Source organism: Rattus norvegicus, chromosome 1 (assembly GCF_036323735.1).
Source record: "Rattus norvegicus strain BN/NHsdMcwi chromosome 1, GRCr8, whole genome shotgun sequence".
Taxonomy (NCBI): Eukaryota; Metazoa; Chordata; class Mammalia; order Rodentia; family Muridae; genus Rattus; species Rattus norvegicus.
This window is the reverse complement of record NC_086019.1, coordinates 151,589,474-151,733,652: the sequence shown is the minus strand read 5'-3', so window position 1 is coordinate 151,733,652 and position 144,179 is coordinate 151,589,474. Positions and strand designations below refer to the sequence as shown.

At 39.0% G+C, this 144,179-nt stretch overlaps 1 protein-coding gene across 1 annotated transcript; it reads right to left on the bottom strand.

Moving 5' to 3' along the window:
• Positions 1 to 58,160: 58,160 nt before the first annotated feature.
• Positions 58,161 to 138,500, bottom strand: Rab38 (RAB38, member RAS oncogene family). Its single transcript, NM_145774.3, has 3 exons — positions 138,253 to 138,500; positions 103,141 to 103,421; positions 58,161 to 59,026 (listed from the first exon to the last, which is right to left on the bottom strand). The coding sequence occupies exons 1-3, from the start codon at positions 138,452 to 138,454 to the stop codon at positions 58,874 to 58,876; spliced, it is 636 nt and encodes a 211-aa protein (NP_665717.1). The 5' UTR covers positions 138,455 to 138,500; the 3' UTR covers positions 58,161 to 58,873.
• Between the last annotated feature and the right edge of the window lie 5,679 nt (positions 138,501 to 144,179).

Here is a 144,179-nt window from a genome sequence, read left to right as displayed (position 1 = left end):
TCCTTCCTTCCTTCCTTCCTTCCTTCCTTTTTGTTTTTAACTCTAATCCTATTTTAAAAAATCTTCTAAACCTCATCCTTCTGTAATCAGTCCATGAATTTTATTCTTTCAATTCACAAGAACCTAGAATCACTGACTCAGTAAAATCTTTGTGAGTTTCAGGTACCTTACCTCTGCAGTCGAAGCTTATCTGAAGCTAGGAAGTATTCGCGACATCTAAGGATCTCCATACCCCCATTTACACAGCCAAGATCAAGTAAGCACACCACCCCACTTGAAATAGCTATGAAACCTATACCTGTTGCACATGACAGATATTCAGCCCCTTGAAATATTAGCAGTAAGATACATGTTGAAGAAAAAGCTCAAGATTCAGATCATCAAGTCAACTATATTTATAATTCATCCTGTAGATCTCATTCTGTCTCCTCTTGCTTGATCTAACATGTGTATAAAGTTGTAGAGTTGATTTTAGAACTAAACTTGGACTAAAGGGAGGGGAGGGAAGCAGTCTAGTAAACCACACAGCTGGATCTTTTTTTTTAATTGTAATGGTTTGGTTATTATTTTTAATTCTTTAATATGTTTGAGTTGATTTTCACATGTCACATTAAAGTGTTACTCATCTTGATCATTGAATATATTGATATATTCCTAAATTTCATACCTGAGAAATCTCTATCACTTGCCTTACCATTACACAAATCTTGCAGGGCGATAAGAAATTTTCTGGCTGAAGTTTCCAAGAAGGAAAAGGCCAGAGAAATAGAAATTACCCAAAAGATCAGTGACAGTAGCTTATGAAAGTGGACTCATGAAATTCATGAAACCTCTTTGATTTTGTATGGGTGGATCTAGCAGTAATCAACATGGACACCTGAAGCATCAGACACAGCACCTTTGATGTTGCTGACTGGAGAGCAGAAAAAAGAAGCAAAGGTTTGAGGTTGCAATTAATACTGGCAAAATAAAAAAAAAATAAAAAAAAAATACTGGCAAAATAAGCATTACCACAGGGCATTATACCTGCAACCTGAATTTTACCAACACAGAAATCATCTACTCTCATGATGCTTGACTAGGATACAATCTTAAAGGAGTCACTATATGAAAAATAGTGGGAGTCTCAGTGATATGGTCACATGGCAAAAGATGATCAAGAGATAACAAGAAACAGAAGTGAGGATTATTGAAGAAAGCCTTTAGAATAGCTATTACAAAAAGTGTCCCTATACACAGCTAAAAAGTTTTTTAAACAAACAAAAACACGTAGTCTTAGCAAAGAATTGGAAGACATGAGAGAAATCTCAATAGACATCTTTCTACTTTTTAAAATCGTTGTTTCTCTCCTTTGTAGTACTAAGGATGGAACCTTGGGCTTTCTATGTGTCAGGCAGTGTTCTCCCACCTATATATAGCTCCAGTCTTTCTTTCATATTTTTATTTTGAGCAAATTCTCTCTAGGTTGTTTAAGCTGCCATTGAACTCACTCTATAGTCCAAACTTGCCTTGAACTTGCAATTCTCCTGCCTCTGTTTCTCTACCTACTGAGATTACAGTGTTTCACCACCAGACACAACTCCCAATGAACAACTTCTTGAAAGAAAGCATAGTGGCTAAAATGAAAATCCTGATTTACCTAACAATGGGATGCTGGAAAGCAACAGATGACAAGGAAACAGAGGATGAGAGAAATTAGGAGATCAGCAGAAGTTATCTAGTCTGAATAGAGAAGAAAGAAACTGAGAAATGAAGAGATAAGAACAAGAATTTTTTAGAGACCTTTGTACCATTACCATCCTCATTCACAAACAGTAGAGAGAGAGAGAGAGAGAGAGAGAGAAATGAATAATGACCTGAAGCCTTTCCAAACAGTTGCTGTGTGGTTCCATACATTTCAGTGTGTATGTGAATCACAGACCCAGAACAGTGGACAGGAAATCTAATATGATGAGAATCCAACCCCTAGTACCTTCTGATCAAAAAATGTTTATGTATCTCTCGTGTATTTCAAAGATTATTTATGTTTTACTCTCATCTATCCCCTGATCTGGGGCTGAATTTTACCAATTACATATTCTCTTTTTTAAAATATCAAAAATGGAATGCTATTTGGCTCTATTTGGTTCCTCTATTTCCAGCACCTCCTGACAGCACGCTATCAGTGCTACATTAGTGATTGTTGGTGGTAGCAGTTTCCCTCAAAGCTGGCTTTTTAATAGTTGAAAATCTCCAGTGACCTAGAAGAAATTGAGGCCACCTTTGAAAATCAGCAAGAAATCTTTCAAGTTGTAAGCTCTTTCTACTTGCTGGGCCACGACTGTCCCTCTAAAAGTGGGTGAATAGAGGTTAACATGAATTTTATATACTACCTATTGCTGCCTATTTTTATGTAGTATATGTGTAGAAGCTATGCTTTGTCTCTCCATTTTATACATATATACATAAATGCATTTGAGCTTACACTTTCAAAAGTATCAGACCAACATGAAAGTCATCAAAGGCTGCTTTTCCAGGAGAAAAACACATTTATGAAAACCATGAGGGGTCTCACTAATACCAGGCAAGAAAAGTACAGTTAAAACCAACTAATATCAGGAGGCCAGGCATGTGACCAAGGCAAAAATTTGAAATGAATTCTACTAAAAGCCTAAAATACACAAAGGGCTTTTATGGGTAAATAGTCACTTTAGTTCTCAACCAGGGGCACTGTTGGAAGAAAGGAAATATTTTTACCCACAGCAGGACTGCTGACAAAGGGAAGAAATTATTTGAGCCAATAAATGAACATAGAAAGGCACTGGAATTTATGTAATGGTTGTTCATATAGCAAGAAAAGGCCATATGACAGGGAACAAAAGATACCCACTTTAAAGCTGATGAATTATTTGCAAATTTTATATGTTCTATTTTACTCTCTGTATGAACTTGGCAAGTATGACACTTATTTTTATCATGCTTTCATTAATGATAATGAATGGGATAATCATGCCCAGATCATATGATCATTCTGATGATTAATGCATGTAAGAACATACAGTGAGAGCTCCAAGAACTTGGACGTTATTAAGGGAGTAATTCTGTCTGTAAAGAAAGAGCTCCTCTCAAATAAAAAGTTTTCCATCTTCATCTGGATTTGGAGGCTCAAAAAACCAACTCTGAGTTAAACACATTTCAACAAAGATTTCTTCTTTCTATGAGCCTCAAGCTACATCTGTAACATGGGAAAATAAATAACTTCCTGACCTCAAAAGACTTCAGTGAAGCGAGGATTTTAAATCATGGATTTTAGAAAAACAAATGGCTATAACTATTGCATAGGAGTGTCTCAAGCACGGTTTTAATGTTCAAAGTCTTTTTTTTTTTTTCGGAGCTGGAGACCGAACCCAGGGCCTTGCGCTTGCTAGGCAAGCGCTCTACCACTGAGCTAAATCCCCAACCCCTAATGTTCAAAGTCTTATATATGGTTCAGTTCAGTTGGTTTTACAGAGCATCTACCAAAAAGAACATGCTTTTTGTCTTCTGATGGTGTCCTAGTTAGGGCTATTATTGCTGTGATCTAACACTTGGAGGGGAAGGAGTTTACTGAGTTTATATTTACACACGAGTGTTCATCGTTGAGAGATCAAGACAGAAACCTGGAGGCAGGAGCTAATGCAGAGGCCATGGAAAGTGCTCTCTACTTGCTTGCTCACCATAGTTTGATTATTTTGCTTTCTTATAAAACTCTAGAATACCAACCCAGGGTGTTGGTTCCACCCAAAACTGGCTGGCTCTCCCTCATCAATCACTAATTTAAAAGATGCCTTTCAGCCAGATCTTATGAAGGCATTTTCTCCATTGAGGTTTTTTCTCCTTTCAGATAGTTCTAGATTGTGTCAGACTGACAGAAAATTGACTATCACACATGGCCTATGTTATTTTAAGGAAGGCAGTTCGTCCTAGTCATTCCAATATGGAAAATTCACTAAAGGAAAGATGTGCAAGCGAAGAGCTGTAAGAAGAGGAAGAGACTAATGTCACTCACTTGTGACTTCACAGGGACATTGCAATCTAAACGCAAGGATATATAGTGTTTTTTCGGTCTGAACTAAAATCAGGTTTTCCAGAAAAGACAGTTTGTACAAAATTGCAGAAACAAGTGATTGCTCTGAGTTACCTACTGACCTTCTTAAGACAGCCACGATCTCAGAACAACAAAAAAGTAGGAATGAGAAATTTTTTAATGAAAAAATTGTACCATACTGCACTATTCCTATGTCGCAGGTAGAAAATAAAAAGTAGATGAAAAGATCAAGGTTAGCAACAAGACCTTGAGCAAATATTTGTTGAGGATTTGTTTCCTTATCTATAAGATAGAATAAATGTCATCACTGCTTTAATAGCTATTGAAGAGAATTACTGCTATAAAAATACTCTTTGAACTACAAGGTTAGGACTGAAGAGATCGATTACTAAGTGAAGACACTTTTTTCAAAAGCCTGACAGCCTGAGTTGCTTTCCTCTGATCCACATGGTAGAATGAAAAAGTCAACTCTCACAGGTTTTCTTCTGACAGAAAAATTTTAAATCCTATGAATCCACACAGTTGTTAATTTTTAATGAATACTAACACAGACCTGATTATTTGTAAATTATCAACATCAGATAGTTGTAAATAGCTATATTCATGAAGGAACAAAATAAAGACTCTTAAATAAATTGAGTACAGAATACATGATTCCCACTGAAATCCTCTGGAAGATAAAATTGGTCTGATAAGATTCAAAAATTGTTGAGTGACTTTCAAAATGATTAGTAACCAAGAAGAGAAAACCCATCACTTATATAATGACTTCCCGAGGGCAAAGTTTGCAGAGCAATCCTTAATAAAAACAGGTATTAAGACAGAGTAAGTGATGTAGTGGGGGAACCAGTGCTTTGATTATTTTGAAAGAAACTTGAAAATGAGGATGCAGTATACAAAGATGAAGTAGAGGCCAAGGGAGCACAAAACATGAAAAATAAAAATGGTACGCCTTGCTAGGGAGGCTAAAGAGAAGCAAAATATACACAAGACAGGATGGCTTCAACCTGAGCAGTTCAAATGCAATGATTCCACAGAGATAGTGCAAGAAGATCAGGAAGAAAGAATTGCTGTGACAAGCTAATACAAAGAAGGCCCCAATAATCAAGTGATGACAAAGGCCTGTGCTGTGGGGGTTTTCTACAAGGTTCACAAGCCTTCTTGGATACTTAACGACATTTTCTTCTTCCTTCTTAGCATGTGTACATTGTATGTGTGGAAGAGCTTAGGTTTTATGTAATAATTTGCCTTGAAACTTTACCAAGTGGAGCTTTTAGTTCTTTATAGATGAAAACAGCTTGGAAAAGCTTGTGAATCACTTGGTTATGTTATGAGTAAACTAAAATTCTTAATGAATCAATTAATTCAATCTTTTAATCAATCAGTCGCCTTTGAGATGCCAGGCTGGGAGTTATGAGTATAAGGGTAACAAGGTTGTGGGTGATGTAGGAAATGCTCAGAGGGCTGTATAAGAATGCTAATTGCTGCTTTTGTATGAGATGCACTGCTGTGGTATTGGGTCACCATGACTGTCATGATGGACTTCCAAGAAAGCTTTCTGGAGTAGATACTATTTTACCTCTCTCCCTCCCTATCCCCTCTCTTTTTCCTTCTTTCTTTTTAATCTTGTTCTTCCCGAGCATATCATAAGCATATAGAACATTTCCTCAGTATATGCAGAACATAGAAACCACTAAGTCACTATCAGAAAAGAAAGTTCACTGTTCACTGTGTTGCACAGTCATACATAAATAAAGTGAATGTAAATCTACCAGGCAAGTTTTATATTTGCAGATGGGTGCCCAGCAATAGAAATTGAACAAGCATGCCAGGTCATAGAGTTCTTATCCTAGCACAGAGTAGTGACTGTTTTTACCATTGATGAAAGTGGAAAGGCTCAGGACTGTTAGGCATGGGAGTTAGGAAACGAATAAGTTCATAAGAATTTCCAAAGAGAGGGGAGCTGTATAGAATACCTGGCCTCTGGCAGGGTGGCTGTCTTTGATGGAAAAGAATGTTTCTCACAGTCACCCAATCTAATAGGCTAACATTTATCTTGAATGAACTAAGTGAATTGTCAAGGGATATTAATGTCTCACATGGGCTAGGCTTTAAGTGTGAGCACTGAACAAGACTGACCCAATGCTTTCTCTCACCAAACATTAATGGGGCCCATCTGCTATCTTCACTGCAGCCTTGAAGGTACTTAGCTCATGAGAAACACTTTTCCCAAGTTAGGAGTAGAGTCTTTTCCCTGGGAATAGTATGCCCAGAAAGCCTGTTGAGCATCAAGAATCACTACTACTCCTTTGCTAGGACAAAGGATGCAAATCCTCAACCAGATATTCTGGGAGGAATTTATTTCCCTCTTCCTCAAACCATACACAAGATAACTATCTTCACTGTCAAGACTTTGCTAGGCCTGGAATCATAATGTTTGAGGGAAAGTGTACCTTTGAAGTCAAATATACCTTGGTCGAATTATGAGCCTCCAAATGTTCATCCTAGGACAGCCACTTGTGATTCTAGATCCTCAATCCTAATTTCCATTACCTCTCCAAAAGAATTAAAGGAAATCTGCTATAAATCAGATGGTGTCCCAGACGGCCTTCAGTGGCTCAGTGCCAGGAGCTAAGCTCTAGCATCAGAAGTCATCAACTTTTAAAAAGGTCCCTGCCATCACAAATTGCCACCCTCCGTGTCTCTGTGTGTGTGTGTGTGTGTGTGTGTGTGTGTGTGTGTGTGTGTGTCCGTCTGTCTGTCTCTCCCTCTGCCCCTTGCCACCTGCCAGTCTCCTTGAGTGAGATCTATCATGTGGTACAATCTCAGCTGAGGTATTTCTTAGCTCCAAAGTGCCAAGGTACTCTGCTGAAGAATTTTAACAAAAGCTTAGTTAACTTAGAGACACAATGAGGATGCAAAATGCTAACCTAAGGACAGCATGTGTTGAATTATTTGCCTCCAACGGTTCTCTGTGTACTGTTACCCTAGGCTTCAAGATCCTATCCAATTGTCAGTATATTGGTAACACCTTAGCTTTCCTCAGCACACTGTGGTACTCAAAATTCTCCTCTGTTATAATCCTTCTTAAATTCAACTTTTTCTATTTTTGTTAAATAGAGTGTTTTCCCACCAAGGTACAAACTTCTTGAGCTGGGGAGCATGTCTTCTGGGTTCATGTAACCCTTTCCCAACAACACTGATTGGAACACTGTAGCTACTTTCAGATTCTAACAACCCTTGGAATCACTCACTATTTTCCTGACTCTCCCCACAAACGAGAGGTGAAGTCAGAGCTTAGGGGGAGAACTTCTTGTGAAGAAGATGTTAAATCAACAGAGATTTGTGGGTCTCAAGCATCCTCTTTAATAATACAGACTGTTTGAGACGCCTCTGTCTCAGTAGGCAGAAGGATTTCCTGCACAGCCAGAGCCTATGAATTTGCAAAATGAGTGGCCATACACATTTGGCAGCCAAAACAAAGAAGAAAATGTGAATATTTACATGATTTGATGTGGGAAAGAAAAAGGCAAACAGAACATTAGGGAAGCATCATTATCCTTGGTATTAAAATCAGAGAGTTATTTCTCTAGGGCCTCACAAAGAGGATAGCATTTAATTTAATTAACAACGCCAGCAAATCAGCAAACAACAAAAAGGCCATAGCCAGAAAATCTTGGCTTTTTCTTGTTGGCCATTTGCAATCCAGAGAGAGACTTTTACTGTATCTGGGGAGCAAATGGAGAACATAATCTTCAGACAATCATCCCTAAATAGTGTTTTCCTGGAGCCCATTTGATAAACGAGTAACTTTGACAATCTACTCCCTGAAGAAAATAACAGCAGTGTTGTTTAGTTATGAAGAATCCAGGAGCGGGAGGTGGGGAGGCTCATACATTGCTCCTAGGAATGTCAACACATGCAGCCACTATGGGAATCAGTACGGAGATTCCTAAAAAAATAAAAAATAAAAAAAAATAAAAAGCTAAGAAGAGAAGAACCCTGGCAATGAAAATAGCTCAGGGGCCTGGGGAGATGACTTATTCAACAAAATTCTACCCGTTCAAGCATAAAGACCTATGGAGGAGCCCAGAAATGCCAGTCACGGTAGGACATCTTCGTAATCCCAGTTCTGGTAAATGCAAACAGGTCATCTGCAGGGTTTGCTAGTTTAGCAAAGCTAACAGAATCAGTGAGCTCTAGGACACTGAGAAACCTGTGTCAGAGAAAAACAGACGGTGTCCTGAAGTATGACTCCCAAAGTCATAAATAAATTGAAAAACTCATACAAGTCATGCAAAACTAGCCTGACTACTATTAATTCTGTAGTTACGAGAAAAAAAAGCAGTACAATTTTTATGACTCCATTTTCTTACATATATAGAATGGGGTAGCTACAGAATCAATGTAATTAGTAATTGTGAGCAGGAAATGTGAAATGTATAAAAAGCGTTCACTTCAGTGGGTAGAAAAGAGCATGCATTTAATAAGAATGAATGACTCACATTTAAAGTGAAAGCATTTCTAAATAGTCACTCTCTTCCTTTGAATCTAGTTCTTCATCAACTGATTTGAAATTTCTGTCCATTCCTGTTGGGTTCTCCCTAGTATCTCTGCTAATGTAAGAGATGGGGCCCCCTTCACTGGGCAGTTATTCCTTTATAAAAGAGCTGGAATCTAATATTTTAGAGAAAGATTATTTCAATATTAGCCGTAAGTCATCACAGACTATGTAGAAAACATGTCCCTTGGAGGAGGCTGTCTTGATCTCTGCCTAGAGTTCTCATTTCAGAACCCAGTGTCAAATATTACTAGGATTTAATCTTTATTTATTAAATACTATGACCCATTTACTGTTCCTGGTACCTACCACCTTTGCTGCAATAAACAAAACAGCTTACTCAAAAGGCTTCTGGCTGGGTTATCCTGGGTCTCCTTGGCTCTTGCCTATCACTATTTAATATAGAATGTAAACACCAAAGGAGCCATTGCACTAAGGGTCAGGTCTGTTAGGCAGGCTGTTGATTCCAGTGAGAACAGATGTCCTTATCTGCCCTCTGTACTTTCATCTGGCTTCCTACATGTTTCAGTGTCCTTTGGAGGCTCTTAGTCACTATAGCAGTCTTGGTAAAGGTAAGCCTTTGTGATTCTATTAAATCAATTAAGCAAACATTCAATTTTCTAAGTACTTACTGAGCTTAGGAAGTTATGGAACTCGATGTCTAATGCTTTGGCATTCTTCTCCTCATGCAATCTATCTTTAGAAAACAAAGACAAAAGCTCAGAATGACTCAAGACTGCTTTTGTTCTCTTTCTGTAAGCACCCTTTGGCCAGGATTGTCCCTCTTTGTGTCTCCTGGGAACAGCCAATGTCTTATTAAGACTCTTAGATCTTACAAAGGCAAGAATCCATTTTCATCTACTTATTTGTGTGCGGATTCTTGAAAAATTTTATGTATTAAAAAATTTCAAGCCTATTAGAACATTTACATATATTTTAATACCTTTTATAGTCCACACATTAAAATAGATTATTTACATAATAATTTCATTCCCAAATAAAAGTAAAAAGTATCTATATTGTATAGAAGAAAATTAAATGTAGCAAAGTTAGGCCACTTACCTAAATGAACAGATAAATTGAGTTTAAAACTCAGTCTGACTCCAAAGCCATATTCATTTTTCATAATACTACGGATCTCTAAGGCTAGCACTGTTAGGTTTAGAGCAAGATCACTCTTATTGTTTTCATATATTGCATAATTTACAATGTTTTACATCATGTCTATGTCCATACTAATGATGTCCACAGCAGTTCATTCGTTTGTAATAACCAATATTTCCCCTCATATTGCCAAATATCTCAAAACTTAAAACTATTACCATATGTTAGACTAAAAGAAAACATTCAAATTACCAAACTTTTCTAAATTACAAAGAAATGACCTATTTATCAAATGATATAAGGTACCATATTAGGAACTATGGAGAGCCAGAGGAGTATTTACCATTCCAAATTTGAGGACCCTCCTAAGATGAATTGAAGTGGCCGGGCTACAACTCAGTGGTAGAGCACTGGTCTAGGATGCAGAAGGTGTGAAGGCTGAGCCTCCGCATCACGTGAACACAGACACTGAAATCAGGAAAAGGCTTAAGATTGGGCCAGGTCAACAGTGTGGCTCACAGAGTAAAGATGCTTCTTGCCATGACCAGTGACCTGAGTCCATCCCTCGAAAATGCATATTGGAGAGAATAAATTCCTGCAAATTGTCCTCTGTCTCTCTCTCTATTCCATGATCTGTACATATAGGCACATATAATAAATAAATTAAGTAAATACTTTAAAGGTAATAAGATTTTTTGTAGATATAGCAATCTATTTCATCTACTGAGAAGAAGAAACTCTTTTTAATTGGGTACTTTATATATTTACGTTTCAAATGTTATCCCCTTACCCGGTTTCCCCTCTGGAAACCCCTTATCCCATCCCCCTCCTTCCTACTTCTATTAAGGTGCTTCCCCACCCACACACCCCACCTGGCATTCCCCTCTACTTGGGCATCCAGCCTTCACAGGATCAAGGGCCTCTCCTTTCAATGATACCCAACAAGACCATCCTCTGTTACATATGCAGCTGGAGCCATCGGTCACTCCATGTGTACTCTTTGGTTGGTAGTTTAGTCTCTGGGAGTTCTGAGGGAATCTGGTTTGTTGATATTGTTATTTTTGTGGGGAGTTGCAAACCATTCAGCTCTTTCAGTCCTTTCTCTAACTCCTTCATAGGGGACCCCGTGCTCAGTCCAGTGGTTAGCTGTGAGCATCTCCATCTGAATTTGTCAGACTCTGGCACAGCCTCTCAGGAGACAGCTATATCAGACTCCTGTCAACATGCACTTCTTGGCATCAGCAATAGTGTCTGGGTTTGGTGACTGTATTTGGAATGGATGCCCAGGTAGCGCGGTCTCTGGATGGTCTTTCCTTCAGTCTCTGCTCCATACTTTGTCTCTGTATTTCCCCCCTTGAGTATTTTGCTCCTTCTTCTAAGGACTGAAGAATCCACACTTTGGTCTTCCTTCTTCTTGAGCTTCATGTGGTCTGTGAATTGTATCTTCTGTATTCTAAGCTTTTGGGCTAATGTCCACTTATCAGTGAGTGCATACCATGTGTGTTCTTTGTGACTGTGTTACCTCAACTGAGGAATAACGAATGGCTGAGGAAGAAACTTTTGAAGAGAACTATCATCGATTCAATAATCCTATCAACCTTATCAACACTTTAGCAAATTGCTTCTTGGCCATCGGGCTATGATCAAGTGTAATAAACTAAAATGATGAGACAACATGTGAGTAGTAATTATCACAATCATAACTATTATGTTAAAAGATTGACAGGTTTTGCTGATATTAAAAATAAATGCGTAAATGCTGAAAAGAAAAATGTCAGTTGTGTCAAACCACACATCTGTGTAAAAGAAAGGTGAGAAGAAGCATCCATTTCCTTCTTCTTCTAACCTGAGTCAGAGGATCTATAACACTGGACAGTCACAGATGCTACTAGAGACCCAAGTGCAAGCAGTTGGTGAAAGCCTTGGAAGTAAAGTGAAAACAGCAATTTAGGCACCAGTTTCAGTGCTGTGCAAAATGAGAATATTAATCATGCATATTTGGAGAAGGCATCCCAGATGTCTAGAGACATTAGCCTGCTTATGCAGCATAAATGAAGACATCACTTTGTTTAATGATCATTTAGGAATCAAATTAGAGTATGTGTGCCTCAGAGATGGAGGGCTGATTCTAGCTAGTGAAATATTAAACTTGGGCAACTGAGGAACACTGAGGCAATATACAGAAACAGCTACCACATAATCTGGATACCTTATAGGAAAAGAAATACTACTGGCAAAATAGTATTTTTACACTCCCTAGTGAAATGTCTGAACTCTGAATGTGGGGGCCCTGATTTTCTTTCATGTGATCAAGTGGCTGCATATCAATCAAGAATTTGCCAGTCTGTTCCTTTGGAAGCCCATCTGGCACGATGAAGATGCATTGCTATGAGAGGAAATGGTCAAGCTTAAACGGTTACTGCTATATCTACAAATGTGAATTGGTTGCATCTTTTTTTACGTTTTTCTGCCTATCCTGAAATAGAGTGTTTTGTCTTCTTTGTGACCCCCCTCAATTTCACTATTCCCTCTTTTTTTATTTTTTTATTCTTTTACATTGAAAATTGCAACTTCTCTGGAGTTTTCAGATAAATATATTGCTTTGCTTTGAGGAGAGGTGTTTAATGCAAAATAAAAGACATATTAGTTAGACTTAGCAATTAGATGATAATTTCATGGTTCTCTGAATGTATTTTCCAATAACTGTCTTGGAGTTGCTTGTGGAAGACAGAATTTGTTCTTTCTAATAAGTGGTAAATGTATAGTTGTTGGCTTCAATTAACCCAAGTTATAAAGACTAGTTAGATTAGCTCTGAGTTTCCACCGGCTTGTCTTCTCTTCTGTCAGGGACTGAATTTCTTTAGACTGATTATATCTTAACTCCACAACACAATGTATGATATGTATTTCCTAAATCTCCAGTAATAGAAAGACTGAGGACTTATAAGTTTGTTCAATGTCCACATGTTCAACTTTATCTAAGTTTATGTGATTTCAGTAATCACATCCAATATATGACAAACCTAATTTTTCATAGCTCAGAATCACCATTGAAACTCAAAGCCATCAGAAACAACATACATAACAAAATGTTTGCTCATCCAGCAGTGGTAATAACAGCACTATTGAAAAGTTTCTAAGTGTAAATTGTAACTAGTTTTTGAAATCCATATATTTTAGATGCCTAGAGAATCTGAATATGATCTTAGTCTAACCTGATAATTTTTTTTAAATTTTTTTTTTATTAACTTGAGTATTTCTTATATACATTTCGAGTGTTATTCCCTTTCCCGGTTACCGGGCAAACATCCCCCTCCCCCCTCCCCTTCCTTATGGGTGTTCCCCTCCCAACCCTCCCCCCATTGCCGCCCTCCCCCCCATAGTCTAGTTCACTGGGGGTTCAGTCTTAGCAGGACCCAGGGCTTCCCCTTCCACTGGTGCTCTTACTAGGATATTCATTGCTACCTATGGGGTCAGAGTCCAGGGTCAGTCCATGTATAGTCTTTAGGTAGTGGCTTAGTCCCTGGAAGCTCTGGTTGCTTGACATTGTTGTACATATGGGGTCTCGAGCCCCTTCAAGCTCTTCCAGTTCTTTCTCTGATTCCTTAAACGGGGGACCTATTCTCAGTTCAGTGGTTTGCTGCTGGCATTCGCCTCTGTATTTGCTGTATTCTGGCTGTGTCTCTCAGGAGCGATCTACATCCGGCTCCTGTCGGTCTGCACTTCTTTGCTTCATCCATCTTGTCTAATTGGGTGGCTGTATATGTATGGGCCACATGTGGGGCAGGCTCTGAACGGGTGTTCCTTCAGTCTCTGTTTTAATCTTTGCCTCTCCCTTCCCTGCCAAGGGTATGCTATTTCCTCATTTAAAGAAGGAGTGAAGCATTCACCTTTTGATCATCCGTCTTGAGTTTCGTTTGTTCTAGGGATCTAGGGTAATTCAAGCATTTGGGCTAATAGCCACTTATCAATGAGTGCATACTATGTATGTCTTTCTGTGATTCGGTTAGCTCACTCAGGATGATATTTTCCAGTTCCAACCATTTGCCTACGAATTTCATAAAGTCATTGTTTTTGATAGCTGAGTAAAATTCCATTGTGTAGATGTACCACATTTTCTGTATCCATTCCTCTGTTGAAGGGCATCTGGGTTCTTTCCAGTTTCTGGCTATTATAAATAAGGCTGCAATGAACATAGTGGAGCACGTGTCTCTTTTATATGTTGAGGCATCTTTTGGGTATATGCCCAAGAGAGGTATAGCTGGATCCTCAGGCAGTTCAATGTCCAATTTTCTGAGGAACCTCCAGACTGATTTCCAGAATGGTTGTACCAGTCTGCAATCCCACCAACAATGGAGGAGTGTTCCTCTTTCTCCACATCCTCCCCAGCATCTGCTGTCACCTGAGTTTTTGATCTTAGCCATTCTCACTGGTGTGAGGTGAAATCTCAGGGTTGTTTTGATTTGCATTTCCCTTATGACTAAAGATGTTGAACATTTCTTTAGGTGTTTCTCAGCCATTCGGCATTCCTCAGCTGTGAATTCTTTGTTTAGCTCTGAACCCCATTTTTTAATAGGGTTATTTGTTTCCCTGCGGTCTAACTTCTTGAGTTCTTTGTATATTTTGGATATAAGGCCTCTATCTGTTGTAGGATTGGTAAAGATCTTTTCCCAATCTGTTGGTTGCCGTTTTGTCTTAACCACAGTGTCCTTTGCCTTACAGAAGCTTTGCAGTTTTATGAGATCCCATTTGTCGAATCTTGATCTTAGAGCGAAAGCCATTGGTGTTTTGTTCAGGAAATTTTTTCCAGTGCCCATGTGTTCCAGATGCTTCCCTAGTTTTTCTTCTATTAGTTTGAGTGTGTCTGGTTTGATGTGGAGGTCCTTGATCCACTTGGACTTAAGCTTTATACAGGGTGATAAGCATGGATCGATCTGCATTCTTCTAGATGGTGACCTCCAGTTGAACCAGCACCATTTGCTGAAAATGCTATCTTTTTTCCATTGGATGGTTTTGGCTCCTTTGTCAAAAATCAAGTGACCGTAGGTGTGTGGGTTCATTTCTGGGTCTTCAATTCTATTCCATTGGTCTATCTGTCTGTCTCTGTACCAATACCATGCAGTTTTTAATCACTATTGCTCTGTAATACTGCTTGAGTTCAGGGATAGTGATTCCCCCTGAAGTCCTTTTATTGTTGAGGATAGCTTTAGCTATCCTGGGTTTTTTGTTATTCCAGATGAATTTGCAAATTGTTCTGTCTAACTCTTTGAAGAATTGGATTGGTATTTTGATGGGGATTGCATTGAATCTGTAGATTGCTTTTGGTAAAATGGCCATTTTCACTATATTAATCCTGCCAATCCATGAGCATGGGAGATCTTTCCATCTTCTGAGGTCTTCTTCAATTTCTTTCCTCAGTGTCTTGAAGTTCTTATTGTACAGATCTTTTACTTGCTTGGTTAAAGTCACACCGAGTTACTTTATATTATTTGGGTCTATTATGAAGGGTGTCGTTTCCCTAATTTCTTTCTCGGCTTGTTTCTCTTTTGTATAGAGGAAGGCTACTGATTGATTTGAGTTAATTTTATACCCAGCCACTTTGCTGAAGTTGTTTATCAGCTTTAGTGGTTCTCTGGTGGAACTTTTGGGATCACTTAAATATACTATCATATCATCTGCAAATAGTGATATTTTGACCTCTTCTTTTCCGATCTGTATCCACCTGACCTCCTTTTGTTGTCTGATTTCTCAGGCTAGAACTTCAAGAACTATATTGAATAAGTAGGGAGAGAGTGGGCAGCCTTGTCTAGTCCCTGATTTTAGTGGGATTGCTTCAAGTTTCTCTCCATTTATTTTAATGTTAGCGACTGGTTTGCTGTATATGGCTTTTACTATGTTTAGGTATGGGCCTTGAATTCCTATTCTTTCCAGGACTTTTATGATGAAGGGGTGCTGAATTTTGTCCAATGCTTTCTCAGCATCTAATGAAATGATCATGTGGTTTTGTTCTTTCAGTTTGTTTATATAATGGATCACATTGATGGTTTTCCATATATTAAACCATCCCTGCATGCCGGGGATGAAGCCTACTTGATCATGGTGGATGATTGTTTTGATGTGCTCTTGAATTCTGTTTGCCAGAATTTTGTTGAGTATTTTTGCATCGATATTCATAAGGGAAATTGGTCTGAAGTTCTCTTTCTTTGTTGTGTCTTTGTGTGGTTTAGGTATAAGAGTAATTGTGGCTTCGTAGAAGGTATTCGGTAGTGATCCATCTGTTTCAATTTTGTGGAATAGTTTGGATAATATTGGTATGAGGTCTTCTATGAAGGTTTGATAGAATTCTGCACTAAACCCGTCTGGACCTGGGCTCTTTTTGGTTGGAAGACCTTTAATGACTGCTTCTATTTCCTTAGGAGTTATGGGGTTGTTTAACTGGTTTATCTGTTCCTGATTTAACTTCGATACCTGGTATTTGTCTAGGAAATTGTCCATTTCCTGAAGATTTTCAAGTTTTGTTGAATATACGTTTTTATAGTAAGATCTGATGATTTTTTGAATTTCCTCTGAATCTGTAGTTATGTCTCCCTTTTCATTTCTGATTTTGTTAATTTGGACGCACTCTCTGTGTCCTCTTGTTAGTCTGGCAAAGGGTTTATCTATCTTGTTGATTTTCTCAAAGACCAACTTTTGGTTCTGTTGATTCTTTCTATGGTACTTTTTGTTTCTACTTGGTTGATTTCAGCTCTGAGTTTGATTATTTCCTGCCTTCTACTCCTCCTGGGTGTATTTGCTTCTTTTTGTTCTAGAGCTTTTAGGTGTGCTGTCAAGCTGCTGACATATGCTCTTTCCTGTTTCTTTCTGCAGGCACTCAGCGCTATGAGTTTTCCTCTTAGCACAGCTTTCATTGTGTCCCACAAGTTTGGGTATGTTGTACCTTCATTTTCATTAAATTCTAAAAAGTTTTTAATTTCTTTCTTTATTTCTTCCTTGACCAGGTTATCATTGAGTAGAGCATTGTTCAATTTCCACGTATATGTGGGCATTCTTCCCTTATTGTTATTGAAGACCAGTTTTAGGCCGTGGTGGTCCGATAGCACGCATGGGATTATTTCTATCTTTCTGTAACTGTTGAGGCCCGTTTTTTGACCAATTATATGGTCAATTTTGGAGAAAGTACCATGAGGAGCTGAGAAGAAGGTATATCCTTTTGCTTTAGGATAGAATGTTCTTTAAATATCCGTTAAGTCCATTTGGCTCATGACTTCTCTTAGTCTGTCGACATCACTGTTTAATTTCTGTTTCCATGATCTGTCCATTGATGAGAGTGGGGTGTTGAAATCTCCCACTATTATTGTGTGAGGTGTAATGTGTGTTTTGAGCTTTAGTAAGGTTTCTTTTACGTATGTAGGTGCCCTTGTATTTGGGGCATAGATATTTAGGATTGAGAGTTCATCTTGGTGGATTTTTCCTTTGATGAATATGAAGTGTACTTCCTTATCTTTTTTGATGACTTTTAGTTGAAAATTGATTTTATTTGATATTAGAATGGCTACTCCAGCTTGCTTCTTCTGACCATTTGCTTGGAAAGTTGTTTTCCAGCCTTTCACTCTGAGGTAGTGTCTGTCTTTATCTCTGAGGTGTGTTTCCTGTAGGCAGCAGAATGCAGGGTCCTCGTTGCGTATCCAGTTCATTAATCTATTTCTTTTTATTGGGGAGTTGAGGCCATTGATGTTGAGAGATATTAAGGAATAGTGATTATTGCTTCCTGTTATATTCATATTTGGATGTGAGGTTATGTTTGTGTGCTTTCATTCTCTTTGTTTTGTTGCCAAGATGATTAGTTTCTTGCTTCTTCTAGGGTATAGCTTGCCTCCTTATGTTGGGCTTTACCATTTATTATCCTTTGTAGTGCTGGATTTGTAGAAAGATATTGTGTAAATTTGGTTTTGTCATGGAATATCTTGGTTTCTCCATCTATGTTAATTGAGAGTTTTGCAGGATACAGTAACCTGGGCTGGCATTTGTGTTCTCTTAGGGTGTGTATGACATCTATCCAGGATCTTCTGGCTTTCATAGTTTCTGGCGAAAATTCTGGTGTAATTCTGATAGGTCTGCCTTTATATGTTACTTGACCTTTTTCCCTTACTGCTTTTAATATTCTTTCTTTATTTTGTGCGTTTGGTGTTTTGACAATTATGTGACGGGAGGTGTTTCTTTTCTGGTCCAATCTATTTGGAGTTCTGTAGGCTTCTTGCATGTCTATGGGTATCTCTTTTTTTAGGTTAGGGAAGTTTTCTTCTATGATTTTGTTGAAGATATTTACTGGTTCTTTGAGCTGGGAGTCTTTACTCTCTTCTATACCTATTATCCTTAGGTTTGATCTTCTCATTGAGTCCTGGATTTCCTGTATGTTTTGGACCAGTAGCTTTTTCTGCTTTACATTATCTTTGACAGTTGAGTCAATGATTTCTATGGAATCTTCTGCTCCTTAGATTCTCTCTTCCATTTCTTGTATTCTGTTGGTGAAGCTCCTTGTCTCTTCTTTTGGTTTCTATATCCAGGGTTGTTTCCATGTGTTCTTTCTTGATTGCTTCTATTTCCATTTTTAATTCCTTCAACTGTTTGATTGTGTTTTCCGGAATTCTTTCAGGGATTTTTGCGATTCTTTCAGGGATTTTTGCAATTCCTCTTTGTAGGCTTCTACTTGTTTATTAATGTTTTCCTGTGTTTCCCTAAGGGAGTTCTTCACGTCTTTCTTGAAGTCCTCCAGCATCATGATCAAATATGATTTTGAAACTAGATCTTGCTTTTCTGGTGTGTTTGGATATTCCATGTTTGTTTTGGTGGGAGAATTGGGCTCCGATGATGCCATGTAGTCTTGGTTTCTGTTGCTTGTGTACCTGCGCTTGCCTCTCGCCATCAGATTATCTCTAGTGTTACTTTGTTCTGCTATTTCTGACAGTGGTTAGACTGTCCTATAAGCCTGTGTGTCAGGAGTGCTATAGACCTGTTTTCCTCTCTTTCAGTCAGTTATGGGGATAGAGTGTTCTGCTTTCGGGCGTGTAGTTTTTCCTCTCTACAGGTCTTCAGCTGTTCCTGTGGGCCTGTGTCTTGAGTTCACCAGGCAGCTTTCTTGCAGCAGAAAAGTTGGTCTTACCTGTGGTCCCGAGGCTCAAGTTCGCTCGTGGGGTGCTGCCCACGGGCTCTCTGCGGCGGCAGCAACCAGGAAGACCTGTGCCGCCCCTTCCGGGAGCTTCAGTGCACCACGGTTCCAGATGGCCTTTGGTGTTTTCCTCTGGCGTCCGAGATATATGTACAGAGAGCAGTCTTTTCTGGTTTCCCAGGCTTGTCTGCCTCTCTGAAGGTTTAGCTCTCCCTCCCACGGGATTTGGGTGCAGAGAACTGTTTATCAGGTCTGTTTCCTTCAGGTTCCGGCGGTGTCTCAGGCAGGGGTCCTGCCGCTCCTGGGCCCTCCCCCACGGGAGCCCAGAGGCCTTATACAGTTTCCTCTTGGGCCAGGGATGTGGGCAGGGGTGAGCAGTGTTGGTGGTCTCTTCTGCTCTGCAGCCTCAGGAGTGCCTACCTGACCAGGCGGTGAGGTCTCTTTTCCACGGGGTCTGGGAGCAGAGAGCTGCTGCGGGCCGGGATCCGCGGGTGTGACCTGATAATTTTTTATGCATGAAACTGAACGTTTTGGTAAGAAACAAAATAGAGTCTGCTTGGTAGAAATTTTCAGATGAATTATTTATTAGTGGCTTATAAATGTCTCCATTTGTACCTCTGATAGAGTGTTCTGCTTAGCTTTAGCTGTCAGCTTGGCACAGTGTAGAGCTATATGAGATGGGAATCTCAAATGTAGAACTGCCCAGATCAGTCTGATCTATTGAGTAGTCTGTGAGGCATTATCTTAATTGCAAAGTATTGAAGGAATGCCCAGCCCCCTTTGGGTGGTATCATTCTGAGCAAGTGTTCCTGAGGTATGTACAATGCAGGCAAGGCAGCAAACAGCATTCTTATATAGTTCATGCTTCAAGTTTCTTCTTGCATTCCTGCCCTGATTTCCCTCAGTGATTGACATAACGGGGAATAAAAGAAAAGGAGGAGGACCATTGGGTTACATCACTATTTTCTCTCATTTATTTGAATTTTACTTAATGAAAAAAATGCTTAAAAGTGATATAGATCTGCTAATTTTCACATGATATCAATAATTTACTTACTGACAAGTTACTTAATAACAAGTACTCTTAGAATAGTTTATACTCTTTTTAATATTTTTTAATTGGATATTTCATTTATTTACATTTAAAATGTTATCCCCTCTCCCAGTTTCCCTTCTGGAAACACCCTATCCCACCCTCCCTTCCCCTGCTTCTATGAGGGTGCTTACTCACCCACCCACTCCTGCCTCCCAGCCCTTGCATTCCCCTACACTGGGGCATCACGCCTTCCCAGGACCAAGGGCTTTTCCTCCCATTGATGCCCAACAAGGCCATCCTCTGCTACATATTCAGCTGGAGTCATGGGTCCCTTCATGTGTACTCTTTGGTTGGTTCAGTCCCTGGGAGCTTGGTTGGTTGATATTGTTCTTCCTATGGGGTGCAAAACCCTTCAGATCCTTCGATTCTTTCTCTAACTCCTCCATAGGGGTCCTCAAGCTCAATCCAATGTTCGGCTGTGAACATCTCCCTCTGTATTTGTCAGGCTCTGACAGAGCCTTTCAGGATACAGTTATATCAGGCTCCTGTAAGCAAGCAATTCTTGGCATCTACAATAGTGTCTGGATTTGGTGTCTGTATATGGGCTGGATCCCCAGGTGGGCCAGTCTCTGGATGGCCTTTCCTCCAGTCTCTGCTCCACACTTTGTCTCCATATCTCCTCCCTTGAGTATTTTGTTCCTCTTTCTAAGAAAGACCCAAGTGTCCACACTTTGGTCTTCCTTCTTCTTGAGTTTCATGTGGTCTGTGAATTGTATCTTGTGTATTCTGAGCTTTGGGGCTAATATTCACTTACCAGTGAATGCTTACCATATGTGTTCTTTTGTGACTTGGTTACCTTACTCAGGATTATATTTTCTAATTCCATCCATTTGCCTAAGAATTTCATGAAGTCATTGTTTTTAATAGCTATGTTGTAGTCCATTGCGTAAATGTACCAACGTTTCCTGCATCAGTTCCTTTGTTGAAGAACATCTGGGTTCTTTCCAGCTTCTGGCTATTATAAATAAGGCTGCTATGAAAATAGTAGAGCATGTGTTCTTGTTATATCTTGTAGTATCTTTTGGATATATGCCCGGGAATTGTATAGTTGGATCCTCAGGTAATACTCTGTCTAATTTTCTGAGGAGCCTCCAGACTGATTTCCAGAGTGGTTGTACCAGCCTGCAATCCCACCCACAATGGAGGAGTGTTCCTCTTTCTTGACATCCTTGTCAGCATCTGCTGTCACCTGAGTTTTTTATTTTGTATTAGTTTCACTTTATTTCAAAACACTATTGGGAGTTTTGGAGAGAGAAAAAGAGAAAGAGTACTTGTAATTTAAACTTTTTCAACCTATTTGCTTATTTTCTTAAAATGCAAGGAAACTTTACCATTCCATGTTGCTATGGGTAGGCAATTCATAATGTTACCTAATGATAGGAGTGGAACCTAGTCATTTTCCATGTCCTCTTTGGAATATAACACAGGAATGTTACATGGCATACTCGAGAAGAGGGAAATACACATAGGCATGAACACTGTGTGTGTGTGTGTGTGTGTGTGTGTGTGTGTGTGTGTGTGTGTGTGTGATCAATCCGTGTATGCTAGAGTATAGCTAGGAGTTCCTGTGGGACCCCTAAAAGTGGAAGTTAGGGTGGCATTTCTGACTCTTTTTTTTCTTGTTTCTTTTTTCGGAGCTGGGGACTGAACCCAGGGCCTTGGGATTGCTAGACAAGTGCCCTACCACTGAGCTAAATCCCCAACCCCCATTTCTGACTCTTTTAACTGCCCTTGAGAGCTTTTCCCTTGTACTGGGTTGCCTCTTCCAGCCTTGACACAAAAGTATGTGACTAGTCTTTTATAACTTGTGATGCCATGTGCAGTGATACCTTTTGGAGGCCTGACCTTTTCTGAAGGGAAACAGAGGAGGAATGGATCTGGGGAAAGAGGGAAGTTTTAGAGAAAACTGGGAGAATTGGAAGAAGGAGAATTGTGGTTAGGATACAATATATGATAGAATAATAGAACAGACAAACGAAAAAGCCTCTATCCAATTAAAGCCTCCATATTAATTACGAAGTTGGAGGTGTATACAAGTGAAGGGGAAACACAAGAACTATCACCATAGGCTTGCTTGCAAGCAGCAAAAGCTGAGGTATTAAAAAAATCCCACACAACTGATTAATTTTGTTTACTAAGTTGTGAGGAAAAACAGAAAATAATGAATGGTGGAAGAAGATTAGAAAGGTATAACGATGAAGAGATGTCCTGAAAATTGATTTGACAACTAAAAGCAGCGAGGCACACCACTAATCAGCTAAGTCTTTTCTTGGTACGGTAGCCATATTTGGTTATAATTATGTCATTATCTTTGCCTGATGCATAAGTGTAAGTGATGCTCCACAGTGCAAGCTTTCCATCAATATAACAATGTGTGAGTTGTGGGACCAAAAGTCATACAGTGAAAATTAATGCATGTGGATACTTGAATTAGGCTGTGCTTCAGTGTTCATTATCTTTATATATGCTGAATTATTTCCACAGCAATATGTAAGACTCAAAGTATCCCAGTAGAATGCTTTAGCCAAATATACAGTCTCACAGTATAAAAGTAATCTATCTTGATGTACTTCATGTACATCCAAAAATAAAAATAAACAAAAGAAAAAGAAAGAAAAGGAAAAGGAAAAACGAAAGAAAAAAATGAAAAGAAAAAAGAAAGAAAGAAAAAGAAAATTCATAGTACTTAAAGCAAACATAAGAATTAATCAGGCGAAGCTTAATACCATACCAGAGACAAAATTCTGTGGTTAGAAGCAAATTGAATGACTCAGAATTGCCTCATCACTTAGAAAAACACAGTATTTGAAGTTAAAATTAGCCTTAGGTTACTAGTTTTGTTGAAGCTGGTTTTGAAATGTTGATATCTCTGGGGAGGTCTATATCCTTATACCCATTTCAAAATACTCTTTGAGGAAAATGAGCTGTGGAATTTTCCTTTCACTGGTAATACAAAGAAAGCTGGGAAAAGAAATAAGCCATCTCCTGTCAGAAAGTAGACTTCACTAAGATCTTCCTTTCACCTAGGATACAGAATCTTTCAAACACAGTCCGAGGGATTTTACATTTTTTTTGTACATGCACCCCCCATGTCCCATGAGAAATGGATATAAACTATTAGGGTAAAAGACCATACTGGGACAAATCATTGTAACATATGGTATCAGTGATGCAGCTATAAAACGTCATTAATGGGAATTTTAAGTATTATGAGGGATTCTTGTGTGATGAATTTCTCAGAACTCTGTGAAAGAATGTATAATACAGGGTTGGTTCTCAGAAAAATGGACTATGTCAGTGAGTAGGCAAAAGCTTATATTCTAGTGGGAAGTAATTACATTCACAGCTTTGCTGAAATCTTTAGGAAAAGACCTAGCTTCGAGCTATAATTTTTTCATGCATCCATGTTTCTTGCTTTTTCTTCTTACCATCTTGTTCTGACCTTTGTTCAGTCAGAACTCTGTCAAATCCAACATTTAAAAAGCTCCACTATGTTCATCGCAGCCTTATTTATAATAGCCAGAAGCTGGAAAGAACCCAGATGCCCTTCAACAGAGGAATGGATACAGAAAATGTGGTACATCTACACAATGGAATATTACTCAGCTATCAAAAACAATGACTTTATGAAATTCGTAGGCAAATGGTTGGAACTGGAAAATATCATCCTGAGTGAGGTAACCCAATCACAGAAAGACACACATGGTATGCACTCATTGATAAGTGGCTATTAGCCCAAATGCTTGAATTACCCTAGAGGCCTAGAACAAATGAAACTCAAGACCGATGATCAAAATATGAATGCTTCACTCCTTCTTTAAAAGGGGAACAAGAATACCCTTGGCAGGGAATAGAGAGGCAAAGATTAAAACAGACACAGAAGGAACACCCATTCAGAGCCTGCCCCACATGTGGCCCATACATATACAGCCATCCAATTAGACAAGATGGATGAAGCAAAGAAGTGCAGGCCGACAGGAGCCGCATGTAGATCTCTCCTGAGAGACACAGCCAGAATACAGCAAACACAGGGGCGAATGCCAGCAGCAAACCACTGAACTGAGAATAGGACCCCCGTTGAAGGAATCAGAGAAAGAACTGGAAGAACTTGAAGGGGCTCGAGACCCCATATGTATAACAATGCCAAGCAACCAGAGCTTCCAGGGACTAAGCCAGTACCTAAAGACTATACATGGACTGACCCTGGACTCTGACCTCATAGGTAGCAATGAATATCCTAGTAAGAGCACCAGTGGAAGGGGAAGCCCTGGGTCCTGCTAAGACTGAACCCCCAGTGAACTAGATTGTTGGGAGGAGGGCAGCAATGGGGAAAGGATGGGGAGGGGAACACCCATAAGGAAGGGGAGGGGGGAGGGAGATGTTTGCCCGGAAACCGGGAAAGGGAATAACACTCGAAATGTATATAAGAAATACTCAAATTAATAAAAAAAAAGCAAAAAAAAAAAAAGCTTTGTGGATATTCCTCTCAGTATCAGATACGAAAGGTGAATTTGGGGCTTATCTTCCAGGTCCATTTACTATGCTCTGTGCAGTCTCGCTTTGTAATTATTGACTCTTGTGACAAAATTGTGTCTTGTAAGTTAAAGAAAACTAAGGTTTTACTTAAAATTCTTGAATCAGTTCAGTACAAGATAAACCACATTTCCTGGTATCTAATATTTGAAATATTCTTCTTGTTCTCAGAAATAAGTTTTAATATATTTTCTTTAGTATACACTGCACTGGGATTCTGGACTCAAAAGGGTGTTGGGGAGGACAAACTACTGAATGGGGTGGAGAGAGAAATAGAGTAATTCTAAAACTACTTTCTAGGGTTCTTGCACCTCCAAAAGCAGGTATAGATAACAGAATATCTCAGTAGTTCTTGCTGTTCTCTTGGGAAGGGATAATATATCTAGTAATAGAGAAGAAAGGAGTAGATAGTCCTTAATTTTGACTTTTCCACTCAAAAACTGTTGCATAGGTATCCTTGAGTAAGTCAGTTAAACCAATTAATATATCTTATTAATCTACAAACGAACATATTCCTAATAAGCCCTTAGAAGGTTGCTGTGCAAACTGAATGTATGATGCACCTAACATGGACATTGGAGTGGAATGTGAGCTTAGATTGTGGAGCAGAGAGGCACTTTTCAGTTTATGCTCATCATGACAGTAAAACGGTCTTGTGATTTGATCAAATGTCCTGTTTGAAATTTATATTTGAGATTCACTTTTCTGTATTGTTACAGGTTTCCTGGTGGAAAGCTGGAAAGTGACATATGGGGCAGGGTTATTATAAATTTAGAAGCTGCTGCCCTGTTGAAGGAAGAAACAATCACGAAGTGACCCAAGCTCTGCAAAGACATGGATTTGTTTCATAGTCATCAAAATAGCAAGGGTTCTTCCCTGACATGTTTGATTATGAATTTAAATGTATGCTTTGTTACAGAGGGCTAGGCATGTAGCAGGTTACTTGATTGCTGACATTCTAAGAGGCACAGAAGAGGCACTGAGAGCAGTCTGCTAATTTAGTTCCTACTGGGTGAGCTGCCATTTCAGAATGCTGCCAGAGGGAGGGGGGGGGTTTGCGGACTGATGGACAGGAAACCAGGACAGGGAATAACATTTGAAATGTAAATAAGAAATGCCCAATTTAATAAAAATGGAAAAAATAAGTTCCCATATCAATATACAATCACCTATGTCAAAGGCTCAGATCAAAATATGCTGTATGAAAACATTTTTCAAGTAGTAAAAGTTCAACATTGTTTTATTATGCAAAAAAGACCCCATTTGACCCTTGCCAAAAATTCTAATAAATACAAACTGATTTCAGAAGATGTATCCTGGGTATCACATCATCATCTCACTTTTTGAGATGATGTTTCTTTTTATAGAGTTTTGTGAAAAATTTGGAATTCTCATTTCTCTAATCATGAAAGTCAGGATATTTAGGAACCTATTTATCTGTCTCAATCCATATCTTAAACAGCACAGTAAGAATTAGACACCAGAGGGCAACACACTGTGTTTTGTCGAGAGGAGTGGTATTAAATAGTGAAGTGCAAAGGCCTTGCCCCAAAATACATTTGGATTTCTGTTCTGCAGAAAAAAGCAATAAAAGTGAAATCGACTAAATAATTTGATCAATTTAAGTCCTTGTTTCCTTATCCAAAAGTAAATATAAACCAACCAAGCAGCAAAACAAACAAATGAACAAACATACCAAAACCATAATTCTAGGCAAATCCAGGTGGCAAAAGCCTGTAACGACAATACTTAAGCGACTGAGGCAAGGAATCACAAAGATGAGAATAATCTGGGCTTCATAAAACTTTTCTAGACCAATATGGGCTATCTAGTGAACATATATCCCAAAAACGAACAAGCAACCAAAATAAATAAGCTAAGTGCATGAAAAAGAATCGCTTAATTCCACGTGATATTTCTCTTGCCACTGTCTTCTTCAGGTACAAATAACTAATTGGGAAATATCCATACCAAATGCAAAAAATCACACATCAAAGAGTACATTTTTAAAAGTTCACCTACTTCCCTGGGGGTTATTTCCCACTGATCCTCTGTTATTCCACTTAAGAGAAAGCTACTGTTCTGATTTATTTCTATTTCAGTTAGGTTTCACTTTAGCGAATCAAATTGTAGATGAAAGAATGGATTTGAATGCTTAGACTATTTCTAGGTGTCTGATAAATATTCACTTGACTATTTCCATTAACACTAATACTAATACTAATACTAATACTATTAATACATTCACACAAAGAGAAAGCTATGGCAGTTCATGAATCATTAGCACTAGAGAAAACAATGTGAGAAAGTCCAGACTAACAAGGAAGGGTAATATAAGGGTAGCTGGAAAATAGCTAGAAGCAGAAGGTTGGATTACACCCATTCCATGACTACTGGATGCTAACATTGTGATAATAGTTACTTTTATTTAATACTAATAGTCTAAAGTAGATGTTGCTTCTCTTCTACTGACACACATGTATGTGCACTTACATAGACATTAAGTAGCCTCTTATTATAACATATTGCTAAATAACAGGGCTTAATATAAGCCTCTTCCAGCTTGAAGGGGCTCGAGACCCCAAAAGTACAACAATGTCAAGCAACCAGAGCTTCCAGGGACTAAGCCACTACCTAAAGACTATACATGGACTGACCCTGGACTCTGACCCCATAGGTAGCAATGAATATCCTAGTAAGAGCACCAGTGGAAGGGGAAGCCCTGGGTCCTGCTAAGACTGAACCCCCAGTGAACTAGACTATGGGGGGAGGGCGGCAATGGGGGGAGGGTTGGGAGGGGAACACCCATAAGGAAGGGGAGGGGGGAGGGGGATGTTTGCCCGGAAACCGGGAAAGGGAATAACACTTGAAATATATATAAGAAATACTCAAGTTAATAAAAAAAATTAAAAAATAAAAAAAATAAAAAAATAAAACATAAAGAGCAAAAAAAAAATATAAGCCTCTTCCCAGCTCTAAAATTCTATCAATTCCAGCAAAAACTAGGACTCAGAAAACTGGGACTCCTGTGTTGAAAGCAACACTGGAAAGGACAATGACAATAGTTGAGGCTGAAAATAGTAAAACATTCAGGTTGGTGCTTTCTTTCCAAACTGTATTTCATCAAATCATCAAAGATAGGATTTTTTTCATTTTAGTCTTGTGGAATTAACAGTTCAAAAGAGGTGAGCATTGGTATAATTTTTGTTGAGCTTCATCTATCAATGTTTTGCTTTTCAAGAACAGAAACTAAACATATATATGCATAAATAGCTAATTTTAAAATATTTATAAGGCTACTTAGGGATAAAATTTCCTCAAAATGCCAATATAAATTTAATATATAAACTTCAGGTTAAAACACATGTTCAAACACAAACATTAGACAATGTGGTATGATATTAGATCAAGCTAAATGGACCTGTTCTCATTAAAAGCACACTTAAAGTTATGTGTAGCTTCTGACGTTACTAAAATCATAATTGCACAACAAGTTCCCTGACCATGAGACTTTTACATTCTCTCTGCTCTTTCTTCTACAGAATTCCCTAAACCTTAGGCATGGGAGTTTTTATAAATGTACTAGTTATACACCACCACGTTATCAGCCCTAAAAACACACATACAAGCAACATTATACGGACTGAGGAAGTTGTAGATATATATTTAGGAATGTATGTATGTACATATATACATATATGTATGAAATAACAATTAATAAAACAGAGGCTATGAGTTTGGAAAAACAATGAGGGTTATATGAGAGAGTTTGGAGGGAAGAGAGGAAAGGGAAATGATGTAATTATAATATCAAAAAGTAAAAGATTAAAAGAAAATTATGTGTGGGTTTTATTAAATATCTCATTAATTTAGTTGCATTTATTTTAAATAATGCAGCAACTACATTGGTCTTTTAAATCATTTTTATAAACTTCATTATATTTTTTCCTATGTGGAAGTACTGACTGATCGAGAAATAGAACAATAAATAGCTCTAAAACTTATGCAACCTTGAAGAAATCCAATGAATCACAGGGCATATGTATGTAAAATCAATTAATGAAAATACAGGCTATTAATTTTAAAAAGGATCATGAGGGTTTGGAGGGTGAATTGGCTGGGGAACATAATGCTTATATTAATATTAAAATATTAAATTATATTTTAATCTAAAAAAAACTTTAAAAACATAGTACATGTCTAGACTAGGATGAAAGGCAGAAGTTGAAAATGAAATTTAACTTTTCTAGGCCCTGAGAAAATCGATTATATTTATACCATAAGGTTTTTCTTCACTCTGTTAATATGAGATTGAAAACTAAGTCAGTGATATTTTTTATATTGAAAGTATTTCATTAAAGCCTTGTCAAATAAAAATACCCCAAATGATGTGTGTGTGTGTGTGTGTGTGTGTGTGTGTGTGTGTGTGTGTGTGTGTGAAACAAATGAACCTGATTAACCAGGAAAATAAATGACTTTATAAAATGTAGAATTAGTTATGGCTTGAGTAATTTGTTTGTTTAAAGGTATTCATAGAGGGCAGAGAACAGAGCACAGCCCAGGGGTCTATGGCTACCAGAACTTGAGAAGAAATAGTCACAAGGAAAATACTGTTTGTGGGAGCAGTAACCTTGTGGCAAGAAAATTATCCAATTCTTGGTAACCATACAGGGAGAAGGCCAACCTATTTCTCTTTTCGTGCTACTATTATTTCTTTGTTCTTCTACTAGCCAAACCAAAGTCAGAGGGAAAGAAACTCATATAACCTTTCCTAATGTTGATCTCTGAGATCACAGCCGTAGGCATTAAATAGACATCTTTCTGATGTCTGCATAATACAGCATTTTGTGGACCAGACATAAACGTCTTACTACAGTTCCAATTCCTAGCACCTGGTAAATGTCCAAAAATATATTTACTATTTATGCTTGAAAAACTCTGAATGCACTAAAAAATGGACTGTATAATGTTATAAGAACAACGGGAAAGATGGAAAAATGTCTAACAAGTTTGCAGCACAATTTGCAATAAGACAAAAAAAATGGAGAAGTGCAGAACATGATGTGGGAAAAATCTGGACATTGTTTGATTCTCTTTCCTCTAACAGGCATGACGTTCCTTTCTGAGCACAACACTACTTTACCCAAATACTAGATTCTGAGTCCTGTTATATGAGGTCAATTACAAGGATGAGAAACCTGGATGAAGACCTACCCTACACCCAGAGCAAAATCCTTCTAAGAAATCAAGCAAGGATCACTATTTATGATTATTTAATTTGTTACAAATAAATTAGTCATAAAAAATGAGCTCTGTGTTTGTGGGTGGTAGCTAATTCCAATCTTTACCACAGGTATGACAAATTCATATAAGAAGTCACCTGATTGGGAACACCCAATTTAAACTGACTAGTCAACATATAAAAGGCACTGCCCAAATGTTTCTTTGCCTCAGAGAAAGTATAAAAATTAATAAAATTTTGTGGGTGGTTGATGTATGTTCTTCTAGCTGGACTGCCTTGTGGGGCCTCAGTGGAAGACGATGTGCCTAGACACATCCCTAGACTTGACAAGAAGGGTGGGAGGGCTCCTCCGGGATAGAGAAGAGGGAATAGAGGAAAGAGTGTGGGAGGGGATGATTATGAAGGGCCAGTGAGAATAATGTAAAGTGACTAAGTAAAAAAGTAATAATAATAAGAAGAAAAGATTAATAAAAATTTCAAAATGTCCTGGAACTCATGATAATTAATTTTAAATGACACATGGGATCATTGAAAAGGGGGGAGGGGTGGAGTTCTTAATGTAGCCAGACCTCAAAAAGATGAGAACTTTGGAACTTTAATGTGGGTCAGTGAAAAAAATACCAGTTTTGGCTGAGGTTTAAAACCTGGTGACCCTGAAAGGGACGATAGGCGTTTCCCTAAGCACCCAGGAAACCTGGCCTGTCCCTGACCCACAGCCTTGCATAGATTTGTGACCATCAGTCACATAAGGGCAGTGCCCAAAGCCCCTTTGCAGGTAGAGGACTTGGCCACAGGTCACATAGGCTCAAGACAGATCCATTATGAGGTACTTAAAGGCCTGGAGACTTAGCCAATGAATTTCCATTTCCAGACACTCCTGCGTGCAAACGGTATTTAATCTCAGGCCCACTCTGAGAAGTAGGGTATGGTTTTACTTATCCACTTTCCATCATGACAATAAATTCCTTGAAACCATGGACTGCCTCTTTTCATGGTATCCGTTGTGGGGAGCCCTTCACCTACAGAGCTGCTGCCTGATCTCCAGCAGAAGGCCTCCCTGTCCTACCAGCGGTGCCAGCCACAGAGCCCAAGCTGGCCATGACAACTAGCTAAAGACTCTCCTCAGCCAGAGTGGCTGCCACTTCCTTCTCAGCTCTTGTGCGGCATCATAGCGGCGCCTGGTTGCCCAAGAGCCTGAGAACCTATGATCCCTGCCTCCTTACAGGCCTTCCAGAGTGGCCCAAGCCCTGTGGTAGAGCAGACACAGACACGGGACCCCAATTAATCCTACACTTAAAAAATTTTAAAAGACACAGAGCATTTCTTTTTGCTTCTCTGGGTCCCATTGTCATCATGGCTTATCAGACCAATTCGCCTTCTCTGTTCCAAACAAGAGCAGTCAATTGTTTTTCTCTATGTAGTCTCAACTTTAGACACCTGTGGGGAAAATAAATTGATTAACTTGCTGATACAGCATACACTTTGATGAGTCTCCATGTGTACCTATAGATAGAGATTTCTCAGTGAGCTACTTCACAGACATTGATGACTTTCTCAGTAATAAATCCCGAGATGTACTCTCAGGCCTCATCCTGGGCCCGTCAGTAGCTGTGACATTATTTTCTCTCAACTCTTGAAACTCTCATTTGTATTCTAGGAGGTTGCCGTTTGCCCTACGGACCAGCCATTACTTTCTGTCTTTTACTCTGTCTTCTCACCTCTCACGTTAAAAGGTGAGTATCTGAGGAACTCAGATAAAATTGTTTGTTTTCATAGGCATTTGCATGTTTTTCCTATTATCATCATAACTATAACTACTGTGAATAAGCTCCCAAGGTTTGAACTAACTCTGGCACTTCTTCTTTATTCTAATGTCATGTCTCACATATCCAACTATTTATATCAAACTTAAGAAGTCTAAATTTAATTTCTAATCTCTCCACCATCAGGACAAGTTCTCCCATTTGTCCCAGAATTTTTATAGTCAAGATAAAATTTTTGAATATTTTCAATGTCTCTCATTTCTCACACATAATCTATCAGAAAATCTCATTGACTTTTAAAACTTTGAAAGCCATACTTTTCCCAGATTGCCATTCAACTCTTGACAGACCACCCCCCCACACACCCCAACTCTTCTAGGCCTACACTAGGTCATTGTTCTTCACAGTTATCTGAGAGTTCTTTTTGGCCAATTTGGACAGAAATCATGAAAACCCTAATTCTTGCCTCCCTGTTAGCTGCTCCTAGCTCTTTGTTTTTACAGCTCTAGATTAGTGTTTGTCATCTCAGCCCATGGTTCTTCTGTTCATTTCAAGAAAGAATTTATGAAAAAGAATAGTCCAAACTATGTAAGTGAGACATTATTGGTTCAAATGACGAAATACAAGGAGTGCAGTGCATGGGGTAGATATTCTGGACTGCCTCCCGGAGGAGAGGAGAAATATATCTTATATAGGTAAACGGTCTGAGTTAGTATGCTCACAATGTGCTGTCAGACACAGAATTTCTGCACAATCATTCAGGCTCCTCGTTCTAGGTACTACAGGTAGTTTTTACTTGAAAGGGAATCTGTTTTATTGCTGGAGTCCTCTACATTCAGATGTCATGTGGTCAGATGTTCATTTCGACTCCTGAAGACTACAGAATATTCCCTGGCACATTTGTAGAAAATCACGCAGCTGAAGTAATGGTTGTTGCTGTTTCTACAGAGGCTAAGCAGCCAAAGCAATGTTCACACTGCAGCCATAGAAGCAATGCTCTTGATAGGGCACCCTTGGAAGGGAGAGCAGTTGCAGTAGCAGTGAAGAAGTCATAGCAGCCTCTACTCTCCATTCACCACCCCAATTCTGTTCAGATACATTAACCCCCAAACAGCATCTCAGCGTACCCTACACTAATCCAAGTCTTTGATGAAGGAATTTAGCATCACAGGAAGTGTGACCGCTGCCTTGCCTTCATCCCATCTTGCAGGATAGCATGGTCTTAGTCATTTACAAAAATAATCTGTACACAGAAAAATGGCCACCTCAGGAGGGAGGGGTTAGGCCTTATTATTCTATCACATAATAGTTTTCGTATTTCAGTTTAGTCAAAGTTGAGGCAAGAAGTCCTAGATTATTTCTCACTCCTCACAAAGTACATCTTCACTCAAGGATTTCTACTTTGAACATGAAAGTCTTAATACTAATACACTATATATTTATTGACATAAATTGTATCAGCATACCATACTAGCTTTTTGGGAGTGAGGACTTCTATTTTATTTATAACTTTGACTCAGCAATATCAACAAAACTAAGTTGTTAAAGAAATGAACTTCTTGAAGAAAAAAATTTATTGCAGCAAAACATTGAAGTAAATGAGAAATAAAAGAAAAATGAAGCAAAAAAGAATAAAAGCAAGTATTAAACAAAGAAAGGCAGAAGGACAGAGGGAGAAAGGAAGGACTCCTGTCAAACTTGTCAAACTAAACTTCCATATGCACAACATTTCCCTTAATTTGGGGTGGCAGTGAATAAATAATTTCATGTTGTTCTTGTTTTAAAATGAAAGATAGTTCATATAGTATAGAGAAAACAGTTTAGAAACATAAAAATAAGATATTAACAGTGTAAAATTCAGATTATGATTACAGAGAAAAATTTGGAGGGAAACAGAATTTTATTTTTTATTCTATAATTTTGTATCTGAAAAACAATCAAAAAAGATCTCAGATTTTCTTCTGTGAACTCTATGTGTGTGTGTGTATGTGTGTGTGTACATGTGCACATGGATGCTGGAAGACAACCTTGGGTGTTACTCCTCAAAAGTTTTTTTTTCTTTTATTCTCAGATAGAGTCTCCCATGGCCCTGTAACTCACTAGGTAATTCAAGACAGAGACGGTGAGCCTCAGGATCTTCCTGTCTCACATTGAGATTACAGGTGCTCTTTGCCAAACCTATTTGATATTGTTGATGTTTGCTTACCGGATTCATTTCTTTTTTTTTTTTTCTTTCTTTTTTTTTTTTATTAACTTGAGTATTTCTTATATACATTTCGAGTGTTATTCCCTTTCCCGATTTCCGGGCAAACATCCCCCTCCCCCCTCCCCCTTCCTTATGGGTGTTCCACTCCCAACCCTCCCCCCATTGCCGCCCTCCCCCCCCCCAGTCTAGTTCACTGGGGGTTCAGTCTTAGCAGGACCCAGGGCTTCCCCTTCCACCGGTGCTCTTACTAGGATATTCATTGCTACCTATGAGGTCAGAGTCCAGGGTCAGTCCATGTATAGTCTTTAGGTAGTGGCTTAGTCCCTGGAAGCTCTGGTTGCTTGGCATTGTTGTACATATGGGGTCTCGAGCCCCTTCAAGCTCTTCCAGTTCTTTCTCTGATTCCTTCAACGGGGGACCTATTCTCAGTTCAGTGGTTTGCTGCTGGCATTCGCCTCTGTATTTGCTGTATTCTGGCTGTGTCTCTCAGGAGCGATCTACATCCGGCTCCTGTCGGCCTGCACTTCTTTGCTTCATCCATCTTGTCTAATTGGGTGGCTGTATATGTATGGGCCAAATGTGGGCCAGGCTCTGAATGGGTGTTCCTTCAGTCTCTGTTTTAATCTTTGCCTCTCCCTTCCCTGCCAAGGGTATTCTTTTTCCTCATTTAAAGAAGGAGTGAAGCATTCACATTTTGATCATCCGTCTTGAGTTTCGTTTGTTCTAGGCATCTAGGGTAACTCAAGCATTTGGGCTAATAGCCACTTATCAATGAGTGCATACCATGTATGTCTTTCTGTGATTGGGTTACCTCACTCAGGATGATATTTTCCAGTTCCAACCTTTTGCCTACGAATTTCATAAAGTCATTGTTTTTGATAGCTGAGTAATATTCCATTGTGTAGATGTACCACATTTTCTGTATCCATTCCTCTGTTGAAGGGCATCTGGGTACTTTCCAGTTTCTGGCTATTATAAATAAGGCTGTGATGAACATAGTGGAGCACGTGTCTCTTTTATATGTTGAGGCATCTTTTGGGTATATGCCCAAGAGAGGTATAGCTGGATCCTCAGGCAGTTCAATGTCCAATGTTCTGAGGAACCTCCAGACTGATTTCCAGAATGGTTTTACCAGTCTGCAATCCCACCAACAATGGAGGAGTGTTCCTCTTTCTCCACATCCTCGCCAGCATCTGCTGTCACCTGAGTTTTTGATCTTAGCCATTCTCACTGGTGTGAGGTGAAAACTCAGGGTTGTTTTGATTTGCATTTCCCTTATGACTAAAGATGTTGAACATTTCTTTAGGTGTTTCTCAGCCATTCGGCATTCCTCAGCTGTGAATTCTTTGTTTAGCTCTGAACCCCATTTTTTAATAGGGTTATTTGTTTCCCTGCGGTCTAACTTCTTGAGTTCTTTGTATATTTTGGATATAAGGCCTCTATCTGTTGTAGGATTGGTAAAGATCTTTTCGCAATCTGTTGGTTGCCTTTTTGTCCTAACCACAGTGTCCTTTGCCTTACAGAAGCTTTGCAGTTTTATGAGATCCCATTTGTCGATTCATGATCTTAGAGCATAGCCATTGGTGTTTTGTTTAGGAAATTTTTTCCAGTGCCCATGTGTTCCAGATGCTTCCCTAGTTTTTCTTCTATTAGTTTGAGTGTGTCTGGTTTGATGTGGAGGTCCTTGATCCACTTGGACTTAAGCTTTATACGGGGTGATAAGCACGGATCGATCTGCATTCTTCTACATGTTGACCTCCAATTGAACGAGCACCATTTGCTGAAAATGCTATCTTTTTTCCATTGTATGGTTTTGGCTCCTTTGTCAAAAATCAAGTGACCATAGGTGTGTGGGTTCATTTCTGGGTCTTTAATTCTATTCCATTGGTCTATCTGTCTGTCTCTGTACCAATACCATGCAGTTTTTTTATCACTATTGCTCTTAATACTGCTTGAGTTCAGGGATAGTGATTCCGCCTGAAGTCCTTTTATTGTTGAGGATAGCTTTAGCTATCCTGGGTTTTTTGTTATTCCAGATGAATTTGCAAATTGTTCTGTCTAACTCTTTGAAGAATTGGATTGGTATTTTGATGGGGATTGCATTGAATCTGTAGATTGCTTTTGGTAAAATGGCCATTTTCACTATATTAATCCTGCCAATCCAAGAGCATGGGAGATCTTTCCATCTTCTGAGGTCTTCTTCAATTTCTTTCCTCAGTGTCTTGAAGTTCTTATTGTACAGATCTTTTACTTGCTTGGTTAAAGTCACACCGAGGTACTTTATATTATTTGGGTCTATTATGAAGGGTGTCGTTTCCCTAATTTCTTTCTCGGCTTGTTTCTCTTTTGTATAGAGGAAGGCAACTGATTTATTTGAGTTAATTTTATACCCAGCCACTTTGCTGAAGTTGTTTATCAGCTTTAGTAGTTCTCTGGTGGAACTTTTGGGATCACTTAAATATACTATCATATCATCTACAAATAGTGATATTTTGACCTCTTCTTTTCCGATCTGTATCCCCCTGACCTCCTTTTGTTGTCTGATTGCTCTGGCTAGAACTTCAAGAACTATATTGAATAAGTAGGGAGCGAGTGGGCAGCCTTGTCTAGTCCCTGATTTTAGTGGGATTGCTTCAAGTTTCTCTCCATTTAGTTTAATGTTAGCAACTGGTTTGCTGTATATGGCTTTTACTATGTTTAGGTATGGGCCTTGAATTCCTATTCTTTCTAGGACTTTTATCATAAGGGGTGTTGAATTTTGTCAAATGCTTTCTCAGCATCTAATGAAATGATCATGTGGTTCTGTTCTTTCAGTTTGTTTATATAATGAATCACGTTGATGGTTTTCCGTATATTAAACCATCCCTGCATGCCTGGGATGAAGCCTACTTGATCATGGTGGATGATTGTTTTGATGTGCTCTTGAATTCCTGTTGCTCTTGAGTTCCTGATTTAACTTCGATACCTGGTATCTGTCTAGGAAATTGTCCATTTCCTGAAGATTTTCAAGTTTTGTTGAATATAGGTTCTTATAGTAAGATCTGATGATTTTTTGAATTTCCTCTGAATCTGTAGTTATGTCTCCCTTTTCATTTCTGATTTTGTTAATTTGGACACACTCTCTGTGTCCTCTCGTTAGTCTGGCTAAGGGTTTATCTATCTTGTTGATTTCTCAAAGAACCAACTTTTGGTTCTGTTGATTCTTTCTATGGTCTTTTTTGTTTCTACTTGGTTGATTTCAGCTCTGAGTTTGATTATTTCCTGCCTTCTACTCCTCCTGGGTGTATTTGCTTCTTTTTGTTCTAGAGCTTTTAGGTGTGCTGTCAAGCTGCTGACATATGCTCTTTCCCGTTTCTTTCTGCAGGCACTCAGCGCTATGAGTTTTCCTCTTAGTACAGCTTTCATTGTGTCCCATAAGTTTGGGTATGTTGTGCCTTCATTTTCATTAAATTCTAAAAAGTTTTTAATTTCTTTATTTCTTCCTTGACCAGGTTATCATTGAGTAGAGCATTGTTCAATTTCCACGTATATGTGGGCATTCTTCGCTTATTGTTATTGAAGACCAGTTTTAGGCCGTGGTGGTCCGATAGCACGCATGGGATTATTTCTATCTTTCTGTAACTGTTGAGGCCTGTTTTTTGACCAATTATATGGTCAATTTTGGAGAAAGTACCATGAGGACCTGAGAAGAAGGTATATCCTTTTGCTTTAGGATAGAATGTTCTATAAATATCCGTTAAGTCCATTTGGCTCATGACTTCTCTTAGTTTGTCTACATCTCTGTTTAATTTCTGTTTCCATGATCTGTCCATTGATGAGAGTGGGGTGTTGAAATCTCCCACTATTATTGTGTGAGGTGCAATGTGTGTTTTGAGCTTTAGTAAGGTTTCTTTTACGTATGTAGGTGCCCTTGTATTTGGGGCATAGATATTTAGGATTGAGAGTTCATCTTGGTGGATTTTTCCTTTGATGAATATGAAGTGTCCTTCCTTATCTTTTTTGATGACTTTTAGTTGCAAATTGATTTTATTTGATATTGAATGGATACTCCAGCTTGCTTCTTCTGACCATTTGCTTGGAAAGTTGTTTTCCAGCCTTTCACTCTGAGGTAGTGTCTGTCTTTGTCTCTGAGGTGTGTTTCCTTTAGACAGCAGAATGCAGGGTCCTCGTTGCGTATCCAGTTTGTTAATCTATGTCTTTTTATTGGGGAGTTGAGGCCATTGATGTTGAGAGATATTAAGGAATAGTGATTATTGCTTCCCGTTATATTCATATTTGGATGTGAGGTTATGTTTGTGTGCTTTCATTCTCTTTGTTTTGTTGCCAAGACGATTAGTTTCTTGCTTCTTCTAGGGTATAGCTTGCCTCCTTATGTTGGGCTTTACCATTTATTATCCTTTGTAGTGCTGGATTTGTAGAAAGATATTGTGTAAATTTGGTTTTGTCATGGAATATCTTGGTTTCTCCATCTATGTTAATTGAGAGTTTTGCAGGATACAGTAACCTGGGCTGGCATTTGTGTTCTCTTAGGGTCTGTATGACATCAGTCCAGGATCTTCTGGCCTTCATAGTTTCTGGTGAGAAGTCTGGTGTGATTCTGATAGGTCTGCCTTTATATGTTACTTGACCTTTTTCCCTTACTGCTTTTAATATTCTTTCTTTATTTTGTGCGTTTGGTGTTTTGACAATTATGTGACGGGATGAATTCAGGTCCCAATGCTTGCCTTGTGAGTTCATTACTGACTGGGACACTATTGAATATTTTTAAACGTAAAGAAAACTATTAAGAGTATTAAGATGTAACAAGGTGCGTATGTGCTCCTATTTTCCCATCTACTTCCTAAGCAGAAAGTTAAACCACTGTACTAAATTGGTACAGACACAGTTTTAGCATTAGGAAGAGACTTTCTGTTCCTCTCCCATATCCTCTGACTTTTCAGGCTATCATTCCAAGTCCATGAAATGCTTGAATTCATTGTGTGCAAATAGAATGTTACAAGTCCAATTTCAGATGCACCCTGGGTAAAAGTAATTAAACTCCAGGCCCTATCTGGCTTAGCTAAGTACAGAGAGCTGTGCCCCACAAAGAGTGTAAACTATTAGGAAGCAAACATAACGTTTGCATTTGGGGAACAGAGCAATGTCTGTATGTGACTCTTGTTCTGTAGTCTTTAGAAACTCAGTGAGGAAAAAAATAAGACCATAATGGAACCTTTCTGAGGCAATCCTGGGATGCTGCCACAACCTGGACTTGCTCACAGTCTAATGTGATTCAGCTATACCAAGGAGTTTATGGCTACACAAGGGTCATATCCATTTCCTACTGCCCAGAGAATGCAAACCCTTTTAATTCCCTTTATATCTATAGGTATGGATGCCCAACTATGCCATTTAAAAACCTAAAGAAATTCCAACATATGTAGACTTTAAAAATTTTTTTTCTTGGATATTTTATGTATTTACATTTCAAATGTTATCCCCTTTCCCACCTCCCAAACTCCCTCTCCCCTCCACCTGCTTCTATGTGGATGTTCCCACTCCTACCCACCTACTCCAACCTCAACACCCTGGCATTACTCAACACTGGGGAAACGAGCCTTCACAGAACCAAGGGCTTTTCCTCCTATTGATGCTGGACAATGCCATCCTCTGCTACATATGTCACTACATGGGTCCCTCCATGTGTACTCATTTGTTGGTGTTTTAGTCCCTGGGAGTTCTGGTGGTGTCTGGTTGGTTGATGTTGTTCTTCTTATGCGGTTACAAACCCCTTCAGCTCCTTCAGTCTTTCTCTAACTCCTCCATTGTCGTCCCCTTGTTCACTCCAATGGTTAGCTACAACCATCCTCATCTGTATCAATAGAGCTCTGGCACAGTCTTTCAGGAGACACCAATATCTGGCTCCTGTCAGCAAGTACTTCTTGGCATCAGCAATAGTTACTGGGTTTGGTGGCTGTATATGGATTGGATCCTCAGGTTTTTTATAATAAGAAAAGGACAGACTGGGGCCTCAGATTGTCTCTGTACAACTTATCTTAATCTAAGGTCCCAGAGGTTCTGTGGTCATATCAGCATAAGGCATGGTTGTCAGCACGTAGTAGAGTCAGACATACAAAACCAACTCAACGCAGTATCAGTTCATAGCTCCCCTGGTACTCACGACTTTCTTATGCGAGATTAATCCTTTCAGAAAATCATTAACTTTCTGTTTTATTTGACTTGTTAATAGAAATTTTCAAGCACCTTAGTAGTTTCCATATGACCTAATTATAAATCAGGAATAACCACTTATAAATCACTTATAAACATGTATGGTTGTTGTAGAACAACATATACACAAATGTGTGTGTGTGTGTGTGTGTGTGTGTGTATCTGCTATTCTGAAAATGTAGTCACACAAATGCACATAAGGATATAACTTTTAGCTAGTGATTATCTAGCATCTTACCAGGACTTTGATACACAACAGGGAAAATAGCCCAATCAAAATCATTTCAACACCAAAGTTGGAATAGAATGCTATGAGGGAGAACCACAAGGTAGTGTATCAAAAAGACTTACCCCAAGGGTGAAAAGCTGGATTAGTATTACTCTTATATATTTGACTGTGCATACATTACTTAACCTCTTTGCCTCTATCCCTTTTAAATTTATATGTATAGGGCAAACTGGCTATTCTACTTCCAAAACCAATGTAAACACAATCCCTGACTTCCAACCTGGTACCACAGACAGGAGGTATGATGAGTGGAGCGCTAGGAATGCAGCTTTTAAGAACTCCTCTGTTTCACAGCTGGTTACCTGGCCTCCTGTGTGCCACCCTACCTTCTGATAATGGAGTTATAGCTTTTAACAAGGTGACAAAATGGCTCCACACTGTGGTTTTAAAACAACCTAGATTTTAAGATGCTGTGTTTTAAACTATGGCATCTACTTGCACTAATGCCCAGCAGATACATCTCTGAAGCTCACCAAGACAGTCAAACCCAAAGCCAGGCTATCTGTATACCTTGAAGGTAACTTGCTCACTGCTTTAGAATCCTGATTTGTCAGGTAAGGCTAAAGGAAACCCGTGTACTCTGTTTACCTCTGATATGTCTACCATGTTCTGGAGAACAGACCAAACCCCTGAAAATCCAAAAGGGCCTCTCCATTTTTCCATCTTCTCACTAGTGATGCTAATGAAAAGATTTTGTTATTGTTTCACTTTTTATGGGCTTGAGAAATGAATAAAAATTTAATTCCTTTTATTCAGAAAGTTAGCAGTAGCAACATTTATTGTTATTTATTTCTACTTGAAAACATAGCAGAGTCAATAAAATGAATGAGTTTCCTTAGTATCCACTCTGGTTTTAATAATTATTTAAAAGCTATAGAGAGAGCTGTATTTTGTTTTTCTCAAAACATAATCTAAATATAAGGAGGAACTTCTCAGTGAAATTTTCTCAAATGTAATCTGATTATTGTACAAAATTCAATAATATAATGAAAAAGAGATTAAAATCAAGCTTGAGTTGTTATTAAATAGTCAATGGCATTCATGTCCTGGAGCACAAGTAAATCCCTTTCATTGTAATATTTCTTTATATTTCAATTTTCACAGAATTTATTTCCACTTTTTGAGTCACAGATTTTCTTTAACAAACAAACAAAAAAAAAAGAGGGAGTAAAATGAAAGCAAACTTCATACAGACCAAAGTGGGAATTCTTCATACTGAATTTCACTGTTATAAGTTATAGTCTCCTAAAGGGAGTGAATCAAAGTAAGCATAGATGTGTCAGCAGTGGGTTGGATAGGGAGACAGGGAGGATCTGGGAGCAGTTGAGGCAGGGAAATAACGTGATTAAAATATAGTATCTGAAAAAAAAAAGAAAGTACAACAAAAAGGGAGTGTGAACTCTTCTTAGAGAAGAATGAAGTTCATTTCCCCAGAGACACAAAAGTGCCTATGATTCCAGATCTAGGCCATCTGATACCTTTGGTACCTGCACATACATGCCTAGATTTACACTCAAAAATACATCATTAAAAATAAGAAAAATAAACCTTAAAGCATTGCAAACATGTGTGAGTACACATGTACACACACACACACACACGCACACGCACACGCACACGCACACACACACACACACACACACACACACAGACACGTGCACACAAACCACACAAACCCACAGAACTTCATCCAAGAAAGTCTAAGGAAAGAGAGTATACTCAGAGGCGTCAGACAAGCCTTTTTCTATCTATCATCATTAGTGTTTGTTGCACTCTTAGAAGAGAGATTGGGGTCAATGTATAGTTGTTGTAGAACATGTTCTTGGCACAGAAGTTCACAGAAATTCCCTTTATCTTGTGGGACATTTAAATTTAAATTCATATCAGAATACTACTAGCTAACATCTTTGGAAAGCAAGAAACCAGGGACTCATCTAAATATTTCACATTGATTATTTCATCTAATTCACTTAGAAAATCAATTATCAAGATCTTAAAGTTTTATCAGCAAGTGTTTAATCATGAGTCACTGCTGAAGTCTCCCCCTAGGAGAAATTAAACCTCAAACAGGCAGCAAATCCAAAGGAAAGAGGGAGGGAAAGAAAAGAAGGAAACTGTAGGGTTATGGGGGCCTTTGTCTGCTTGCTCCACCACAGGGCTCGGCCGCTCAGTTTGTGCTTACCCCACACTATAACCGGACAGGTGTCAGGCTGTGGAGAAACCTGCTGGACACTACTCCAGGGGTGGAGCAACACAGTCTGAAGTGAAGAACAGCTGGACCCGGTTCTAAGCTGGCTGAGGGTTCCCCAAGCCTGCGATACAGTGCCATCTGGTTCTCAGGCTCTTGGACACCCAGACATAGCAGGATGCCATGGAAGATTTGAAAACAGAATGTAGGCCCTTGGGCTGGATCTAGCTGGAGGCCAAGGGAGAAATGGGAGTCTGTCTTCCAGCTCATCCTTCAGAGAGAGGGAGAGAGAGAGAAAGAGAGAGAGAGAGAGAGAGAGAGAGAGAGAGAGAGAGAGAGAGAGAGAGAGAGAGAGAGAGTCATTGGCTTGTTGGCTTGAGCTTGGCTTGGGCTTGGTGGTGGCCATGACTGGGAGAGCACAGAGGGACCTTCTACAGGCTCCCCAAGAATCCCAATGAAAAGAGGCAGTTGGTTTAAAGGCATTTATTGTCAGGAAAGTACATGAGTAAAACCACACCCCACTTCCTAGGGTAGGCCTGAAGTTAAATAGCTTTTGCAGGGAGCAGTGCCTGGGAAGGAAAGCTTATTGGCTAAGCCCTTCAGGCCTTTAGGTTCCTCATTAAAATGGAGATCTATCTTGAGCCTACTTGACCACAGGTCACCTCCTCTACATGTGGAGGGTCTTGGGACATTACCCATATGTGACTGATGGCCACAAATTTATGGGGAATCTGTGGTTAGTGACAGGGGCCTGGAACAGGCAAAGCACCTACTGTCCCCTCAGGGTTTCAAGGATGTCAAGCCATAGCTCAACTGGAAACTGAGCTACCTTTCACAGTGTGACAGGAAATTACCTAAAAATCTTGTTTTCTTTTATCTTTTATTTTGGGGATTACAATTACAACATTTCTCCTTTTCATTTCCTCCTTCAAAACCTCCCCTATACCACCTATACTTTCCTTCAAATTCATGATCTCATTTTTTGTTGTTACTACATGCATATATGTATTTGTCTACACTTAAAAATTCCTTATTATATAACCTGTTGAGTCTGTATAGTTTTCTTTATATGTATGTTTCAAGCACTGAGCACCTGGGACTGGATAACTGATTGGATAGGTATGACTTCCACACTTATGTGTTTGAATGCCTGGTTCATAGGGAGTAGCACTATTAAAAGGTGTGTCCTTGTTGGAGGAAGTGTGTCACACTGGGTGCAGGCTTTGAGGTCTTCTATGCTCAAGCTATATTCAGTGGTACAGTCCCCTTCTGCTGTCTGGGATTAAGATCTAGAACTCTAGGCTCCTCCAGCACCATGTCTTCTTGCACATTGCCTTATTAAATCCAAACTAAGTCAGAAGTTGGTGTGAGGAATGGAATGTTGCTGTGATAGGGCTGACCATGCTTTTGTTTGGAGGAATGTGGATTTGGGGACTTTGAATTAGGGAGGCAATGGAATGGGCCATTCTAGCAGGAACATTGAAGCCAGAGGTGCTGAGAGTGATTTGAACTGCGAGGACCTGGCTCAATATGTTTCATGGAGAAAGAATTTTAGTATGTTGCCTAGAGATCATTCTTGATATTTTGGTGAAGAATGTGTCTATGTTTTGCCCCTGTCAAAAATGTGTCTGAGACACAGCCAGAATATGGCAAATACATAAGCAAAGGCCAGCAGCAAACCACTGAACTGAGAACGGGACCCCTGTTTAAGGAATCAGAGAAAGGACTGAAAGAGCTTGAAGGGGCTTGAGACCCCATATGAACAACAATGCCAACCAACTAGAGCTTCCAGGGACTAAGCCACTACCCAAAGACTATACATGAACTGACCCTGGGCTCCAACTGCATAGGTAGCAATGAATAGCCTAGTAAGAGCACCAGTGGAAGGGAAGCCCTTGGTCCTGCCAAGAGTGAACTCCCAGTGAACAGGATTGTTGGGGGGAGGGCGGTAAGGGGAGGAGGATCGGGAGGGGGAACACCCATATAGAAGGGGAGGGAGAGGGGTTACGGGGATGTTTGCTTGGAAACTGGGAAAGGGAATGACAATTGAAATGTAAGAAATAACCAATTTAATAAAGATGGAGAAAAGGAAAAAAATGTGTCTGAGGCAAAACTGAAGAGTTTTAGATTTACTGAATTTACAAAGGAGATTTCAAAACAGCCTAGTATTAACTGTGTCCTGGGGTTATTAGTGGCCATGCTTACAAAGATCTATAATGAAGAGGAGGAAGTCAAGAAAGGAAAATCACAAAATGTAAAATTTGAGGAGAAAGGGGAAACAGGAAGAGTAGAGTTAAATCCCATGTACAATGAAATAAACAGATTATCTGGATGTTAAATGGAATAACTGGAGTAGTGAACTCCAGGGAAGACCCCATCCAACTAAGCTTCTAACTTGTGAAAATGAAGTAAAGAAAAACTTAGGACCATGTTTGGTGGTGCACATGTTTAATCCCAGCACTAGGGAAACAGAGGCATGCAGATCTCTGAGTTTAAGGCCAGCCTGATCTACAGAGCAGGTTCTAAAATAGCCCAGCTTAGGCAGTGAAAGAGACCTTCTGAAACAGAAAGCTGGTGAAGATGTAACTGAACAAAGGGCCATGTTTCAGCCCCAGCAAGCAATAGAAATTGGTGCCTCCGACCATGTGTTTCTGGGTTTAGAGTCAAGAATAGAAGAAATGAGATTTGGAATCTTCCTCCGTGACTAAGGAAAACCAGAGAGGCAAGGTGTGTGGGAGGGATGTCCCTGCATCACACTTAAAAAGGATTGTGTGAAGCTTGGGCTGCCTTGGAGCCCCCAAGGTGTTAGAGATACCAGAGCCACAAGATACCTGCTAAGGAACACTGCTAATATGAACTGAAATCAGCCCAAAAGAAAGACGTGTTTCATTCAACAAAGCAGAAAGGAGTTGGAGATCTGAAGAATGCTTTGACATCAAATGTGCAGATGCCGAGTTTAGAGTTTGACTCTCTGGGTTTTTAGTCTCGCTTTGATCCAACATTTCCTTGCTATGTTCCCTTCCCTCCATTTTGGAAGTGTAATGTATACTCTAGGACATTATATGTTGGAATTATGTGATCTGTATTTTGATGATTTATAGAGTATTACAGTTAAGAGATCACATAAATCTTAGAAGAGACACTGAACTTTGGACTTTTAAACATTGTTAAGGCTGTGATAGACTATGGGTACTTTAGAAAGTGGAAGGAATGAATTTAGAATCTGATTATGGCCACAAGTCTATGGGAACCAGAGACTGGACTGTGATGGTTTGAATAGGTAGGGCCCATAGAGTCATGTAGTTGAATGCTTTGCCCATAGGAAACAGCATGATGAAGAAGTGTGACCTTGTTGGAGCAGGTGTCATCTTGTTGGCAGAAGTGTGTCACTGTACAGGTGGACTTTGGGGTCTCTGATGCTCAAGTCATGCCTACTGACATAGTTGTCTACTACTGCTTTGGGATCGTGATGGCGGCTCCTGTAGACTTCTAGTCTTCTTCCATGAATGCCTGCACACTGCCATGACTCTCACTATGATGATAATACACTAAGCCTCTGAAACTGTAATCCGTCGCAATAATTTTCTTTAGAAAAGTTGTCATGCTCATGCTGTCTCTTCAGAGGGAAAAAACCCAAACGGAGACACAAGGAACCTGATTTTCATTTATATCTTTGATACTGCCTCACTGTATTATCAGAGTAGAGTAATGCCCAACTCAGTGTCCGCTTGCCTCAGCCTTTCTGAGTGCCTGGATAACATTACAGGTATATGATATCAGGGCTGTAAAACCTCTATAAATTAAGATTAAAGACAAAACAAAACAAAGTACGGCTGGGGAAATGTTTTATGCTTAGATTTATCCTGTCACTACAATTCACTTTTCTACACGGCTAAGGTGAAAGCAGTCTCAATAGTATTTTGTAAAAATGCACCTTATTGTCATAGATTTAAAGCAAACTAAGAAGATTCTATTATGACTTTGGAAGTGTTATAATTTACAGTGGCTTGGTAGAATAAATATAGTGCTATAAACTGCAATACTTGACTCATCGATTTCATTAATATTATTGGCAAGCAGATTTACTGAAGCCTACAGGTCACATCTTCCTACCAGATAAAATACTTCCTAGGAAAGCCAATTTGTATTCATCATTTTTTTTATTTAGTGCCATGACACTTCTCCCCAAGGACTAGAGAACACAGTGACCTTTTTCAAGGCATTGAGGAGAAGAGAGGAGTCTAAATTTGTATTTAATAGGGTCTCCTATAAATAAAATGACATCATGTCTTCAGAGATCTCTTGTACTTTCATATATTTGCCTATCCTCCCTAGCTCACACACATAGGGAGGTTTTCTACAAAGAGCATGCAACGGTTCTGAGTCCAGGCAGAATAGAGAATCCTAGCTTGCTTTGCTCTCTGGTTATTTTCTAATACCTTAGACAGAAGAAGAGATCAGTATACATTTTCTGCAAAATAATTTTCAGGTGGCTTTAAAGTTTTGCATAAATTGTGCCATAGCAGTTCCTTTTCTAGAAATTTATTCTGAAGAATTAATCATGACTATATAAAAAGTGTATCTTTGAGATATTTTAAATTCAAATTATTGGTGAAAACAAGTCCTTCATTAGTGGTGTGATTGCATAAACTACATTGAATTATAAGTTTTGTAATTTCTATCCACCCTCAAAATTTGTGATTGAAAAAATGTTCATGGACTAGAAAGATGTTCATCATAAAGACAGAGAGGAGGGAAAACCATACTGTCAGACTAAATACCAATTCTTTTTAGATAGAGAACAAAATGCTGGTTAATTTGGAAAGTGAAGTTACTCATAATTTGTTTCCTTCATTTTACTTTTCATAACATACACAGAGGCTTATTATGAAAACCTAGTCCCTCTTTCATAGTACTAAAAGTGTTTTTCATTTCTGTGACCACATGCCTCTTATTAGTATCTTCAGCAGCTGATTATCAGGTAACCAACAAAGAAACATTAATATACATAATTATCCTATTAAAATGAAATGCTATACATTCATGGTTGTGGTCGTATATATCATTTGCATATTTAATCTGAATTGAAATAATCATTATTATGGTCGTGGAGAAAGTGGGAAACTAATAAAAATAAACATCAAAACTTCTTACATGCCTGAAATACTTCTTCATATGCAAGCACTCATAACCATGGCTTCAATAGAGCATATGCTGCAAGACTTCACATTTTTCCTGCTGATGCTGCTAAAGACTCTTCACAATAGTTGAGGACTCTGGAATGATCATCGACACTTCAATATTGAAAACCGAAGAGCTAAAGTGTTAGAGTTTATATAGAAAATTCATGCTAGGCTTTACCAACATTAACGCTTCAATGTGTAGGATTTTGGATTTCTTCAAATATATGACTCATGTTAAAGCAACCATTATCTGGTATCCAGACAATTATTAAAAACCTGTAAATCCCATCACTAAAATGCCAGGTTTTTCTGGTTCCCTTTGTGAATTACAAATTGAATACGTTTTTTAACCATGATGACTTCTTTAGGATATTTATACCCACATAAATTTTCTATCCAGCCTTACTAATTACTAATTAGGAGAATTTAATATTTACTGAATATCAATATATGCAGTAAGTATCATTCTTTTTTATTATACATACAATAACTGAAATTGGGACTTTTTTGGCATGCTGAAAATTTAACATTAACAAATCACTTAAAATCTAGTTTGGCAAAGACAAGACTACATGTCATTTTTCTATGGGACATTCCCAGCTTCTCATAAAACTAGTAATCTTCTTTATTCTGTTCAGCTCAGTGTGAGCAAGAGTTCAATATGACCCTTCTAAGATCAGCTTTAATCTTCTGCATTTCTCTTTTACATTTCTGCCTGCATATCAAGAAGCAAAGGGCCCCAAAATGACAGAGAAACTGCAGGGAAAAATAACCCCATCTTACTAGCTCCAAGTAATGATTTCAGTGACGAGGAAAGGGTTATGTTGAGCCAGCAACACAGGAAACCCCTAGTGGTTGAGCTGTTGTGGCTTTACCATAACTAACAAATGGTGTTGCTTACCAGTTTATTGGAGTTCTCTTCCAAAGTCAATCTGTCATCCTTCCTTTATTGTTTTAGCCTTATTTTTAAGTGTTTGTGTAATTTCCCTGCAAATCAATGGGGCTCTTTATGGCATTTTCATGTGCACTTAGTTCAGCTTTAGCCCCTCTTCTGTGCCTTCACTTTCATACCGCATGCACTCTATTACCCTCCCCTTCCTCTTCTGGAGGCTGTATTCTCATTTCAGATAACGTTCTTGTTTACTAGACAGTACTGGCATGTATTGCTATGTAAATGCCCATAGCTAACACTAGAAGCTAAAGTCCACATTATCTGGAAACTTTCTGATAGTTCCCTAAGACCTTTTTCGCCAATGGGTCATTCTTTTGATTATGTTCTGATGGGTCATTTTTTATCACTTTATTCTTTAATTTTGTAAAGCCAACTTTGATTCATTAGCATAAAGCAGTTATCCTTTCATCAATTACATTTTTGGATGTTTCTATACTACTAGAATGTTTGATGATAAAACTCCAATAAAAACAGTGAAAAGTTTCCATGTAACCGGGAATTGTAGCATTATGAATGAACATTGTGGTCAGGAATGTGTGCTGTGTGGACCTTGAATACAATTAACAGGAGTCAATTCAATGTGCTCTCAGTGGCCAGGCGCATTTGGTTGACAGACAGTAGAAAATCAACTTAATTTTACTGAGCAAAACCCAAAGAAATAAAAGGGAGAATTTGTTGCTTCTTGTAACAATATATTAAAGGTTGAATCACGATTCCTGCATAGTTGAACCAGGGGACCTAGATCGACTCTTCCACCCTCTTCACTGTCCTGCCTCTCTGCTTGACTCTCACTCCATTATGTACAGGTCAGGAGTTCCCCGAACTGCGGCTGAAGTGAGGAAATGAGTAACACCCTGTAGCTTGTTTTATTAAAGTTCTAGGGATGGGGAAGCTCAGAGGACTGCATAGTATAGCCTCTGTCACAAATACATCTCTCTATCTCCCATTAGCTAAGGAAAGTATTAAAAAATAACCAGAACAGCAGACATACTGGTAAATTTCTGCAGAATAATGTTAATCAGGACATCTGCTTTCTCTATAAGGTAATTTATATTTAAACATTGAAATACTCCAGTAAGTAGAATAGCACAGATAATTAAAAGACACTGTATTTGGTAGTGATATATTGTAGGGCCTAGAAATAATCGATACTATTACCATTTAGTGTAATGATAAAAGATACTGTAAAATTGAAGACTTTCATGTAGTCAAATGAGAAACAGTCATCTCCATCCTTAATCCCATCTTTTGCCTCTCCCATTACCACTCTCTTTTCCTTTAAGAAAATTCCATACTTAAAGTGCAGGAAACCATGACATTTTATTCTTCCTGTTTCCATGACAACAGCTATCATGAGGAAAAAAAGAAGCTAACATATATTAAGCACTATGTACTTTGTTACAAACCTTGACAGGTGGCCTATTTAATACAAATACAGAGACATGCTCAGAGCAGGGACTTCATAGCTATTTGATTATAATCTTCTCTGAATACAAATTGATTGATGTTACACATCCAACATAAGGTAAGTTCTTAAAACTCCACTTCAAGGCAACTGGAAACACAAGAATGTGTTACAAGTAACAGCACATACTTTGATATTTCATATATATATATACATATATATATATATATATATGTCATACTTCCACAATATTTGTGTTCTAATAAAAAGCGTAACCCTGGCCTTTTGGAATATTAAATTCCTGCATTCTTATGTTGAAAGCCAGCTAGATAGTGCCTTAGGCATACACTGTGTTTGTAGATTAAGGCTGAAATAATTAATTCAATTGCAGAAAATAAGTGGGTTGTGGAAATGGAGCGTTTCCGTCTTAGCGGTGCTCTGAAAGTGGGTGCAGTCATGCTTTCCAGACATACTGTCCTCCTATGTTTGAGACTCTTGTTTCAGCTCACCTGGACTTTCCAGTCTTTTGGTTGGAGTTTCTCATGTTCCTTTTCTTCCAGCACTGGAAGATGTACTATTACTTGGGGGAATTCAGTGAGGTAAAGATACCAGGGCCAGGGGCATCTCAGAAACAGCAGAATGTAAAGCTATGCACAATAGAAGTTCCCAGCATATGGAAGCAAGTGGTGTTCAGCAGGGCAGGCTGAAGACACAGATAACAGTGGTATAACACTCTTCAGGAGATACCTTTCTGTGGAATCACATCAAGACAAATGCCCTGAGTTGAACTACATAAACTCCTCAGGGAAAACAATTCCATATTTATTTTTCTCTGAGTTCAATTTGTTTCTTAAGGACTTGGTGATTTATTTGCACACCTTTCACTGGATTTTAATATATTTACAAAGTTGTGTGACCATCTTCTATTTTTCTAATTTTTCCCCCAAAGAAAACCAGTCCTTTCAGCCATCATTGGAACTGATCACCAAATAGTATCAGTGAGTTACTTCTAAGAATATATATATACATACATATATATATATATATATATATGTATATATATATGGAGAGAGAGAGAGAGAGAGAGAGAGAGAGAGAGAGAGAGAGAGAGAGAGATCATGTATATCATCTCATCCAATGGCTATGTTTGGACTCCAATAGTTTAGTAATAACTGACTCAACAGGATAATAACACACTGATAATTTTTGTTGATTACTTGCCATATGTCAAGCACTGTGCTAACGGTTTTTACAGTTAGTGTATAGCAGCATCTCTCGTGGTTCTGAAGAAAAGTGATGGCAATTAAAATCCCCACATCCTGCAGGTATCCAAGAAGAAAGTTTACCAAAACATTTAACAACATGGTTCTGGGCATCAGGACTTTTGGGTGTGAGTCCTAGTTCTGCCCGCTGGTAGCTGTATGGGCTTTGGCAGGTCGATCACTGTCTTCAGAGATGGGTGAACCCATATTACTACACCATGGTTTGGATCATTGAGGGCCAGTATGATTCTCAGACAAATCTATACCCCCAGATGAGAATAATCTGAAGAATAGAAAAGGTAGACAAATTTTTGTAGGATGTCTAAATTTTAGTGTTCAAGTAAGAGAATATTAGAAACATACCTCTTTCCCCCCCTGACCTCGATTATAGTTATAGCTAATGTCACAACAACTAAAACCAAATTATGTTTTCATAAGAAATATCTTAACTTTATTAGATATTTACCTTCTTCTGTAGCACAAAGTTCACTGCTCATGTGTTTGCCTCTTTGAGCATAACATTTTCAGGTCTGGGATCACAAGTCATTTATCTCTCCACAAACAGTTCCCAGGGCCAGTGGTGGCAATACAGTGATTGTATAAAATAGATGTGTGGAGAGGGCCAATGAATTACCATGCTTGGCAGGTAAAAGTGCCTCATGCCAAGCCCAATGACCTGAGTTTGGTCCCTAGGACCCATAACATGATGGAAGGAAAGAATCGACTTCTGGTTTTTTTCTTGTTCTTGTTGTCTCCACATGTGCTTTCAAGAATGAGCACATGTAATATATACACACATACAAAAATAAAGAAGTAATTGTAACTTCTTTCTTTAAAAGCGTATACCGACCTACATATCAATGAATATATATGTGCGAGAATGGTGGCTGAGTAGTTAAGAGCTCTAGCTGGCCTTCCAGAAAAATCGTGTTCAAGTCTCTGGATGCATATTTCAGCTCACAACCATCTATAAGTCGAGTTGCAGTGGATTGAATACCTGGTTCTGGCTTCTAGTAGTATCACTTAAAAATGATACACAGATATACAAGCAGAAAAATACACATAAATTAATAAAATGAAAAAAAAAACTATGTAGTAAGAGCTGGATGGGCTGGCCCACACTTGTAACTCCAGCTATTCCGGAGGCTAAGGCAGGGATAACATAAGTTGAGGCCACCCTGGGCAGTAGAATAAGCAAGCAGTGCATTATAAATTTCATAGTTACTAACTGGTGCTCTGATGTTTTAAGAGCCACAAACCCGTAGAGCTCAAGCAAATACAATTATTTAAGAATCCTGGGACTCACTGGTGCTGAGACAAAGGAGGTAGGGAGGAAATGAAACCTAAAAGGTTTCCTCGATTTCCCATTGCGTGTAGTTTCACCTTTGGAGGAGGAAGCCTGAGGCTTATTCAAGTCAAAGTGAGAAAGCCTGATTCCTTACCTAATTGACACTGGTCTTGCATGAGACTTGTCCAGCAGGCCTTTACTCTGTGCTGCTGTGACCCCAGGCATCTACAGATTGTTTATAGGAAATGGTGCAGGGAAACACTAGTTGGGGGTCTCATGCAGAAAGCATTTGGAATGTTTTGCTCTTGTCTCCAGACTCTATATTTACTCATTCTGTACTCTACTGAATGCACATATTCAGTACACTCTGCTCTTTCATGGATTTTTCAAGCAAGTCACTGGTCTGAACAGTTTTTCCACTCCTGACCCCTTCTCCCAAGGAAATTTTGTCAAGAGCCTGAGCATATAGAATAGAATATGTATAGACTCCAAACATTTACAGATAATGACAAATAAATGTATTTTAAAAAAGTTCTTTGTTGTATATATAATTTTATAACTTGTTAAAGATGAAAGTCTATTTGAATTCTGAGGAGGAAGTGATTATTTTTCCATAAAGAATTAAATTTTGCAGATTACAGATGATCTTTAATAATATTTCAAATTGTTTAATGTTTTGATTTTGTAAACATTAATTTTGAGAACCCCAATTCCTTTAACTAGATAGTAGGAAATGATAGAATTATATTTAGGGTCATTTCAGCAATTGTTTAAAGTTCTATCTAACCCTTGAGTCAAAATTCCTTTAATGTTTTTTAAAACTCAATCCAGTGGTTTAAATAGAAACTTTCAAAAACCAACCATTCTGACTCGATTCAATTCAAATTGTTCAAATATTTATTTTACATGAATAGGCTGAGGCATGGCAGAAGAATATTAAAAGTGTTCATTTTGCAGGATTATGCCACTGTGCTTCTGTGAGAGGAAAAACTCTTTATGTACAGTAAAAGCTCTGCGGTTGACAGCGCACATTAATCTCCAATGTAAGCCAAAGTGCCTCAGGTACCATGTGGAGACGTAACGTACCCAGTGGAAGGTGCCTGCGTTTTATGTGCACAATTAAGGCCACAAGGAGAGCTGAGTGAGAAACAGCACAGATTAGTGCGATCAGAGACACACTGGATTCGTGAGGTATTTGTTTTTAAATTAATATTTGGTTAATTGTGCGTTCAGAAACCTTTTAGTGTTGCCAAATTTTCAAAGTTCTTACATTTGATTATTTGGGCTTCTTGAGGAGTCACAAGCCACAATTTCTGAAGCTAGAGTTTTAATAATAAGGTTCCAGGGGAGGGAAAAGGAACGACTACTCAAAATGGAGCTGCTGGAACAATCTTTTAACTTTCGTGTGGTTAGTTGTCGAGATCATAACTGATGTCCCTGACAGTAGTCCACTGCTCGCATTCCCTTGACTCAGTTGCTTCTAGATCAACAGTCTAAGACTATCCTCATGAATGTGAATCCTCGCTTACCCTGACAAAGATGACACTACAATTATTCCAGCAAGCTGTCACTATGCACGGAAGTAGCAAAAGAATCCTGCTGTGATCCATTCCTTTTTAGCAATCCTATCTCCCCTTGACCATTATGAGTTACCCTGTATTGAGTACCTACAGGCTGGTCTATGAGCATAAAGATTCAGAACCAGCTAAACAGCATGGGAACCTTCCTGTGTCCACTGAGTAAGTATCAAGACTCCCTCTTATCTCGAAATGTCTGGAAGCAAGAAGAAGCGCATGTTTAGAATTTCTTATTGAGGAAAGAAGATCCACTCCAGATCTTATCTTTCATTCTGAGGGGTCCACAATATGCTAGAATCATTGATGTATTTCTTGTACATACGTTAGATTCCTGCTAAAATACCGCCACATATTCATTTACTTAAATGTGATATACTGAAAAAGTGAGTACCCAGATTTTCTTTGTTTCTGTCTCTTCTTCCCTGCCCCTTGTCTCTCTTCTGGAAGATTCCTTATTACTTTAGTGAAGGATGTTTGTTCTACACTCAGGAAATGAAACAACTGATCAATTATTCAGCTGTTCAAAATAAGTACTTTATTCACTGTCCCTATTTTTCTTTGCCAATGTGAAACAATTCTGGTCATTTTCATATTGTTTTGTTTGAGGCTGATGTAATTGTCCATTTGAAGTAGATATCTAGAAGCATATTAATGTCTACTACAGATGGATTTTTCCAGAATGTCAAAAATTGAGGCTTGAAGGAGTGCCTTCGTGAGCATATGCTTAACTATCTAGTCTTAAACATGCACTCTCAATCTATTTACTCTATCCTCTCAACACAGCAAGGTTGAGATGATTCCTAGAATCCTTCGGTCATTCATTAGATACAGCTTGTACTCCACATTCCCTACAAGTGCAGATTGATCTTACTCTATAATTTTTCTTCTTCAGAATTTCTTTATCTGTTCTAAAAACTTTCTTTAAAGTAATGGATGTTAATTATATATATGTCATGCATTAAAATATTTCAATACATACATGTACATAATATGACTTAATTAGTTAAATTAACATTTTATATTATTTTTTTGCTTGAGTTTCATTTATTTTGTATATTTTATTAACTTGAGTATTTCTTATTTACATTTCGAGTGTTATTCCCTTTCCCGGTTTCCGGGCAAACATCCCCCTAACCCCTCCCCCTCCCCTTCTTTATGGGTGTTCCCCTCCCCATCCTCCCCCCATTGCCGCCCTCCCCCCAACAATCTAGTTCACTGGGGGTTCAGTCTTAGCAGGACCCAGGGCTTCCCCTTACACTGGTGATCTTACTAGGATATTCAATGCTACCTATGAGGTCAGAGTCCAGGGTCAGTCCATGTATAGTCTTTAGGTAGTGGCTTAGTCCCTGGAAGCTCTGGTTGCTTAGCATTGTTGTTCATATGGGGTCTTGAGCCCCTTCAAGCTCTTCCAGTTCTTTCTCTGATTCCTTTAACGGGGGTCCTGTTCTCAGTTCAGTGGTTTGCTGCTGGCATTCGCCTCTGTATTTGCTGTATTCTGGCTGTGTCTCTCAGGAGAGATCTATATTCGGCTCCTGTCTGCCTGCACTTCTTTGCTTCATCCATCTTGTCTAATTGGGTGGCTGTGTATGTATGGGCCACATGTGGGCTCTGAATGGGTGTTCCTTCTGTGTCTGTTTTAATCTTTGCCTCTCTATTCCCTGCCAAGGGTATTCTTGTTCCCCTTTTAAAGAAGGAGTGAAGCATTCACATTTTGATCATCCGTCTTGAGTTTCATGTGTTCTAGGCATCTAGGGTAATTCAAGCATTTGGGCTAATAGCCACTTACCAATGAGTGCATACCATGTGTGTTTTTCTGTGATTGGGTTACCTCACTCAGGATGATATTTTCCAGTTCCAACCATTTGCCAACGAATTTCATAAAGACATTGTTTTTGATAGCTGAGTAATATTCCATTGTGTAGATGTACCACATTTTGTGTATCCATTCCTCTGTTGAAGGGCATCTGGGTTCTTTCCAGCTTCTGGCTATTATAAATAAGGCTGCTATGAACATAGTGGAGCATGTGTCTTTTTTATATGTTGGGGCATCTTTTGGGTATAGCTGGATCCTCAGGCAGTTCAATGTCCAATTTTCTGAGGAACTTCCAGACTGATTTCCAGAATGGTTGTACCAGTCTGCAATATTATGTTTTATATTTTTGTTATATTTGGGCAATTTGAGCATATCTCAGTTTTTCATGAACACGTGGACTACAAATAACCTTACTATACTGTAGAACACCAAGAGTTATTCTCTGTACCTATTTTATACCCATTAATCACCTCCCTCCATCTTGCTCCTCATATCCTCTAGTATTTACACTTCTATCTTTGCTATTTAAAATAAGCTTTTTAATAGGTCCACATACGTAAGTAAGAATCACATAATATTTGTCTACGTTTGGCTTTTATTTCTCTAATTTGTCTAAATAATTATCTAGTTTGCTGCAAATGACAGGTTCTCTTTGTTTACTATAGATAAGTGGCACTCCATAGTGTGTGTGTGTGTGTGTGTGTGTGTGTGTGTGTGTGTGTATACTCTTCACCCATTCATTTGCCAATGGCACTATATATTGGCTATTGTGAATAGTGAGGTAATAAATATGAAAGTGCGGATGCTTGTTTGGTAAGTTATTTCATTCATTTCCTCTTGAGTATAGACCGATAAATGTATGACTGAACCATATGGTAGACACATTTTTAGATTTTCATGAGATCTTTATTTGGTTTATCATTGCTGTTACATGAACTTTCATTCCTAACAATGGTGTGTGAGTTTCATTTTCTTTGTTTTCACAGGCATTTTTTTTAATTTTCCTTTTGTGTGGTTAGCTACTCTGATTAGAGTAGAATTACACCACATTGTGGTTTAGCTTTGCCTTTTTCTGGTGGCTAGTAATGGTCTACATTTATTTTTCATAGACCTGTAGCCATTGATATTTTCATTGGAAGAGTAGCTTTTCGGATCATTTTTATTAGATTATTAATGTTGGCACTGAGACTTTAGAGTCCCTATGTACTTATATATTAATTTGTAAGAATGAGTAGTTTGAACATACCTATTCCATTCTGTAGTTCATCTCCTTATGCTGCTGACTGTAGCCTTCGGTGTGCAAAAGCTTTTGTTTGATAGAATCAGATTTACTGATCATCTGTCCTCTATCCACCTCATGAGACTCTTAGCAACTCGATACTACTGCTAATAGCTTTGCTCGAGAACGCTGAACCCATCCTGACTGTGCCTTATTGTAAATGATTCAACTTAAGCATCTATCCCCTAGGTAAACCTCTGTCTTAATAAACTTTGGTCTTCATAAGACATGTATTTGCAGGACTATGGTTTATTTGGAAGGTTTACTAGAGAACATCATCAGAGGGATAAGGAAATAATTTGGGATGAATCAAATAGAAAATTACCTCTATAGAAACCACATACTTAGTGCCACTAGAAACATTACACAGAACATGTGTTTGATATTATCCCTTGTGAGTGAAAAGAAATTTGGCGAGCATTTATAGTTCATTCTTGTCATGGGTGAGAGCTTGTTCAAAAGGATCAATTCCTCTATGCTTTAGGACTACCTGCTTCATGGGTCAACTGCATCAGGGGTGAGGGTACATGCTAAGGAGGGAAGAAACACACCACCAACACATGGGTGTGGAGCTTACAGAAACAATGGATGTCAAGGGACTATGATAAAACATATATTGTAAAAGTTGAAGTTGTTGTGAGAATACTATGAATATCAAAGGAAAATAGTTCTATTAAAAATGTTACTCACCTGCAACATTTTTCAACAGTGTGGTCAACTGTTTGTTTTTCCATTCGATGCTCTGCCCCCTTCTTGGTCAGATTGGATGAAGGTATGTTCCCATGATTAATTGAAAATGCGTAATCACTGATTATTTCCCTGACCTGAATACTGAATGAAACAGTGGATGCAGATGCACTGCACTCATCCCAATGCCTTACCTCCTTTCTCAAATCAAATGTAGAAATGGATTGAGAAACACAGTTGTATAGTCAAAAAGATCCACAGTATTAAGAACGGAGGCAATATCAAAAATAGGGAAAGAACACTTTTAATGTTTTATTTTTCACTTGTGAAAAATATATATAATATATCTTACATGTACAGAGCAGTCCCGCAGTTTGAGTCAGAGAAAGCTGAAAGAAAGGCACATACAGGGAGCAGATCTTTCCATACAGTTTCCAGTTAAACCAGCATTCAGGGCACAGCAAGTAACAACAAAAGCCCAGGCTGCCTGTGCACACGACTCTGAAGAGAAACATCACAGGCAACCCTTAGGTCTGCCATGAATGGAAAAAATAGTGTTCCTATTTAATAGACCTATCAGACCACCCAGGAACAAATTGATACCTGAACAAAGACGCACCAGGGCAAGATAAATCCCCACACTTAGCTTGACCTCTGCCTTGCTCTCTTAGTCCCCTTCTCAAGAAGACCAGAAGCTTTTGTTGATTTAAAGGAATGAATACCAAGGCTGTCTGTGTCCCTGAGTGACTTTGCTCAGTGATAAAACAGCATATTGCAACAGACTAATATTTTAAAAGCTTGTAAACACTGTGCTGACGGTGGGGAAAAACACATAAAGAACATTTGCTGTTCCTCTTTGACAGGAAACATAGAGTCATATTATCTTTGGCTTGTCACATGTGCTTCCCTATCCTGATGCTTACCCAAAATGGATAAGGAAAAACTGAAGCACGATTCATGAGGGCCACGGGTTCTTTCTGTCATATGCCAGCAGAGGTGCCTTCTAGGATTTGGCACAGCCAGAGCAGCTGACAACCTTGGGTGATGTGAGGTGGGGCTTCACAATGTCCGGTTCTATAGACTCTATGAAGTCGCACTCATTTGCAAGTATGTGCTTGACCAGGCATCTTGACGCTTCATCAATGTTTATATTTTCCTAAGGAGGAAAAGACAGTTTTCTTTTAATGTGACATTCTAAAATAACAGTATCTTATGAGACAAAACCCAGTATTTAAAAAGTATTTGTCGTCTCTACAGGTTTCTATCTCCTCTTCGTTCGGTATTTTGGCTAAAGTCCTCCCTGTTAGGTCCTGGGAACTGCTTGAGCCCCTGGTATCTAGAGGCCATATCCAGTGGATAGGAACAGCCACTGGTCGATGAATGGGGCCACCTACCCACCTCAAAATATTAATCCAGAATTCCTCCTGTCAAAAGGAAATGCAGGGACAAAGAGTGGAGCAGAAACTGAAGGAAGGATCATTCAGAGACTGCCCCACCTAGGGATCTGTCCCATCTGCTCAAATCAAACCCAGACACTATTACTGATGCCAAGAAGTGCTTACTGACAGGAGCATGGTATAGTTGTCCCCTGAGAGGCTGTGCCAGAGCCTGACCAATTCTGATGTGGATGTACACAGCCAAACATTGGATTGAGCGTAGGGACCACAGTGGGAGAAGTTAGGACAAGGATTGTAGGAATTGAAGGGGTTTGCAACTTCATAGGAAGAACAGCAGTATCAACCAACTAGATCCCCCAATGCTCTCAGACTAAACCACCAATCAAAGAGTACATGGGGTACCCATGGCTCCAGCTGGATATGTAGCAGAGGATTGCCTTATCTGGCATCACTGGGAGGGTACCCCTTGGTCCTCTGGAGGCTTGATGACACAGAATAAGGCAACACTAAGTCACAGAGACAAGAATGAGTAGGTGGGTGGAAATCATCCTCAAAGAGGCAGGGGGAGGGAGAGTGGGATAGGGGGCTTCTGGATGGGAAACTGGGAAGAGGGATAACATTTGAAATGTAAATAAATAAAACAACCAGTAAAAAAGGGATACAATATTTGTGTGTGTGTGTGTGTGTGTGTGTGTGTGTGTGTGTGTGCGTGCGTGTGTTGCTTGTGTCTCCATGTACATGCTGTGCATAGGCATGTGGACATCAGAGGACAATCCAAAGTGATGTGCTATCAGTAGCTTCAACTTTCCTTGAGACACAGTATGTCACTGGCCTGCTAGTTACAAAAAGTCTAGGATGGTTGGCTGGTGGGGCTCAAACACCTCCCCAACTCTGGAATTAAAGGTGCCTTGGGAACAGTTTGTCTAGAATTTCTTGCCTGTATTCCAGGAATCAAACACCAATCACTGTGTTTGCAAACCAATTACTTTTCTACTGAGCTATCTCTCCAGCCAAGGCAGTGTTTGTGGCAATTCATGTAAAACTCCTTTCTATATGTCATCCATTTTCCCCCTTACCCTCATGTCTGTCTGTCTATCTATCTATCTATCTATCTATCTATCTATCTATCTATCTATCTATCCATCCATCCACCCACCCACCCACCCATCCATCCATCCATCTATCTATCTACCTACCTATCTATCTATATCATCTATCTATCTGTCTGTTTATCTCTTGGTTCTTCATACATGTTAAAATATAGACTTCATTTTTTCAAATAGGAGCTTTATTTGCTGGGTATGTTTAATGTCAGATTTTTTACTTTTCATCTGTTCATAATCTTATAAGAAGAAATACATTTTCAGTCTAGCTGAGATTTATAATTGCATGGATTCACATTGCTTTTGTAGTCTCAATAGGAAATAGAGGCAACAGGACACCTTTTGCAGAAGTCATTGGCAGTTTAACAAATACGTCTTTCTGCCATCCAGCCAAATGATACAACTACCATGTTTTTGGCCTCCTTGAACTCAGGTATGAACATATGACAGCTTCTGGCCAATTAAATATGAGGAAAATGAGAAGGCATGTATCTTATTTTCATGGCTAGAAGAGAGAAAAGTCAGGATTTAATTGCCCCACATTCCTTTCTTATGAATTCATAAAAACCTTTAAGTGGGAAGTCTTAGACTCTCTTCCAATCAGCTTATGAAGATACATTTAGCATGGATAGGAGTTATGCAGCTACGCCTTTTCAATTTGAAATCACTAAGATTACAAGTCATTTTAGTATGGCACCTCAACATTCAGATGGATATAACTCTTTCAAGGAAAACAGGAAGTCAGGTGGGTCCAAGATGGGGAAGACAGCCTTGTGAGCAGCATTTGCCACATAAGCCTAAAGATCTGAGTTCAGATCCTTGGACTCTATGATAAAGCATGGATGCAGTACCCAGAGGGTGTTTAATACTAGCATATTCCTGCATGAAGATGTGGGGCACTGGCAGGAGACTTGTGACACACTCATGGGTCAGTTAGATTGACACTTGCACTGGAAATACAAGCAAAAGGCCTTGTTTCAAACAAAACCCTAGATGGTTCTCTGACTTATACACCGACACTGTAACATGGATTGCACCAGCCCCACACCACCCCTGTCTCTGATACTTATACATGGGTGCTCACATAAGATAGAAATTTAATGTTAATAATACAACAACCTTTAAGTTTGAAAAATGGAAGAAACATTTTAATATAAAATATACATCACATACTTAATTGCTATAAACTATGGGATTTTTTTTCCCTGCAGAATAGAAACAAAAATAAAAAAAATTTCCCACTAGGTTACCAAAAACCATTTTTTTCTCATGTAAAATTCATTGAAGATCTCTAGTAAACTTTTAAATCTTAATTTATAGAACGTTCCAAAATATACTTGCAGACATTCCATGGCAAAAGTACAAAAATTTTTGTCTTGTCAAGCTATTGACATCACTGCATCCTTTTGTCCAACCGGAACAGACATCACTTATCCCTAATTTTTTGTTTCACAAAATCATTGGTCTATTTAAAACTCTTGCATGAAGTTCTAGTACACAGAAAATGCCAAAGGCGATGATGGCCACCAAATGTATCCATGGTCATTTATTATACTTGAAATCCTTCATACCTAACCCTGCATTTACCTGCTGTCAAATCACAAGTGGTCATACCTTGGTATTGAATTTTTTTCTGGAACAGTACTCAATAATAGTCTCTGAGCCTCTGCTTTGTCAGCTATAAAGAGCTCTTTCTGACGACACAGAACTAATAAAAACTTGTTTCACATGACTGGTCATGGGTACATGTGCTTTATATTCATATGTCAAAACCTTTAGGCCCATATTCTTTTATTCTACTTAGAATTACTGCAGGTTAAAAATTAGGTTTCGTTCTACTATTGAAGTGTAAGGCAGGTAACCTGCCTTCTGCAGCTCAAACATCTTCCCATTCCATGGAAACAGGAGAAGAGGAATACAAGTGCTACTGCTCCCTGATGGGAAGACTGATGTGCCCTGAAGTCACGTCCTTTCTTGACACCCCTGTCACACTTCTGTTCTCACCATCATACCCACAGATCACACCTGAACTTCTTGCTCAAAGGTAATAATCTGAGCTTAGGCAGTATCTATGGCAGTCCAAGATGAATGCTTTGCTCCAAAATCTAGTTGTCTATTTCACTGAGGAAAAGCCTGGTCACGGGTTCTCTACTGTATTACATTCATGATGGTGAGATCAAGTAACCACACTAAGGCTTGTAGGTCTCCGGCATTCCAGATGGCATTTCTCACTAAAGAAACCCTACACACTAGGGTAGATTTAAAGTATGCGCTATATACTTAGATGCTGAATTTTGTGCCCAGACATCTGGTTACAGTACAGAGGATGGCAAGGTTAAGCATCTCTGGTCTCAATGTTATGTAAAACTTGTTGTCCATCACCACTGTTTGGTTAATAAAGCTTTGACTACCCTATGACTGGGCAGAAGCTGGACATCAGATCTCAGTGAGAGGGTCCCAGGTGGAGAGAGAGGAGAAGAAAGGTGTGGAGAGACCATGTGGAGAGAACAAGAGGATTCACCACTAAGTCACAATGAGATGAGAGAACAGCCAGGAGGATACACATGGAGCAGACAGATTCAAGAGGAGACTGAGATCAAGTAGCTGGGCATTTATCTAGATATCATTAGAGGGTTAGAATAGCTCAGAACCAACCCAGCATAGTGTATCTTTTATTTGAGAACTATATGAGCTAAGTGGGTGTAGAACCTTCCTGCATTTACTTTGGAGCAAAGGGGAGCATTGAGAACCCCCCAAAATCTTTCTATACATCCCCATACCAGACATGAATTATCATATATAGGTAGAGAGAAACCTTAAGTTTAGAAAGGTTATAGACTTTCACCATAATTGCACAGCAGATGGATGGGAAAGCCAGACACCTCCAACCCCGCCCTCCACCCTCAGCATTAAAGTATATCTCTTACCAAGTTGTATTTATTATCTGACATTTTTTCTAATGTTAAAATATTTATTCTTTAATAATTTTACATATGCACAGAAAGGACTTTACTGCCTTCTAGACACAATCTGTGCCCCAGAGCTAAGGCTATCCCACAGCCCTCCATACCCAAATCATGCCCAGAGAGAGCTGGTCTCCCAGGAGTGCTGTCACTCCTAAGCCCACAGAAGAGACCACCACTTTTGCTCCAACAACTGTCCAGAGAAGGACCTATGAAGAGCACACAGGGGACAGGAACTGCAGAGCAGATGGGAGACAGAACCTTGTGATTTCCATATGCGCCCCAGTGCTAAGGCTATCCCACAGTCCTCCATACCCAAACCCCACCCAGCTGGTCTCCCAGAAGTGCTGACACACCCTAGATCACAGGCTTATGGGCCCACAGGAAGGAGAAGTGCCAGTCAGAGAAAGCAAGACCAACTAACACCAGCTATAACCATATGACAAGAGGCAAGAACCTAACCAACAGAAACCAAGGCAACATGCCATCATCAGGACCCAATTCTCCCACCACAGAAAGTCTTGTTTATGCCATCACACCAGAAAAGCAAGATTCGGATTTAAAATCACATATCATGATGATGATAGAGCATACATTACACCACACACAATAATAATGAGAGGCTTTAATACCACACTCTTATTAATGGACAGATCGTGGAAACAGAAACTAAATAGAGACACAGTGAAACTAATAGAAGTTATGAACCAAATGGATTTAACAAATATCTATAGAACATTTCACCCTGAAACAAAGAATATACCTTCTTCTCAGCACATCACAGTACCTTCTCCAAAATTGACTACAGAACTGATCACAAAACAGCCCTCAACGGACACAAGAAGATTGAAATAAGCCCATGGATCCTATCAGAGGACTATAGACTAAGGCTTGAATAATAACAGAAACAACAGAAAGTCCACTTACAAAAGGAAATTGAACAACACTCTACTCAAAGATAACTTGGTCAAGGAAGAAATAAAGAAAATAAAGCCTTTTTAGAATTTAATGAAAAAGAGGCACAATGTACCCAAACTTATGGGACACAACGAAATCATTGGTAAGAGGAAAACTTACAGCTCTGAGTGTCCCAAAAAAGAAACTGGAAAGAGCATATACTAGCAGCTTGACAACACACCTGAAAACTCTAGAACAAAAAGAAGCAAATACACCCTAAAGGAAAGAAGACAGGAAATAAACAAACTAAAGGCTGAAATCAACCAAGTAGAAACAAGGAGAACTATATAAAGAAGCAACAAAACCAGGAGTTGGTTCTTTGATAAAATCAACAAGATAGATGAACCTTAGCCAGACTAACCAGAGGGCACAGAGAGAGTATCCAAACTAACAAAATCAGAAATGAAAAGGGAAACAACAGAATCTGAGGAAATTCAAAAAACTCATCAGATCCTACTACAAAAGCCTGTATTTAACAAAATTGGAAAATCTGGATGAAATGGACAATTTCTAGACAGATAACAGGTACCAAAGTTAAATCATGATCAGATAAATCATCTAAGCAGTCTCATAACCATAAAGTAATAGAAGCAGTCATTGAAAGTCTCTAAAAAAAAAAGTCCAGGACCAGATGAGTTTACTGCAGAATTATATCAGATCTTCAAAGAAGACATAATACCAATACTCTCCAAACTATTCCAAAAAATAGAAACAGACAGAACATTATGCAATTTGTTCTATGAAGCCACAATAATGCTTATACCTAAACCACACAAAGACCCAACAAGGAAAGAGAACTTCAGACCAATTTCCCTTATGAATATTGACACAAACACACTCAATAAAATTCTCGTAAACCAAATCCAAGAACACATCAAAATGACCATCCATCATGATCAAGTAGGATTCATCCCAGGGATGAAGATATGGTTCACTATATGAAAATCCATCAATGTAATCAACTATATAAACAAACTCAAAGAAAAAAATACATGATCATCTCATTAGATGCTGAGACAAAAATACAACACACCTTTGTGATAAAAGTCTTGGAAAGATCAGGAATTCAAGGCTCATAACTAAACATAGTAAAAAGCAATATACTTCAAACCAGCAGCCAACATCAAACTAATTGGAGAGACACTTGAAGCAATCCCACTAAAATCAGGGACAGACAAGGCTGCCCACTCTCTCCCTCCTTATTCAATATAGTATTGAATCCCTAGCCAAGAGAATCCAACAACAAAAGAAGGTCAAAGGGATACAAATTGGAAAGGGAAAGTAAAAATATCACTATTTGCAAACGATATGATAGTATAATTAAGTGACCCCCAAAATTCTACCAGAGTATACCTCAACCTTATAAACAACTTCAGCAAAGTGACTGGATATAAAATTAACGCAAACAAATCAGTAACCTTCCTTTACTGAAAGGATAAATAAGCTAAGAAAGAAATTAGATAAATGACACCTTTCACGATAGTCACAGTAATATAACATTCCTTTTTGTGACTCTAACCCAGCAAGTGAAAGATCTGTATGACAAAAACTTCAAGTCTCTGAAGAAAGAAATTGAAGAAAATCTCAGAAGATGGAAAGGCCTCCTGTGCTCATGGATTGGCATGATTAATAAAAATGGCCATCTTGCCAAAAACAATCTACAGATTCAATGCAATTCCTATCAAAATTCCAAGGTAAGTGTTCACAGAGTTAGAAAGAGCAATTTGTGAATTCCCTTGGAATAACAAAAAACCCAGAATAGCAAAAACTCTTCTCAACAATAAAAGAACTTCTGGGGGAATCACAATCCCTGACCTCACTATGTTAAGGGCAATAGTGATAAAAAACTACATTGCTATTGTTACAGTGACAAGCAGGTACATCAGTGGAATAGAACTGAAGACCCAGAAATGAACCCGCACACCTATGGTCACTTGATCTTGGACAAAGGAGCTAAAACCATCCAGTGAAAAAAGCATTTTCATCAAATGGTATTGGTTCAACTGAAGGTCAGCAAGTAGGAGAATTCACATGGATCCATTCTTATCTCCTTGTATAAAGCTCAAATCCAAGTGGATCAAGGATATCCACAAAAAACCAGATATACTGAAACTAATATTAGAGAAAGTGGGGAAGAGTCTCGAAAACGTGGACACGGGAAATTTTACTTAACAGAACACAATGGCTTATGTTCTAAGATCAAAAATTGACAAATGGAACCTCATAAAATTGCAAAGCTTCTGTAAGGCAAAGGACACTGTCAATAGGACAAAATGGCAACTAATGGATTGGGAAAAGATCTTTATCAATCCTACATCCAATAGAAGGCTAATATTTAATATATACAAAGAACTCAAGAAGTTATCTCCAGACAACCAAATAACTCTATTAAAATGGGTTACATAAATAAACAAAGAATTCTCAATTAAGGAATATGAAATGGCTGAGAAGCACCTAAAGAAATGTTCAACATCAATAGTCATCAGGGAAATGCAACTCAAAACAACTTTGAGATTCCACCTCATACCAGTCAGAATGGCTAAGATCAAAAACTCAGGTAATAGGATATGTTGGAGAGCATGTGGAGAAAGGGGAACCTTCATCCATTACTGGTGGGACTGCAAGCGTTTAAAACCACTTTGGAAATCAGTCTGGTGGTTCCTTAGAAAATTGGACATAGTACTACCTGAAGACCCAGTTATACCACTCCTGGGTGTATACCCAAAAAAAAATCCACCAATCTATAACAAAGACACGTGCTCCACTATGTTCATAGCAGCCTTATTTATAATAGCCAGGAGCTGGAAAGAACTCAGATGTTGCTCAACAGACGAATGGATACAGAAAATGTAGTACATTTATACAATGGAGTACTACTCAGCTATCAAAAACAATGACTTCATGAAATTCATAGACAAATGGATGGAACTAGAAAGTATCATCCTGAGTGAGGTAACCCAGGCACAAAGAACACACATGGTATGCACTCACTGATAAGTGCTTTTTTTAGCTTAAAAGCTAGGAATATTCATGATACAATTCACAGACCATATTAAGCTCAAGAAGATGGAAGACCAAAATGTGGATGCTTCAGTCCTTAAAAGGTTGAAGAAAATATTTACATGAGATATAGGGTGGGAGGGGCTTGAGAGGAAGAGCAGGGAGAGGATGAAAAACGGGGGCAGGATCAGGTATGGGAGAAGATGGTATACAAAGGGTCAGGAAATTGAACAGAGGTGTATAGCAATGGTGGGTGGGGAACTGGGGTATCCAACAGCAATGCCTGGAAAGAAAGAGGCTCCCAGTACCCAAAAGGGATGAAATGCCCAAAAAAGGGGAGGGAGACAATCTAGAGACCATACCCAGAGGTTAGGCAAGGCCCCAGTTTGGGGGATGGGACTCTACAAAATCTTAACACATGAAGGTTTCTGTCTAAAGGACCAAGTGTGGAGCAGAAACTGAAGGAAAGGACATCCAGAAACTACCCTACCTGAGGATCCATTCCATATACAAACACCAACCCAGACACTATTGCAGATGCCAAGAAGTGCTTGCTGATAGGAGCCTATATAGCTGTCTCCCGAGAGGCTCTGCCAAAGTGTGACAAATATAGAGTTGGAGGTTCACAGACAAACATTGGACTGAGCACAGGGACCCCAATGGAGAAGTCAGAGAAAGGACTGAAGGCACTGAAGGATGAACAATATCAAACTACCAGACCCCCTAGAGTTCCCAGAGGCTAAACCACCAACCAAAGTGTACAGATGAAGGGACCCTTGGCTTTAGCCACAAATGTAGCAGAGGACTGCATTGTCTGGTATCAATTTGAGGAGAACCCTTGTTCTTCTGAAGGTTGGATTCCCCCAGAGTAGGAGAATGCCAGGGAGGTTAGGTGGGAGTGGTTGGTTGGGCAGGGGAAGGGGGGATTGGAGAGGGGAATTCTGGAGGAGAAACAGAGAAAGGGATTACATTGAAATGTAAATACTTAAAATATCCAATAAAAAATTTAAAAAGAACTTTATTCATGCTACCTTCAGAACCTTCTCTCACATACACACTCTCTAACACTCTCATCCTTTTCTCTGTGTGACCCACAGAGGTTAATTACAGTTTTGTTTGTATGAGCATGTGTGAAAGGTTAGTTACAGGAGCAGAGACTACTGTTTTTTTAACTATACTTCTGAAGAAAATTACAGCCTTTCTCCATCCACTCCCAATAACCCTTCAGGGAGAGGTGGAGACTCATGAGTTCTTCCATGATCCATGAGAAAATGCTGCCGAAAATGGTTTAAAGATCAAGTGATGTCACAAAAGTTCTTTACCCAGTATTAGACACAATAGTTACTAAATGTATTTATTTAGTGGTGTGTGTGTGTATGTGTGTGTGTTCATGTGTGTGTGTGTGTGTGTGTGTGTGCCTGTGCCTGTGACTCTGTGTGTGTGTGTTCATATGTGTGTGTGTGTGCCTGTGCCTGTGACTCTGTGTGTGTGTTCATGTGTGTGTGTGTGTGTGTGTGTGCCTGTGCCTGTGACTCTGTGTGTGTGTGTGTTCATATGTGTGTGTGTGCCTGTGCCTGTGACTCTGTGTGTGTGTGTTCATGTGTGTGTGTGTGTTTGTGTGTGCCTGTGCCTGTGCCTGTGACTGTGTGTGTGTGTGTGTGTGTGCGTGTGTGTGTGTGTGTGTATGCGTGTGTGTAAAACTATGCCAACCTGAAGAAGTAGATTCTCTCCCTCTACAGGGTCTTGAACTCAGATCATGAGGTTTGGCAGTAGATACTCTTACCTTCTGAGTCTCCTCTTTAGACTAATATAGAACAAACTTCTCTCACTGCCATTTGTCCCAAGGCCAAGGTAGATGATAAAACCCTGCTGGTTGCAGACATCACTTCCTGAGCTACTCTGCATCAATGCAGGCTCACATTGCAGGTGACTGCACCGAGGCAGAACTGCTGGCTCAACTGTAAGGTGCACCTGGGGACTTTTGTTTGCATGTGGGACTCAGAGCAGTAACAGCATCCCAGGGGTATCTTCTGCCTGAGACGGAATGTATACCCTCTGCAATTCCCAAACCACACATGGGCTGGCAGGATCTGGCTGATTCACTCAGACATCTGCAGTGAGGTGTATCGTGCTGGCAGCTTCAGGTCAGAATGCTCGGGTCCGCTGGGGGCTAGGGCCACTGCTATGGATTCTCATCAATTGATAAGCCTGAGAAGCAGGGTGAAAACTGCCAACGAAGCATTTTGCTAAAACAAATGGTGTGCATCCAGTGGTTAGACAAGTGAGTTCCCACGCACTTACCTCTCTCTATGTCTCTCACCTCTGTCTCTCAGTGCCCCCCCCTCTCTGCCTCTGTCTCTTTCTATTTCTCTCTCTCTCCTCTTAAAAAACCAAACCAAACGAAATAAAAAAGAAACAAACAAGAAAACTTGTCAGCCACATTAGGAAGGAAGTCAGGCCCAGGAAAACTCACCTAGAGCAGAGCCTGTCCTACATCAATCTGTCATTCAAAAAACCCACAACTTCCTGTTTTAGTCTCTGAGCATTACTCAATAGATTTCAGGTTTAAAATACAGAGAAAATAACTTCAGTTCTAAATCTTAGAGTTCTCATTCATGGCTATATATGCCTACTATGTGTGTTTACAAAATGTATATTAGCGGGGTCCTCCTCTCAAGGGAACTGATTCATTGGATCTGGCATAGTAAACTACATGGACATGCTTCAGAAGATTCTGGACTGAGAAGATGACTCAGCTGGAAAAAGAAATTGCTATGGAAACCTGAGCACCTGAGTTCAAATCTTTAGCATCCATGCAGGAGCTGGTTATGGCTACATTGAGAGGGACACATAAGGATATCCTGGGAGCTCATTAGGTAGTCAGTTTAGCTGAAAAAAGGCTGAGCTTCCAGTTCAGTAAAAGACACTGTGTTACAGGAATAAGACAGACAGCTGTAAAAACAAAACAAAATAAAACAAAAAACAAAAACAAAAACAAACAAACAAAAATAACCCTCTATATGCCACTACCAATAGCCTGCACATGCTTGGGTATGAATACTCATGGACACACAAACATGCATAAATACATTCATACATCACACACATGTACACACACACACACACACCACACACACAAAACAGGGAAGCAGCTTAATTGTGCAATTGCAGCACTGAAGGAGCAGTGACAGGAGGGTCCCTGGGGCTTGCTGGCCACCCAGCCTAGCTAAATTGGGGATTTCCAGGTTTTAAAAGAGAATCTGTCCTAACAAAGACGGTAGAGAGAGTTAAGATAGGTACTAATGTTAATGACTATCTTCCGTGCTTACATATACACATGTACAGAGGCAGTGCACTCACCCCCTCCCATGTGTACAAACACACACACACACACACACACACACACACACAAAATGAAGTGTGCATCCAGTTATAAGACACAGATAGTAAAGATATCTTTAAATACAACTGTTCTTTTTATTTCTGTTTTGGAACGTCTGAAAATATAATTTAATACTGTGCCGACCCACTGGAGTGATTCTGATTTTCCCATGGAGCAAACCATCTAACTATTTGGAGTCTGGAGATCTTTTAAGTTTTTTTAATCAACTCTTTAGAACATCTTTCTGTCTAAGATCAAATTACTTAATCTTTCACTCTCAATGCCAGAGAAGAAAAACAAAACAAAATAAAACTCTAATAAAAAAAAAAAAACTTACATTTGCTTCATAGAAGCTGGCAAATTCACTTTCTACAATCTTTTCAAATACAGCAACCTCAATCAAAATACAAGATGTACCAGAGACTTGAGGTTAAGGCACTAAATTCCTCAGGACTGTGCAGTTTTAATTAAAGCAGGAGCATGTTGGGTAATAGCACTACTGTAAGAAGTTACGCACAGACAGGTGCTTAACACTTAAGTGCCAGAGTTCCCAGCTTAACTGTGGTCAATATGAACCCAGGTGCCAGGGTGATGCCCACATTTGTGTCTGCTTCACACTTTTTCCTCCACTTTTGTTTGGGATTTACTGCCTCTTGGAGATCTCATGCTTTGAAGAAGGGGCTCCCTTCTTCTGAGACTTAATACCTCACATGCTGTTCTTACGGTGGAGTTTTTCACTTACTCTCCACCACAGTATTGAGTACACATTTCTGCAGAGAAAATTCAGTTCTTAGAATGATGTACACAAGATCCCATAACAGTAAGTTCAGGACCCAGCTCGGTCCCTCACAGCCCTCCATTTTTCCATTTGCTTGGTAAACACTTGGCTACTTTTTATTTATGTCCATATTAACAGTCACCAGCACTGGAAGCTTTGTACTCTGCCACTTTCTGAATGAGAAGACATGTGTGGGATACAAGGAGAAACTAAAAGTTACCCAACTTCAGTCTAACAATCACTGGGAAGGGCAGACTGACTGAGCTGTATCACCACTGGACTGGACATTGAACAATCATATTGTTGGCATAAAGAAATGGAGTACAGAGAAGTTTGCAGACACACTCTACTAAAAGGATCATGCTCCTCTCGAAATACTTCCCCTATCGCTATCATACTCTTCCTGTCTTACTGTTCTTTACTTTCAGGTTCTTTTTTTCATGTGCTGTGGATTGAACCTAAAGCCTCTGGCATGTGAGGCAAGTGCTCTCCCATTATAATCCAACTTCAGTCTTTTACTGTGCTTCCTTACAGCTTCAGGGCCTCATATCTCACAGCTCTCCTTTCCTACCTGCCAGGGAAAACTTTCTCCATCGCCCCGGCAGCTATGTAGCCTACTTCAGCCTTGAAAACACCCTAGATTTACAGAGTCACCTAACACTAGGAGGAGGGGAGAGAAGTCACCATTTCAGCCTTCTCTGACACCCCAGAAATTTTGGGCAAACTAAAGGAAATATGACTGATGAACATTACATGAGTTACTGAACTGCATGGCTTTTGCTGCTTCCTCTCCTTGTTTCTGAAAATGTTCTCTCCTTTGAGTGGTCTTCTGTCTCTTTTGTGAAATGCATTCTCTATGTTCTCTAGCTCTTTATAGCTACTTCACCTGCCCCTGAGGACTGTGCCTTTCCTTCCTGTTGCTGGTGCCCCAACAATGGCAAGAATGCTTTAAATCATATTACACGACATCACTAATACCTATAGACAAGTTATAAACCATGTACATTTACACACTTGTTTGTGTTGGCTAACTCAATGCTCCCGAAGAACCCCAAGAAAACTGAGACTGCATACTTTTCTCAGAGTTATCCAGCCCACAAATCAAACTAGTCACATGACCTAAAAACATTTCTATCAGAGCAGCACTGCAGGCATCATAGTTTTTGTTCTTAGATTACTCTTCTCCATAAATGCCATGAAACCACCAGGCAGCAACTCTCCTAACTCATTGCTCTACTGCTTTTTTTTCTGAATCTAAAAAATGAGAAATGAGCAGTCTACAATGTATCACACTTGATCCATGGTTATTAGTTAATTTGAAGGCTTTGAGGCTTAATACCTTTAGGCGTGTAGCCTCAGGCCTCATGTTCTCTCTAGCTTGGCACCTCACTCATTCACTTCCATTAAATCCGGAACCTAAAGAAACATGGCATCATATCTATTTCCTTTCTCCCTTCATCCAGTACCTATAACCCTAATATTAGTCAGACAGTTCCCAAAAGGGTTTTTTTTTTTGAGTTTGCCATTACTGAGATGCATTTTCCAAACTCAGTATGTGTAACTCATCATGAATGATCACTCAGTCAGAACACTCATAGACTCTGCTACTATTAACACTTCACTTTTAATTTAGTTGTTTTAATTATCATCTCTGTGAGTCTTTTGCTAACTTGGTGTTAAGACACCCAATAATCAGTTTTAAAAAGAGAATACCCAAGTTTCAATGTTATCATTTAGTCAGACTTAATAACTCCATTCATGAAAAATTGCTTCAGATAATATCCTTTCTCATTTGTCAGCTCTGGAAAGTAAGTGACCCAACAGAAACAAATATTTAATAATTGTTAATTCTACTTGCTTGGAAACTTAATATTCTGCTTTGCTGTGCTGTTTCATACATAAATTTATTTGAGAAGAAATATATTATCAACCCCAGTTTGTCAAAGAGAAGATTGAGACACACACAGATTAAATACTTAGCCAGAGTGTGTGCTGGATGTATTTGATTCAATTTCAAGTGTTATTGATCGCTCGCTATGAGCAGAAATGATCTATCTTAAAATCTATTTCCGTCTTGATTAAATGCTTTTGTTCTGGCCACTCTGCGTTAAGACTGCAAACTGAAACTTGAGCGTCATTGTCCCAGGAAGCAGCAGGGTGTAATGGAATGAAAGAAAGCTTCAGAGTTACGATCTATAATGTGTCTTATCTCTGGGACCAAGGATAAGTAGAAAGGCTCTGCCTTCACTTCTTAGTCTGCAAAATGAGACCAGTAATAACCGTATTCAACAGGGCCCTTGTTGGTGTTAAATAGTAAACAGAGACGAAGCACTCAAACCTTACCCAATGCAGTCAGTGGCACTTCAACAAGTGTAAGTCCCTACTCTTCTCTCATTCGCTTCTCGCTTCAGTTCATACTTTGGCTATCATATTCTGTCGGTCGTCACCAGATTTGCTTTGGCTGGAACAGATACCCTTCAAATACTGTCACCTATTTCAGATCAACAGCAAAGGGATTGTTTGTATGTGTCCTTCATTGAGATGTCAGGATCACTGCTATATTCTACTGTCCACCACAGTGACTTCAGACAGCAGATAAGTAAATGAACAGCCATTCAACTGACTAAATGAGTGATCAGGTCTGCAGCACAGTGACAAGTTTACATTGCAATCTGAAAATACACTTAGAAATGGGTGATCTGGGTAGAGATTGAAGGAGAAAAATACATTCACAACAAAATTACTTCCCAAGCCAAACTGCCTATTCTAATTTGTTCCCAGCTGCTATCAGACATCACTCTATCCAGGAGAAGTGGAAACATTGACTGAACTCGTTTATTGTCACTGAGCTGAACTCAGTTGGAGAATTACACTTCTGCCAAGCAGACCTAATTTGAATCATTTTTTTTGCTTTAGAGATAATTCTTTATATTTTGTTTTTTCTGTTTAGAATAGCCACTGCTGCTTAATAACTATGGTTATTTAGGAAAAAGATAATTTTCTTGAGCCTTCCTTATGAGATAGAAGTAGTTAATAAAACCCACTTGTCAGAATGTTCGAGTTTCATTTGCATTGATGAGTTAAAATATCCTTACAAAAGTCAACTTAGTGAAGAAAGGGTTTATTTGGCTTATATTCCTGGCTACAAATCATTATAGAGGGATAATCAGGGCAGGAACTTAAGGCAGAGTAGAGGGTTACTTTCTCTGATAGCTTTCTTTCCTCTTACACAACTCAGGGTACTGTGCCTAGCAACTGATGCCATGTGCAATGCGCTGGGTCTTACAAAATCAAATAACAACCAAGATAATCCCATATAGGTACTACCACAGGACCACTTGATTTGCATCATTCCTCATTAAGACTTTCTTCTGAGCTAGAAACGTGGCTCAGCAGTTAAAAGCTGTTGTAAAGGACCTGGATTAGGTACCTAGTACCCACATAGTGGTTCACAACTGTCTTCAATTCCAGTCCCAGAGGATTTGATATGCATTTCTGGCCTCCATGAGTGCCAGGCACAGATGGAGTGCACATGAATGCAAGTGAAGCACTCTTGCACACAAAATAAAAATAAATAAGTATTTACTGAAGAAGAACTCTCAGTGTGACAGTTAAAACTGATGAGCACAGAGGTATAAGGATTATAACTATTACATTTGGTAATATGTATAAATATTACATAATATATGCCTTTATATTTTAGGAATAGATACTATTCTTGTTTATATGCATATGCATGTGTGTGTGTCTATATGCCTATATTATTTAGTATTATCTTTCCCAACAGTTTCTTTTTAATAAAATTAAATTTGTGGCCAGTTCAAGCTTGATAATATCTTCTTAATATTTCAGCTTAGCTTTTCTTTATATATTGCCCTTTTGTCCATTCCTTAATTAACTCTTTAGTAGAGCATAGTAGTTAGAAAGTGGTGGTAGGAATGGAGTTACATTTGAATGTGAGGCATTAGCAAGTGGCATTACTTGACAGTGATTAGGAAGTGTGCCCTTGTTAGAGATTTCAAATATCAGTCCCTATTAAATATGTTACTTTATAAGAGTTACTGTTGTCATAGTGTCTCTTTATAAGAATAGAACACTGACTAAGACAGAAGTTGGTACTAGGGACTGGGGTATTGCTGTGATAGCCTTGACTATGTTTCTTGTTAGTGGAATGAAGACTTTTGAACTTTGAATTGGGAACACAGTTGAGTGCTATAAGTGGGGCTTGATCCATACTAGCAGGATCATGGAAGACAGCGTTGCTGAGAGAAGAGTAGACTATGACAGCCTACATCAAGAGCTTTCAAAGGAGAAGAATTTAGTATGTGGCCGGGAGAATGTTCTTGTGATATTCTGGTGAAGAACGTGGCTGACTTCTGCCCTTGTTTGAAAAAGATGCCTGAGGCTCAATTGAAAAGTTTTGGATTAATGGCACTGGCAAATGGCATTTCCCAGCATTCTGGTATAGACTTTGTTGTGTGGTTATTAGTGGTGAGTCTTACGCAGGTCTATCGTGAAAAGGAGCATACTGTGCAAGGAAAAATACAAAAATTACAGTTTTACTAGAAAAAGACCACCAGGAACTGTAATAAAGCTAAGTCCAGTGTTTATAGAGATAAAAATTTAAATGTAATAAAGAAAGTATTGACCTGGGCAAAATACCACTCAGCCAAGCTTTCAATTTATGAAAAAGAATTAAAGGAAATCCTAGGATTGGGTACAGTGGAACACCCCTTTAATCCTAGCATTCATTCAGGAGGCAGATGCAGGCAGATCTCTGAGTTTAAGAACAGCCAAGTAAAAGATTAAAACAGAGACTGAAGGAACACCCATTCAGAGCCTGCCCCACATGTGGCCCATACATATACAGCCACCCAATTAGACAAGATGGATGAAGCAAAGAAAGGCAGGCTGACAGGAACCGGATGTAGGTCTCTCCTGAGAGACACAGCCAGAATACAGCAAATACAGAGGCGAATGCCAGCAGCAAACCACTGAACTGAGAATAGGTCCCCCGTTGAAGGAATCAGAGAAAGAACTGGAAGAGCTCGAAGGGGCTCGAGACCCCTTATGAACAACAATGCCAAGCAACCAGAGCTTCCAGGGACTAAGCCACTACCTAAAGACTATACATGGACTGACCCTGGACTCTGACCCCATAGGTAGCAATGAATATCCTAGTAAGAGCACCAGTGGAAGGGGAAGCCCTGGGTCCTGCTAAGACTGAACCCCCAGTGAACTAGACTGTTGGGGGGAGGGCGGCAATGGGGGGAGGATGGGGAGGGGAACACCCATAAAGTAGGGGAGGGAGAGGGATTAGGGGGATGTTTGCCCAGAAACCGGGAAAGGGAACAACACTCGAAATGTAAATAAGAAATACTCAATTTAATAAAAAAAATTTTAAAAAAAGAACAGCCAAGTTTATGTATTGAAGGAAAACATCAAAAGCAGAAATTTGGTGAAAATAAAAATGTATTTGAATGAAGGGTGGCATATTCCAGCCTCAGGAAGCAGAAGAATTTGACAGCTTCCATTGATTCTGGCTTTAGAATCAAGGATAAAAGAAAGGGGTTGTGGAACCTCTCTTTATGGCTGAGAAAGGCTGCAGAGGCAAATCATATGTGTATGTCGGGGTTTCCCTGCATGGAGGTCCAGAAAGGCCTTTGCTTGAAGCTGTGAAAGTGAAGACTGGATTGTCTTAGATGTCAGTGAGGCCATAGTTGTGGCATACATGCCAAAGAGAGCTGTTTATGGCTATGGAGCCAACCCAAGAAAGAGAGGCGTGTTTCAGTCAACAAAGCAGAAAGGAGTTGAAAATCTTAACTGTTCTTTGACATCAGACAGAGATGTAGAGCTTGGCATTTCCCCGCTCGTTTTGGTCTTGCTTTGGTCCAGTATTTCCTCACTATGCTCCCTTTTCTCTCTTTTGGAAGGATAATGTGCATCCTATGCCACTGTATGTGGGAAGCATGCGATCTGCCTTTTGATTTTGATTGTACAGGGGTTTACAGTTAGGAGACTGACAAGGGGTTATAGTTAAAAAGATTGCCATGAGTCTCAGAACAGATGTTAAACTTTGGACTTCTAAACAGTGTCCAGACTTTTATATACTATGTGGACTTTTGAAGCTAGACTGAATGCATGTTTGCATTGTGATATAGCCACAAGCTTTTGGGAGCCAGGGTGTGAAATGTGATGGTTTGAATAGGAATGGTCCCCATAGCACATATTTGAGTGCTTGGTTACTAGGGAGTGGTGCTACTTGACAGAGGTTAGGAGGTGTGGCCTTGTTGGAGGAAGTGTATCACTAGTGGTACAGCTTGAGATTTCAAATACTCAAGACAGGTATTCTGTCAGTCTATCTGTCTATCTGTCTGTCTGTCTATCTATCTATCTATCTATCTATCTATCTATCTATCTATCTATCTATCTTCCTATTACCTGCTGATCAGGGTGTAGACCTCTCAGATACCTCTTCAGAACCATTGTCTGCCTGAATGCTGTGGTTTCTTGCTATGTCAATAATGGACTAGACTTCTGAAACTGTACACAAACTCTTATTAAATGCTTTGTTTTACAAGAGTTGCTGTGGTCGTGGTGTTTCTTCACAACAATAGAACACTGACTAAATTATAGAGAGTTTGAATTTCTTGCTTTTTCTGATAGTGTAAATTAAATTGTCTTTACCACAGTTCTGAGAGTAATGCCAACTAGGATAAAAACAAATAAGAACAAGAATGATGTGAATAAATGGACATGTTTCTAAAGCTGTGAAACACATCCCTAATCACCTTTTTATATGTGGAATGTCTGGAATGTTAGTTAACTATCAGAACCCAAGCCTGCACCCTGGAACTAAGACTGCCCATCTGCCTTTCAAATCCTGAGTTCTAACTCCTAGGTTCCATAGTCAGATAATAGGCTGGGCCATGCTTAGCATGGGAACATCCTGAAGTAGCACATGAAGACTGATATATAATTTCTTTCTGATATGGGTCATATGTTTCTTTCTTCACTCTATAACCTTGTAATTAGGAAAGTAGACACTCTAAGACTTGAAATACCAGATCACTGAACAGAATGAATAGAATAGACAGGAGAAAAACATTGAGCTTTTCATCAGGTCAGGTATATCTTGTCTCAGTCTGTGTTTTAACACACTGTGTCAGTCTCTGTAACTGTTGACTTAGGGGGATTGTTCTTCATGTTTAGAAATGATGAAAGACGGGGTGAGCTTTTATCTTATAGGATTCTCTACTGTAGAATCTCTTGGGCTTCATGCCTCTAGTTCCTTTCCATTAAAAGTCACCCTTCCTTTCCCTGCCAGGTTGTCTCATTATTTTAATTAAAGTATAATTTTGTTCATGCCTCATCCTCATTATCAGCTTATAAAAGTGTACTGGCTTAGACTGACTACTTGAATGAGTACACGCTAGTAAATTGTGCCAAGCTTGTTGCTCCTGTCCCATCTCCACTGACTTCCTTGCTTAGCTAAAGTCCAGGTGAGTTAGATCATAGGATGTGCTAGAGGCTAGAGTACTCACTGTAGCCTCTGCCTAATTTAGTCTTATAGCCCTCCCTGGCTGTATATCAACTATACACCTCTGACTTGATTATCTGTCTGCATAGATGCTTTGCCCATTCATAGCAACAAGCAGAACACACATGAAGGTATCAATGTTGTTTGCATTAGGGCATGGTGGATTTCATTTAGAAAGGGACCATTAAATAAAAGCAAAATGAAGCCCCATCCCACTTTATTCCTTCGATGCCAACATGGAGAAGTATCAAACAGTGATACTGTATCTGACCAGAGAGCTATTACATAATGCTCCATCAGGTTTAGCGGCTGTGTTTATACAATTAGCAGTACTACTGGAAGCAGCAGTCGTATATGGGAGAATAGACGGTGGAGAAGGTGGGTAACAGGGAACATTTACCAACTGCTCTTAGATAACCTTGTTCTTTTTAACCTTTATCTAAGGTACAATACTTCTCTCACCTTTCTCCATTTCTCTGAGTCTAGTTGAAGATGGTGTGTGTGTGTGTGTGTGTGTGTGTGTGTGTGTGCGCACGCGTGTGCATGAAATATATTAACAAAATAGAGTCACATAAGGTAACACTGACGATAGGGGGTCTGATTGCTTGAAAAAACATCCTGTTCTTTAATAGATTGGTATCAGTCAAGCACCTCTTCTTAGTGCTCCCTAGTATTCCTCTGCATACCATTACCTGGTACACAGGTGTATAGTTTTTAAAATGTCATTCATGGGTAAATTATCTTGTGAAAAAGAAAAAAAGATATGTATGAGCTGCCTATGTTGATATCCATTATATTCAGGTTCCTTTAAACTCAAGATTCATTAGAAAAGCAAAATCACCTTCGCCCTGATGTCACTGTCCTATTCATTAAGGACATGTCAAAATCTCTCTCAGGATGTGGTTATTCCTGCTGCAACTTGGTGTCCCAGGGCAGGCAGATTCCCAAAGGGGCTTGCCCTTCTCTAAGGAAAAGGGAAAGGGATAATGGATGGGGTGTTTGTAACCGTGGGACTGACAGGAAAGGAGGGAGATGGGAGCTGCTATGGGTATGTAAAGTGAATAAATAAATAAGTTATTGAAAAAACCTGTGTGTACCTCTCTCTCTCTCTCTCTCTCTCTCTCTCTCTCTCTCTCTCTCTCTCTCTCCACACACACACACACACACACACACACACACACACACACACACACACACACACACACACCTCTGTCTCTCTAGTGTCAATTTCATCAAGTATGAAGGCAGGGAATTTACACTCTGTTGTTTTCTTGACAGAGCTGAAGATGACCCTGGAGACTATCTCTGTCTGTTGTCTAATGCAGTGAAACTGGTGGGAGACCTAAGAAAAATGCTCCTTTAATGGGGAAGATTCCTCACATTGAGGCTTTAAGTAGGAGACATTTGTTTAACGGATCACTTACTAGAGCAAGTACACTCTATCAACTTAATTAGCCATAAGTTTTTCGACTATAAAATTCGGAAACCCGTTGAATTGCCTAGGGCATCTGGAATTTAGTTCTCAGGAGTGACAGAATTGCTGATAGACTCAGTCTGTTCCATGAACATTAGGCAATAAAATTATACTCTCAAATGCTATCAGGTCTGCTTCACTTTCTCCATCTGTAGTGGCTTTTTGTATATGAGGAGACTTGAAGCGTCTAGGCTCATTGGCTTATCACTTTGATGCTTGAGAAAAAGATTTCAAGTCCTCAACTTCAGATGCAAAAATATCCCTCAACAATCACTTCGATGGATTTAGTTTCAGTCACGTGTTCACACTCAAAGCTAGAACAACTCCAAGTCCAGTGGTCCCCAGAGTGGGCCCACTTTGATCACATGGACACTATTAGCAGTTGACAGTGGTTTGTTAGTCCCAGCATGTGGAAATGGTAACATATTTAAACAGCATGTGTGGGAGAAAGAAAGAAGGATGTGGATGGGGCAGAAAAGGAAACCTCACATGGTAGAATAAATTTGAACTTCAAAGTCGTTAGTTGTCCTTGTTATATCACTTCACAGACATTTATAGTATCAGTATAGACAGGATACATGCTTGTGTTTTAGATAGCCTTATCAAAAAAAGAAACAAGAAAAGTATTTTCCACAAAACTGTATTTTCCATCCAGTACAGAGACATTGAATAACCTCACCCTGTGCTGGACACATGTATAATTTGGGCTACCTTACTGGGCATGGTGAGAGAGACACTAAGGAGAGTGGAACAGAAGTGTCTGAAAAGAATTAGCTTGATCAGAAAGTCACAATTCCTCAATACATTCTTTTATAAAACAACAACAACAATAATAAGAGTAATAATAATAGTACTAAAAAGACCTCCTTGAAACTTAAGAATTAGAACCTAATTCCTGTTTTCTGGCTGTTCTACAGAATTTTACCAACTACATAGGCAAAAGGATCAATATCATTGACAAGAATGTGCTGCTGACTCAGGTGCGAACTTTAAAATTATAGCATTGCTGGGAACTGCTTAAGATATATACACACTGTCTACATCATGAAACCTTATTCAGAAGAGTAGCTTTTACCACTAAGCCTATTTGCTTCTCTCCTTGCAGCTGTCACTGCCACTATACACCTACAGAGTGCAACTCTACATTTAGTGATAATGAATCCATCTTGAGAGCTAGAGTAAACAGGGTAGCCTGAAGAGATAGCTCAATGGTTGTGGGGGGGGGGGGGGCTAGATGCTCTAATTGGATTCCCAGCAACCAGATGGTGGTTCATATGTACTTCTAGTTCCAGGATACTTGGTGCCATGTTCTGGCCTTCATGAGCACCAGACATGCATGTGGCAAACAGACATGCAAGCATACAAAATATCCTTCCACACCAAAATAAATAAGTAAAAATTTTAAAAAGGAATAAACATGGCTTAACAAAATTAGGAGGCAGTTATTTTTAATGCACATGTATACACAAAATCCTTGCTCTTAGAGAACAAAGTAAAATATTCTCATTTAATTCAATTAGTCTTTACAGAGAATGGTATCTTGTGCTTTAAATTGTGGTTATGTTTTTAAGTTCTCCGTATGGCACCTATATGATAATATTCCCACTTACAAGTAGAACGAGTAAAATAATGTTAAGTTTTAAGTCAAAAGTTGCCTAAGAAAATTTAAAAGTTTATCTTACTACTGAAACCTGGACAGTTATGAAAGAAAGAACACACTGATAAACATTTCAGGAACTAGAAAAAGATTAAGGATAAAGAGAAAAGTAATATAACAGAAATCAATGTTAACTACAAGATTAGGTTAGGAAGAACATTGACAGAGGTCAGAAGCTCTACAATATGAACTCAGAACAGATTCAGAATTAATCTGAACTTGTACCAATAAGGTCATGAAGATAACCAGATTTTAGGACAAGATTAAAGAAACTGCTAATGGTACAAGTTAAATCAGAACAAAAAGTACTATCACAGAAAGCAAGGACTCACGGAAGGAAAGGTCTACAAGGGAGCAGAGAAGGGGCTCCATTTTTCTGCTTCTTCAGCATTTGCTGAGGAAGCTGCCTTTCCTTTCATGTATATTTTTGTCATGTTTATCAAAGCTTGGGCATCTGTAGTCATCTGGGGTTACATGAACGCTCTATTCTGTTTACTATGTTTCAGTATTTGGTATAGTATCAAGTCATTTAGGGTACTATGGCTCTGTAGGAAAACTTGAAACCAGATATGGTGATAACATCAGAATTGTATTTTATGTTAGGAATTGCTTTGGTTATTCTGGGTCGTTTGTGCCTTAATATGAATTTTTGGAAGTTTTTTTTCTAGCTTCCTAGAGAACACATTTGGAATTCCTATGGGAATTACACTGACTTTGTAGATCACCTTCACTAGTATAGTCTTTTCACAATACTAATTCTGTCGATGTGAATGAGAGGTTTTTCCATCTTCTAGTGTCTGCAATTTCCTTTCACTGTTCAAATTTCTTCATTATATAGGGCTTTCTTTATTGGTTAAATTTGTTCTGAGGGGTGTTTCCTTGTCTTGTTTCGATGTAATTGTGAACAGGACTGTCTTCCTGATTGCTCTTTTATTACTTCCATTACTGTTATATATTATTATTACGATTATGTATTTTTAAAACTTACAGAGTATGTGGCTTAATTTTGCACGCTGCTACTTTTGAAAACTAACCCAGACATTTGAGATCGCTCAGACACTGAGTCATCAATCAAACAGCATACGTGAGCTGGTCCAAGGCCCCAACACACATACAGCAGAGGACTGCCTGGTCTGGACTTAGTGGAAGAAGACACACTTACCATTGAGATTTGAGGCCCCAGGGAGTGGGGAGGCACAGGAGGGGGGAACATCCTCTTGCAGACAGGGGGGAATAAAGAATGAGATGAACTGTGGGAGGGTATATTGGGAGAGAGGCAAAGACTGGACTGTAAAAACTAAAAATAATAATAATTAAAAGAAAAAAATGAAAGAAAAAGAAAAAATGTTTGTCCATTATAAAACTATTCTGGTAGGGTTGTTATGGGTTCTTACATGTAGGGTAATGTTCTCGGCAAAGGAAGCTTTGACATCTTTCTCTTTCTTTCCTATTTGTATATCTTTTATTCTCTTCAGTCACCTTGCTTCTGTGAGACCTTGAGCAGAAATTGGGGAGTGTATGGAGTTTATGGTGGTTCCAGGACGAGGTAATAGGAAGAATCAAGTGTTTGTATGATCAAATATATGGTGTACAATTCTCAAAAAAATGAATTAATTAAAATATTTTTGAGTAGTGAAAGCAGATATCCTTGTTTTGTTCCTGGTATTAGTAAAAATGCTTGCAAGTTTTTCTCATTTAAGATAATATTGGTGAGAGGTCTGTCTTTTACTAAATTCTTTATTTCATTCACCTGTTTATGTGTATTCTCTTTGAGTTCATTCTGGGGCTTGTATCATCTTTTAAAGCATTCTTTTAATTATTTTTCTGACTTTCTCTGAAATTAAATATAATTCGATCTAAGTAGAGTATCTCACCATGACACTGCGCATTTGCAGCAAAGTCTACCTTTCATTTTTTTCCCCCTCTTTCTTGTGCATCTGCAAAACTTAAGGACTTGAACTTATGTAGTTGGTTGGAGGAACATATTCTTTCACTGGAAGTCACTGTAAGTGTGTAGGCTGTAATAGGGTTGAGATGCCACTCTGCTATATTAGATTAGTGCTGTGACTCAGAAGCTAAACCTTCAGTGTACCAGACACGATCTCCAGTAGCATTCTGAAATTAGAATACTAACAGAAACAATCACGGACGATAGATAAGTTAATTGTGACCACTGCCAATTATAAGCAATTCAACTCTATCAACCTAAAAAGAATAAAGATGCAAGAGAGTGTGATATGTACTAAGATATTTATTGCTAAGGGTGAGAATGGAAGAAAAATCGGCTTGGTGAAGGCTAGGGACCAATATTAGAGTAATGGATAAAAATAAAAACAGGTCACCCTATCCCCTTCTAAGGTTATTCTTGTTCCCCCTTTAAAGGAGGAGTGAAGCATCCGCATTTTGGTCATCCTTCTTGAATTTTATGTGTTCTGTATGCCAACCAACCAAAGTTTCCAGGGACTAAGCCATTACCCAAAGACTGACCCTGGATTCCAACTGAATAGGTAGCAATAAATAGCCTAGTAAGGGCACCAGTGGGAGGGAAAGCCCTTGGTCCTGCCAAGGCTGGACCCCCAGTGAACAAGATTCTTGGGGGAAGGGCGATAATGGGGGAGGGTGGGGAGGGGAACATGCATATAGAAGGGGAGGGAGAGGGGTTAGGGAGATGTTGGCCTGGAAACCAAGAAAGGGCATAACATTTGAAATGTAAATAAAAAATACCCGATTTAATAAAAATAGGAAAAAATAGGTCAAAAAAAGTCAGGTCAGGGCAAGTGGTTTAAAAATTATTAGTGCTTTAGAACTTACATTGAAGAATCAAAAACATGAATTGAAAGATAAAAAACAAAGAGAATATGAGATATGAGAAAGATAGAAATTTACATTTATTGTATGTAAATAACACAAAGAACACAACAGAATAAATATAGAATGAATTAGAATAATCACACAAGCTAATTGAGCAATTTTTAAAATCTAGAATGAATCCAGGGATGCTTTTTTGTTTGCTGTGATAAAATACCATGACCACGGCAACTTATATAAGAAGGAGTTCATTTTAGCTTATGGTTCTAAATCAGAGTCCATTATGGAGAAGAAGCAGCTGTAGCAGAAAGCTAAGAGCTCACATCTTCAACCTCAATCATGAAGCAGAGAGGGCAACTGCAAATACGTAAGACACGAGCTCTGAAAGTCCACTCTAATGACGTACTTCCTCTGGCAGAGCTGCACACCCCAAACCTCCCTAAACAACACAACTAACTGGGGACCAAGTACTGCAATCCATAGGAGATGTTTCTCATTTAAACAACTATAGTAAATGAAATTTAAAACAAATAAAAGCCAAAGTGACAAAGTGACATATATAGCTTCAGTCAATACACTTTCCTTGGTATGATGAATGTTAGATCCATCTTCCCCATGAAATAGTTGCTAGAGCAAACTGTCATGATGAGAGACTTGCTATTCATGTATCCAGATGAAACCTGATATACATGATTTGTCAGTACTGTATTTCTTCATAGACATCAGGAAGGATGAGCCATTTGTTCTGGAGTTTCTCAGACATCTGTATGAAGTCTTGTCCCAGAGTATCTCACCCACTGATGTGCAAGATATTTACACTTTCCTGAGTGAAGCTCAGCATCCAAGGCTCTGAAGAGGCCATGCCCTATTTACATTTTCTCTGGACATGCTCATCTGACTAATGTTTGGACTGTTCCTGTCAGCATCATTACTAGCCTTAGCTAAGCTTGCTCTCCTAGGTTTCATTCCCTACCTCAGTGGCTTGCATGGAATATTCATGAGGATCTTTGGGCCTCACAAGGTTAAAAGGAAGAAGGTTTGGAGATTTAGGGACACCATGCTGCATCATTGTCTCTCTAACTGCCTTCCTCCAAGCTGAGCAGCTTAATTGAAGACTTTCTCTTGGGATCTGCTCCTTCCTTACTCCAGCATTCTAAGCAGTAATGAGGCATGGCTCCCAGCAGGTGAACTGTCACACAGCATCCTCTCTACATGTCTTAAGATCTTTTGTTTTCACTTCTACAGATCTTCCATTTCTTACCTTTTTCGGTAAGCCCAGTTCCCCCTCTTCCCTGACACTTTGTTCACTGTTCCAGTTTTATCTGTGAATTCCCTTATAAAACACCCATTCAATATTTTTGTATTTTATCAAGTCTCTTTCAGTCTGAAAATTAATGTGATGCTCTGTCTACCTCACACTTTCCCTCACTATTTGGAGTCACAGGTCAGATGTTTTCTTTTAGCTTTGCTAAAGCATAGGAAAGTGCTGTCTATGCTTACCTGGCCGCCTTCCTTCTCCGTAGACATTCTTATCCTTTCAGAATCTATCTGGGCCCAGCAGGCTGAGCCAGTCTTTGAGCACTATCCCAGCATGTCAGGTCAGTAGGCTGGCAGCTGAGGTGCTCCGCTACTCCTCACTTATGTCTAATGGGATATTGATTTTTTTCCCCAAACCCAGCAGGCTCTCCCAAGAAATCAATATCTCACTCGCAGGGAAGCAGATGGAGATGAAATGGAAGGCCTTGAGATAAGGCTGTCACCAACAAATCAAGAATACTTAAAAGATGGCAAACAAGACACCATCGGAGAAGGCAAAGCATCACAAAACAGGGGACAAACAAAGTCCATACAGAAAACAATAAAGTAACACAAGGAGGGAGAAGGCAAACAGGTCTTAACAATGAAGCCCTCCTGAAGCAGGGAAAGCCCTGTCATGGCTAGAAAGAGTAGAGGCACTGGTTCTGACAGAGGAGGAAAACCTTTGTCTACTCTGATATTTTTTTTAAACTCAGAAATTGACAAAGAGATCATGAAGGTGAATCAATTGTTACAAGTTTTAGTCCCAGTTCTGATGCTCACTAACTGGGTCACTGTGAGTAAAGAACTCACACACTGTCACACTTTACTTCCCACATTATAAAATTAAGACAAAATAGTATGTTTTAAAAAATACAGCAGTTAAGTTATATATAAACGAGGACAGGAATGAGTAAGCGATTGGCAAATCGACCAAGAGCATGCACACAATCCAGTTAAGGATGGCAAAACATGGAAACATGTCCGCTTCTTTTCTTTACCAATATTCTGAATAACTTATCCGAGAGTAATAAAAGATATTAAATAGCATATTAATGGTTAAAACAATAAGAAAATATACATTTATGAGATTTTGACATAGTTTTAGAAATCTAGAGGGAATGGAAAATTGGTAGTTCTAGCATGTAGGTAGTAGCATAGACTAAAATTTGTGTGAAGGAGCATGATAAAGAAAAGAAAAGTCATGCCCAGGCTAGCCTTGAACTTGTGATCCTCCTGCCTCTGGTTCCTTCAGCAAATACTACTGGCGTGTGCCACAACAATCAGCTAACATACCTAGAAAATATCATCCTGAGTGTGGTAACCTAATCACAAAAGAACACACATGGTAAGCACTCACTGATAAGTGGATATTAGCCCCAAAACTCAGAATACCCAAGATACAGTTCACAGAGCACAAGAAGCTCAAGAAGAAGGAAGACCAATGTGTGGATGCTTCAGTCTTTCTTAGAAGGGGGAACAAAATATTTAAGTGAGGTAGAGGGTGGGAGGGGCTTGGTAGAAAGAGCAGGGGGAGGAAGAAAAAGGGGGGCAGGATCAGGTATGGGAGGAGATGGTATCCAAAGAGTCAGGAAATTGAAGAGAGGTGTGTAGCAATGGTGGATGGGGAACTGGGGTAGCCAGGAAAGAAAGAGGCTCCCAGTACCCAACAGGGATGAAATGCCCAACAAAAGGGAGAGAGAAACTCTAGAGATCATACCCAGAGGTTAGGCAAGGCCCTAGTTTGGGGGATGGGACAAACCCCTCATCTCCAAATTCTTTTTTTTTTTTTTTTGGTTCTTTTTTTTTTTCGGAGCTGGGGACCGAACTTAGGGCCTTGCGCTTCCTAGGCAAGCGCTCTACCACTGAGCTAAATCCCCAACCCCTCATCTCCAAATTCTTAACCCATAAGGGCTTCTGTCTAAAGGACCAAGTGTGGAGCAGAGACTGAAGGAAAGGCCACCCAGAAACTACCCCACCTGGGGATCCATTCCATATACAAACACCAACCCAGACACTATTGAAGTTGCCAAGAAGTGCTTGCTGATATCGCTGTCTCCTGAGAAACTCTGCCAGAGCCTGACAAATACAGAGCCGGAGGTTCACAGCCAACCATTGGACTGAGCACTGGGACCCCAATGGAGGATTTAGAGAAAGGACTGAGGAGCTGAAGGGGTCTGCAACCCCATAAGGAGAAAAGCAAATCAACCAACCAGACTCCCCAGAGCTCCCTGGGACTAAACCACCATCTCAAAGAGTATACAGGGATGGACCTCTGGCTCCAGCTACATATGTAGCAGAGGATGGCCTTGTTGGGCATCAGTGGGAGGAAGGACTCTTGGTCCTGTCAAGACTCAGTGCCCCAGTATATGTGAATGGCAGGGCAGGGAGTGGGAAGTAGTGTGGGGGGGTGTGGGTGGGTGTGGGAGCAGCCTCATGGAAGCAGGGGAAGATGGTGGGTTTCTGGAGGGGAAACTTGGAAAGGGGATAACATTTGAAATGTAAATAAATAATATCAAATAAAAGAAAAAATGTCATAAAAAAGTCATGTCCACAGAACCCAGCCATCCCTAGAATTGCATTTTAAGGGTAGCTGAAGTCAGAGAGACTGAGGAAAGAATGTAACCCTGCATTCCGTCTCCACAACATGCCAGCAGCATCTATAACACAATCTGAATCAAATATACTTATATCCTCCAAATAGCCTGAAAATAAATGAATAGAAAACTTAATCAAAGTGAATATTTACAAAGCTTTGAAATTATGTGGAAAAATGAAAATTTCACAGACTTAAAAGAGGTTACAACAAATCATCAGGGATAGCATAAAGAAAGAACAAAGAAAAGATAGAAAACAAATACGCAGGCGCGCGCGCGCCTGTGTTTCTAAGGTGAAAGAACTCAGAATCCAGAAACACAAATGACAACATCCATACACAACAGTATCATGTGAAATTACGGTGTACTGGGCTTAAATACATGATCCTGAAACATGACAGACAACGGAAAACAGCTTCAACTGAAAGTTGTAAGCATCAGAAGGTCTGAGCTGTCTACAGAGCAGCAACGAGTATTATTAAATAGTGAAGCAAGGCTTCCAGGAGTAAAGGGAAATAGTTTTAAATCTAAAATCAGAGACCAATCCAGACAACTAAAATTGTGTGGGATTTAGAAAATGCATACTTGAAACTATCAGAGTCAGAAATATCCATGCAGCTTTGCCTAAACAATTTCGGAAACTTTTGTTTCAGTTAAATAAGGTGATGATACAGAGCTACAGAATACAGGCAAGCCATAGAGTGGATGAGCAAAGGCAATCACAATGAAAGGAAGAGCAAAGTTCCAGGATTGTAAGCTGTGTGATGGTCTGGAGGACATTCAAAACAAACAGGAAGTGGGAAATAGAGGAGCCTGGGATGGAGTCTGCTAGAACAAAGCTGTTCTCAACTGAATAATCAGTAGAAAGGAGAATTTTTAAGAACATTAAGGAAGAAAGTTTCACTGATGTTAACTACGAGTTTCAAACTACATAAGGGAAAGACACTGTATTGTTAAATCATATCAGACAGTCATTATTTATGATCCAACTAAGAGCATTGACAGGAACACTGTAAACATTTGGGATAGTTGAAGAGGAAACAGTCATGTACAGGAATCCCTCTGATGCTTGTTTGTCATTCTCTCATAGACTAAGAAAGTAATAACAACAATAACAATAACAATAATAAACCTGCTACTTATATCCTTAGAAATAGAGAAAAAAGAGAATAGAAGCTTGAGAAAACAGAGCTGCATTCTAATTCTGACTCTGCCACAGCTCAATACATGATTGCAGGTAAATAAACTTCTCTACCATCTGTTTGGGTCTCATAAAGGTTGGTAAGAAGTTGGTAAAATGAATAATTGAATCACTCATGGAAAAGTCTCTTTGAAAGAAAGCATGCATTTTTAACAAGTTTCACTCATATTAGAATTCGCTGTCATTTTATAGTAACACTTTTCTAAGGACTTATATAGTGAGATAAGTCTAGTAGAAGCATCATATTGTTGTGTAGATACTTGGCATTAAGATGAAAAGCTAGAAGGCCTTCAATAACCCCTGGGTTTCCTAAATGGGATTCCTAAAGCTCTACACCCATAAAAAAAATTCTAAGAATCCCCTTTGAGTCTCCTGATGATATGATGATACTTCTTTATGCATAGTGTTTTTGACAAAACAGAAAGGAAGTTGTTTTACCAAGATATAGGTAGCACTTTTACTTGCAAATTCTCTCACAGCTCTTAGAACGTGCACTTTTTAAACTCAAAGTTCATACTATACTGGTTTACAGGCTTTTTCCTTGGATACTGGGAACTTTTTGATTAAGAGAAACTGCCCTTAATTTTCGGCATCTCAGTATTTAGCAAAGTGCCCATTTGAATACAAAACAGAAATTGTCAGAATGTTTTGAGAATGAATGAATGAACATTAAAGCATTAAAACAGCCAATATTACTAATGAAATAAAAACCACAGTAGTATTTTCCAAAAATATTGTCTTCCTCTACAACTATTTCTAAGTTAGACTGAAGCACCTGTAATTGCAATAAGCCCCTTAGATGACCGCAATGTTCAAGCCCCGTGAAGAATCACTCTCAGAAAACAGGTCATTGGCCTCGATCTAAAGCTGATGCTAGTTATGCCCAATAATCATCATTGAAAAGCTTTCCTGAGGATGTGGGGATGGCAATCCCAAAAACTCCTAAGATGACCGTGCAAAACAAAATCAGTGAGGAGAAAAGGTGGATTAATACACTGGGTGATCAGATCCAAGACCTAATGTCAAGTTTTTATGGGATTCTTATGGGATACTCTAGTTTGCAATTTCAGTTTAGGACTGAGGGCATTGAGGGAGGAGGAGGTCTCCTCCACTTTCATTTCTTTCTTCTTATATCCCATCCACATAGCAAGGTACAGCAGCAATCTCCTTATTGTGCAAAGTATCTAGAGGGCTTTCTAGATGAAAGGAGTTGCATTCTCTAGAGTCCTTCTGGGAAATACACAAGTAATTTAATTTTTCTCTTCTGCAGTATTCTCCAAGGACAGAAATCATCCACAAAAGGCAGGAAGAGAATAATATAGTAGACAGATCTTGTGAAAGTGTCCTTGAAAGGCACGACAGTAAACATAGCTCTTCTATTCAATAGCTTCTGACAAAGTGATCACTTTCTCTGGAGCAGCCATTGAATTGGGTTATAAACAAGGACACTCGTGGATGAGGGTAGGACCAAAGCTCATGAAAAATAATCATTACATAAAGTCTGAAGGGAAGAAAGATATTACCTGAAATCACTAATGTTGGATATTAAGCAGAGGCCTGAAGGAAGAGAACAAGGTGCATAAAAGCAGGAAGTTTATTCTGCTTACAAATACCAAGAAATTTCATGCAACTGAGAATAACTGTGGAGAAAGAAGAAGTAAACAAAGTTCTGGGGAAGAAGGTAAGAAACTCTCTGTGGGAGTTTCTGATGCTCAGCAAAGAGGATACTGATGGATAAGTAAGGGGCTATATTAAGGATGAGTGTAGGTGTTTGTGTATGCCATGTTAGTTGATCGGGAAAAAGGGAAGTTTAAAGAGTGGAGATAAATAATTACACCTGGAGGTAGATATCCAAGCAGAAGCCATAACCCAGAAACAAATTCTGGTTTTATTTAATCATTCCTTGGATCCAGGAATATGTGATGTGGTCTACTTATAAAGTCTGGAGATCAGGATTTATTTAGACCCTGAATTGGGATGCACCCAGGTAATATTGTCATCCCCAACAACCCATAATTTGATGAGCTGTTCTTATTATCTACAGTTTTATGAAAAGGGCTTTTGTGTTTCAGATCAAGCCTGAGCTACGTAGGGCCTTGCAAGCGTTTTTATCCTTTGGAATTCCCAAAAGAAGTACATAGGTCTTTGGTTCTTAAAAAAAAGTTATAGAAATGTTTCTAATGTAGAATTGGAAAATGATTAACAGAAAGAAAATTGAATTTTGAGTGGCTATGGAGATAGATTAGTGAATAAAGCATTTACCTTGCAAGCATGAAGAATGGGGTTCATATTCCCCAAACCCATCTACAAACATGGCAGGTATGATGAGCCTCTTATAATTCCAGTATCTGAGAGACAGAAACAGATCTTCTAGGAAAGCTGGTTCATGAGACTAGTTGGAGTTAGAGAGAGAACCTGACTCAATAAATAAAGTGTTTGCAGAAGATACAGGATACTGACCTTGGGCCTCCGCATGTACATATGCTAGTGCATATGCACTCCCTTATAATTGTGAAGCCACTCACATGTGACCACAGACATATGCATGAATACCACAGACAGGCAGAAAGTGAGAAATAAATCTAGTTCATACAGGTCACTTTAACTCCAGCCTTCCTCTAGATAAGCTTGCTAGTGTGTAGCTCCTGTTTCCTCTCTCACAGTGAACTGATCCACATGAGAACCATTTCTAAACCCATACAGTGACTCTCCAAGGAGAAGGAGGGAGGCAGTGGGACCTTCTACCAAGGTAGTTGGCAAAGTTCTTCAAGTTTTCCTTAGAGCATCTTCCTCCATTCTCTCTGATACACATTCCTCCTCCCAAATAATATTCTAAGCATGGTTTTCCTTCTTAAATTCCTATCTCCAAGCAGTGTTTTAATATGTTGCAAAGAAGACTTATGAAATTCAAAGAAACAAGGGAGTAGATACAGAGGATTCTATGATTTGGTTGGAAGGTATGACTGAGAAGCATTTGGGATTTGGAATTTTTTGGAATTTGGTGCAATAATTGCAATGAGCTGTATTCTTAAATATGATGTATTGTGTTCAAGTCCATCTCCCATTCCTTCCACTTCAATCCGTCCTTTGTTTCCCATGTCTATTCAAGTCCCTCCAAATTAGTATTCTTTTAAATAATAAATAAGGAAACACCGAGTCCACTTAGTGCTGTCTGTATATGCACAGGTGGAAGGCCATCTACTCAGGAGCTGAATCCCTGAAGAAAACTGACTACATTTTTTCAGAAGGAATCAATTGCCAATAACTTCTAGCTAGAAGTAAGACTCCATGCCCCCTTTCAATCTCCAATACTGAGGTTTGGCTTGCTTGATCTTACACAGATCTTGTGCAATGCTATCACAGACCAAGTCCACCCACGCCACTGCTTTGTTGCATCCAAAAAATGTTCTTTGCCATAGTCATCCACTAACTCTATCTCTTAGAATCTTTCTCATCTACAATGATCCCTTAGTCTTAGAAGTGGAGAACTATAAATGTCCCATTTAGGGATGAACACTTCCGAAATCTCTAAGCTTCTACATAATGACTAGTGGTAATTCTCCTTATATTAATTGGTATCTACTGCAAGAAAATCTTGTTTTATTTTGTTTTGTTTTTTATAATGCATTTTTGTTTAAAATAGATTCTTCTTTTATAAAATACATGTGGACCATAGTTTCCACTCCTTCCACTCTTCCCAGTGAACCCACTAACCTCCATCTCCCATAAATTCACTAAGCCTTTGTTTCCTCTTCAGAAAATAGCAGGCCTCCAAGAGACATCAGTGAAACAGGACAAAACAAGATACAACAAGACAAAGGAAAAGCCCTTATATTGGTGCTGGAAAACACAAACCATTAGGAGGAAAAGAGTATCAAGAGCAAGCAAAAGTCAGAGATACACCCCCACCCTAACTGTTAACAGTCTCACAAACACACCAAGCTAAAAGTCATAGCATATATACACAGGACCTGATACAGACCCAAACATGTCCCTTGCTTGGTGTTTCAGTTTCTGTGAGCCCATGCGTGTCATGCTTAGTTGAGTCAGTGGGCCATATTCTACTGGCATCCTTCATCCTCTCTAACTCCTGCAATATTTCTTCCCACTGTTTTCCAAGGTTCCCCGACCTCCTAGGGGAGGAAGTCAAGTGGAGACCTCCAATTTAGACTCTCCTTCCATCATGTCAGCCTTCGTTTATTTGTTTGTTTACTAAGGACTGAAGCCAGAGATATACATTTGTTAGGCAAATATTCTACCACTGATGTAAATCCAAGCCTGATTGATAATTTGATAGCATTATTAGAAATGAGTAGAAGTTCTCAAAGTTGAAGTATATTTAGGTTAAGTAGGTCATGAGAGTGTACCCAAGAAGAGTATATTTTATCTATGTTTCTCTTCTTCTTGATCTTCCTTTCTCTTTCTTTCCTGGCCTTCCTTTTCTTCTCTCTTTGCCTTTCCCCCCTTGCTCCTCCCAAACTCTCTTAATTCCTGCGTTTTTTTTAGATCACACGATGTTGATTGGCCTCACCTTAGTCAAAGGTCCGTACTGAAACCTCTGAAACCATGGGCTGAGAAATATAGGTAGACCTTTCTTCCTTCCAAAGTGTTTCTTTTGTCACAGTGAAAGCAAGGCTTACTTTAATCACATGCATCTCTCTTATTAGACTTTAGTCTTCTGGAGAACAGACTCATATTTTGCCATCTGCAAGTGCCAGTTGCTCAGTATAAGCAGTTATTGTAGAAGGTCACAATAGGGGAAAGCTATAAGGTAGCATTGTGGTGGTGGAGTGACTTAAGCTTGGCTGTTAGTATACCTATATTGAAATCTTAGCTTTATTACATGCCAACCACAAGTACGTTGGGTAGTCATTTACACTTTCTACTTTAAACTTCAATGCCCTCATCTGTAAGACAGGAATTAACAGCAACTTCATTACAAACTTGTTTGAAGGAAACCAACAGCACAACATTTCACGCAAAGCTAGGCTTATACTTCCTTGAAAAGAAAAGGTGTTCTTATTATAAAACATCAGAGCAGTTCAAGATTCGCAATCTACAAAGCCTCTTGTGTAACTGCTCTGCAACTGAACCAGAAAAGGAGTCATCAATAATGTGTAAACCATGAGCATAGCTCTGCTCTAATAGAAGCTTAGGTTAATATGGAGGTGGCCTATATTTGACCCACAGGTCACAGTTTACTGACACTTGCCAAGTTGTCTGACTATTAATCATTAATAAATGAAGTCTACTGGAGATTTTTGATCTAGGCAGTGAAGAAATCAAAACAGTCCCTGTTCAGAGTGAGTTTCCAGCATATGGCACTTAAACTAGGGTCTTGTAAACAAAGTCTCAAGATGGCATGCTATGATTTTCTTTCTTTTTTTTTTTTTTCCGGAGCTGGGGACCGAACCCAGGGCCTTGCGTCGCTAGGCAAGCGCTCTACCGCTGAGCTCAATTCCCAACCCCTATGCTATGATTTTCTAAATGTGAGCAAGCAAAGGTTGAAGGTCTAAGATAAAATCATGAGCCATGAAGGACAGAGTGACAGGAACAATACTGTACCTTCTAGTCATCAAGCCATGGTAGTATTCTCTAATATTCTCTTTCCACTTCATAGAAATGGGATGACTGCCTAGCTAGCAAATTATAAGCAGAGAGCTAGAGTATACTCAGAGAACTAATTATGCAGAAATTAATAAGTTATTATTAATTTATGATCTATAAGCATATGGGTAGATTGAGTTTGTGACTCAGGCTTATGCCACTTTAAAACTCCGGAAAAGATTTCCATTTTTCAAGTAAGGCATTAAGACCTTGTCAGAAGTAATTATTCAGATGGTGCTAATGCAGACTGGTTGTCATTATGGACCCAGTCATGACTATTAAATACACCCATAATCTCCTTTAAATTACACTTTCTAACTTCATTCTGATTTTAGATTTCAAATGGGTCTCTTCTTTTTATGACTCTAAGTTCTAACAGCTACAGCTAGAAGAACTAAAAGTACAGGGTTAACTGGCTGGCCAGTTTAAAAGGCACTGCCACACAAGTCAGTCTAACCACATTCTATAACTCCATCTAAAGCCATGGGAGCTGAATGTGCAAACTTACTTAATTTTCTTAGAGCCCTGTTAAAAAAAATAACATTCATGTTTTTATGAACACGCTATGGGCTTAAGGCACACAATTTATAACACAGATCCTAAATGAAAAGTCATCTGGTGCAAACTGTGTTCCTCAAAGAATGCATAAAAGTGACTATTGAGGTTTCCTTTTTCACATTTTGACGTTTGGGAACTAGAAAGAATGAGAGATGGCTTATTACTTGATTTAATAGAAAAGGGTTTTAAAAATAATGTGCTGTGCTCAACTCATTAAAAAAGAAATTAGAATAACTATCTACCCATACCCGAGTGCAATTATCTATGCAATTCCAGTTTGTATAAATGCATGTTTTATAACTGTTTGTTTTCTAGATGCCTGTAAAATAAATGACGTGTGATACTACCCTTTACGCAGCATCTAGAAAACTCGCCAATCTTAACTGCTCTCCATGCCAGCTTCAGAATTAACTTAGAAATAACAAAAGAGCTCACTAAATCTGATGAAACCCAGAAAACTTTCCCTTTACAGCAACAGCAACAACAGCAACAACATAATTCTAGGCCAGCATTCCCACTGCTCTGTCTTTGTAACTGCCACTCAGGATAGCTGCCTCTTAGAAGAAGCAGGAAAAAGCAAAACAAAAATAAACCTGTTGTTCGTTATGGCACAGCATCAGACTATAGGAAGCTTTGAAATGTCACTATAATGAGGTATAAAGAAACGTATTAAAATAAAAAAGATACAATAACTATAAAACATCACCTACGCTTCAGTTTTTTATTTCTTTTGAATGATGATAAGGCCTACCTCAGAAAGTCTTACAAAAGATCGAGTGGGTTCTTACATTAAAAAGTCTTTGCACACAGTTAACAAATAGTAGGGGCCGGAGAGATGGCTCAGTGCTTAGGCGAGCTTCCCGCTCTTCCAGAGGACAGGAGTTTGATTCCCAGCACTCATATGAGGCTGCTCAAAACTGCTTTGCAACTCCAGCTCCCAGGGATCCAACCCTTCTTTTGGCCTCCTCAGATACCTGCACACATGTGGCACGTTGACACACAAAATAAAAGTTGGTAAATCTGTTTTAAGAAAACCAAGTTGGTAGATAACAAAATGTAGAGATTGTCAGTGTGGATGCAGAGCACACAGGATAACAGAATCTAAAAATGCTGGTGGAAAACTGCGGTGAACTTGTTTTCCTCACCCTTTATTTATGGTAAACCACGTCCTCATTTGAATCCCCTAATGCTAGGTGGATATAGTGAGCAGAATCATGTATGCATCCAGAAAAACAATCCAAATAGATCTTCCACAGTGTGTTCAATCCCCACAGAGAAACAGCTTAAGGAAGAAACTTTTGCTAGCAGCGCTGGACCTGTTGTTTTCTGAAGCAGTGAAGAATTTAACTTTCAACATATTCTTGGATCTGGCAGTGGTTGATTGTGAAAAAGCTTACAAACTACAGGTTTCCCAAACACAGAGCCTTTTCTGCCAGCCTGTTCCAGAAAAAAAAAAAATTGGATTCTGCGTTTTACCCTAGTCATCTAGTTGGTCACTTCCTAGTCAATTTAATTAGTGCAATCGAGGTCCTGGGATTGTGTCTTAACTCCAGAAGAAGCAAAAGAAAAAATATGTGAGATGGTTCAGTGGGTAATGGCACTTCCTACTGAAGAAGTCTGACAATCTTCTATTTCTGGAACCCATATAGGGGAAAGAAAGAAATGATTTTTCTTTGGCTTCCACACATGTCAAGATACACACACACACACACACACACACACACACACACACACACACACACACACACCAAAATAAATAAAATCTGTGAAACTATTATAAATAGCATATTACATGCTTATCTAGAATACACAGTGCTATAAGTTTAGTCCAATTCCTAGCACCTCTTAAAACCATGTGTAGTAACACATGCCTGTAGTGCTGTGCTCAGGAGCTGACAGCGGAAAAATCAATAAAACAAGGTCATACTAGGTCAACCTTGTCTACACATAGGGAAATAATACTACATGGCTATTCTTGACTACATAGTGAGTGTGAGGCCAGCCTAGGATATGGAAGACTTGCCTCCAAACAAAACAAAACAAAATGAAACAAACAAACAAACAAAAAAAAAAAACAACCAAACAAACAAAAACAACAACAACAAAAAACAAACAAAAGAATTATAGGTTTTCCCTGTATGGGTGAACTAAAACAAGTCTCTAAAGTTAGTAAATGTATTTAGCACTTACTTACACATGGGGGGGGGGGGCGCTGATATTTTAAGTGTTCACTCTTTCTACAGTAAGTAGCACCATGTCAGAAAGTGCACAGTCAAGCACATTTATTCTCGCATCCACGGGCATACTGACTTTTAACTCAAATTAAAACAGCTGCTTGCCAGTGCACCTATTGACCTAGAGCCCTCTTGGAAGTGTGCACCTGCAGACTCACTTACATAGAATAGAAATAGTTAGGGAATCTGCCAGGGGTAAGGCTTGGGGTAAAGGGAAACAACAGAAAACACTGCAGGTTTTCCTCTGTGGATTTGACTCATCCTCACTATTACACAGATACAACACGCTCCATTGTTTCCAGCTATATTGCCATTACCCAATGCCCTGTTTCTGCACATAGCTGCATCTGCAGAAACACACTTTAAAAACAAAATGGAGTGGTGGTGGGAGATCAGATACAAAAGGACTTTTCACAAGAGTCCAGCTGTGTGTGCCTCAGAGCCAAACCCAGAGTCGCAGATGGGCTTGGGCTGTAGCAACAATCAGTAGGAGTGTGGTTGTGGTGTGTGTGTGTGTGTGTGTGTGAGAGAGAGAGAGAGAGAGAGAGAGAGAGAGAGAGAGAGAGAGAGAGAGAGAGATGCATCTGGGCAATCTATATACATTTTCACAGTGATTACAACAACTTCAGAAGATGGTGAGAAAGCAAATCCCAAAGCTGAAAGTGGGTTGGTTGCACTAGGTGTTAACTGTTAACAGGGAGCAGGGTTCAGTCATCCCTTGTGATGAGCTTAGATGGCAGAACTCCAAACTTTTACTATGAAAGCAAATTATGAAGATCAAGTATCGTCACAGGAAGTCACAAAACATCCATTGTTAGAGTAAGTGGACAGACAAAGATGGACTGAGATCCCACTTATACATGTAAGTGGAGGAGTAAAACAAGGAGTAGAAAAAGTTAATAATTGTGTTTAAATGGCAGACATATAAACCAGGAATGTTTGGGGGAAGTTGACATGTTTGAGGGAACAATCATATGTTACCTAGAAAATCCACAGTGAGCATTCATTCACACAGACTGCAAAGAAAATCTGATTTGGTAAAGATAATTTTTCCTTCCTTTGAATTTAGTATAAGAAGTTAGGATTTTACCATCATATTGTGCCAGCAATAATAAGAGGCACAAAAGCTCTCAATGCAAGTTACTGAAGAAAATGTGAGGCTAAGACATGAAATCCTCCTCAGAAGTAGGTCAGCAGCATGGCGGAAGGTAGCTTTGATTTCAAGCTCCACTTTCAATTAAGAAAGGGCAAGGTTGCTACTGATGTCCACAGGATTTTTACAGGCTGGATCTATGAGAGCAAAGACAAAGTGTGTGGCTTTGCTTCATGAGTCATTTTTGAAAGATAAAAATGGAAATCAGACATTCACCACTTGTTGATTATGATATCATGCAAGAGATCTCTTGTCATTTAAAGACTTCCTTTATCAAAATTCTTTATATCAGACCCATCCTCTGATCCCACAAGCAATCAAAGAAGGAACTGTTTGCTGTCCCCAAATACTGCTGTCTCAGGGTCAAACAGGAAGTTTAATCTGGGTCTCAGTTTTATGGTTTGCAATGCTATATCCAAAACTTAGCAGACCTTTATCTAAAATCTGTGAAAAGACTTGTTCAGCAACTTGGGACTCCTCTTTGCCAATGATGCATATTTCTGCAGAGGTTTCAAATACTGCTGGTGAATGTGAACTCAGTGTCAGCAAGCCATTTGTGTTAGGATGCTCAGCACAACAGTTTCAAATGCATTAGCTTTTAGAGAGAACACGAAAATGAATGTGGACTCTGTTTCACCATGCGGTCTTTTTTACAAGTGTGCACACATTGCTTGTGAAATTCCATGGTCCCCTTTCCCACGCATGTACATAGCCTCGCTTCAAACTTGAACACTGGTAGCAATTTGGATAACTAGAAATGCAGTAGTTAATTTGGAAGGTCAACCAGGACTGATGTTAATGACCATAAGGTTCTTGGGTATATAGAATTTGATGCTGCAGTAGAGGAACAAAAAGAACTGAGAAAAACAAAGCTAAGAAAGTTCTTAGACCTTCCCCCCTCAAAGTATTCCAACTTGCCCCATAGTTCATAGCATCCTTACCCCTTATTCCACACACAATAGATTTTACACATGATGTACTATGGTTAGGCATGAAGACTAATTGTCTCTGATTTATAAATATCTGCAGTTGCAGGGCACAGAACACTTGATTGGTAAATAAGAGATACTTGACGGTGTTCGTTCAGTGGAAGAATAATAAAAGTTCACTTATACATAGAAAGAGCTTGAAGGAGCTTGAGACCCCATATGTACAACAATGACAACCAACCAGAGCTTCCAGGGACTAAGCCACTACCTAAAGACTATACATGGACTGACCCTGGACTTTGACCTCATAGGTAGCAATGAATAGCCTAGTAAGAGCACCAGTGGAAGGGGAAGCCCTGGGTCCTGCCAAGACTGAACCCCCAGTGAATGGGTTTGTTCGGGGGAGGGCAGTAATGGGGGGAGAATGGGGAGGGGAACACCCATAGAGAAGGGGAGGGGGAGGGGTTGGGGGATGTTGGCCTGGAAACCAGGAAAGGGAATAACAATCGAAATGTAAATAAGAAATACCCAAGTTAAAAAAGATAAAACAAAAACAAAAACAAAAAAACAAAAGAAATCATTCCTTCCAGTTCTCCAGTAGTTAACAGAAGTTAACTACTCTGGGTTCAGAACGCCTTGTCTCCTTGTAAGGAGATAAAGAGTTGAAATAAAGAAAAGGAAGCAAGCAAGAAAGAAAGGATGTAAACAAGAAAGCAAGAAAAAATTCAAAGAAAGGATGTGAAGGAAAGTGCAGACAGTGTGAAAGTAGGGTGTGCAGCTCAGGAAAACGGAGACAATGTTAGTTAACTTGTATTTGGAATGAGAAAGAAAAGAGCAGGCTAACATTCAGGGAAAGACTACAGATGTTAAAAATGCCTGTGGTCATCAAGAACTAAGCAGAGAGGAATAGGGAATGGCTAATTAAGGACTAAAAGTGCTAAAGAAGTACATTAGAACATGAAACCATTAAAAAACAATGTCAACACTCTAAAAACTGAGGAACATCAGTCTCTCCACAGGAGAAAAACTTAGTGAGCTGTGACAGACCAGAGAGGGGCCGGGTGCTGAGTGTATCCAGAAATTGCTCTAACAAAGACTGCTTCGATTGGGACCCCAGCAGTGGAACCCCATAAGGGGGACCACCAGCTCTTTTCCCTTTCTATCATCTTGTGAGTCAAGCAATAACTTAATCCTGCCAGGTTGACACTTTAGGGATATTCTCAAATAAACTTTTTCTTTTCAATCCTTAGAGCTACTAATCTTGAGCAAGGTCGTTTTCCCATAGGAATCCAGTAATGTTTAAATAAAAGGAAACATATTTAATGAAACATTTTCTTTCTTCTAGCTATTTTAAAATATATGTTTAAGCTATACAGTAGGTTATCATATCTATGGTCAGATACTATGTAACAGAATACCTACAACCCACTTTGAATGATTGCCATTCAAAGAATTTCCGCCACAATTCTCTGGAGCCACCTACAAATGTCTACAATGAAGTCTACAGACAACCTTCATAAGAGAAAATACCTGTCTTATATACATAAGACTCCCAGACAAGTAGTGAATGCTTGGGCTTCACAGATATCGAAATAATTTGTTTTATAGTAATTAAAAAGTAGAACAGGGATGACAACAAAATTACACAGATTGCAATCTAACTAATCTGAATGATACATTTATATGCACACAGAAAATCTCAGAAAACACAGGAAAAAAAAGTGATGGATATGCTAACTACCCTATTCATCCAATGAGTAAATAAGTCAAGGTACAATGCATGACATAAATTTGTCTAGTATTATGTGTCTATTAAAAGTAAATTAAATTAAACAAATTTATTATTAAAGTTATTTCCTGCTAAGATTGAGATTTAACATATAAGCTAAAAATGGAACGGAGAGTGACAGTAGAAAAGAAAACTTGTATATGTAAGGCACAAATCTAAATGCAATGCTCTTTGTATACGAAGGTTCCTGATTCCTGCTTCTTGCAATAGGCTCCTACTTCCTGGTACTTCCCAGTCTCCTAAGAGAACCAGAAATACCAAACTATGTTATACTCTCCATTTTGTATTATTCTATCTCTTGGTCTACTATCCCAGTATTCCCAGTATGGTGATTCTATATACTGTCATCTCTTCATTCATATTACAAAGTGTAACCCTTGACATGCAGATCCATGTACTTAACAGTCATAGTGTGAAGAACAAGACAATAACACAGAATGTGAAATCTATTTCTTTCATATATTTTCAAATATTCATGAATAAATATATGTATATATTTAATACATATAATTTCTTATGGAATTATATAATGTTGTAAGGACTAAGTGCAAGAGAGTTTGTTAAACATGCGTGGCATAAATTTGAGCTCAAAAAAGTTGTGTGCAATTATAAATTATGATCAGTGTGGCCTTGTACAAGTGGTTTGGCTTATTTAGTCATAGTCATCTAAAGAAGTAAATAATAATTTCTGCCACTTATTTCCTTACTATGAGAGAGAGAGCACAAAGCAATTTGCTAACTCTAAATTATTGGACAGGAACATTATTATCACTATTATAATGATAATGGTTATCTGTTGGGTTCTTTGTCAATCTTACTGTATTAAGCTTATTTAATATAGCATTACCTTGGCTGATGTTTCAAACCATCCTACGAAACCATGCTCCTTGCAGAACTGGTCCATCTTGAGTCCATTGTTCACAAGCACATCCTTCCCTTGGTCACATTTGTTGGCCAACAAAACCACTGATACTGGCTTACCATTAGGGAGAGTTAACTTTGAGTCCAAATCATTTTTCCATTTTGCCACTGCTTCAAATGTGGCTGGTCTGGTGACATCAAAAACAATAAATGCTCCCATAGCTTCTCGGTAATAGACTCTTGTCATGTTACCAAATCTTTCTTGACCTGGCAGCAAAGAGACAGAATTCATTGTTACTAAAATTGGAATCATAATTGAACACTACACTGGAGCAGCGCCCCCAATGAGCAGGTGATAAAATAGAGTTTTAATGCTAATATTTAAAGGGTAGATAAATATACATTTAATGTTTACGACCAGATAGGAAACTTTCATTTTTAAAAAATAAGTTTTTGAAGATTGGGCCTGAAAGATGGCTCAGCAGTTTTAGGCTCTTGACGTTTATCCTAATGACATGACTTCAAACCGTAGAAACACCATGGTCAAAGGAGAAAACTGACCACTTCAACTTGTCTTGTAAACTCCACAAATGTGCTTTAGTGTGTGTGCTTGTATGTTTGTGTGCATGTGAATGGACACAAAATAAATAAATGTAAAAGGAGTATGAAATGTTTATTGAAAAATGTTGTAAATCATACAATATTTTATAACTCAGCTTGTATAGTACCCCAGTAAGTGCATGTGGATATTCACATTAAATTAATTAAAGATGAAAAAAATTAAAATTCAATCCCCAAGTCATAGCAGTTAGCTATATTTCAAATGTTAAATAACTGCATATGGTCTTCTTTGGAATTAAGATGACATTTTAAGAGCTGTGTCTCTGAGAATAGCTAAAAAATATTGATAATACAAAATAAACCTATTCTTATAAAAGAGCTAGGCAAAACAGAAATAATCCTTGGTATGGTTTTGCCGACAAAGCAACAGCCAAGCCAGCACTGTAGCCTAGGCACACTGCTGGCACCCTGGAAAATTCAGTTGTAGCTCCCTGGGAAGCAGATTCTCAGACAACCAACAATTTAAGACCAAGTTTCAGAAACCCAAACCAGAGGTGCAAGAGTACAGTCAGCTTCAGAGGTTGAAGTGTGGCACACATGTTTGAAGTTGAGAGGGATTCCAAACGCACATACTCGCTCCTGCCTATTACTTGGGTGAGCTACAATACTCACTAGAAGTTTGAAGCAGAATTTACCATGATGCAATAATGGGTACAACAAGGCTTCAAACAGAACAGACTGAAGACAACATTAGAAGTGTAGAACCTGGAACTGGAAACTTCTCCGCAATGCTCAGCCTATACCCCTGCCACTGCCTAGGCAAGCTACAAACATGGTATGGTATTCAGATAGACTCCATAAAAAGTAAACATGGGCAGGCAGGTCTTCCAAACTCTTTCTCTGTCTCAGTCCCAGAAAGTTTTGACAAAAAGAATGCGTCTCAAAACACCAGAGAATAAGTTGCAAGTGTCAGACTGAGAATTCTAAAGGAAAGTAGATTTTAGCCTTACAAAATTTTTCACACTTGCAAGGACAAACTGACATAACTTGTTTTAATTACTGACCCTATTATGAATTATTATTGACACTATAAATGTCCTTTATCTACCTATGAAGACAAGACAAGGCAAAGAAGAAACCACATCTTCCCAACGACAGTCACAATGCCTTCTCCTGTCGCTCTTTACAGCTATAATAACTATCATAATTATTTACATTAATTTTTATGCTATTGTGTTTTAATATCTCAGTAAAAAACTTTATACTGTCATATATATGTATATATATATATATTCAAAAGTATTTTCTCTAGCAATTCTCAGAACTTTTTTGCATAACTTCTTTCTTAATATTATTCTAACTTTCCCTCTTCCAGATTCTCTCCTCACGTGACTCTTAAATAGTGATACCCTTACCTCTAAGGGCACTAAAAAAAATATAGTCCTTTAACCAATTCCCTAGAGGCACTGTTTATGAACACTATCAGGACATAAGCAAGAGAACAACTTATCTTCTATTAAAAGTTAAAATTGAGATCTGACACTGTGATTAGTTTCCAACATAATTAGCATTAGAGTACATTAAAACCTAATTAAAGGGGAGGGGAGCATCCTCATAGAGCCAGGGGGAGGGAAGATGGAATAGGGGGTCTCTGGAGGGGAAACTAGGAAAGGGGATAACATTTAAATTGTAAATAAATACAATATTCAACATCTTATTTGAGTCAAAAAAAAAAAGATATATCACCAGAGCCCTAACATGAAAAGAGAATAAAAATAAAAACAATGAAAATAGGAAAAAAAAGAAAAACTGAGAAATAGCTCTATTTTAACAGACGAAATTACAAATGTAGCAAACAATTCACTATGATGCTTCCACAAGCTTCCAACTCCTCCATACTGGAAATCAAAGAAAATGAGATGCTTGAAATGCTAGAAGAGCTCAGAGTCCCCCTTTTCAAAAGGATCAGTGACTACAAAGAGAGCTCGAATAAACAGACAAATGAAGTAAGGAAATCGCGACCAAGACAAGGAAGGTACTCAAAAGTAGCCAAACAGTAACTTGGAGAAGAAATTTAAATATCAAGTGTCCAGAGGACAAATTTAGAAAGGATTCTGAAACTACAAAAAGGGAACCAAACAGAAATTTTGGAAGTGAAAGAATAAATCGATCAAATAAAGACAGTGGGAAGCATATTCAACAGAGAAGCCTAAGCAGAAGTTCTAATGTCAGGAATAAGGGTGAAAACTGGGAAAATACTTAGATTTCAGTAAAGATGAAATTAATGAACGTGAAAAAAAACTCACAAGAACTATGAGATGTGTTCAAGACACAGAATCTAAGAAACTGTGAGGTAGAAAATAGATATGGTACACCCTCGGATCCCGGCCCGCAGCAGCTCTCTGCTCCCAGACCCTGTGAGAGAGAGACCCAACCGCCTGGTCAGGTGGGCACTCCTGAGGCTGCAGAGCAGAAGAGACCACCAACACTGCTCACCCCTGCCCACATCCCTGGCCCAAGAGGAAACCATATAAGGCCTCTGGGCTCCCGTGGGGGAGGGCCCAGGAGCAGCAGGACCCCTGCCAGAGACACCTCCAGACCCTGAAGGAAACAGACCTGATAAACAGTTCTCTGCACGCAAATCCCGTGGGAGGGAGAGCTAAACCTTCAGAGAGGCAGACAAGCCTGGGAAACCAGAAGAGACTGATCTCTGTACATACATCTCGGACGCCAGAGGAAAACACCGAAGGCCGTCTGGAACCCTGGTGCACTGAAACCCTGGAAACAGCGGCACAGGTATTCCTGGTTGCTGCCACCGCAGAGAGCCCGTGGGCAGCACCCCATGAGCGAACTTGAGCCTCGGGACCACAGGTAAGACCAACTTTTCTGCTCCAAGAAAGCTGCCTGGTGAACTCAAGACACAGGCCCACAGGAACAGCTGAAGACCTGTAGAGAGGAAAAACTACACGCCCAAAAGCAGAACACTCTGTTCCCATAACTGGCTGAAAGAAAACAGGAAAACAGGTCTACAGCACTCCTGACACACAGACTTATAGGACAGTCTAGCCACTGTCAGAAATAGCAGAACAAAGTAACACTAGAGATAATCTGATGGCGAGAGGCAAGCGCAGGAACCCAAGCAACAGAAACCAAGACTACTTGGCATCATCGGAGCCCAATTCTCCCACCAAAACAAACATGGAATATCCAAACACACCAGAAAAGCAAGATCTAGTTTCAAAATCATATTTGATCATGATACTGGAGGACTTCAAGAAAGATGTGAAGAACTCCCTTAGGGAAACACAGGAAAACATTAATAAACAAGTGGAAGCCTACAGAGAGGAATCGCAAAAATCCCTGAAAGAATTCCAGGAAAACACAATCAAACAGTTGAAGGAATTAAAAATGGAAATAGAAGCAATCAAGAAAGAACACATGGAAACAACCCTGGATATAGAAAACCAAAAGAAGAGACAAGGAGCTGTAGATACAAGCTTGACCAACAGAATACAAGAGATGGAAGAGAGAATCTCAGGAGCAGAAGATTCCATAGAAATTATTGACCCAACTGTCAAAGATAATGTAAAGCGGAAAAAGCTACTGGTCCAAAACATACAGGAAATCCAGGACTCAATGAGAAGATCAAACCTAAGGATAATAGGTATAGAAGAGAGTGAAGACTCCCAGATCAAAGGACCAGTAAATATCTTCAACAAAATCATAGAAGAAAACTTCCCTAATCTAAAAAAAGAGATACCCATAGGCATACAAGAAGCCTACAGAACTCCAAATAGATTGGACCAGAAAAGAAACACCTCCCGTCACATAATAGTCAAAACACCAAACGCACAAAATAAAGAAAGAATATTAAAAGCAGTAAGGGAAAAAGGTCAAGTAACATATAAAGGCAGACCTATCAGAATCACACCAGACTTCTCGCCAGAAACTATGAAGGCCAGAAGATCCTGGACTGACGTCATACAGACCCTAAGAGAACACAAATGCCAGCCCAGGTTACTGTATCCTGCAAAACTCTCAACTAAAATAGATGGAGAAACCAAGATATTCCATGACAAAACCAAATTTACACAATATCTTTCTACAAATCCAGCACTACAAAGGATAATAAATGGTAAATCCCAACATAAGGAGGCAAGCTATAACCTAGAAGAAGCAAGAAACTAATCGTCTTGGCAACAAAACAAAGAGAATGAAAGCACACAAACATAACCTCACATCCAAATATGAATATAACGGGAAGCAATAATCACTATTCCTTAATATCTCTCAACATCAATGGCCTCAACTCCCCAATAAAAAGACATAGATTAACAAACTGGATACGCAACGAGGACCCTGCATTCTGCTGCCTACAGGAAACACACCTCAGAGACAAAGACAGACATTACCTCAGAGTGAAAGGCTGGAAAACAATTTTCCAAGCAAATGGTCAGAAGAAACAAGCTGGAGTAGCCATTCTAATATCAAATAAAATCAATTTTCAATTAAAAGTCATCAAAAAAGATAAGGAAGGACACTTCATATTCATCAAAGGAAAAATCCAGCAAGATGAACTCTCAATCCTAAATATCTATGCCCCAAATACAAGGGCGCCTACATACATAAAAGAAACCTTACTAAAGCTCAAAACACACATTGCACCTCACACAATAATAGTGGGAGATTTCAACACCCCACTCTCATCAATGGACAGATCATGGAAACAGAAATTGAACAGAGATGTAGACAGACTAAGAGAAGTCATGAGCCAAATGGACTTAACGGATATTTATAGAACATTCTATCCTAAAGCAAAAGGATATACCTTCTTCTCAGCTCCTCATGGTACTTTCTCCAAAATTGACCATAAAATTGGCCAAAAAACGGGCCTCAACAGGTACAGAAAGATAGAAATAATCCCATGCGTGCTATCGGACCACCACGGCCTAAAACTGGTCTTCAATAACAATCAAGGAAGAATGCCCACATACACTTGGAAATTGAACAATGCTCTACTCAATGATAACCTGGTCAAGGAAGAAATAAAGAAAGAAATTAAAAACTTTTTAGAATTTAATGAAGATGAAGGTACAACATACCCAAACTTATGGGACACAATGAAAGCTGTGCTAAGAGGAAAACTCATAGCACTGAGTGCCTGCAGAAAGAAACAGGAAAGAGCATATGTCAGCAGCTTGACAGCACACCTAAAAGCTCTAGAACAAAAAGAAGCACATACACCCAGGAGGAGTAGAAGGCAGGAAATAATCAAACTCAGAGCTGAAATCAACCAAGTAGAAACAAAAAGGACCATAGAAAGAATCAACAGAACGAAAAGTTGGTTCTTTGAGAAAATCAACAAGATAGATAAACCCTTAGCCAGACTAACGAGAGGACACAGAGAGTGCGTCCAAATTAACAAAATCAGAAATGAAAAGGGAGACATAACAACAGATTCAGAGGAAATTCAAAAAATCATCAGATCTTACTATAAAAACCTATATTCAACAAAACTTGAAAATCTTCAAGAAATGGATAATTTCCTAGACAGATACCAGGTACCGAAGTTAAATCAGGAACAGATAAACCAGTTAAACAACCCCATAACTCCTAAGGAAATAGAAGCAGTCACTAAAGGTCTCCCAACCAAAAAGAGCCCAGGTCCAGACGGGTTTAGTGCAGAATTCTACCAAACCTTCATAGAAGACCTCATACCAATACTATCCAAACTATTCCACAAAATTGAAACAGATGGATCACTACCGAATACCTTCTACGAAGCCACAATTACTCTTATACCTAAACCACACAAAGACACAACAAAGAAAGAGAACTTCAGACCAATTTCCCTTATGAATATCGATGCAAAAATACTCAACAAAATTCTGGCAAACCGAATCCAAGAGCACATTAAAACAATCATCCACCATGACCAAGTAGACTTCATCCCAGGCATGCAGGGATGGTTTAATATACGGAAAACCATCAACGTGATCCATTATATAAACAAACTGAAAGAACAAAACCACATGATCATTTCATTAGATTCTGAGAAAGCATTTGACAAAATTCAACACCCCTTCATGATAAAAGTCCTGGAGAGAATAGGAATTCAAGGCCCATACCTGAACATAGTAAAAGCCATATACAACAAACCAGTTGCTAACATTAAACTAAATGGAGAGAAACTCGAAGCAATCCCACTAAAACCAGGGACTAGACAAGGCTGCCTACTCTCTCCCACTTATTCAATATAGTTCTTGAAGTTCTAGCCAGAGCAATCAGACAACAAAAGGAGGTCAAGGGGATACAGATCGGAAAAGAAGAAGTCAAAATATCACTGTTTGCAGATGATATGATAGTGTATTTAAGTGATCCCAAAAGTTCCACCAGAGAACTACTAAAGCTGATAAACAACTTCAGCAAAGTGGCTGGGTATAAAATTAACTCAAATAAATCAGTAGCCTTCCTCTACACAAAAGAGAAACAAGCCGAGAAAGAAATTAGGGAAACGACACCCTTCATAATAAACTCAAATAATATAAAGTACCTCGGTGTGACTTTAACCAAGCAAGTAAAAGATCTGTACAATAAGAACTACAAGACACTGAAGAAGGAAATTGAAGAAGACCTCAGAAGATGGAAAGATCTCCCATGCTCATGGATTGGCAGGATTAATATAGTAAAAATGGCCATTTTACCAAAAGCAATCTACAGATTCAATGCAATCCCCATCAAAATACCAATCCAATTCTTCAAAGAGTTAGACAGAACAATTTGCAAATTCATCTGGAATAACAAGAAACCCAGGATAGCTAAAGCTATCCTCAACAATAAAAGGACTTCAGGGGGAATCACTATCCCTGAACTCAAGCAGTATTACAGAGCAATAGTGATAAAAACTGCATGGTATTGGTACAGAGACAGACAGATAGACCAATGGAATAGAATTGAAGACCCAGAAATGAACCCACACACCTATGGTCACTTGATTTTTGACAAAGGAGCCAAAACCATCCAATGGAAAAAAAGATAGCATTTTCAGCAAATGGTGCTGGTTCAACTGGAGGTCAACAAGTAGAAGAATGCAGATCGATCCATGCTTATCACCCTGTACAAAGCTTAAGTCGAAGTGGATCAAGGACCTCCACATCAAACCAGACACACTCAAACTAACAGAAGAAAAACTAGGGAAGCATCTGGAACACATGGGCACTGGAAAATATTTCCTGAACAAAACACCAATGGCTTACGCTCTAAGATCAAGAATCGACAAATGGGATCTCATAAAACTACAAAGCTTCTGTAAGGCAAAGGACACTGTGGTTAGGACAAAACGGCAACCAACAGATTGGGAAAAGATCTTTACCAATCCTAGAACAGATAGAGGCCTTATATCCAAAATATACAAAGAACTCAAGAAGTTAGACCGCAGGGAAACAAATAACCCTATTAAAAAATGGGGTTCAGAGCTAAACAAAGAATTCACAGCTGAGGAATGCCGAATGGCTGAGAAACACCTAAAGAAATGTTCAACATCTTTAGTCATAAGGGAAATGCAAATCAAAACAACCCTGAGATTTCACCTCACACCAGTGAGAATGGCTAAGATCAAAAACTCAGGTAACAGCAGATGCTGGCGAGGATGTGGAGGAAGAGGAACACTCCTCCATTGTTGGTGGGATTGCAAACTGGTACAACCATTCTGGAAATCAGTCTGGAGAATCCTCAGAAAATTGGACATTGAACTGCCTGAGGATCCAGCTATACCTCTCTTGGGCATATACCCAAAAGATGCCCCAACATATAAAAAAGACACATGCTCCACTATGTTCATTGCAGCCTTATTTATAATAGCCAGAAGCTGGAAAGAACCCAGATGCCCTTCAACAGAGGAATGGATACAGAAAATGTGGTACATCTACACAATGGAATATTACTCAGCTATCAAAAACAACGACTTTATGAAATTCGTAGGCAAATGGTTGGAACTGGAAAACATCATCCTGAGTGAGCTAACCCAATCACAGAAAGACATACATGGTATGCACTCATTGATAAGTGGCTATTAGCCCAAATGCTTGAATTACCCTAGATCCCTAGAACAAACGAAACTCAAGACGGATGATCAAAATGTGAATGCTTCACTCCTTCTTTAAAAGGGGAACAAGAATACCCTTGGCAGGGAAGAGAGAGGCAAAGATTAAAACAGAGACTGAAGGAACACCCATTCAGAGTCTGCCCCACATGTGGCCCATACATATATAGCCACCCAATTAGACAAGATGGATGAAGCAAAGAAGTGCAGACCGACAGGAGCCGGATGTAGATCGCTCCTAAGAGACACAGCCAGAATACAGCAAATACAGAGGCGAATGCCAGCAGCAAACCACTGAACTGAGAATAGGACCCCCGTTGAAGGAATCAGAGAAAGAACTGGAAGAGCTTGAAGGGGCTCGAGACTCCATATGTACAACAATGCCAAGCAACCAGAGCTTCCAGGGACTAAGCCCCTACCCAAAGACTATACATGGACTGACCCTGGACTCTGACCTCATAGGTAGCAATGCATATCCTAGTAAGAGCACCAGTGGAAGGGGAAGCCCTGGGTCCTGCTAAGACTGAACCCCCAGTGAACTAGACTGGTGGGGGGAGGGCGGCAATGGGGGGAGGGTTGGGAGGGGAACACCCATAAGGAAGGGGAGGGGGGAGGGGGATGTTTGGCCGGATACCGGGAAAGGGAATAACACTTGAAATGTATATAAGAAATACTCAAGTTAATAAAAAAAATATAAAAAATAAAAAATAAAAAAAAGAAAATAGATATGGTAAAGCCTAAAAGAATAGAAAATGTGTTCAATAAAATTAAGACTTTTTTTTTCTGTAACTGGAGAGACATTCAAATGCAAGAGGCATTTAAAATTCCCATATTACTCATAGCTAAAGAAAAATCTACCACACCATCTCTGTTAAAATGTCAAAGGCACAAACAAAAAAACATTAAAAGCTGTAAGTTAGCACACAGGGACCCAGGAGAAGTAGGGAAAGGCCCTTCTGGTTGCTGCCTCACAAAGCCAGCCCTGAGGAGCTACTTCAGGCCTGAGACCAGAGATAAGACCAACTTTTTTGCTCCAAGTGGCCTGCCTGGTGGAATCAAGACACACAAAGGAAAATTCATCTGGGACAGAACACTTCCGGTTTCTAGCTGGCACCCAAACCTCGCTGATACCAACCCACAGCTCCCTGCTCCCAAAGCCCATGGGAGAGAGAGCTGATCACCCAGAAGTGTGGGCAATACTAAGACTGCAGGACAGGAGAGACTGCCACTTCTGCCCACCTTTCCCCACATCCCCGGCCCAAGATGAAACTGTATAGTGCCTCTGGGCACTAAAGATAGCAGCAGTCAATCAGCAGGAGCCCTGTAGTCTAGGCTGCACCCGGATCTGAAGGGATCCAAACAGCTCCCTGCACCCAAATTCTGTGGGAGGGAGAGCTAGACTTTCAGAGGGGCAGAAACGCCTGGGACATCAGAGGAGACTACTCTCTGCCCACATTTCTGAATTTAGAAGAAAATACCTAGCGCCATCTGGGGCCCCTACAAACAGGGACCCAGGAGAAGTAGGGGCAGGCCCTTCTGGTTCCCACCTACAGGGACAGCTGAAAGCCAGTGGATAGGAATGACTACACGACTGAGAGCAGAACACTCTATTCCCATAACTGGCTGAAAGAAAACAGGAAAACAGGTCTACAGCACTCCTGACACACAGGCCTAGAGGAAGGTCAAGCCACTGTCAGAAGTAGCAAAAGAAGGTAACACCAGAGACAACCTGATGGCAAAAGGCAAGCAAACAGAAAGCAAGACTACATGAGATAATCAGAGCCCAATTTTCCCACCAAAGCAAACACTGAATATCTAAACACACCAGAAAACCAGCTCTAGATTCAAGATCACATTTAATGATGATGATGGAGGACTTTAAGAAGGTCATAAATAACTCCCTTAAGGAAATATAGGACAGCACAAGTAAACAACTAGAAGCCCTTAAGAAGGAAACACAAAAAACCCTTAAAGAACTACTAGAAAACAAAACAGAAGAAAATGAATGAAACCATCAAGGAGTTAAAAATGGAAATAGAAAGAATAAAGAAAGCAAAAAGCGAGACAACCCTGGAGATAGAAAACCTAGGGAAGAGATCAGGAGTCACAGATGTGAGTATCACCAACAGAATAAAGCAGATAGAAGAGAGAAACTAAGGAGCAAAAGATTCCATAGAAATAATTGACACAACTGTCAAAGATAATGTAAACCAGAAAAATCTACTAGCCCAAAACATACAGGAAATCCAGGACACAATGAGAAGATCAAGATCAAACCTAAGGATGATAGGTATAGAAGAGAGTGAAGACTCCCAGCTCAAAGGACCAGTAAATATCTTCAACAAAATCATAGAAGAAAACTTCCCTAACCTAAAGGAAGAGATCCCCATAAACATACAAGAAGCCTACAGAATTCCAAATAGATTGGACGAGAAAAGAAACTCCTCCTGTCACATAATAGTCAAAACACCAAATGCACAAATCAAAGAAAGAATATTAAAAGCAGTAAGGGAAAAAGGTCAAGTAACATATAAAGGCAAACCTTTCAGAATTACACCTGACTTCTCACTAGAGACTATGAAAGCCAGAGATCCTGAACAGATGTCATACAGACTCTAAGAGAAAACAAATGCCAGCCCAGGTTATTGTATACAGAAAAACTCTCAATTAACATAGATGGAGAAACCAATATATTCCACAACAAAAGAAAATTTACACAGTATCTTTCTACAAATCCAGTCCTATGAAGGATAATAAATGGTAAAGCCCAGCAAAAGAAAGCAAAATACACCCTAGAAAAAGCAAGAAACTAATCTTTTTGCAAAAAGAGAGAGAGAGAGAGAGAAGATAAGAACACAAACATAATCTCACCTCCAAATATGAAGATAAAAAGAAGCAACAATCACTATTCCTTAATATCTCTCAATATCAATGGACTCAATTCCCCAGTAAAAAGACACAGATTAACAAACTGGATATGTAATGAAGACCCAGCATTTTGCTGCCTACAGGAAACACACCTCAGAGACAAAGACAGACACTACCTCAGAGTAAAAGGCTGGAAAACAATTTTCCAAGCAAATGGTTTGAAGAAGCAAGCTGGTGTAGCCATTCTAATATCGAATAAAATCGATTTTTAACCAAAAGTTATCAAAAAAGATAAGGAAGGACACTTCATATTCATCAAAGGAAAAACCTACCAAGACGAACTCTCAATCCTAAATACCTATGCTCCAAATACAAGGGCACCTACATACATAAAAGAAACCTTACTAAAGCTCAAAGCATACATTACACCTCACATAATAATAGTAGGAGATTTCAACACCCTACTCTCATCAATGGACAGGTCATGGAAACAGAAATTAAACAGAGACATAGACATACTAATATAAGTTATGAACCAAATGGACTTAACAGATATTTACAGAACATTCTATCCTAAAACAAAAGGATATACCTTCTTCTTAGTACCTCATGTTACTTTCTCCGAACTTGACCATATAATTGGACACAAAACAGGCCTCAACAGATACTGAAAGATAGAAATAATCCCATGTGTCCTATCAGATCACAACGGGCTAAAGGTTTTCTTAAATAACAACAAGGAAAGAATGCCCACATATACATAGAAGTTGAATAATGCTCTACTCAATGATAACCTGGTTGAGGAAGAAATAACGAAAGAAATTAAAGACATCTTAGAATTTAATGAAAATGAAGGCATAACATACCCAAACTTATGGGACACAATGAAAGCTGTGCTAAGAGGAAAACTCATAGCTCTGAGTGCCTGCAGAAAGAAACAGGAGAGAGCATATATCAGCAGCTTGACAACATGCCTAAAAGCCCTAGAACAAAAAGAAGCAAATACACCCAGGAAGAGTAGAAGGCAGGAAATAATCAAACGCAGAGCTGTAATCAACCAAGTAGTAACTAAAGGGACTATACAAAGCATCAACAGAACCAAAAGCTGGATAAACAAGATAGATAAACCCTTTGCCAGACTAACCAGAGGACACAGAGAGTGTGTCCAAATTAACAAAATCAGAAATGAAAAGGGAGACATAAAAACAGAATCAGAGGAAATTCAAAAAATCATCAGATCCTACTACCAAAGCCTATATTCCACAAAACTTGAAAATCTGGAGGAAATAGATAATTTCCTAGACAAATACCAGGTACCAAAGTTAGATCAGGAACAGATAAACCATTTAAACAGCTAAACAACTCCTAAAGAAAGAGAAGCAGTCATTAAAAGTCTCCCAACCAAAAAGAACCCAGGTCCAGATGGGTTCAGTGCAGAATTCTATCAGACCTTCATAGAAGACCTCATACCAATACTATCCAAACTATTCTACAAAATTGAAACAGATGGAGCACTACTAAATTCCTTCTATGAAGCCACAATTACTCTTATACTGAAAGCACACAAAGACCCACCAAAGAAAGAGAACTTCAGACCAATTACCCTTATGAATATTGACACAAAAATACTCAATAAAATTTTTACAAACTGAATCCAAGAACACATCAAAACAATCATCCATCATGATCAAGTAGGCTTTATCCCAGGGATGCAGGGATGGTTTAATATACGGAAAACATCAACATAATCCACTATATAAACAAACTAAAAGATTAAAAACCACATGATCATTTCATTAGATGCTGAGAAAACATTTGACAGAATTCAACACGCCTTCATGATAAAAGTCCTGGAAAGAACAGGCATTCAAGGCCCATACCTAAACATAGTAAAAGCCATATACTGCACACCAGTAGCTAATATTAAACTAAATGGAGAGAAACTTGAAGCAATTCCACTAAAATCAGGGACTAGATAAGGCTGCCCACTCTATCCCTACTTAATCAATACAGTTCCCGAAGTCCTAGTCAGAGAAATCAGACAACAAAAGGAGATCAAAGGGATAGAGATTGGAAAGGAAGAAGTCAAAATATCACTATTTGCAGATGATATGATAGTATAGTTAAGTGACCCCAATAGTTCCACCAGAGAACTACTAAACCTGATAAACAACCTCAGCAAAATGGCTGGGTATAAAATTAACTCAAATAAATCATTAGCCTTCCTCTACACTAAAGAGAAACAAGTGGAGAAAGAAATTAGGGAAATGACATCCTTCATAATAGTCCCAAATAATGTAAAATACCTCAGCAAGTGAAAGATCTGTATGATAAGAACTTCAAGTCTCTTAAGAAAGAAATTGAAGAAGATCTCAGAATATGGAAAGATCTCCCATGCTCATGGATTGGCAGTATTAATATAGTAAAAATGGCCATTTTACCAAAAGTGATCTACAAATTCAATGAAATCCCCATCAAAATTCCAATCCAATTCTTCAGAGAGCTAGACAGAACAATTTGCAAATTCATCTGGAATAACAAGAAACCCAGGACAGCTAAAACTATCCTCAACAATAAAAGGACTTCTGGGGGACTCACTATCCCTGAACTCAAGCAACATTACAGAGCAATAGTGATAAAAACTGCATGGTATTGGTACAGAGACAGGCAGATAGACCAGTGGAATAGAATTGAAGACCCAGAAATGAACCCACACACCTATGATCACTTGATTTTTGACAAAGGAGCCAAAACCATCCAATGGAAAAAAAGATAGCATTTTCAGCAAATGGTGCTGGTTCAACTGGAGGTCAACATGTAGAAGAATGCAGATCAATCCATTCTTATCACCCTGTACAAAGCTTAAGTCCAAGTGGATCTAGGACCTCCACATCAAATCAGATACACTCAAATTAGTAGAAGAAAAAGTGGGGAAGAATCTCGAACACGTGGACACTGGAGAAAATTTCCTGAACAAAACACCAATGGCTCATGCTTTAAGATCAAGAATTGACAAATGGGATCTCATAAATCTGCAATGCTTCTGTAAGGCAAAAGACACAGTTTTTAGGGCAAGGCAGCAACCAACAGATTGGGAAAAGATCTTTATCAATACTACAATTGATAAAGGACTTATATCCAAAACATACAAAGAACTCACGAAGTTAGACTGCAGGAGAAAAATACCCCTATTAAAAATGGGGTTCAGAGCTAAACAAAGAATTCACAGCTGAGGAATATCGAATGGCTGAGAAGCACCTAAAGAAATGTTCAACATATTTAGTCATAAGGAAAATGCAAATCAAAATAACCTTGAGATTCCACCTCACACCAGTCAGAATGACTAAGTTCAAAAACTCTGGCGACAGCAGATGGTGGCGAGGATGCGGAGAAAGAGGAACACTCCTCCATTGTTGGTGGGGTTGCAGACTGGTACAAAAATTCTGGAAATCAGTCTGGAAGTTCCTCAGAAAATTGGACATTGAACTGCCTGAGGATCCAGCTATACCTCTCTTGGGCATATACCCAAAAGATGCCCCAACATATACAAAAGACACGTGCTTCACTATGTTCATAGCAGCCTTATTTATAATAGCCAGAAGCTGGAAAGAGCCCAGATGCCCTTCAACAGAGGAATGGATACACAAATTGTGGTACATCTACACAATGGAATATTACTCAGCTATCAAAAACAATGACTTTATGAAATTACTAGGCAAATGGAAGGAACTGGACAATATCATCCTGAGTGAGGTAACCCAATCACAGAAAAACACACATGGTATGCACTCATTGGTAAGTGGATATTAGCCCAATGTTTGAATTACCCAAGATGCACAGCACACATGAAACTCAAGAAGAATGTCGAAAATGCGGATGTTTCACTCCTTATTTAAAAGGGGAACAAGAATACCCTTAGGAGGGGATAGGGAGGCAAAGTTTAGAACGAGGCAGAAGAAACATCCATTCAGAGCCTGCCCCACATGTGACCCATACATATGCAGCCACCAAGCTAGATCTGGTGGATGAAGCAAAGAAGTACAGGCTGACAGGAGCCGGATGTAGATCTCTCCTGAGAGACACAGCCAGAATACAGCAAATACATAGGCGAATGCCAGCAGCAAACCACTGAACTGAGATAGGGACCTCCGTTGAAGAATCAGAGAAAGGATTATAAGAGCGTGAAGGGGCTTGAGACCCCATATGAACAACAATGCCAAGCTACCAGAGCTTCCAGGGACTAAGCCACTACCCAAAGACTATACATGGACTGACCCTGGGCTCCAAATTCATAGGTAGCAATAAATAGCAACAGTGGAAGGGGAAGTCCTGGTCTTCCCTAGGCTGGACTCCCCCAGGAGGGCAGTAATGGGGGGAGGATGCGGAAATGAACACCCAGATAGTAGGGGAAGGGGAGGGGCTAGGTGATGTTGGCCTAGAAACAGGGTAAGGGAATAACATTTGAAATGTAAATAAGAAATACCGAATTTAGTAAAGATGGGAGGAAAAAGCTATAAGTTATTACATAGATGAGAATTTTCAGAATACATCAGCTCTCACATCAACAATCTTAAAATGTAGTGTGAAGCTCCAAGACATTTTAATTACACAGAAACTCATTGAGATATACAGATTTTAGGTCTTACTAATCTAAGAGCATATTATTTTTTATTTGTAAGAACTGTACAATAATATTTTAATTACTAAGAAGAAAAGCCATGTAAGCATGAAATGCTATGATTTAAGCCCTCAAAGAAAAATCAAATTATCTCAGATGCCATATACAGAAAGTTGTCTCTCAAGATTGACAGAGAATTTAAAACTGTCATAATAAGCAAAAAATAAGGCAATGATGACAATCAGGCCAATATTGCAAAGGATATTAATACGGGAAACTACACACTGAAAGAAGAAAAAAGACTCATCAGTGGGCACACAAGGAATATTACAACTTATTTCAGGAATTTCTAAAAGACTGGGAATTGGTAAGGGATCAATCATGTTCAACATAGTAAACCAAAACCCCCAAAATTCCCTCTTCAGGAGAGAAGAACTGAAAAAAAGAGAAAAAAAAAAACTGGGAATATCAAATCCCTCTTAGTAACACCCAGAAATGCAAACAGATAGACAATTCATCTACTGAAAGAAACAGACTAATAGATTAAAAACAACATTGGACTGAAAAGATGGCTCAGTGGTTAAGAGCACTGACTGCTCTTCCAGAGGTCCTGAGTTCAAGTCCCAGCAACTACATGGTGGCTCACAACCATCTGTAATGGAGTCCAATGCCCTCTTCTGGTGTGTCTGAAAATAGCTACAAAGGACTCATATAAAATAAATAAATAAATAACATTCAACTAATAAGCACTAATAAAATTCATTACTTTAATTATTGTATTTTGAAATTGCTAATTTAAAATGCCCACATATATCTAATGACTGCTACATTCTATAATGCCAATACGGAATATTTTAATCAATACAGGTCATCATATTGTTCTCTTAATACTTGATGCACAACGATATTATCATGTAAATCCCTGCTCTTCAGAGTTTATATTGTAATGGGAAACCAGATTAACAATAAAAGTATGTAGTATGATAAAGACGCATCCAAAATATATTTTCATTTAAAAGCAATAGAAGAAGTTAGCATACTCTGTATGTTTACTCCCCCTCAATAGTATGATTTACATAAATGACCATTGCAGGTCAATTATTATTCCCACTGTTTAGTTTCTTGCCATTATTGGTATTGTGGAGATTAATATCACACCCAGGGTCTAGGAGTGCTAGGTAAGCACTCTACCAGGGGGCTACACTCCCGGCCACTTTACACAGTATAAAATGAGAAAATTGAGACTTGGAATGTCTGTAGCTTTATCAAATTAAACAGATGGCAAGCTTGCAAAGTCAGACTCTAAAGCTCAGCTGTCTGAATCCACAGCCATGTTTATTCACTGACGTCAAGTACTTTCAGCCTCTTCCACACACTCTTGTGCTCTCCTGACTGCCGATTTCTGCTCCAGAAGCAGCCAACTCAATCCAATTTTACAGATACTCAATGGACATGTACAGAATCCATGGTGGTCTGTGGTCTATGTCCTCACAATACAGCAGTGAGCCAGTCTCCTCATAAGTAGTTTACAATCTATTAGACAGAGAAACAGCCCTGATATTGCAGAAAGCCATTTTCTCTTAAAGAATAAAGATTGGCTTGGAAATTGGTTGCAGTCAGCTGGAATCAGTTTGACTCTGAAAGTCTTCCAAATGAGTATTGGCGGATTTCTTAGACTTTCTCAATTAAGCCTTCCTCATCTGGAATACGTTTAGAAGAATACGGAGACCAGTTTTATGCAGATGGGATGCATTAACATGGACTAAGCATCCAGCAGCCAAATTCTCTTTACTATGTTAAGAACATAATAGAAATATGATGTAAGTTCAGAAAACAGAGTTTTCGATCAGAGTTTAAAACAAAAAACACTTTTATAGGCACTTCAGCAGAGACAAAAATGAACAAAATCCTTTTACCTCTCATTATGTCCACTAATGACTGCTGGAGGCAGGAACTAATGAAGGATGGACTTTTATTTCATGAGCCACAAATCTTTATTTACATTGAATCATAAAATTACACAAATCAGCATCTTCTCATAGGAAAAATAATTACCGAAAATGCAATGCATTTAGGAAAATCCAAGCCAACAAAGCCTCTAACTATACTTTAAATAAGCTTAGAGCGCAATGTTCTATGCGGATAAATTTTCATAAAAAGGAATGAATGTTTAGTAGGTCATTTTCTCATTGGTGTTACAGAAAAGACAGTTTCCTAAACATGCCTTGGGAAGGGATGACATTTCATGGCTCTTGCCTTAGTATCTGAGCCTCTCCTCAGGAATGTGTGCTGGAAAGCAGCAATTCGTCAGAACCAGCACATGACAATACAATATTTCTAACATAGGTTACACCATAGAGAAACTTGAAATGTTTCCCATAGTCATCAGGTCAATGAAGGAGAAAACATTTTTCATATGACACGCAACCCACGGATGAACTTTCCTTTTTCCCGAATGACCCCTCCCCCTTTTCATTTTTTTAACGCTTTACACGAATAATGATCTCCTTTGATTCCATTCAGGGCGGGGCATGACATTTCAGGACAAATGGGGAAAAAAAGCCCTCTGTGATCATTCATAACTCTGAGGGCCTCTAGGCTTGTTAAAGATGTCTTATGATCTCTCTAGAGAGCTAGCCAGATGAAGGGAAGTCATGGGTTATTCAAAGATCTGCTTGTCAAGAGGTCTGCAAAGTAGATGGCCCCCAAAAAGGAAGATTTTCCCATTTAGCATATGGCCAAGGATCATCTTCGGACTATGCAAAAAGCAATATATGGCCTTAATCTTATAGCCTGACAAAGATTGAAAAAGTGTGTAAGTGTGTGAGAGAGTGAATGAATCAGAAGCAAGTAGAAAGCAATATGTTTCTAGAAAGAAAAGGTCTTTGTATATGGAGGTCACTGGGCCAGCCCACTGGGAAAGTTCGTATTTTTGACATTCCAGGAAGGGGTTATAGGCAGACCAGAGAATTTCTGGCTCTCACGTCTTATCCTTCCTCCATCAGCTGATAGCCCTATCTGCTAGCAATTGTTAAAAGTGAAAATCATGTGACTCTCAGCGAGTACCCGACTACTGGTTGAGAACCTGTACAATCTCTCCTTAATAAATTTATTTTAAAACAAAACAAAGGCTGTGATTCAAAAACTATTTCTGGTATTGTAATACTCATTCAAACACACATTTACTGGACAACGATTTAACTCTGTGCCACTAATATGGAGGGGTTTGCCCATTAGAAGGCCTGGGAGTCATACTTGGTTTTTCTTCTAAGGTTGACCTAGTTCCTAGGTGTGGGACCACTTGTCTTATAGCCTCTAAACACATTCCAGCATAGTATGGATATGAATCATGACTCCACTTCCACCTTTGAGGGCAGTGAAATTTTCAGCAAATTTATTAGAGGAGTCAGAAAGCATGGGCCTTAATTTTGGTACCAGTGGCCTTGTACACACCAAGGTAGCCTTAAACATCTATTTCTGTCTCTGCATCTCATTTTTCTGTGGTGCTAATGACATTGATAAGGGTGACAGCTAAACCCTCCTAGTTGTTCTCTGCTCTGTGATTTAGTCAAGCTTTGGCTCTGTTTTCAATGGCCTATAGTGGTTTCCTTGGTGTCCCAAGTGTAGATAAAAATATATACAAACGTCACAACCATAATGGGTATTTCATGGAATTTTCACTTAATGATCCATGTTCTTGTTTGACTTCTGTGACTGTGATAAAACACTAGGCAAACCAACCTGGAGATAAAAGTGTTTATTTGGTTTATGGGTTCATCATCAAGGGAAGTCAAGGAAGAAAATAAAGGCAGGAATCTGGAGGCAGTGACTGAAGCAGAGGTAACTGAGAAAGACTGCTTACTGGCTTGCTTTAATGCTCAGTCAGCTACATTTTCTTAAGACAGTCTGGGCCCCCTTGCCACCAGATCGGATAGTACTACCCACAGGAGACTAGGTCCTCCTCCATCCATTAGCTATTGGGGTTCCCTCTTTCCAGGTAACTCTAGGTCAAGTTCACAGCTAAAGTTAACTATTACAATCAGTTCCCCAGCGCTCTCACTAAGAACAGCCAAGTTGTTTTATGCCTGAGTTTCCTAAACAGGTATAAAGCCTATGGCAGAAGCATAGAAGGTTATAACCTACAAGACATCCAGTACAGCATCTTGTGTTCTAAACTTATCTGACATATTTTTGAGGTTATATTGACATGTACTTTCCTAATGACATTGCATTTTCAGTATTTCAGTCTTATGAAATGTGCTGTCTACTTAATTTTCTTCTGATTAACATAATTTTATGATTCACTGTACATAAAAGTTCGGGGCTCATAATACAAAAAAAAAATCCTAATCACTAGTAGATAGAATTAGGATTTGGTTCACTTTTTTATTTTTGTCTCTGTTAAAGTACCTGTAATAGTGTTTCGTCTTAAATTCTGATCCAAAATTCTATTTTTAGAACATACATCATATTTCTATTCTTTTTTCTAGACAGTAAAGAAAATTTGACCGTTGGGTGCTTAGTCTATGTTAGTGCATTTCATCTGCATAAAACTGTTTTCCATATTCTTATAGACACTTTCCAGATGAGGAGGTTAACTGAGTCATTGTGAGAGACTGGTGAACACTAAGCAGATACTTTTAGCCAACTAATCTCAGCCCACCAGTGTGTGAGTACAGATTAGTCCATTCATCATGATGGGCTGCAGTTTCCTCACTGTCCACTCTAAACTATATTCAATGTTGTTCCTGGGAAATCTGGCTGATGTAATGGTCAATATAATTAAGTTCATTGCATCTGGAATTACTTGTCTGGACTTGCCTGTGAGGGAGTATCTGTGAGGGAAGATCAACCTTAACTGAGAGCAGCACAGTAACATGAGCTAGGGTCCTGGTCCAGAAAGGAAAAGAAAAAAGTAAGCTGAGTATTATCCTTTACACTTTTTTGTTTCCTGAGTGTGCTGTAATGTGACCAGCAACCTCCTGCTCCTGCCACCATAAGTGCCACAGGGAACTATGTCTATATATCATGGCGGTGGATACAAATAAATCCACACTGAAGTTGTTTTGTTTCATCACAGCAGGGAAAGAACTGATACAACAGATGCCCAAATTGTTCGCCTCCTACCCTTCCTCAGTCTGCCAATGTGATTCATAGCATCACTGACACATCCACCCAGAGTGAACTATATTCTCAATACAAAGAGTCTCTGCCCTGATGCTCATCCCAATTTCCACTACTTGAGGTGGCTCTTAACTCTGCCACCTCTTATCCACAAAAATTGCCACTGCTTGGTAAAACCGCATCGCCTGAACCCTTAGTGCCTCTCATCACTTCCTTTCTATGTAAGTTTACATGTAAAACTGCATCAATACAGGTCTTCCAATTATTTCAATCTGGCAACATTTTAAAGAAATCTGAAAATGCCAGGTGATACTGGTGCATGCCTTAAATCAAAGCACTTGGGAGGCAGAGATAGGCATATAGGAGTTGGAAGCCAGCCTAGTCTATAGAGTGATTTACAGGATAGGCAAGACTACACAGAGAAACCCTTTTCTGAAATACTAATAAACAAACAAACAAACAAACAAACCTGGCATTTCTATAGAATACCTACTCCTCCCCTACACTCTTTAGGGACATGCTGTTTTGGTTTTGCATAGAGCCCATAAATCTCCATTTAAAAACAGTCTATGGGTAACAGTAATATAAGCCCCTATCTTGTAACTCCAATTTTATTAGGATCTATTTATAATAGGTAAATTTTGCCCTGATATAGCTGTTTCTTGCAAGGCTCTGCCAGAGCATGGCAAATACAGAGGTGAATGCTAGCAGCCAACCATTGAACTAAGAATGGGGTCCCCAATGGAGAAGTTGGAGAAAGAAGGATTGAAGGAGCTGAAGAGGTTTGCAACCCCATAAGAACAACAATACCAACCAACCAGAGCTCCCAGGGACTAAACCACCATCCAAAGAGTACACACTGACAGACCTATGGTTCCAGCTGCATATGTAGCAGAGGATGGCCTTGTTGGGCATCAATGGAGGAGAAGCCCTTGGTCCTGCCAAGGCTCAATGCCCCAGTGTAGGCAAATGTCAAGATGGAGAGGCAGGAAGGGGTGGGTGGGTGGGTGGAGGAACCCCCATAGAAGCAAGGTGAGGCAGGATTTGACAGGGGGTTTACGGATAGGAAACCAGGAAAGCGAATAACATTTGAAATAAAGAAAATCCAATAAATAAATAAATAAATAAGGAATAGTGTAATGAATTTACTACAAGCAGTTCATGTTTGAGAGTTATGGCCCGATCAGCAGATCTAAAAGACCCATAAATATGTTCTCTGTATTTATATGATTAGTATATGAAAATCAGAAAGCCAATATAAAATCAAAAGTAAATATAACTCTTTCACCACGGTCTCAGAGAAAAGTAACCACATCCTACTTCCAGCTGTGGTGAAAGGAACATCGAGCTGTTTATAGAGTAAGCTTTTTCTGAAGGGTTAGGGAAACCCACGTGCTGTGGTAGATGACTATAAATTTTTTATTTTTAAGAGCCTTGATAATCATCTGCTGGTAGATTTTAATCTCTTCACTGTTTTGCATTTCTCTCTGATATTCCAGTGACAGAAAGATGTTTATTAATCACTATTTTCATCATGTAGACATAGATTGTACTTAATACCAACTGTTTTATCATCACCCCTGAAACACTACCAACTGATCTATAACCATGACCAAATTTCTATTACTCCTATGACAAGTTATAAACAATGAAAGTTCATTGAGGTTTATATGTGCAGGAAAAGAGAAAGTCTGCTATGGTTAGATATGAACTGTATCCCCAAAAGCTCAAGAACTGAAAGCTTGAGCTTTACCCTAGTTAAGAGAAATGGGTCATGAAGATTCAATTTCACACTAAGTAGAAATGGGACCTAGCTACAAGAAATAGGTAGCCTTCTCTTTGGGGAGTAGTTTCTCTCTCTCTCTCTCTCTCTCTCACTCTCTCTCTCTCTCTCTCTCTCTCTCTCCTGTCTCTCTCTCTCTCTCTCTCTCTCTCTCTCTCTCTCTCTCTCTCTCTCTCTCTCTCCCTCTCTCCCTCTCTCCCTTTATCCATATATAGTGGTGGTTTCAAGGTTTCAATAAGAATGGTCCCCATAGGTTCATATATTTGAAGGCTCAGTGACCAGGCAATGGGACCATTTGAGAAAGATCAGGAAGTGTGGCATTGTTGGAGTAGATGCAGCCTTGTTGGAAGCAGGGTATCACTAGGAGTAGGCTTGGCGTTTAAAACATCATGCCCTGACCAGTATCTCGCTTTCTGTAGATCAAGATGTAGAATTCCCAGTTACTTTCACCAGTACCATGTCTGCCACGCTGCTCTCTGCCATGGTAATGGGCCAAGCTGCTGGAACGAAACAAGATGAAAAATCAACGAATACTAAGGTAGATGCATTGAGAAATGATTTGTGAGAACCAGGACAGAACTGGAGTTCCAGTTAGGATGGTATTGCAACAATTGGCAAGTGATTATTATTTAATTTAAGTGGTAGTTGTGAAGATTGTTTGTTTCCTGGAAACAACTGGAGACAGACAGAGCAGAGGAACTGTATAAAAAGGGATGATTCAAGCCTGACTTCAGGAGCCTCAAAGAAAACAGGACTTTACTAGTAGCTAGGACAGAGATGATTTCATTAGGTTTGATGTGTGACACTCAATGACAGAAAATAAACCAAGATTCTGACATGTTACAGTTGATATTAGATTTCTATAAATAGATATGTTACATAGATAGTTGAGTATATGGCCAAATGTTATAGGGGGAGGTCGCAACTGTGCAGTTAACCTATTTTCTTTTCTATGTACTACTACTGAATTCATTTTCCATGGCCCTGTGTCTCAGTATCAATGCTTGTAGAGAGTAATGTACCTAGAGCCTGGAGCAAAGGTGCATAATGAGAAGTTGAATTACTAATATGTGGTGTGATCCATACCAGATTTCAAACAATTTAAATTAGCCCCTTTGATTGTAACAGAAAGGAAGCTATATCATAAAAATTCACATATTGGAATATCTTAAAAATTTTGAACACTTACAAGTACAGAACTCATATTAAAAATAAATCATGACCATCTATTGTTCACTTGTGAACACTTTTGAACTAATCAATACCAAACTTCTAACTTTTAAATGAAAAAGAAAAATGTGCTGACATTACTTCCTTCAAATACTCGTGTGCAAGAAAAACACCAATTTAAAACCTCAGTTTTCATTCATAACCATTTTAATAAGATAAGTATACCTTCTTTTTAATCATGACTATGACTAGACTATGACTATTTGGCTTTGAACCCATTTCTTTGTTTCCCAAGTTTCCACAACAATGACTCACTATATATCATCCTCTTGATTATTTAACTTACACCTGCTTGCAGTATTTTTCATGGTCTGTAACCCTCTGCAGTGTGTCCAGTAACACTGTAGATCCCCCAAGCTACCAATTCAATTACTCAATCACAGTACTCATGTCTGCATAGCACGTGGATTCTAAGAGGCTCTTAGTGTGTACCCCTAATAGACTTACATAACAGAATGAAAGTAGCAATACAGGGACTTCATATAATGAAGTGACTATTTTTATTCATATTTGTGGGAGGGAGGGAACCCCTGCAAGGAAAGAACTGGATTGAAAAAAGAAGAATCACAGATCTTATGCATTTATTTTCCATTTCTTCTGTTCAAAAAGATCTCAACCTGCCTGTATTTTAGAACTATCCAGGCTCTTTCCATCATTTCAGATCCACCATAAATAATGGCTCTTATTTAATACTTATGGTAGTTATAGTTCTTGGATTTATCCATCAAGAATAAACAAGCTATATATGATATGTTTAGCTAAGAAAAAATGTATAAGAAAATAAAATTCCGTTAAAAAAACTTACTGTGTAACCCAAGGTAGCTTTGAATTTATGGTCCTCCTGCTTTACATCGTTAATGTTGGGATTACAGCTTTACATTGCCTTTCCTGGCCTTAATTTTGAAATCTTATGATTCCTTTCATTAATATTATTAAACACCAACAATTTCAATTAAAAACAATGTTGTTCTAAAAATAACAACTAATCATCCTAAATATGTTTACTAAATAATTAGCTCAATACATCCAACAAAAAGCAACCTTTGAATTATTTAGCATTTGAAATAGTAGTCCTAAGTAACCTTTAAAGACACTCTAATACATAACATACAAAAATACCGCTTATTTCCAATCTCGATTCTTGAAGGATTTCTAGATTCCTTTAGTATACTTATTCCCTAAACCATAAATGTTAGAAATGCTATAATATGCCTCCTGGAAATCCTTGTGATATTTTAAAATTTCAGGCAAACACTTGGGGTAGTTTAATTTTGGAAATTTCTGTCATAGAAAACAAGAACTGTGTGACAAATCAATACAGGCAGGAAATGAGGGTAGTGGGACAAGTCTGTCTCAAAGAGCTAAGAGGTCACTCCATAACCCAAGGCACACATACTTGTTAATTGTAGTTTACAAAATCTTTTGCAAATTGTGCTACTTTTTTTTCAAATGAATAACTACTTGCTAGAAGATACATTTTTGTGTGTATAGCAAAACCACATGGAACTTGCTCCATAGCCCAGGACGACCTTTGATGAGCTTTGATCCTTCGGCCTCCACAGTGCTGAGATTATTGACAAAGATCACCATGTCTCGTTTCGTACAGTGCTGAAAACCAACCTAGAATTTTATGGATGCTAGCACTCTACAAACTGAGTTACTCCAAAACATGCTTATTAAGTCACCTAGTTTTATCTTCTTAAAGAACATAAGTTTTAAGTACTTCCTTTGACTTAAGGGCATAATAAGAAATTATTTTGACATTAAGAGTGTGATGTACTAAGAGTGTGAGATTTTCTGCATAAGCCTCTAGAGGCTACTCTATTTTGTTTACATCAAAAAACAAAAAAACAAAACCAAAAATCCAAAATAAACAAACACAAAACAACAACAACAGCAACAAGAACAGTAACAACAACAAAAACCAGATACATACATACAAAGACACATAGAGCGATCCTCCTAGCACCATAAAAGTTATTATTTGAAAAACCACACAGCTATTCTTAGCTTTCTTTCTCAAATGAGGTACTTCTGCCCCTTAGGTACTATAGTTTTCTGGCCTAAAAGTCATATATAAAGATATGTTACATTAAGTTCAGCTAATCATAAGCTTTCATTGATGATGCATGAAAAGAATTTAGCTTTCCTACTAGATGAACTTTAAATAATCTATTAGCTGCAAAACAATTGCTTTATTTTATCAAATACTGGGAAGCATTAGAATAGACAGACTGGTTGTAAAATAGGAGTAGTGGTCAGATAAATCATAACTCAGCAGAACTCCTTATTTGTGTGCCTGTCCAAAAAGTTTTCCATGCTTCACATTTTTATAGCCTAAACAATTATAGTTTTTTTTGTCTCTATGTAGTAAGAGTCCAGAGAAGCTCATTTTGAGCAATAAAGCTAATGGTGCATATTCCTATAATATGCCTGACCCTCAATAAATAGACCTATTAATAGCACATTATATTGCAGAGGAAAACAAGTTTCTCAACAAGGATTTTTGAATCAATTTGTTTTGAACTTCCCCTATGCTTTAGAGAGAAATCTTTTGGAATCCCCATCATACTATAAATACTTGGTCTGCATTAGACTGAAGACGTAAACAAGAAAATCCATCATTCTTCTTGGGAGAGCAATTTTATGCAAGACTGGTAAACTAATTAAAAGTTAAATTTGAATATAAATATGGGGAACAAAGGCTAAACAGTCCATCAGGAAAATGCGGGCTACAAAAATTACAGAGTTAAGGAAAACGATAATCAAACACTTCAAACTCTCCAGCCCTCTTAAATTCATTAACTCTTCCTTCCAAAATTAGGCTTTTTCTTAGATCTTTTCTGAGATCACAGAATCTAGAGGCATGTGGGAGCACACCTATGGGAGACTCTCTTGATTTCTTTAAAACTCCCCCAGCGTGTGGGACCCTGACTGAGGCAGGGGATCCTGAAGTGCATAAGCTGGAGAAAGCAAGCTAAGCACTAACAGGCGTGCACTCAGTGTTCTCTGCTTTCTGTTTGTGAACATGATGCTTTGGGTTCCTGCTGCCTCTACTTCCCTTCTGTGATGAACTGTGAGCTTTAATAAACCTCTTTCTCCCTTACATCGCTTTTGTTAGAACATTTTATTACAAGTGGAAACCTAACTAGGACACCCTCCTAAGTAGCATTCGCACTTTCTCTACTTCTTTGGCCACAACCACCTAATTATAATATATACCAAATAACTCATGGCAGAGGCCTCTGAAACGTGCACAGTATATCTTCAAAGGGATAAACTCACTTTAACACAAGACTTGTCACCAAGTATTACAGGGGAATAAAAAAATGTTGCATGGGACTCAAAGGGTGAAGAAGTTACTACTGACAGAAACAATTAGGGAATTTCCTTAGGGCAGTTGCTTTTTAAATGAATCAACTATTATCACTATGACGTGTGGAACCAAAGAAAAGATCTCATGCATCTGCAGGATGGACAGAAAGGAGTAGAAACAATAAATATGGGACCAAACATGGAAAGCCAAGGAGTTAAAGTGACTGAAATCTGAATATTACCATGCATGGTCATTGGGATGGTTTTCATTTTAAAATTATGGTTAAAGTGCCTGGGGATGTACCTCTGTGGTATATCTCTTGCACTAGCCCTCAAAATGTTCTGAGTTAAATGCCTAGAGCTACAGAAAAATTATACTGTTAGCAAATGAACTGTGGATCCCTCTTGCCTACCATAACTGAATGTCAATACTTAAGATAACACAAGCTTTTAAGAAGGTTTTAATTTTTCAGACCTCATCAATAATAAACAAGGGATTAGTTCTAACATTTATAAGTTTTATGGGCCTGAGATTCCAATACTATCCCTCCAAATCATAAATCCCTTTATTTCTAAAAGGACTGGAAAGGTTTGGATAAGGTACAAGATGATGTAATCATATAAAATTACTTTTCATATGTTATTACCCCATTTAACATACTGAAAATTTCAAAGAACACACTTTTCCCCTTGACCTTTAAACAACTGACATTTTATTCCAAACTCCAGAGAAGTTGATAAATGAAGAATCATAGCTTTTAAAATCATATTTAAGCATATTCCCCAGTTTTATGTTAAAAATACTAAAATACCTTCTTAAGGTGTTTGGTTATACATTTTATACATATGGTAATATGTATAAAATTCTGGTCTTTAAACTACAATCAAATTTGAATTAGTAATTTCTATTTTATCTATAACATTGAACATCAACCTGTCTTGGAATCAAATTAATGATGCAATATTTGATTAGAAATGTTTTATTATATATTCATTGAATGTCAAGTATGTGCTAAGTACTAGTTAGGATACTGGGATACAGTTTTGATGAACATACCACTCTTGTATAGAAGAAGAAACATCATAATCTATGGAAAATAAGACTAATCTGTGATTTTGGAAATAGTGTCTCCTCCTATCTTCATGTGAAGTCAACAGATAGAATGGATGGAATGATTCAGGATATATTGAAGTGACCTAAGTAAAAGACAGGAAGGTACATTGATACAGGGGCAATTGTGTGAGCTACTGCATAGCAGGAAAGGTAAGGCAATGGGACGCTGTGAGATTCCGGCACAGTCCAATGCCATGTGTGGACGATAAGGCTGAAGTGCAACACAGGCCTGATCACTTAAAGCCTTGACATGTATAGTGAAAAGCCAGTCTTGAACTCTGAGAATGGTGTTCTTCTGTCGCAAGAGGTTAAACTGAAGAAGTCAAAATAGATGAGGACACTGTACTGAGTATTGGGCTGCTGGAAACTTCCTTCTGAGGACAGAGGAGGCTGCCACCAAACTTCGGATGGGTGGTGAGCAAGTCATAGTTACTCAAAAAGAAAAAGATCATTACTTTACAAAGTAATGAAATGGCATTTCTTGATCTAGGAATGGAAAATCAAAAGAAGGGGAAAAAGTGCAAATTCAGAAACTTTATCCCAAATAAACAGTGAATTAATAATTTGAAATCTAAAAATCAAGTCTTGTATTTGAACTTTGCCAACTTATACCAACATATAATGACCTAGAGAGATGGATCTTCCATAGATGTCCTATATCTAAATTTTACTCTAAAATAATGGGGTCACCAGGTCTTTCTGGAAAGTTTACCTCTAGATCATAGAAAAAGACATAAAAAGTGTTCAAAAGGAGCTTGAAAGTCTTGATCTATCCCCTTCCTGAAATGAATTATCATAAGGGAAAAAAAAGCTGTAAGCCTATTTCAAGACAACTATTCTCAAAAAAGTCTCAGATCCACTCTAGTTCAAACATAGTGACTGTATACAGACACACCCACACAGAGATACACACAAACTTAGTAAACAGCTAATGTGCAAAAACACTGTGGAGAGCATGACCATCGGGAAAATGGAATTGTAAGGTGAAAAATTGCAACATTAAGCACACAGGCAGCTTTAGAATCAGAGTCTGAGCCTCTTTCAGGGAATTATAGCTCCAATAAAAGAACAGAGATAAGTGTGAGCACAAGAAATGCTGTGCTAATTCAGGCTTCGTCCAACTTCCTCAGGCTTTTTTTGTCTCAAACAGTTAAAGGGTGTGGCGTAGACAGGATCCACTTTGTTCCAGCAGCAAAAATATTTTGCAATCACGGCTATGAGTCCATGTCCCTCACTATGAGAGATGGCATGCTTGCAAGTTTTCATGTCATCATGACACAAAAGAGTTAACCTTCTTGAGGTCCAGAATCGTCATATCTAATTCAATATCCTGATTCCCCTCCATGTTTCCTGTACGATATCGAGCAGTCTCCACTTCTGCTTACTATACACTCTGCTTAGCTGTTAAGTGCACAGCCTGTTATCCACATAGTGATCTGAAAACCTATAATTAGCCAGGATAAAAAAGAGGCAATGAATTCCCCCACGGAGATAGGCCCGTCTTCAAATGCATGTTGTTCTACTTGACATACTTGTTTTCAAAATGTACCTTTTGCTATATATCTAGATCTAGTGCCAAGATACCTAATACTTATAAGATTAATTGGATAATTATTATCAACATAGATACTAAGGACACTGAGGAGATGGCCAAGTCCAAACCTTTTCTTCAGTTGAGACCCCAGAGTGAGAACATTTTCAAAACTTTAAAGCATTCTACCATGGTGACCCAAGTGAATGGGGAAAGACAGAATAGCTGAGTCTTGCATAGAAATGGAATGCTGTTGTCCTAAGTTGGATCTTGTTAGAGGCAGCTGTCATATAGAAGACTGCTTCACGAAAACTTCTCCATGGTGAAGAAGCGCTCTTCCAACTGTCTGCAAATACGATGTTTTACATGGCATTTTTGAATACTGAGTTGGATTGTATGATGATTAGCACATTCAGTCAAATTTCACTTATTCATTTGTATGAATGTATGTATGTACTGTTACATATATAGACAGAGGTAGATATACATGCATATATACTATAACATTAAAGCTTGTAGAAGCTGAGAGAACATCTTACAAATGTGATATCATAGGCAAATAAAATAATTGCTATTCTATACCTGAGGTCCAGTAAAATTTCATGACTTGACCAATATCAAATATTATATTTTCACCATACATAATTAGATTTAGAATGTATCTGAAACACTCTACTATTAAACAAGGGGAAGTAGAACAAAGTTGTTAAAAAGGGTGGGGAGGGGCATGTTCATTAGGTAGGTGGCCTGTTCAACAGCCATATTTTAAATTCTAACACTACCATATAGCCAGCTATTTAACTAGGAAATTAAATGTCCTTGGACAGCCATAATATCAGGTGCTTAAGGGATGGTAGCTGTTAGATCTGTAATTGTCACAATTCCTGAAGTTGTGTCCCAAAGTACTTAGGAGCTCCACAGAGAACAACACAATTCTCTGAATGTGCTCATGTGGCAAATTGCTGGTGTCTGGATCTAGATTGGAGAGTAGTTAAGAAAATGAATCTCAAGTATATACTTTTTGTTTCTTTCTTTCTTTTGGGGGGTTTATGTATACAGAAAAGAGGAGTATAAGCTCATACCTCAATCTGTGATCAAATGTTCAAAATTTTTTTCATTCATTTATCCACTTTCTCCATATTGGTGTCTATAAATATCCAAAAATTGTAGGAAGAAGGCAAGGATTGCCTAATAACTCAAGAACAGGAAAGTTGGAGAACAACTTAGAGAAGTAGGAGGATGGGAAAACGTGATCAGATTGTATTAAATGAGAAAATATCTATTTTCAATAAAAGAAAAATGCTGGAAGAAAGCAAAAATTATCTACCAACCAGAGAAAGAAAGAAGGCCTTATCCGCAAGAACTCACTGCTTGTCAGGTACTCACAGGTTAGTGGACTTGCATAACCTAGTATGATTTCAAATCAGACTGAATAGGCACAATCCTACTTGGCTGTTAACAGGTTCATCCTGGACAAAATAACTTAATATACTTGACTCTACCAAGGATATGTGAACAGAGTTGACCCAGGTTCGCCTTTATAGTTGACCTTCTCAGAAATGGGGTAAATTTTGGAGAAATTATCATCTTGTTTCACAAGCCCCTATTGTCTTGGGAGTTTCAGAATAGGGCAGGCCACTCAAGGTGATATGAGATGTATATCATGGGAAACCATATACAAATCAGGCCTTACATCATTGAACCAAATGAAACACAAAGGATCTATCTATGCCAAGAACCACTGTAGTAGGCTAATATCGTATAGAGTCAGGGCAAGTCTTTGCCATCTCATCAAGAGTGTTTGGGTGCTTGCCTAACATGCCCAAGGCCCTTAATTTGATCCCCAGTATTGCATAAGCTAAATATGGTGGCCATTACATGTAACCTCAGCACTGGGGAAGCATAGAAAAGAAGATCAGAAGTTTTAAAATCAACTTTGGCTCCACAGTGAGTTCAAGGGTAACCTGGGCTACATTGTCTCAAAACCAAACCAAAACAAAACAAACGGGAGAAACTAGAGAGGTGGCTCAGCAGTTAGGCACTTTGACTGCAATTGCAGAAGACCAACCTGAGTACAGTTCTCAGCACCCACATGGCATCTCACAATTCTGTTAAGTCCCATTCCAGAGACACTCTCTTCTTGCCTCCATGGGCACTATATACATGTGATGTATAAACATACATGCAGGCAAAATATCCATACACATAAAACCATGTTTTACTTTTTAAGTTAAAAGAAAAGAATGTGAACACTCTCAAAACTCAGTTCACTGTTACCCCTTCTTTATAAACACATACCAGAGGTAAGAAAAGGAGGGCATGCTGTGACTTGAGGGTACTCAAAAGCATACTTAACCTAACTTGAATCTGAGTGGAGAGTGGAGGTTGGATTTCAAACTATCTTAGAACTCAGAGGTCTCTAATACAACCTGAAACAATTGCCTTACAACCGTCCTATCCCCCAATTACCTTGCTTTCACTCAAACAGCTTTCAACCTCCAACTCATCAGTTCAGGGCCTTTGAGCTTGAAGTTATCAAAGAAAGTGAACTGAGCATTACCATGAGGTTGAATGCCACTCTGTCTGTTGTATGGAACCTCAGATCCTTCCGATTTCCTACTTGCACCAACTTCTGTGATTATAGCCTTCAGCAAAACTTTGGTCTGAAACTGTGGCTAGGGAAAGGATTCACAAGTCTGGCAGTTAAATGGCTTCTGAGAGCAAGCTTGGAACTCAAACTGTCTTATGTTGCAAAATGCGTAAGACTAAAACTGATGCTGAAATGACGTTTGAGAACAAGATATATGTGTGGTATAGGAATTACTACTTGTTAGGACTTAGTCACCATATCTATGCCATGTTCCTCTAGCTTAGTAGGTATAAATATGCAAACACTAGTAACTTAATGAGCTCCTAGAGGTCAGCACTATTGTCTTTACCTTGCATTATTGTTTATTCTTCTGTCATTTGGGAGATAAAACACACTCCCTATTTATAGATAACAAAACCTAAACAAAGATATGGGGAATTTATCTATAATCGCATAGTAGTATTCAGAAGAAGGGATTCTGCTCTAAAGGTATCCCATTCTGGAAGCTCAGAATCATTATGTCTTTCTGTTCTTCCTGTTTAGAAGAGGAAACTAAAACTCACCTACATATAACAAGGTTGAAGACATAATGCTACTTAGACTACAACTATGCTAGCTGCATGATGCTAGCTACAACTACATCTTTTAAACAGTACACTATTTTAAACTGGGATCCTGAGAACTTTGGTGTGGCTGTAAGACATTTCAGTCACTAATACATGCAGCAACAGAGGGCAAAGGCTCACAGGGAAAAGCTCAGAAGACTCTAGTGGATGCAATCTTCACGTCTCCAGTAGCTCCTGCTTCTCTAGAACTGTTAAATACTCCAAACCATGAACCTGTCTACACTAGCAAACCTTATCATAAGACCTGCAAGCTCATGGCTGCAGAAGCACATGTATCCAAAGACCATACATGTCCGTTTAGGAGTTTTCCTTCTCGGTGTTCATTTCAAGTCAGGGCAAAATGTTTCCACCCAAATGCACTAGCTGCAATGAACATATCTTCTGAAAAAGAACTCCTTACTTAAATCCAGCACTTATCAAGGGGTTCTTGGTGCTGCAAACCATGAATAGAGATTAAGTAGGGCCATTTAAAATGGATCATGGGGAATTCATTGGAGTTTAAAACTCCAAAGTGAGAAGATTCTTGAGCTATCACTGCCTAGCCATTTGCAACTCAAAATGCTACTGGTCTGGTGAGTTAGCATCTGGAATAAGAAGCTAGGCATACCCAGGTTACAAGCAGCCAAGTAGGACCCAGTCTTGAGAACAAACTGCAGCCTGCCTCAGTTTTCATTGTGCCTAGGAGCTGGTATAAACTGTTGGTCAAATTCTGATCTCATTTTAGTTTTCTCAAAAACTACACCAAGATCAAATCAAGAAATCTTAAAGCAGATGACATTAACATCATCAAAACCCCCTACCCTTGCCTCTGGGGAGGCAGAGGCAAGTGGATCTTTGTGAGTTCAAGGTCAACTTTATCTAGATTAGCAGAGTTGAATGACAGGATTCTGTCTCAGTTTAAAAAAAAAAGTTGTCCTAAAACACAAACACGGTCTCCTTTTTGAGACAGTGTGTGAAGAGGATAGAGGGAGATGGAAGAGAGATAGGGAAGAGGGGAGCGGTGTGGGAAGGGATAGTTCATTCTAGATTTATACAAATTCAGCATCTCAACCTGACTAAAGAAGTCAAGAAGGAGTGAGGTGATAGTAGTGAGATTTGGAAGAAACTAAATTCCTAAAAACCGAGAAAGGGCAAACAGGAAAGAGCAGGAGACAACCCTGCTCCTTCTTAAGTTTCCTAGGGGCTTCCCCTCTAAACTCGAAGGATGAAAGCCACGTGAGACATTCTGGGCCAAGTCAGGGCTCCCTAAGGCCAGAAAAAGACTAGAATGAAAACAGAATGCGTCTACAGTCTCCTTGTGAATCCGGGCCACAGTCTGCTCTGCACCCAAGAATTCCAGGGGAAAGTGAAGTAACCAGCTCAAGCCATTGCAGCTAGAGTTGGGCCCACTCCAACAGAAACAACAACAAAGAAACAAGAAAACACTTTCATTTCTTTGAAATCAGGTTTCCAAGTCAATAAGCCAAAGTTTCCTAGAGTGAAGCGCTCTGAAGATCTGGATGTCCTGTTTGATTGCACTCTAGGGTCCCAGGACTCTGCTTTCAAGTCACTCTCCATTCCCGGAACCTTCACCACCCCCCAACCTCTCACTGTCCCATTCCACCCTCACCCCCTTGCGCGCTGCTCTGAGTGCTCACCTGCGATGTCCCAGAGCTGCAGGCGCACCACCGTCTCTGGGTCCCAGTGGAGCACCTTCAGCGCGAAGTCCACACCAATGGTGGCCCGGTAGTGGGAGGAGAAGTTTTGGTGCACGTAGCGCTTGATGATGCTGGTCTTGCCTACACCTAGGTCGCCGATTACCAGCAGCTTATACAGGTGCTCCTTGTGCGGTGTCTGCATCCTGGAGGCCCGCGGGTCTTGCGGAGCCTGGAGCTTGCCCTGGGAAGCACAGCCGGGGCACGGCACAGGACGGAGACTGGAGCTCTATGTGGGCGCTAAGGCTAGGCGTGCTGGCACAGGCTAGGGAGCTGGGGCGGAACTCCTCCCCCGGGTTTAATCCTTCCTACTCCGCGGTCTCCAAAGTGGGAGGAGACAGGAGCAACTCCTGGGACTGGAAACCAAAGGACCCGGGACCTCCGTGCCTGTTCCAGTTCTTATTTGCACGGTGCTTTACACTTTCGCAAAGATTTTTCTCTCGCCTTCCGTCCATGACACAAACTTGTAAGGTGTGGGTTTTGTTTTCCACGTTCTGCCTGGGAGAGAACTGAGAGTTGAAAAGTATACAGGTCTTCTGAGGCTAAGGGGCCCTGTTGCCACCCACAGTGTTGTGAGGTTGGGGAGGCCAAAGCAGCAGGTGCTATGGCCCCTATTGTTGAATGACATTAGACAAACCCTTTGAGCTCCTTTTGCTTGGGCTATATAAAACAGTACTGCTGATCTCTTAGCACCTTTTCACCTATTCAACTGTTAATGACTTTAAGTAGAGGCCACCAGAGGTGAAAAGCAAAGAGCTTGCTGCCTCCACCCTTATCCTAAACCCTCCAATCTAGACTGAGCGATACACACGTGGTTTTACTATAAGTAACAGCAGATATTTATAAATTTTCCCATAATGCACCACTTTGTCATCCTGGAAGTCTTAAAACTAAGTATCATTATTCTTCCTCTTTTACAATAAGGAGTCCCAAGAACCGGATATACCTTAGAAATGTAAAGAAAGTGCCTGCTTAAAATCCAGGTCCTGCTGGATTCAACACCTGCTTTCTTATTCATTCACTTAATCATTCGTTCATAGGTAGCTGACCTATGCAGATACCTGTGTGCTTGTGGGGATATAAAAATAATCAGAGATCTCCAGCGGAATAAATGCACACATATAAGAAAGGTAGTATGGAAAGTCTGTATGTGGTTGACTGTTTACTTAGGGAAACCAGAGAAAGTCTCCCTTGGCAGGTGGGAATTTCCGGGGGAACTTAAGGCTGTGAGGGAAGGAGGGAGCAGATATTTGGGATCAGTATTCTACTTCAAAATGGGTTATTTTTACCCGGTGTGCTCAGAAAAACACTCATTCCATGCAGTCTTATTTCGTCTTTATATTTCTTTATGAAGCATCAACAAAATCAGACCCTTGCCAGATCCCAAACCACACCCCTGTAGGTAGGAAAAAGAAAAAAATCTTTGTGCCTGAAGATCTGATGGAAGAAACTAGCAGATAAGGAGAAAATTGAGACCCAGAGTGGCTCAGCCCTCACTATTATAGGTGTCCCAACATTTTTGCAGGCCCTAGCCTGTTTCCCAGGCCAGAAACTAGCTGTGTCATCTTGACTTTAATTTGGTCTTTCCTGTTATTGGAACATCAGACATCCAAATATGGTTTACGGTAGGCAAGATAAGACTCAGGGTTTCTAGGGTTAATGTTTATAAAAATGGGGGGGTGGAGACTCTTTAAGCAAAAGAACACCCAAATTAAAACTTAAAATGTATGTCTAGGGCCATGGAAGGAGTCCTAACATGTCTGTTCTGTGGCCTCTCTGAAGCAGTAGATGACCCTCTCAGGGACAGGACCTGCCCAGAGTTAGCAGACACTCTGACTAGGCAGGAATTATGTACAATTTGTTTCCATAGGTATTCATCGTAGTCTTATGATAATTCCTCAAAATGGGAAGAAATTGCTGTGAGCTTCTTTTTTTTTTAGCCCTTTAGACTTAAGTGACCCAGAAAGCAGAGTAGCAGTCCAGTGAGACCTAACTAGGTCTCTGAACTTGTAATGGAACCTTGCCAACATCCATCCATATTTGCATCAGGGAAACCAGTTTTTCCCAGTGTCTCTCCACACATCTCTGGCACTGTTTTCATGCTCTCACTGTGATCCTATTGCCAAATCACAACACACCCTCTCCCCAGCAACAGAAAGGCAGATGACGCAAGTCATAAAGTGTTAGCCTACAAAGTTCTCCCGGTTCAAGGCCTTCACCATATCCCAGAAAGCACAGGCATAGCTATCTCTGTCTCTATTCACTTGCTGTCCAGGGTGGATACAAAAGCTTTCACTTATTAAGTGGAGAAACTAATTAAAATGATTGGAAATTGCTTTGCAAATATAAACTTGAAAGGCCAATTCCTTTTGCTTCTCTCTGGGGTTGCCAAATTAGATGAGCCTCTGAAAAGTTACTTTATTTGCTTTTGCCATTAAAAGAACCACAGGGAGTTAGTCGTTAGCTTATGTGAGCTCTTAATTATTGCATCAAAGAAATACTTAAAGGACTGCAAGACAGAGTCAGTCCCAGAGGCTTTGTTGCAGGAAAGGTAAGCTAATTTTTCTCAGAGTATAATAAGAAAGATATCAACAAGAAGATGGTCCTTTGCCCATAAATAAAAAAGGTCTTCGAAGAAATGATCATAGAATTTATTTTCCGAAACTGGTCCTCTTGAAAATAGAAAGGGACATTACTAATGATTACACCAAATAAAAGGAATGAGCCAAAGGTTTCCTCAAGTCTATTCCTTCCTGAGGCAGAAACAGAGAGTTAGAGATTTCAAGTGACACCTGCATTTAACAGTGGCATCTGAAAACCTCCTAAAGCACAATTTCAACAAATAAAGCTGCCGAGTTAAGGCTGCAGCAGATCTTTGCGCAGTTATCTTCAAAGAGTTCCCCATTTGTCCGCTAGGCTTGTCTGAAACCTGTTCCTCTCGAACCTGCTCCCACTTGTAATGGGCGTTGGTTTCAGCCAGCACTGATTCAGGAATGCAGCAGCCATCTACAGGGACACATTAACATTTAGATTATTTGGAAAGAGGCCCAGGTGGATTTAGTGTGGAGAGTGCTTGAAATGAACACGAGTCGGTTGCTAAGAATTCTGATGTTGCAATATTTTTCCTCCAAAACTTTATTTAAAAAAGAAAGAAAAAAAAAACAATTACCAACAGAAACTAAACTAACTGCAACTGAGGTTTTGAGTTGTCCATTACTCTTCATCAGGAAAACCCGATTCAGCCTGAAACCATTTTGGTCATTGGTTCATTGAAAGAGAATTATTTTGGTGCTGCTCTCATTAGGGTTGCATCAGGCAGATGTGTCAGACTTGGAGCCCCTGTTCCTTGTAACCTGCCCAACATAAATGAGGAGACATGAGCAGTGGAATAGCTGACAGGTAAGGTTACATAAAGCACAGGCACTAAAACATTCCAAATGTAGTCAAATTTAATGTTCCTCATACTATAGGTACTGTTTAAATAGCTGAATTTATTTACGTCTCCTAATTATGTAATAGCAAGTACCTCCTTATTTGGGCAAAATAGACATTCAGTAGTTTACATAATCACCCCAGAATCACAAAATAAAAGAAAAGAAGGTGACTTTCATTTCATAGCTCCAACATTTGTTTCTTTTGCTGTGTACTGCATTCCTTGACACCTGACAAAATAGAGTGAAATTTCCACCCCAGATTATTTTTGTGCTATACTATCATATATTCAGGTTATATGGGACTATAAAGGTTAGTTCTATTCCTAGAACACAAAGTCTTATCATATAATGATGAAAAGTATACATTCTACACTCATTCAATAAATAGGAGCACTTTTTATTTGAATAGTGATCCAATCACACTCAAATCTAATTACACACACACACACACACACACACACACACACACACAAATCATGTACTAGGGTATCTTTTTTCCATTGATCCAAGAGAAGGCAATAATATTATGATCCCTCAATCTGCAAAACTTCTGATACAAAAAGTCATGCAGTGTAGCCAGAAAGATGAAATTATGCCAGAAAATTATTGACATGCTATTAAAGTGTCAATCAAAGGTATTTATATGCAAAACATTACAATGGATAGTTTTAAGGTAAAAGCTAAAAGAAGGATCTCACATTTATCTAAAAGAATAGGGGAGATATAAGCCTCTACCATCAAAACGCACCCATTCTGATTAAAGTGTCAATATGATCCTCTACCTACTCTGTGACAAACTTCTGAAGCTCTTTCATTGGCAATGTCTTTTCTTTTCTGTCCATCTAGTGTTTTCACTATTTTCCATCCTTTAGATCTTCTCTCTTTGCTTAAACTCATTCACCAATGAGTCTGCAGATTAAATTTTCATTCTGGTTCTACCACTATCCAGTTGTAAGACCTTAGTCACTTAATTTCTGTAACTGTGTCTCCTCTTACATACAATAAGAACAGCAATACTTCTTACCTAATAAGTTCTTTGAGAAGACTAAATGAAAAAAATGCAATAAAGCATTTTGTATAATTCTTGGCCCAGGATATGCACCGAAAATAAAAAGATAAACTAATAAATGTTGGCTGCTGATTTCCACAGCCCCATCTTAAACCCCAGCATTACTCTTGTAATTCGCTGGTGTTTGTAACACTAGTTACAAACTGCCTGGTGGGCATTTCTGCCAGGTTTTCTGCCAGACCTTTTAACTGCAGCATGGGCAAAACTGAATTCCTTATCTACCCTAACAGACTTGTTCCTTTTCCTGTGCCCATGGCTTTGGTCTGTGGTGGCACCCTACCATCATATACCAAGCCTGGAAAGTCAGCCACATTTGACTCCTCCCTCTTGATCAGCTGACCCTCTGATTCTATCACAGGCCAGTTCCGGAGAGTGTTTCCTCTACACCACAGAAGTGACATGAGGAGATAAAGGTAATGGTCATTTGATACCATTGGATTACACGAAAGAAAGAATGATGCAAGGAAAAACAATCCATGTGCACATACATTTCTCTGTGTGTCTCTGTGTGTACGTGTGGCTACATATGTGTCTGTAGCATGTTTGTGTATTTGTGTGTATGGGACTATGTGTGCTTATACTTATGTTTGTATGCGTGTCTTTGGGAACACGACAAATGACAGATGGAAAATGGTTGGAAATTTACAATTAAGAAAGTAAAAATGAAATATGCTTTACATACATAAATTCCCATCGAATTATTTTTAAAACGGCCCCACAAATAAAAGATATGAACAAACTATTTGGTGCAGAGGAAAAACAAAAATCCAATTATAGGAAAAATATTTTCTAGCAACTTAAAATATGAAAATTAAACAATCTTTAGAAATCAACAACACACTGAAAGATGTTCACAGTACTTTGCTCGTAAAATTTATTTTAAAATTGGAAAACTCAAATTATAAACTATAATCACCAGTTACAAATAAAGCGTGTACGTTCAATGTTTTTTCCTTTTTATTAATTTATTTACTATACATCCTGCTGCACACATCTTTGTCTCCCCCTCTCCTCCCAGCCCTGCCCCCACTTTGTCATCAGAAAAGAGGAGAATTTCCATGAATATCAACCAGCCTAGGCATATTAAGTTGCAATGGGATTAGGAGCATCTTCTCCTATTGTACTTAGACAAGGCAGCCGAGTTAGGGGGAAAGAATGTAACATCAGGCAACAGTCAGAGACAGCCCTTGCTCCTGCTCTGGATCTTTGCATCTGTTTCCATCATTTGCTGGGTGAAGTCTCACAGATGACAGTTATGCTAGGTGCTTATCTTCAAGTATAACAGAGTATCATTAAAGGCGTCAGGGCTGGCTTCTTCTCATGGCCTGGGTCGCAAGCTGGGCCAGTCATTGGTTGGCCATTTCCTC

Excerpts from the sequence above, each read along its gene's own strand:
- Rab38 (NM_145774.3), bottom strand. The coding sequence starts at position 138,454 with ATGCAGACACCGCACAAGGAGCACCTGTATAAGCTGCTGGTAATCGGC. Across the intron at positions 103,422-138,252 it reads GCAGCTCTGGGACATCGCAG|GTCAAGAAAGATTTGGTAAC; the intron begins GTGAGCACTCAG and ends CTTTGCTGCCAG. Across the intron at positions 59,027-103,140 it reads GGTTTGAAACATCAGCCAAG|GAAAATATAAACATTGATGA; the intron begins GTAATGCTATAT and ends TTTCCTCCTTAG.